The sequence below is a fragment of the Gymnoscopelus braueri genome, assembly GCF_963280865.1.
Source record: "Gymnoscopelus braueri genome assembly, chromosome: 18".
In the NCBI taxonomy this organism is placed as follows: domain Eukaryota; kingdom Metazoa; phylum Chordata; class Actinopteri; order Myctophiformes; family Myctophidae; genus Gymnoscopelus; species Gymnoscopelus braueri.
Genome location: NC_137618.1, coordinates 5,484,182 through 5,606,077, shown reverse-complemented (window position 1 = coordinate 5,606,077; position 121,896 = coordinate 5,484,182). Strand labels below are relative to the sequence as shown.

At 39.8% G+C, this 121,896-nt stretch overlaps 6 protein-coding genes and 1 pseudogene across 7 annotated transcripts in view; 5 read left to right on the top strand and 2 right to left on the bottom strand.

Moving 5' to 3' along the window:
* Nucleotides 1-3,503: 3,503 nt before the first annotated feature.
* On the top strand, nt 3,504-27,453 carry LOC308105927 (uncharacterized protein). Its single transcript, XM_080456893.1, has 13 exons — nt 3,504-3,784; nt 5,526-5,612; nt 7,183-7,241; nt 8,987-9,165; nt 11,321-11,501; nt 12,954-13,077; nt 18,003-18,272; nt 20,097-20,327; nt 21,736-21,900; nt 22,280-22,381; nt 23,534-23,662; nt 24,446-24,518; nt 27,060-27,453. The coding sequence occupies exons 1-13, from the start codon at nt 3,616-3,618 to the stop codon at nt 27,277-27,279; spliced, it is 1,989 nt and encodes a 662-aa protein (XP_080313019.1). The 5' UTR covers nt 3,504-3,615; the 3' UTR covers nt 27,280-27,453.
* Nucleotides 27,454-32,012: 4,559 nt separating this feature from the next.
* Nucleotides 32,013-61,254, top strand: rad54l (RAD54 like). The gene is made up of 20 exons (XM_080457236.1): nt 32,013-32,048; nt 33,248-33,307; nt 34,074-34,157; nt 35,382-35,495; nt 36,006-36,066; nt 36,555-36,690; nt 38,284-38,353; nt 38,977-39,138; nt 41,307-41,433; nt 42,546-42,670; nt 44,186-44,336; nt 47,233-47,359; nt 48,236-48,310; nt 50,699-50,829; nt 53,739-53,852; nt 54,416-54,539; nt 55,576-55,654; nt 56,941-57,120; nt 59,036-59,199; nt 60,257-61,254. Exons 2-20 carry the CDS (start codon nt 33,305-33,307, stop codon nt 60,459-60,461), a joined length of 2,232 nt encoding a protein of 743 aa, XP_080313362.1. The 5' UTR covers nt 32,013-32,048; nt 33,248-33,304; the 3' UTR covers nt 60,462-61,254.
* Nucleotides 61,255-68,962: 7,708 nt separating this feature from the next.
* Nucleotides 68,963-77,500, top strand: LOC308105833 (uncharacterized protein; the record flags this gene model as incomplete). Its single annotated transcript, XM_080456756.1, has 3 exons — nt 68,963-69,069; nt 75,462-75,647; nt 76,419-77,500. Exons 1-3 carry the CDS (start codon nt 69,057-69,059, stop codon nt 77,498-77,500), a joined length of 1,281 nt encoding a protein of 426 aa, XP_080312882.1. The 5' UTR covers nt 68,963-69,056.
* Nucleotides 77,501-83,200: 5,700 nt separating this feature from the next.
* Nucleotides 83,201-88,099, bottom strand: LOC308105832 (histamine N-methyltransferase-like; annotated as a pseudogene). Its single transcript has 4 exons — nt 87,926-88,099; nt 87,085-87,179; nt 83,792-84,012; nt 83,201-83,345 (listed from the first exon to the last, which is right to left on the bottom strand). The product of its transcript is annotated as a histamine N-methyltransferase-like (transcript).
* A 4,390-nt stretch (nt 88,100-92,489) lies between these two features.
* Nucleotides 92,490-99,375, top strand: LOC308105831 (histamine N-methyltransferase-like; the record flags this gene model as incomplete). Its single annotated transcript, XM_080456755.1, has 7 exons — nt 92,490-92,626; nt 93,773-93,825; nt 94,993-95,100; nt 96,309-96,439; nt 96,871-96,964; nt 98,778-98,995; nt 99,229-99,375. The coding sequence occupies 7 exons, from the start codon at nt 92,490-92,492 to the stop codon at nt 99,373-99,375; spliced, it is 888 nt and encodes a 295-aa protein (XP_080312881.1).
* A 10,179-nt stretch (nt 99,376-109,554) lies between these two features.
* On the top strand, nt 109,555-115,182 carry LOC308105830 (histamine N-methyltransferase-like; the record flags this gene model as incomplete). Its single annotated transcript, XM_080456754.1, has 7 exons — nt 109,555-109,691; nt 110,835-110,887; nt 111,572-111,679; nt 112,323-112,453; nt 112,878-113,000; nt 114,704-114,808; nt 115,042-115,182. The coding sequence occupies 7 exons, from the start codon at nt 109,555-109,557 to the stop codon at nt 115,180-115,182; spliced, it is 798 nt and encodes a 265-aa protein (XP_080312880.1).
* Nucleotides 115,183-117,460: 2,278 nt separating this feature from the next.
* LOC308105829 (tryptophan 2,3-dioxygenase A-like) overlaps nt 117,461-121,896 on the bottom strand; it is a gene marked incomplete at both ends in the record, with an annotated part of 11,448 nt that continues 7,012 nt past the window's right edge. The window contains 6 exons of the mRNA XM_080456753.1: nt 117,461-117,623; nt 117,940-118,030; nt 119,598-119,677; nt 120,406-120,463; nt 120,664-120,775; nt 121,374-121,481. Coding sequence (XP_080312879.1) covers nt 117,461-117,623; nt 117,940-118,030; nt 119,598-119,677; nt 120,406-120,463; nt 120,664-120,775; nt 121,374-121,481 — 612 coding nt within the window. The remainder of the gene's footprint in view (nt 117,624-117,939; nt 118,031-119,597; nt 119,678-120,405; nt 120,464-120,663; nt 120,776-121,373; nt 121,482-121,896) is intronic.

Here is a 121,896-nt window from a genome sequence, read left to right as displayed (position 1 = left end):
AGATGTATTACGACAGACAGGAGGGATTTCTCAGACGTACAGCAGATGAAGCGATCAGTTATACAGACGGTACATTTACAGTCAAGCAAGTCAGGACCCATGCACAAGACTATAGAAATCCTTCCTTTGAACTGCAAGTTTATGACAATTGAGATGAGTCACTCAGTTGGAGAAAGTTTGTTTCTTTGTTTGAGTAATGTGTCATGAAGAGTTTCTGTCAGATTCCATTCAGGCTTGTTACCTTAAACAAAACATAGGCAAACACCCTATCTGCATGATTATCCAAGCACCTAAAAACGTAAATATCCTAAATATGTGTAATAAAAAGTTTTAAAAAGTGCATTGCATAATTTGTTGATTATAGCTACACATGAATACAAATATTCATATATCACATTTACATAATTAATTAAAAGGTATTACAATTTTAACTTTTAAGATATTTTAAGGTGTTATCAATGTAATGATTCTGATCTCCAGTATATTGTAATTTCTTTGATCATCAATGGTAAAAGTCATGAACACAAAAGAAAAGAAGAAATGTACTTTTTGTTTTATTACAGCTGTATGTTTGGTTCTGTATTTCTCTTATATTTGTATTGCACTGCTACTTCTCTATCCTCCTGTTCAATGCTTTAAAAAATACAAAAATAAGGAAGTTGAATAATGACCGCTAAAATAAAACCACATAATCAATCACTTGGAAATGTGTTTGTGTGAATTGGAATGTGTACTGAATAATTATTGCTATTACACTATTACACTATTTCAGTTCATAAGACATTAAAAGTGCATTTAAATGTTTGGGGTATCACTGGAATAAATATGGAGTGTACATTTCTGCAGAGAGACATTCATACAGGTACAAGCAGTGAAATGCTGGTGTGACATGGTCTGCAAGACCAACAAACAACCGTAATACAATATACAAGCTCATTATAATAATAAATGTATTATAATGTGAAAAAAAATAAGTAAAATAAGGTTTAAAATAGGATAGCAAATTGGAAGTGATGGAACAAATAAATGGAAATGAAAAATTTGAACTGGAACACAATTGCTGATTAATAATATGTGTGGGCTTCTCTCTGCTCATTGGATAAAATTGGTAACCCGACCTGAAAATGCATTTTCTGTTTACTAAAGAGCTGGAGAGACAGGGAGACCAGCTGCTACTGAACAAACACTCTATATACCAATGATTACTATCACAATACTGTGTCAACATTAGCAGATCTACACGCTCACAACGCATCATGATGCAACACGTGAGCTTGTAGATCTGTTTTTTTTACGTACTACATACGTTAACCACTTTAGCGTTTAAAAAATAAATACATAGCCTATCTACAAGCTCACAACGTGTCGCATCGCGACACATTGTGAGCTTGTAGATCTACTATTTTCAAACTTAGTACTTTTACTTTTGGTACTCTAAGTACATTTTGATACCAATATTGTACTTTTACTCAAGTAAAATTTTAATTCCGAACTTTTATTTGTATCAGAGTGCTTCTACATTACAGTATCGATACTTTTACTTGAGTAAAACATTTCAGTACATTTCCCACCACTGTGCTTTATTGAGTATGTTTAGTTTTTTTCACAAGCAATGCACTGTACTATCATTGTGTGGCCAGCAGGGGGTAGCATGTCGCTGTATAACAATACAATTCCAAGGAGTTTTCCAAGGACTTGTATTGGTATGTATTTACATTGTCAAAGCAAGTGTGAAATAAAACTATCAACATGAAGAAAAGTATGTTATCTATACAATAAGGGAATAAGTAACCGTGTTACCGAGTAAAGACATGTGGAAATAGAGCTTTGTCAAATGAACATTTGTTGTTAGAAAGCAAATGTTAGCTGTTAGAAACAAAGCAGGATAACTTGGTATAAGCTAGGTTTTATGAAACAAATCTCAGCAATATTTAAAGATTGTGTAGACACTTTGTATGAAACGAATGGAGTTTCTCGTCACAACTTTATAGTCATTTAACGTCAATGATGCACGTGTCCTCGTTAGTATAGTGGTCAGTATCCCCGCCTGTCACGCGGGAGACCGGGGTTCAATTCCCCGACGGGGAGATACATATCTTTTGTTTTTAAAATGGGGATCTGATTAAAAAAATTAATATCAAAGGTAAAGATTGAATCAAACAACATCTATTTTCTTTTTTTAAACTGTCTGGGTGCATGTAGAGTCAGAGTAGTGGTTTAAAAGTGCTGTTTCCCGGGACCCATGTTTGGGTCGCAAACCAATTTTTATGGGTCACGACTCATTAAATATCCCTTTATTTTGCTTTATTTTTGAAAAAAAACTATGTTTTTTCAAAATAATTTCATACAGTACATAATAAATAAAAATCAAAGAAATTCTATACATTATAAAACAAATGTTTAAAGAAGTAGTGAAAATAGCCGATCTACAAGCTCCTAATGTGTCACGTTAGGAGCTTGTAGATCTGCTATTTTCACTAGTTTGGGTCTGGGAAGACATCAAATTTGCCTTTTGGGTCTCAAGCTAAAAAGTTTGGGAACCAAAGGTTTAAAGTGAAATACCACTTTAAGTAGGACTAGAATTATAAAAAAGAAAGAAAGAAAAAAAATTGAGATTATTTAATTAATTGAAAAGTTAATCTGTAAAACAATCGCAAAGGAAATAATTGATACTCGCATATAATAATTTCATTCATTGATTCGTGTAATAGACTCTTATTCTGAAGTGCATGATCGGACGTACATTGTTTGGCACATTTGACAGTGTTGGTGTCAGGGTTGCCATGTCCGCCTATTATAAGCGAGTTTGACCTTGTTGTTCTGTAAAGTTGCTTGTAAGTGGTTGTGGTTTTTTGGGCTTGTTTTTAAGAGTAATTATTTGGTCTTCCTTCCCATTTTTGTATTTATTATTTTTTAAGCAAGTTCTCAAACATTTGCACGTCAAGGACGCCCAAATGAATGTAATTTCATTGCCGTCTCTATGAATTGAGTACAAAGGACTGCAATGGAAACAATTAAGCCATAGGCTTTCTTGGGGTTTAAATCCTCTTAGCTGACCTTGTATTGAACTGTACTTTCTTGTGCTTTTTTTTATTCTTTTTTTTTTAGCAAACTGCTAATAAAGTATCCAATCAATCAAAGACCCCCATCTGAAAATAAATACATAAAATACTTTCAAATATATTCCAAACATTTCCCTTTTTTCTTTTCAAGATCTTTTTGAAAATAGCAGATCCACAAGCTCACAACGCGTCGCTAATGCGACCCGTTGCAAGCCTGTAGATCTGCTATTTTCAAATAGCCAATAAGGTGCTCATGTGCCAGTGCACTGCATGCCATCTTTTGGGGCTTGTTTTCATAGACATCTTTTGGGCTTGTTTTCATAGACCTGGTTGCTTATTTCTCTCGCACAATCTGGCAACACTGAGTGCTGTTGGCGTTGTAGTTTAGCAAGTAGCCTAGCTACTCTGTTAGCCTCATTCAGAAGTGTAAACAAGGTTGTTTTGTGTAGATCAGCAGAACTGTTAGCTTCATTCAGAAGTGTAGACAAGGTGTTTTTTTGGGTAGATCAGCATAACTATAGTGTTGTAGTTGTAATGAACGTTGTGAGATCAGATGATGAAGAGGATGCATGAGGTCTATGCTGCAGAAGTCCAGAAACACCACGACAGGCGAAAGGCAGCAGCAGTCATCCACACATCACGTGTGCTCAGCCTCAAACACTTGTGTGTGACTGCTGCCTGCAGCCAACCTGGCAACCATGTGGATATGAAAGCTCTGCTGGGTGAGTGATGGTGTGGATTGTTATTGATTAATGACAGTGGTGGGAAAAAGTACTCACATTTCTTACTTGAGTAAAAGTATCAACACTGCAATGAAGAAATACTCTGTTACAAGTAGAAGTCCGAATTTACTTTGAGTAAAATTGCAAAAGTATTGGTTTCAAAATGTACCAAAAGTAGAAAGTGCTCATTGTGCGGAATGTCCCATTTCAAGTTTTTTTATGTGTACATATTTTGAAAATAGCTGATCTACAAGCTCACAATGTGAATGCGACACATTGTGAGCTCAAGCTTGTAGATCTGATATTTTTGAAAATGTAGTATTTCATTAGAATATGTATATTTTTAATAACGGATTGAATGGGATATACTCATGCATACAGGAACATGTTGGGTCAATCATAGCTGTAGAATACAACTCTCAGACGTTTTCAATCTACGAGAGTTGTAGGGTTCACCCCCCATGGACACAGGGACTTTCTGCACTATACCCCGTAGACACTCCAAACATGTACAAATTGAAAATAAAGGTGCTTACCCCCAAGCCCCAAATGTTAACTCTCGCTACGGGGTAGTAGTTTAATGTAATAATCCATATCTTTCAATAAAGAAGTCTTTTAATGCCGTCTGTGGCCGAACGCCATTGTTTCACCCTCGTTTACTTCCTGTTTACATTTAGTGTAATTCCGGGTTTCACCGGATGCGCCCCGTCACTACCGCCCATTGGGAACTTCCGACAGAGTCGGCCGCAGACGGTATTAAAACACTTCTTTATTGAAAGATATGGATGTGTCGCCTCACTGCAAGAAGGTCCTGGGTTCGATTCCCGCCGGGGACGCTGTGGGCGCTGGGGGCGTGTCTTCTCCTCCGCGTCATCAGCGCCCATACTCTAGGTGGGGTTGGCGAAAGGGCCTACTCTGTGTGGAGTTTGCATGTTCTCCCCGTGTCTCCCAGGGTAGTTAATACCCTCACAAAAACATGTAGTAATCCTGGTCACTATACCGCCTCCCCCATGACAGCCGGGGCGCCTGATGGAGGGGAAGGGAACTGGTTGGAATAACGTGTTCCTTCCACGCGCTACGTCCAACCAGGGAAACTCCCCCCTGTCAGGTGACAAGAAGGTCAGTTGGCTCTCATGCATTGAAGGAGGCATGAGCTCGGCCCTGGCCTCCCTAGGCTGTGGGGGACTGGTGTAGCGCTGGTGTAGGGCAGGTGTAGCGCCCAGGATCACTTAGGAAATTGGCACCGGGTGAGAAAAATGGGTTACAAAAATCGCGGGATAAAAATTAAAGTAAAAAAAGAAAGATATGGATTATTACATTAAACTACTACCACGTAGAGACAGTTAACATTTGGGGCTTGGGGGTGAGCACCTTTATTTTCAATTTGTACATGTTTGGAGTGTCTACGGGGCATAGTGCAGAAAGTCCCTGTCTCCATGGGGGGTGAACCCTACAACTCTCGTAGATTGAAAACGTCAGAATCATAAATGCGTCTACGAGAGTTGTATTCTACAGCTAGGTCAATCATGCACTTAGCTTGTTGGTGTAAAACAGTTTCTTGTTGTCGTTAAAAAAACTGATCTCTTTGTCCCATAGAGTTAAAAATAAGCTTTGTCCTCACCTCTCAGAGATTCATGTGTAACTAGTTGCAGAAATACAAGTATATTTGTTAGTTCTCACCTCAGAGCTTCCTGTGGAACTAAAGTATTTGGACTAATGAAAGTATTTGTCCTCACCTCAGAGCTTCCAACGTCCCTCATTAAGGACCTGTTGCCTCATCTGAACATCATTGACCTGGACAGACTCCAGCCAGCTCTAAATGGTAGAGGTAAGATCTGCTCCATCATTATAACAGCTCTAAATGGTAGAGGTGAGCCCTGCTCCATCATTATAACAGCTCTAAATGGTAGAGGTGAGCCCTGCTCCATCATTATAACAGCTCTAAATGGTAGAGGTGAGCCCTGCTCCATCATTATAACAGCTCTAGATGGTAGAGGTGAGCCCTGCTCCATCATTATAACAGCTCTAGATGGTAGAGGTGAGCCCTGCTCCTAGCCCCATTACGAACCTCTCACTCCGCTATACAGCTCCGAGATGAGGTTCCACTGGAACCTCATCTCGGAGCTGTATAGCGGAACTCTAACTTTTTGGATCGGCACGAAACAACCGCTTAAAATCGCTTATTTAGTCAGCCTGTGGCCACGTATCCCATTCAACCCGGAATAAAACCCTGCGTCCGGTGCCAGTACTGCTCCCGGTTCGGCTAAAATGGGGAAGCATGGCCTCAGGCTGACTAAATAAGCGATTTTAAGCGGTTGTTTCGTGCCGGTCCAAAAAGTTAGGGTTCCGGAACATCCTCAAACATCTGTTCATTTTGGGAAGTACCATTAGTTTTTGGATACGATGTGGCAAAAAAAAGGTTATCCACGGACCCTTTGCGGCCGTTCCACCGATTCCGGTAGAGCTCGTGGTGGAACCTCATCTCGGAGCTGTATAGCGGATGAGAGGTTCGTAATGGGGCTACCCTGCTCCATAAGTGTAGCAGCTCTAAATGGTAGAGGTAAGCCCTGCTCCATCATTATGAGGAGGAGGGACATGGTAGTGGTGGAATAAACTACTCTGATATTTTACTTAAGTAAAAGTAGCAATGCCATAATATAAAAATGCTCTGTTACAAGTAAAAGGCCTGTGTTCAAAATGTTGAAAAAGAATAAAGTCTGCACACTGGTAGTTGCAAAAAAAGCTCCAGAATGTATTGCTCAATGAAAAAGAATAAAGTCTGCACACTGGTAGTTGCAAAAAAGCTCCAGAATGTATTGCTCAATGAAAAAGAATAAAGTCTGCACACTGGTAGTTGCAAAAAGCTCCAGAATTTAATGAAAAATAATAAAGTCTGCACACTGGTAGTTGCAAAAAAAGCTCCAGAATTTGAAATGTTACTTGAGGAAAAGTACAAAAGTATTGGCATCAAAATATACTTAAAGTACCAAAAGTAAAAGTACTAAAATGTTTGAAAATACATGAAAATAGTGAGCTTGTAGATCGGCTATTTTCAAACTAAAGTTTTCAAATAATTGTAGTAGAGTAAAAGTACAATATTTGCCTCTGAGATGTAGTGGAGTAGAAGTAAAAGTAAAGTAAAAATACCTCAAAATTGTTGAGTAAATGTACTTAGTTGCTTTACACCGCACTGGGAGTCGGCTCCACATCATATGTGGTTTAAGTCCTTGAATGTGACTGTGAATGTTCTCCACTAAGTAGTTATGTTGACTTGAAGTGTGTATACCAGATATGAATGTAAGCATGATTTAATGAAAATCAAGTGCTGTGACTTTGTAGGTTCATCATTCAGGTGCAATTTATATATTTTCTTTAACCGTCTGTCTCCTTGCATTTAGGAATATCTACCCACTCGGCATGGCTGGCACTACTGCAAGATATCTGGGGACGTCGTCATGTAAGTATTCTGCTGTATAGCCAACACATTCTCACACATTGTAGTGGGGAGCTTTGGGGAGGGAAAAAGACTGAGTTTCAAAAGCTGACACTTTGGGGCGCAAAGTTCACACATTGATAGCTTCAAATGACCCAAAACGGGTGGAACATCGCTGTAAGAAAACAATGTTGGGATTTTTTTTGCCATTTTTCCTAGACCACCCATTATCCTTGTTTTGACGTATATTTTGTGAAAAACGGCACATAAACAAATAAAACAATAAAAAACTAGATTTGATCGAAGTTTTGTATATGGATATCCTAGCAAAATGAGCAGGGGTTAGATGGGTTTTGTGATTGAGGCCAAGAAGTAGCCTTACTAGTTTGTTTTGGGATGTTTGGAGCCTTGTTTTTAAGGCCTTGGTGGTGTTGTGATACCATGAGGAGCATGCATAATCGTAATAACCTTGTATGAGGGCCCCTGCAAGACTCTTCAGAGTATTCTTACTGACTAGACGGCGAATCCTATACAGAAAACATGTTCTTTGGTTGACCTTTTTGATCACTCTTTTGGCCATTTTGTCACCGGAGAGGTTTGTCTCCAAGATGAAACCCAGGTAGGTAATTTCATAGATATATATAAAGGCTAGATGACTCACCCGCGCTGCTGGCCAATGGAGTACGACGTTGCCACATGGCGGCCATCTTGGGACGGTCATTCATAACATTATGTCTATGGTGCATGTACTTTGAAATAACCATAGCGTGCTCAATTTTCATCCGATTTTCAAACGGTTTGGTGTGTTGTAAACACCAAAGATGTATTTATGATACTGCATACTTAAAAAAAACATGATTATAATTATAAGTATGCAGTATCATAACTACATCTTTGGTGTTTACAACACACCAAACCGTTTGAAAATCGGATGAAAATTGAGCACGCTATGGTTATTTCAAAGTACATGCACCATATACATAATGTTATGAATGACTGTTGCAAGATGGCCGCGGTTGAGCTACGCTTGCGTCGCCCCCTTGAGCCATCTAGCCTTTATATATATCTATGGGTAATTTCCTCCTTTCTTGTGATAACATTATCACCCGCTTTGATCGTGAAACTCTCAGCCTTGCTAAGGTTAGAACTGGACCCAAAGAGGATGGATTCAGTTTTACCCAGGTGTAGTGATAGTTTGTTGTCGGAGAGCCAGATACAGATCCTGTCAAGTTCAGAGCTGAGAGTTTTCTCAACCTGCAGCCTGTCCCTGTCCGAGACCAGCAGAGCCGAGTCATCTGCGAACAGGAACAGTTTGCAGTCGCAAGCTGAAGACATATCGTTCACATATATCAGGAACAGTAAAGGTCCAGTATACTTCCTTGCGGAACACCACAAGTCACTGGGAGGGGAGGGGACTGGGTGCCGTTTACTTCCACCACTTGTTCCCTCCCCTCCAGATAAGATCTCATCCAGCTCACCGACGTATCATCAAAACCTATTGCTTTAAGCTTATCGATCATGATTGGGTAATTAACGGTGTCGAAGGCCTTCGGGAGGTCCAGCATGACCATGCCGCAATATTTGCCCTTGTCGACATCTTGTTTGATAGAGTCGTTCAAATAGAGAAGGCATGTGTCAGTGGAGTGGTTTTGTCTGAAACCAGATTGGAATTAGTAAATTAGTGACCCCACTTTGGGACCCCGACCCATAGTTTGAGAACCGGTGCTGTAAAGGAAGCTCCTCTTTAACGTGTGATTGGTGTGTTCCAGGCCATGGACTTCCGCACAGAGGAGGAATGTAAAAAGGAAGCCATGGACAGACTGTTTAACTTGGTATTCTACGGTTTCAAGAGCCATGGCGTCTTCAAACATCTCCCAAAAGTCAACGTCAATTCCCTTCTCCTGGTGATGGCCAAATACCTCACACGATTCCATGTCCAGCCCTCCAGGTCAGTGCTGGAAAATACATTTACTCAGGTACTGTACTTCACAAACAAAAAAAGTTTTGGAACTGTCCACAGCCCTCCTCTGAGACATAGACAGAGTCGACAAAAATGGTGCCAGCCATATTATGATGAGCATTAGTGAGGACCAATTATATGAAGATAGGTTGAAAATGGGTGAAGTGCTATACTGCCTCCCTCTGCAGGGATTGACACTAACGCCTGCCCGACTGCCCGGGGCAGGTAAATAAAACTTAAGGGCAGGTGGAGTTAGCTTTCAGCCTGCCCTACAGGGCAAGTGCGCGCTTGAGTGGCAGTGGGGACGCAACCATCTTTTGTTCACTATAAACACAACATGAGATATCTGTCTAAACACATAAATGTGGCCAGAGCACTCTGCCCCCCCCCCCCTCTTCCCTCTCTGTCCTTCCCTCCCACGCACACACACTTTGTGTAACACACACACACACACACACACACACACACACACACACACACACACACACTTTACGTGCAGTGGCTCTTATGAGTAGAGCCAAACCGCAACATCGGCCATTATTTCACCGATGTGGCCCGATGTTTTTTTTTATCATCATTCATTTCCCCTACACTTGTCTTTTAGAACGTTGGAACTGCCATTCTACTAGAACTAACCAGTAGAGGTATAACACAAGTGAACTGCTTAGCAGCCATCTCATGGATTGTCAATGCCAGCGCATCTGTGCATATTAAACGGTAGGCTAAACAACCCGACGTTTTATCAACAGCCGCATATAGATTGATAAATGTGACGAAATGCAGTCAAATCCCAAACTCATGAGAGATCCAGCCAGTAATAGAAATTAATTACTGGAAACAACTTAAAAGTTTATGCTATCATTGAAATAAGAAAGAAGCTGTGACCTCACCGCTCTGACGGACAAGAAATAAATATAATCCTTTAAAAACAGCCATGTTCTGTTCCTTTTTTAAACAATAATCCAAAGAGGAAGGTTTCAGCAGCTAGAATCATGACAGTTTGACATTGTTTGAGCAGTTTTTGGTGCGCAAAACTAGTCGCAAGCTCCCTCGTTAAGTTAATTGTGTGCAGCCGCTGTGCTGCTGTGCTTGGTGCGCAGATCCCTGCCAGGCCAGGTTGTCTACCCAGGCCCGTGAAATTAATAGGCAGCCAATTGGAATGAAATCTGCTAAAACTGACTGATATACTGATACAGAACCATATATAGGCTATATAACGTTGCTGTCAGGTGGAAACCATGTATGTCCTTAAAAAAAAGAACAAAAATTAAAATAGTGAAAATAGCTGATCTACAAGCTCACAATGCATTGTATCTCGACACGTTGGGAGCTTGTAGATCTGCTATTTTATAGTGCGACACTCTTGAATGATGAAGTAGGGCATTTATGAACAAACATATTTTTCCATATTACAAAACCATTGAAATATGGAAATACAAGGTTTCTGCCCGACAACGACAATATATGATTTCATCATTTGCATTTATCCATCAAAACATTATTTATGTTTATTTGTATGGACTTCAAAATGGTCTGTGGAATGTAAAATAAGAGCACTGTTGGCCTATAATGTGCTGTTTTCACTGTTGCTACACTTAAAAATATAAAATAACAAGTGTTAACCCATAGTCATATTCATAGCTATTTAGATACTTGGCATAAATATTGAGGTATGACATTTTTTATCGTGCAGCCCCATAATTCACAAGTAGAAAGTGAAAAATGTGTTAAAATTTTACCATCATTTTATAAAGGACAATTTACTTTTCGGGCAAGTGGGCAAGACCTGTGGGCAAGTAGAACATGACCTGCACTTGCCCGACGGGCAAGTGCCTCTGAGACCTTAGTGTCAACCCCTGCTCTGGTCAGCCGGGGCGCCTGATGGAGGGGAAAGGAACTGGTTGGAATAACATGTTCCTTCCACGTGCTACGTCCTACCGGGGAAAAACTCCCCCCTGTCAGGTGATAAGAAGCGGCCTGCTCACTCCTCATGAAGGAGGCATGAGCCTCAGTCTGGGCTCTCCCTAGGCTGGCAGAGGGAGAGTAGCGCCCAGGATTACATAGGCAATTGGCACTGGGTGAAAAAATGGATTACAAAATCGTGGGATAAAAAAAAAAAGTGTCTTCCTCCCACCTGCTCCAGGTTCCTGCTTAGCCTGGCTGATGAGCAGGAAGTCCTGATGAACAGCTTGGAGAGGACGGTGCGGTGTGTTCAGGTCAAGCAGCACTTGGTGGCCTCCAGGGGGGAGTGCGACTTAGTTCTGTACGTCTTGCATCGACTGCTGGACCACGGCCAAGCCACACAACTCGTCATACATAATCAGGTCAGGGCTGTCGCAGTCATTTACACGATCGCCTACTCGCAATTATTTGAGATGATCGCAATAGTTTTTTGCGTAATCGCCGTAGTTGTTAGGGCTGTCGCGATTACGATTATTCGTGTTTTTTGGCATTAAATATTGGAACATATGAATAAACATTTCTATTTGGCTTTTAGGGTTTATAAAAAATATACAAAGACTGACATATTTAATAATGTTATACTTACCAATAAAATACATACATTCATGAGCTTGTAGATTGAGATACTCAATTGTATACTTATTGTATTATACTATAATGAATAATTAATCATTGCATCTTCATCATTATGATATAATAATTAGTGTAACCATCATAATATAATAATAATCTAGTGAATAATCAATGTAATCATATAATAATCATTATAATCTAGTGAATAAGCAATGTAATCATTGTATAATAATCATTATAATCTAGTGAATAATCAGTGTAATCATTGTATAATCATTATAATCTAGTGAATAATGAGTGTAATCATTGTATAATAATCATTATAATCTAGTGAATAATCAGTGTAATCATTGTATAATCATTATAATCTAGTGAATAATGAATGTAATCATTGTATAATCATTATAATCTAGTGAATAATCAGTGTAATCATTGTATAATAATCATTATAATCTAGTGAATAATCAATGTAATCATATAATAATCATTATAATCTAGTGAATAATCAGTGTAATCATTGTATAATAATCATTATAATCTAGTGAATAATCAGTGTAATCATTGTATAATCATTATAATCTAGTGAACAATCATTGTAATCATGGTATAATAATCATTATAATCTAGTGAATAATCAGTGTAATCATTGTATAATAATCATTATAATCTAGTGAATAATCAGTGTAATCATTGTATAATAATCATTATAATCTAGTGAATAATCAGTGTAATCATTGTATAATAATCATTATAATCTAGTGAATAATCAGTGTAATCATTGTATAATCATTATAATCTAGTGAATAATCAGTGTAATCATTGTACAATCATTATAATCTAGTGAATAATGCATGTAATCATTGTATAATCATTATAATCTAGTGAATAATGCATGTAATCATTGTATAATCATTATAATCTAGTGAATAATCAGTGTAATCATTGTATAATCATTATAATCTAGTGAATAATCAGTGTAATCATTGTACAATCATTATAATCTAGTGAATAATGCATGTATTCATTGTACAATCATTATAATCTAGTGAATAATCAGTGTAATCATTGTACAATCGTTATAATCTAGTGAATAATGCATGTAATCATTGTACAATCATTATAATCTAGTGAATAATGCATGTAATCATTGTATAATCATTATAATCTAGTGAATAATCAGTGTAATCATTGTATAATAATCATTATAATCTAGTGAATCATTGTAATCATGGTATAATCAGGAGGCGGTGGTGGTGTCCTGGATGCTTCAGGACAGAGCGTCCAGCTGCCATGTCCAGCGTCCAGCTGCCACGTGCTCGTGCACGTGTGTGCACGAGCCGACCGGTGGCATCACACCTGCTGCAGGTGAGCCTATATTAAAACTTTCATCACATTCAGTTTTACAACACATTAAAAGTCTTTGTCATGGTCCTTCAAACGTGTATGAAAAGTTTTAACTGAAAATCCCACTCTAGTGAGCCATAGAGCACCGAAGTCCTAGGCTGCATTACCCTTCCTGCTTTCGTGTATAGAGGGGCGGGTTTAAAATCAGCGCAGAGAGAATGCGCCTGATCTCATTGGTTCACCGATCTGTCCGTCAACCCCCCCCCAAAATAAACACACCACCCTGGTGTTTTTACTCATATGGATATGAAGCATCGACTGAAGGTGTAAATGCACACATTTACCCAAAGAGTAACACAATATAAACACTAGAAACGAGTCAAACCCAAAGACTACATTTCCCATGAACGCGGCTGCTGTAGGGACAGTGATTTCAGACCCGGAAGTAGTAGTTCTTTAGTAGTTCTACTTTTAAGGCATAATTAATTCAATTTTCGCCAGAAACAGGCTGTATCAAATATGAATGAATATCACGATGCAGAGCCACCCCCCTGACAAAAACGCCAGGGTGGTGTGTTTATGATTGGAACACAGTTCTTATATGACGTGATCCCAGATTCCCAAATGGGGATTTCAACACAAAAAATAAAGCCACGAACCCGTGAAGCAGCGCCCTCTAGTGGCAGTGACGTCAGACTTCGGCGCTCTATTGCAGGTGTTTTTCTCTCACATTTCTAAAGCCTTTTCAACTGCAATGAAAAAATAAATCTTTGCCTGCGGGTGTCGCTGTTGAGGGATTTTGCCTGTCAATCATCACCTCTGCTCTGCCCCCCCCCCCCCCAAAGGAAAGGATAGGGGAGGGGAGGGGAGGGGCAAGGAGGAGAGTGTGCGGGATTAATGGCCTTTGACTTCAAAGTCCGAGGGCAAATCACAGATTACTTTTCAGCCTAATTATTCAGAAAACCCCAGACCACAGAAAATCCACTGAATGTTCAAAGTTCAGTTTTTTTTGGGTGTAATTAAGGTCATAAAACCCCCCATAAAACATAAAAAATAAAAAAAGTGAAAATGAATGTCATAGACATTGTCAGGACAGCAGAGTCACTGCCCATCTTTCGCCGCAGGCTGAAAACCCATCTCTTCAGGAAACGCTACCCTTCCTCTTTGCCTTGCCTACTTGTTGTTAACTAGTTGTACGAACTCTTGTTTTATTGTTGTATTGTTTTTTCTTGCTTAGTCGATACACTTATTTGTTTTAGCTCGTGCTCATTTGATTTTGCTATTTTGTCTCATCTGCCATTAAGGCCTGGAACGCATCTCTGTCACTTTAGATTTCTTTGGCTATTCAAAAATAGCAGATCTACAAGCTCATAGCGCGGCACCGAGTGCCGCGCTATGAGCTTGTATATCTGCTATTTTTGAAAAATCGTGAAAATATTTTTTTAAATATGTTTTTCCAATTTTTTTTTAGGATTTTGAAAATGTTTAGAAGGCAGCGGCCTCAGGTCTTAATGGGTTAAGAAAGTAGGTAGCTGATATATTGCACTTTTACCTTAGCCCTACGTATACTCTTGGTTGCTTGTTTTTGCAGGAAATGCACTTAAGACTTCTGGTGATTAGTAGTTTCGTTCCCTACCTATGTTGAATGCACTTATTGTAAGTCGCTTTGGATAAAAGCGTCTGCTAAATGACTGTAATGTAATGTAATGTAATGTAATGTAATAAAACCTTTAAAATTGCCTAGAGGGTGGACCGGGAGGACCGTGGACGCCACACACGTAACATCCGGACTTGCAAGACTTAAGGCCTTTGCAGACGGGGTGCGATTAGTCAATCAGTTTTTACCGCATGCGAAAAGACGCACGAATCGAACTGGGTTCGGTTGGAAAAAAAACGCATCGCCGCATCGCATCGCCGCATGGTAAATTCGGGGCCGGTGTGCATGAGGTCATTGAGAACCATGTGTTCATTTTTTCCGTGCGAAAAATCGCACCCTGTCTGCAAAGGCCTTTACTAGTGCTCCAATCCGTACCAAACTTGGCACAGACACTGTTCAGAGGGACTGCCATGAGAATAGTCACACCCAGTGGTGTAAAGTAACTAAGTACATTTACTTTACTGGCGTATTTCCAATTGTCTATACTTTTACTTCTACTCCACTACATCTCAGAGGCAAATATTGTACTTTTACTCCACTACAATTATTTGATAACTTTAGTTACTTTATTACGTTATAAAACATACATTAACCACTTCAGCCCTATTGTATACCTAGGCTATTTGAAAATAGCCGATCTACAAGCTCACAACGCGCCGCATCGCGGCGCGTTGTGAGCTTGGAGATCTGCTATTTTCAAACATTTTTGTACTTTTGGTACTTTTAAGTACATTTTGATACCAATACTTTTGTACTTTTACTCAAGTGAATTTTGAATTCCGGACTTTTATTTGTAACAGAGTACTACTACATTGCAGTGTTGATACTTTTACTTAAAGGGTCTACACCATGAAAATCACTTTTTTCTTGGTTTTTTGTATTTTTTGGGGTCCCCAGTGTCTCTTGTACCCAAAAAAATGTTTTTTTTTTAAAATTCAGTCATTCCTTCTCATTTCATGGATTTCCAGAATGGAAATGTTTATGATATCACAAACATTAATGATGGCAAACCCAATGTTAAATGAAAAGTGCCCGAATCGCTCCGAAACTTTTTCTACCCCCCCTAAGTGGGGGTCTACGAACGAATTCGGGCTCGGATTTTGGCTCCGCCCCCCGGAAGTGGGTGAAACAGGCACCTCAAACACTTGGTGGAATTGTTCAAAAATGTTCAAAGTGTTTTTTTTTCGATTTTGTATTTTTCTTAGATGCTTCTTTTTATGCAGAATTTTTCCATTTTTTTTTTTTCTTTTTTAAATATTTTTTTTTATATATTTTTTTATTAACAGACAGAATTGCTCAGTAGCCCCCCCCTGCCCAAGAGGACGTTTTGGTATTGCAGCTGAAAGTGCTGTATAAGCCAGAGACAATTGACTTGGGATGAGTATATCTGAGTGATGATTTAGGCTCAAACCTTTTGAAAAAGGTTTGAGGGACATACACCATATGATATTAAATATCAAATATTTTTTTTAAATTCATGGTGTAGCTCCTTTAAGTAAAACATTTGAGTACTTTTTCCACCACTGGTCACACCAGGGGCCCCGTGAAGGGGCCACACGCGCACCACTGCTCTGATCCACACCACTCTTTGCACAAACAGTGTTCAGGGGTCTGCCGTGATACTAGTCACGGTAGAGCATTGTTACATCAGTGTTTAATAGGGGTGTAACGTTACATTTTAACAGCGATACGATAGGGCTTTTGACTGGTCGACTAATTTGACCCAGTGGTAGTCGACTAGTCGACATTTACCTTAAAAAAAAAATATATATATATTTTTTTTTTTAATTCTTTTTTTCATTGTTTAACGCCAATACTATTATTATTATCCTCCTGCCTTTATTTTTATGCCGTTTTAAGGGAAGTGCTTCTGGCACAGCAGCGTCTCCAAGGATCCTCAAAAGGGAGTTATTGCCCAATAATAGGCTATTATTGGGCACACCTTTGACCCCCTTTTGATAAAAAAAATAAAGGCAGGAGGATAATAATAATAATAGTAATGGGCCATTACTATGGCATTAAAACAATGAAAAAAAACAAAAAACGATTTGACTAGTACCAACAAGGTCGACTAGTGGTTAGACTAGTCGACTAGTTGGTGAAAGCTCTACGATACGTATCACGATACAAGGTTGACACTACGATACATGGACGACATTGGTTCATACTGTATGGCTATAGTAAAAACATTTTATCTGTGTGAAACGTGTGGGTGGATGTGCAGGTTTTTAAAGGAAAAAAATATTATTATGGATATAAATATGCAAAACAGTGATTCTCTGGCAAATATATGGACATTATATTTGAACACATGTGGACAAACCCGCACCTTGATATGAACACAGAGATTACACACATTTATCCATAAACCAAGTGTAGCTTTATGGAATGGAAAAGTAATTAAACCCCTCTTTCTCTTTTTTCATAACATTTCTAAATACAAAGCACAAGTACGTTAAAATCGATGATTTGCATTGCAAAACGATTCGATTCGATACAAAGTCGAACGATACGATATTTTGCCGTTTGCATATCGATATAGTTGATAGTTGAAAATGAAAATCATTTTTTTATTACATTTTTTGCTGCAGTTACTATATCATTACACCTAGTGTTTAAAGTTGTACAATGCAAATTCACAACTAACGATTTTTAGCAACCTCTGCTGGTCACTACCGTCACTGCATACAATTTCCGTGGTCCTCGATTACCCAGAATTCCATTCGTTTTCACCGGAAGCCGGAAGCGTTTCAAAAAGCGATCTTTTAATTGTTTTATACTATCTACGGATCGTTTCTCTTAGCCAGTGGAGCATTAGTTACCATGAGCTGTGCTTTCTTTTTCTGTTCTTTTTCGATCTTCCAATCCTACATTCTCTTAAAATCAGCGTGAGGTTCCTTATTGTTATTGGCGCGATAGTTCCTGGCCAAACAGGAAACCGTTGCGGTAGTTCCTGGCCAAACAGGAAACCAGTGCATTTCCACCTCCGTTTTCCGGCCAGATGACGTCATTTCCCCGGGAAAGTCCCCCCAGTCCACGTTCAATAGAAAATATATAAATAAAAGGCTTCCGGGGGTGAAATTCATGGAGTGGGTGTTGTGAAACTTTTGCCACTCACAAAAGATATACAATTTAACTTTAGTTTTGTTGAAAACGTTACCTAGTATGCCTTTAACCCTTCAAAAGGCCATAACATGGTGACCATTGCTCTGATCAGCACAATATAGGGCTGCATGTTCATACTTGATTAAATTGATTAGTTTGATTATTACATGTTGCACCCTTTCAGGTAAGTGTGGCCCCGGCCCCCAGGAGCCTGACGACGACGAAGACGCGGCCCATGTCGTGCCACGCAAACGTCCCAAATTTGAACCCGAGGAGGAGGATGGGGCTGTTACGCTCCGTAATTACACCCTGGATCTCCTGCAGATGCCGCCGTGTCCTCGGGGACACATCGTGTCACTGCAGCTCAGGGAGTGTGGCCAGGATGTCATCAGCGTCCTGACGCCACTGCTGCCAACGTGGCTGAGCCTTCAGTCTCTGTCCCTGCACACCCACTGTAAGTCAAGTCGTTGTGTTTGTTTTCGCTTTAAAATTGCTTTAAAAGCTTTTGAAAATAGCAGATCTACAAGCTCACAATGCGTTGCATCACAGCGCATTGCGAGCTTGTAGATCGGCTATTTTCAAATGGCCGAAATATAGGGCTGAAGTGGTTAATGTATGTTGTAACAATCAAAATCTACAAAGTAACTTGCAGTATTTGTTTTTACTTTTAACCAATTCAAACCGGGATCTGTGTAACAACTTTATCCATATTTCATACTTTGGGCTATTCAAAAATAGCAGATCTGCAAGCTCATAGCGCGTGCCGCGCTACGAGCTTGTAGATCTTCTATTTTTGAAAAATCTTGACTATTTTGTGCAAATATTTGAATACATATATTTTTTTAAAGGGAACATTTGTAACTCAAATCTTTGCTTCTGGGGGTCCCTGGAACAAAATATGTTTAGATGGGGGTCGGTGGCCAAATACATATCATTTTGGGTGGTACTTTTCCCACATTTTCACGATTTTTCAAAAATAGCAGGTCTACAAGCTCGTAGCACAGCTACAAGCTTGTATATCTGCTATTTCTGAATAGCCTAAGACATCTTAAATGACACAGATTCATTCCCGGTCTAAATGGGTTAAACAAGGGTGTATTTATTTATTTGAAAAGGCTAGTGCTAGTTTTAGTAATTTATTGTAAAATAAAGTCCAGTGCAGCGTTGCCATGTCTGCTTATTATAAGCGACTTTGGGGTCGTTTTTCTGTAAAGCTGCTATATTAGTGGTTAGTGTAGTTGCTTATTTTGGGCTTGTTTCCAAATGTTGTTTAAACCAGTGCATGGTCTCAAACATTTTCATGTCAACAAACCCCTAATTAATATGTATTTGTCTGCACCACCCCCCCCCCCCTTCTGACCCCCCCTTCTGAAAATATTTTGTGCCAGAGACCCCCATACAAGATTTGTGTTGTTAGAATGTTTCAAAGAATATTCCAAATTTTCTTTCAAGATTATTTTTGAAAATAGCAGATCGGCACGCCCCTGCTTCTGGTCACTGATATTGTCCTAATGCATGAGACACCCTTCAATTTTCAATGACTATTATTTTTATAATTTTTTAAAGGAAACGATAATAAAACAGACCCTGGACTCTTTTAAAACTTAGAACTTAAAAATGTTGTAGTTATTAGTTTAGTTACTTGAGGTTAAAGGTTTAATGACATTCACTTTTACACCACATTCAAAGTCTTTGTCCTGGTCCTTCAAAAGTGTACAAAAAGTTTTAAGTGAAAATTCCATTCCAGTGATCCATGGCAGGTGTTTTTCTCTCACATTTCTAAAGCCTTTTCAACTGCAATGAAAAAAGAAATCTTTGCCTGCGGGTGTCGCTGGTGAGGGATTTTGCCTGTCAATCATCGCCTCTGCTCCGCCCCCCCCAAAGGAAAGGATAGGGGAGGGGAGGGGCGAGGAGGAGAGTGGGCGGGATTAATCGACTGTGACCTCACTGTCGAAGGGCCAAGCTCAGATTACTTTTCAGCCTAATTATTCACAAAACCCCAGACCACAGAACATCCACTGAATGTTCTAAGTTCAGGTTTTTTGGGTGTAATTGAGGTCATAAAACCCCAAATAAAACATTGAAAATAAAAAAAGTGAAAATGAATGTCATGATACCTTTAAAAATGTTGTAGTTATTAGTCTAGTTACTTGAGGTTAACTATACAAACCTGTGTGTGTGTGTGTGTGTGTGTGTGTGTGTGTGTGTGTGTGTGTGTGTGTGTGTGTGTGTGTGTGTGTGTGTGTGTGTGTGTGTGTGTGTGTGTGTGTGTGTGAAGCGGTGTGCAGAGGCGCCGTGCTGGGCGACCTCCTGAGCGGTCTGGAACAGCTGTGTGCGACGAGCGGCAGCCGCCTGACTGAGCTGAGCATGCTGGGAGTTCTGCCACACCCCTCCTACATGACCGCTCTGCTGGACGCATGCCCCGCCCTCACCGCCCTGTGGGTGGAGCTTCACCCCATGCCGGAGAACCCCACGCTGCAGCCAACCACCAGCGCCGTGTCGAACACAGGTGTGCAAAAAAAAAACGGGGATTCTCGAACGTTGTCGTTTGAAAGACCCCCCCGAGTTTGATATTGTTGCTGTCGAGGAGAAACGTGTATCTCTTTCTCCTTATTTTAGCTTTTTGTTCTTTTTTTCTCTACAAATGCCTTCTAAATCAGTAGTTCTCAAACTTTTTTGTGTCAAGGACCCCCAAAAGCATATATATTTGGCCGCGGACCCCCCCCCCCCCACCTGAAAAGGTTTTGTGCCAGGGACCCCTAGAAGAGAAGATTTGTGTTACAAATTTCACAATTATCCACTATAACACTTTCTAGATTTTTGAAAAATGTTCAAAAATGTACAAGCTCGCAGCACGGCAGAAAGTGACGCACTGTGAGCTTGTAGATCTGCTATTTTTTTAATAGCCAAGATATGCAGATATTAAAAAATAATGAATTACTCAAGTAAATGCACTTTGTTGCGAACGCAGCGCGCGCCTCCGCGCAAGTGGAGCTTACTATGAAACCGTGCTCGGGTTGTGTCTCTGTGTGCACTGCCTGTGTGCAGCTCCTCTGACATAAGTAAATGTCCAATATAGACGTACCATACATCAAATGAAAGGTCTTTGAAAACTCGACACACCTGTCAAGGTCGCGTTTAAGCCCGCCCCTTCCCCCGGAAGCCACGCCCCGGAGAAGGCTCCTAAAAACTCCCCATTGAAACCCCATGTTAAATGAAAACTGCCCGAATCGCTCCGAAACTTTTTCTACGCGGGGGTCTACGAACAAATACTTCGGGCTCGGATTTTGGCTCCGCCCCCCGGAAGTGGGTGAAACAGGCACTTCAAACACTTTGTTGAATTGTTCAAAAACATTCAAAGTATTTTTTTTGTGAATTTGTATTTTTCTAAGATGCTCCTTTTAACGCAGATTTTTTTTGTATTTTATTTTTATTTTTTCATTGGTTACTTTTTTTTAAACTTTTCTTTTGCGTTCGCTTCCCGCGTTCGCGCGTCTTACTTGTGTTAAAAATTTCACAATTATCCACTATGACACTTTCTAGATTTTTGAAAAATGTTCAAAAATGTACAAGCTCGCAGCACGGCACAAAGTGACGCACTGTGAGCTTGTAGATCTGCTATTTTTTTAATAGCCAAGAAGAATTAATTACTCAACTAAATGCACTTTGTTACTGTCCACGTCTGGTACGAGCTAATTGCTACTCTTTAATAATGTGTCTCTCAACAAAACTGTGTGTGTGTGTGTGTGTGTGTGTGTGTGTGTGTGTGTGTGTGTGTGTGTGTGTGTGTGTGTGTGTGTGTGTGTGTGTGTGTGTGTGTGTGTGTGTGTGTGTGTGTGTGTGTGTGTGTGTGTGTGTGTGTGTGTGTGTGTGTGTGTGTGTGTGTGTGTGTGTGTGCGTGCGTGCGTGCGTGACAGAACTCTCTCTGACTCATCTGTCGGTGAAGGTAGCCCAGGTGGCGATTGACGTGGGTCATGTGACGTGCGTGTTGAAGAGATGTCCACAGCTCACATCTCTGCACCTCTCAGGACTCAGGATGCCCAGTGGCTCTTCAAACACACTGCTCTTACTCTGTATCACAGGTAACCCAACAGTACACACACTGGACCAGTGGTTTGCAAACTTTTTCATGCCAAGGACCCCCAAAATGCATGCCAAGGACCCCCAAAATGATATGTATTTGGCCGCGGACCCCCATCGCAAAATATGTTGTTCCAGGGACCCCCCCCCAGAAGCAAAGATTTGAGGTGCAAATATTCGCTTTATAAATATATATATATTCAAAGGTTTGCACAAATTTTCCTTGGGGGGAAACCAGGGGGTCCCCAGCAAATGTAGTTAATATAGTGTCACTTGTCTCATTATTATCATTATCATTATTATTATTATTATTATTATTATTATTATTATTATGATGATTTGTGTGCTGTCAGTAATACAGTGCCATCATTTTTTTTTCAGAGTCAAGCGGACGCTTGAAGAAGCTCCACTTGGAGGATGTGAACATGGCTGACTGTCTGCCTGACCTACTGCAGGCACTGACTACATGCACTATGTTACAAGGTAATGTGTAGCGCCCACTGGTGGACACTAGCTGGTAGTACATTTATCTATTTTTGAATGGCCAAAGTATAACATAGGTCTCAAGTGGGTAACGATCAATAATTATAGTCCAATAACATGATATACATGATTCAGAAATGGACATTCTGCATAATGAGTGTTTTTATGGGGTTTTTTTTACGTTAAGTATATTTTGATGTTAATACTTCTGCATTTTGACTTAAAGGAGGAGTTCACCCAAAAAATGACTTATTTTCTATCAATTGAAGCCTTGAATTCATGGATTTATTTTTGTTTTTGTGGCATTCCTGAGCCAATAATTTGAAGACCGGGTGTGTATCCGGTAGGAGACACAAATAATCTACTTTGTGTCTCCTACCGGATACATTAGCCGGTAGGAGACGGGAATCAAATCATTGGCTTAGGATGCCACAAAAACAAAAATAAATCCATGGATTCAAGGCTTCATGGGGTGTGCAATTGATAGAAAATAAGTCATTTTTTGGGTGAACTACTCCTTCAAGTAATTATGAATGCAGAACCTTTACTTGTAACAGAGTATTTTTATATTGTGGTATTACAATAATAGTTTGTGAAGCAAAGTGACCAGTGTTCCGGTGTTAATAGTAAATCATATTTTAACTCTAAACAATTCTGTTAACAGGTTTTATTTTATTTTATTATTTATGTCGCTGAGAAGTAGACTAATAATCACATTCTAACAGTCCAGTTGAATGTAAAATCTGTTATACTGTATGCCATGAGATGTTTTCAAAATGATATGAGAAAAAAGCATAAAGCATACATTTTTGTGGCAGGAACTTAGCCTACATTTTAAATGTGTGTGTGTGGGGTAAAGGACCTGAATATAGGATAGGGGACACTGGCAAAACAAAAATACATATATAGATAGATATACAAGCTCATAGCACGACACCGAGTGCCGCGCTATGAGCTTGTAGATCTGATTTTTTTTTGTTGAAAAATCGTGAAAATGTGTGCAAATCTTTGAATATATATTTCTTTAAATCGGAACATTTTTCAAATATTTTGTTCCAGGGACCTCCAGAAGCAAAGATATGTGTTACAAATAATTCATTAATTGGCACGTTGTGTGTTGTTGTGTGTGTGTGTGTGTGTGCATCTCTTCAGAGTTGTCCCTGAGGGACTGTCGTCTGCTGGAGAGGTGCAGTGACAAGGAGCACGCTTTAAGACAGCTGGTGGACTGTGTGAAGAGAGCCTCGTCACTGCGTTCCCTCAGCCTGGCACAGAACCGCCTCGGTAAGCCCCCGCCGGCTTCCGTTAATTAAACCCTTTTTCATGTCGAGGTCCATTATTTATTCGGGCATTTGAGCCACGGAACCGCCGCTTGATGAGATTTAGCCTCTCTCAGACCCAAGACTTGGTATATGTTGTTATCGTCGGACACCATTTTGTCCACAATTCCACATGCTGTATTGATGTTGGTACCAATAGGAGAGCTAACAGGCAAACGCTGATCAAATGAACAGTATAACAATAATTTAACTCTTGAGAGCCTAAAATGAAACCAAATGGACCCGTAAGGGTCCATTTGGTTTCATTTTACGCTCTCAAGAGTTAAAGATCTATAAGGGTCCATTTGGTTACCAACTATCCATCATTTAGGTGGGGACCACCTGGAACCCCCTCAAGGACCACTGGTGGTCCCCGAACCACTGTGTTAGGACACTGCTTCCCAAACGTTGTCATTTCAAGGACTCCCGTAACTCTGGGAGTGTAACAAATGGAACCAAATGGACCCGCAACCCCCTCAAGGAACCCGGACCGCACTTTGAGAACCACTCTGTCTTAGGACACTGCTTCTCGCAGTGGGGTAGACACAGTAATAACTACCGTGTATCTTGATTTTGTCTGTACAGTGATTATATCATATTACAATCATTATAACGGTAACAGTTGTAAGTACACTCTAAAGTACTCTGTGAGTGTAATACATTGCTACTTTGATATAAAAAAAAGAAAAGAAAAAAGGGCCATTCAACAGAAATCAATGAAACTGAAATGTAATGCTTGTACCTACAGCCAAGAATGTCTCCACACTGACGGAGCTGTTTGCTGAACCTTCACAAAGCACTGTCACAACGCTGGATATCAGGTAAGTGCTGACATGTTCTATATATGTTACAGGTAAATTGGCATTCCAGGTAAATTGGAAAAGTGGCGCTTGTTTTCACCCCCCAGGCAATTCTGTAGAATCAACGCTAGAGGGCAATGCAAGCCAGACATGAGCCCCACACCACACACGCACGCATGCACACGCGCACAAACGAGCACGCACAAACGAGCACGCACACACGCACGCGCGCGCACGCACGCACGCACGCACGCACGCACGCACACACACACACACACACACACACACACACACACACACACACACACACACACACACACACACACACACACACACACACACACACACACACACACACACACACACACACACACACACTTATTCCATGCAGTTGAAGCACAAGGGAGCGAGGGGGCGGTGCTGGCGGCCTATGTTAGTGCACTGAGTGGCAGTTGGGGCAAACGCAGTCCCCACAACATCATTTACGATTCTGTGCCTATCGGTACATAACTCGGACGGCGCTTACGTCGACTAGCAGACCATCGGCCGGTCGTCGCGGGCACTCGCGCCTGGAGGCGCTCGGGCGCGACTCCTCGGCCTCAAGGTCTGCTGAGTCGGCGCGCCTCCGTCATGGTCCAAAACTATACTTTATCGGCGAAAAGTAGTCCGCGGTTGTTTGAAAAAGTAATGTCCCAAGCGGGAGTCAAACCCAGACTCCCAATGATGGTGGATGGAGGGTCCAATGATTATCGAAGTGCGCCACTGAGGCCAGTGCTTGTTTTTCCTGGTTGCTATCTTGTTGTTGCTGCCTCGCAGCCCCGCGCCTAAAAACAAGCGCTCCACTTCCAATTTACCTGGAATGCCAATTTACCTGTGACATATATACTGCTCAAAGAAATGAAGGGAATCCCTTAATTCTTTTGAGTTTTCATGAACTGTGTACATACTGCTAACAAAAACTGCTCAAAAGAATTAAGGGATCAAAGGGTTCCCTTGATTATCTTGAGCAGTATATATATATATATATATATATATATATATATATATATATATATATATATATTTTTTTTTTTTTTTCTTTTCTTTCATTATTATTTTTCTTGTTTAATTTTATTTAGTGAATGTTCAACTTGTAGTGTAATGAAACATTGCCCTACTCTTGGCTTTTATTTCTACTACTTTTTGTTTGTTTGTTTGTTTTTTACTTTTACCTTTTTAAAGCATGATTTATGCAGTACACATGTACTACTGGTGTATACCAGTGCCGTGCACGAAATGTTCACAAGGCGTTACACAAGTCTGTGACACATTAGAATAGCGAAGAGCTCAGAGTGCCTCTTTGCGTTCAGCAAAGCAAATTAAAAAGATAATGATGTCTAATAGTTCTCTTGGAGCTGTTTACAATCCAAATCCAAGCTTTTTAGTACATTATTGACAGGCACAGTCTCACAAGTTGCAATGTGACGCGCTGTGAGCTTGTAGATCGGCTATTTTTGTATGCCACCCTTGATCAAATCTAACTAATTGATTTAGATTACATGTTTGATAGCTATGAGCTTGTAGATCTGCTATTTTTGAAAAATCTTGACAATTTGTGCAAATCTTTGAATGTACATATATTTTTTTAAGCGATTTTCAACTCCAATATTTGCTTCTGGGGGTCCCTGGAACAACATATTTTGAGATGGGGTCCACGGCCAAATACATATCATTTTGGGGGTCCTTGACATGGGAAAAGTTGGAGCACCACTGATGGCAACCAAACAACAAAAATGATATGTATTTGGCCGTGGACCCCCATCTCGAATTATTTTGTTCCAGGGACCCCCAGAAGCAAAGATTTGAGTTACAAACGCTCGCTTTAAAAGAATAAATCAAAGATTTGCACAAATGTTCACGATTATTCAAAAAATAGCAGATATACAGGATATGCTATTTTTTGAATAGCTCAAAGAAATCTCAAATGACATGCGTTCCCGGTCTTAACACATTGAATGCCAGTTGCGTAGATCTACGCGAACCTATTTAAAGCCGCAGCGTGCCAGTCGCGTAGATCTACGCGAACCGCCGATTCCCATTGAAATTGCCCCAGGTGCACTTTCCGATTTTTTTTGATCCATTTCCGTTTCCGGTTTCCGGTCGGAAACATAATTATTCGGGTTCCGGTTTTTTCGATCGTATCCGCTTCCTGTCTGGGATCCTGTTTAAAACTCGATTTTCTCGGTTGTTGTTTTTCTCCTCGCTGATCACTGTTTAGCATTGATCCACTGTATCTTCAAGATGGCGGCTCGCATTTGGAAACTATTTTCGCTGGCCGTTTCTCACAGATCCGCTGTGTGTTTAGAACCAAATGAACGCGCACTTTTAACTTATTTAGCGAGGTCTGTGGCGACATGAAAAACAAAGAAACAACAATAAAACGCTGGCACTGGTGAGTACATTATGAGATTAAACTCTGGCATGGAATGTGTTAAAGGGTTAACCATGCCCTAGCATGGCATTTTTTCGTTCTTATTTTGTATTCTTATATTTTCTTGTGTTTTGCCCCATGGGGGAAAACAGCTCTAACTTCATCCAGGCAGCCGATCTGTTGGAGTTCGCGCAGCGCCTACAGCAGAACGTCCCGGCGCAGAGAGTGACCCTGGACCTGCGGAGGAACCCCTGGGACCGCGACCAGCACACCTGGAGCTCTGCTCTGAGCTGTCTGCGCGCCGTCTGTGACTTTATACTGGACGACTGGAGATCTACCGACACCATGGCAGACCACATCAGCAACATGTGACACTGCGTTGACCGAACTTGGTGTCGTGATCCATTTTTGGGGTCATGGACATTTTTTTTTTATGGGCCAGGAGGACTTTTTTTGTACCCTTTTGTCCCCCTACAGTTTCCCACAATTGTTTGTTTTATTTTTCTATTATTCTTTCCAAGATTTCCAGGATTTTTGGTTTTTGGATTTTGGCCGTTCCTTACTTACGGTCTTCCTTCACAGGTTTTACCAATGATGCTAATTAGCCCTTTAAGGCCGGGAAGGAAACGAATGTGTGTCATTTTTTTAAGGTTTCTTTGGCTATTCAAAAATAGCAGATCTACAAGCTCATAGCGCGGCACCGAGTGCCGCGCTATGAGCTTGTAGATCTGCTATTTTTTGAAAAATCGTGTCCCTGGAACAAAATATTTTTAGATGGGAGGGGGTCCGCGGACAAATGCATATTATTTTGGGGGTCCTTGACACAAAAAGTTTGAAAACCATTGATAATAATAATGAGCAACATAAGTAAAAAAATATATTAAAAACAAATTTAGGGAATTTTTTTTTTTTTAGGATTTACAAGACATTTGTAAAATGTTGAGGTTTTTTTTTAGTGAATTTGTGAAAAGATTTGAGTTAAAAACTTTCGCTTTAAAAAAGTATATATATATTCAACCTAAAGATTTGCACACATTTTCACAATAAAATAAAAAATTAAAGGGTTAAGGTTGTGTTCCGTTCTGGTCAAACAGAGTCAGGGTGCTGATATATTGTGCATGTTGTGCTCACTGGAAACACTCTGCTACACCAGTGGGTCTCAACGCGTGGTCCAGGGACCCTCGTTGGTTCCTTGAGGGGGTTCCAAAATGGCCCTTGAGGTGTGTAACCCTGAGAGTTATGGTGGTCCTTGAAATTAAAACGTTTGAGAACCACTGTGCTGTACACTAAATGGAACGGAACCTTCATTAGAATCATTGGTAACACCTGTGAAGGAAGTAAGGAAGAGGCCCAATGTTCTTCCAATATGGCTGCTGTGCATAGAGCCTGTTTATTTTATTCTTTTCCAGACAAAAAATAAAACGTTGTTTCCCCCTCAAACCTCACACCTTGACACAGAGGATGGAAATCTACTTCGGCACCCCATAGACCATATTCACACGGCGGCCATATTGGAATTTAACATTGAAAGTGCCGCCACCCGGGGTGGCTACTTTCATTGACTTCATAGAAACATGGCCGCCGTGTGAATATGGTCTATGGAGATTTGAATTCATGGATATTGAATATCCATGAATTTAAGTCTCCATGGGGTGACTAATTGATAGAAAAAAAAGTCATCTTTATATCTATCTATCCCTTTAAGAAGAGTCACGGGCTGAATTCATTGCTCATGCGGTTGGGATAGGCGTAATCTCACTTTGTGTGCACAGTGTACCACATTGGGAGCCTTTTCTTACATTTTGTTTTGATATTTACAAAGACCGATGTTTGCTAATGCTAGCAATGCACAATGGTTACATTTTTAGACCAGTAACCTGTTTTGTGCCAAAGCTTTAGCCCTTTATTTACCATATTTATTTTCATAGTTAAAATAGCCGATCTACAAGATCACAATGTGTTAGGGGTGTGCCGATATATCGTCCCGCGATATATCGCGATACGTTTTCGTGACGATATGTATCGTTTTGGGGGGAAAAAAATATCGTTTTGAATTATTATTATTATTATTATATATTTTTTTACAATAATAATCAGGCATGCAAACAGCCCCGAGGTGAAAAGGGGAATGTTTTTTTTTCGGGTCAGGTGTCACACTATTGCCCTATTTGGATTCAAAGCTGAAAAGCTACAAGTTTGCATGTCTGAATAATGCAAAACAGAAATATTTGTTTGCATTTGCTTCCCCCCCCCCCCCCCCATATATTTTCATAATAAAAAAGTGCCATATATCGTATCGTTTCGATGTCGTGAGCCCAATATCGTATCGTTTCATGAAATTAGTGTATCGGCACACCCCTACAATGTGTCATAGTGTGCCTTGTATATCGTCTATTTTGACTATTTTTAAAAATCTGCCTCTGCACATTTCCACACCACTCCTGTCCTGCCTCCTTCGCCAAAACACAACGGTAGTATAACCTGCGAGTCTGTTCACGCGGATCATGTGTGAGAGCTTGAAGTTCCACCATGGAGTCTTCATGGTTTACGCAGTGGGGTGGTTTGGTGGTTTGGTTTCACACTTGCAGTTTGTGTGAAATCACAACCTTTGCTTGTCAACGCAGATGTAGAAGCTTTTTCCTTTGCTGGCTCCATCTCTCATGCCTGTTTTCAACAGGAACGTACGTCCATGTTTATCACACAGAACTTCTTCCATGATCCTTCGGTTCTATCAACTGTTGCAGTCAGTGTTGCCTGGGTTCTTTGTCAGCGCCACGCTGCTTACATAGACTATTATAGTCTACGATTTTCAATATCTTTTTCAATAAGGTTTGTGAGCTTGTATAGATTGGCTATTTTTGCTGTGTGTGTGTGTGTGTGTGTGTGTGTGTGTATTTGGAGATACAACAACACAAGGTAATGTTAACAGCACTGGTTCTCAACTTGGAGTCCGGGGACCACCAAGGGTCCAAATGGACACTTACATGTCTGAAACTCTGAGAGTGTACAAATGTCACACTGGGGGTCCTTGAAATTAAAATAAAAGTTGAGAATGACAACAGGATCATAGCAATGACAGATGGCTTGGGACCATTTTGTGCGCTGCATCATTAAACATGCTGAATGTTACTAAGACACTAATAATGTGTTCTGTCTATAGAGAGCTGAGATTGTCACGCTGGTTGTGTGCAAGTCACCCTAAAGTTCAAGTCCAAATCTCAAGGAAACGCTTTGAGATTCATATCCGTGCAAATTAGCCTCTGTAACACCAGCTATCACTCTGTAAAAATGTATTTTCTATTCCATAAGGACCAATAGAAAGTCTACAATATGTTTATAGTTAAAAGGAGAAAAGAAAACCTTTTTGCATTAAAAAAAAAGAAGAAAATGCACTTATCTGAGATCTCTTCAAGATACAAATTGTTATATTTGTCATTTATTTTCCATCTGCAAGCAGCTTCGGGGGGAAAAAATGAAATTATGTTTCTCCTAGTTAAAGACAGAAAATAAATCATAAAATAATAAAAGAATAGTGCAGAAAAATACTATCTAAATAAATACATTCTAAAAACTAGAATTCATGTCATAAAAACAAGCATTAATCAGATAAAAACTGAACGTATCTATAAAGTTAATTCATCTCATCCAACCACTGGTCCCACAGAGCTTGTGTTCCACTTCCAATTGTCTGACTGACTCATTTCTGCTCATTTCTTTGTCTCATCATTTCCAACTTCACTTATTGTGTATCCTGTGTGAGTTATCTCTCTTCTGATTGGATGAAATGGCTCATCACAACCTGAACATGTGTTTTCTGTTTACTGTTCACTAAACATCTGGAGAGACCCTGTTACTGAACAACCAAATAACTCAACCACTGGTGGAGCTACCGTTTCCACCACCAGGTGGCATCAGAGTCTTTATCACTTTGCTTCATTTTGGAGCTGATAGCTTGGCTAGTTCTATTCTCAGAGGAATCGGTGGTGGAAAAGGTACTCAATTTGTTTTACTTCAGTAAAAGTATCAATACTGCAATGTAGAAATACTAAAGTAAAAGTCCAGAATTCTAAATCTACGAGTAAAAGTACCAAAGTATTTGTTAACATTTTTACTTAAAGTACCATAAATAGAAAGTACTCATAATGCAGAATGTCCCATTTGGTAAGTGTTCAAAATGTATAAAAAATACTTTTGAAAATAGCAGATCTACAAGCTTGTTGATCGGCTATTTTCAAATAGACGAAGTATTTAGGGATAAAGTGGTTAATGTATGTTTTCTAATAATAATAAAAAACTACAAAGTAAACTAGGAACAAAAAAAAAATCTAATAATTGTAGTGGAGTAAAAGTACAATATTTGCCTCTGATGTAGTGGAGTAGAAGTAAAAGTACAGAACATTGGAAATACTCCACTAAAGTAAAATGCCTCATTGTATGCTTTACTTTAGTAGTAAGTAGTAGCTGTAAGTACTGTATAAGTCGTATACAGTACTTAAGTAAAGTTACTACTTTACACCACTGGGTTTTAAGTATGTCGTTTACAGATAAGGAATGCACACATAACGGCCTAATTTTTTTTTTTAATTAAACACATGGGATCACTGCTCATGAGGGGAACAGCTTCGCTCGTAACACCCTCAATGGTGCCTCGCTGAAGAAAAACGTTACGCAGAATAACGTTTCCCTGCCTTCTTTGTGCTTTAACACGGAAACGGTGCAATACTTCAGTTGCGTCAATGTAGCAGTTTTACGACAAAAAGACAACTTTCCTGAATTGAAACTATAATATTATTTAATTAACATAATAATAAATGAAACAATATGTCTTATGCACAATTATAATAACACAACTTTCAACCGGTGACGTTTACGTGACAATGACGACTTCCGCTTTCAAACACGTTTAGAATCATTTTGCTCTACAAGTGCAGATCCGGTCTGTAGCGGAAACGGAAACGGTTTGTGCAAGAACACTAATGTGTGCGTTGAGATGAGCGGATACAGTAGGCGGGCCTTAGACCGGATGTGAGCACTGAACAGCAAACAGGAACCAGGCGAAGTAAAGTTACGTCCGTCCTCCTGGGCTTCCGTAACGTCCCGGAACGCGCGCGCGCTGCAAACGTCAACATGAAGAGAAGACGGTAATACAAACATGTTTGTTTATTTCATACGTTTATTGATACAAATACTTCATCGATCACATCTAGTATTGTTCATTCTATACAAACACTTAACCAGTAACATAAACATGCATCATTGGGATTCATCATTTTCCTGGATGGACAGATAGAAAGAGGAGAGAGAGACATTCTAAATGATAAACTAGTGATCTTTGGTTAAAACCAGTTGTGGAAGAAGTACTCAGATATTTTAGTTAAGTAAAAGTATCAATAACACAATATAAAAATGCTCTGTTACAAGTAAAAGGCCTGTGTTCAAATTGTTACTTGAGTAAAAGTACAAAAGTATTGCTAACAAAATATACTTAAAGTACCAAAAGTAAAAGTACAAAAATGTTTGGAAAATAGCAGATCTACAAGCTCTTGTAGATCTGCTATTTTCAAGCATTTTAGTACTTTTACTTTTGGTACTTTAAAGTATATACATAGGCCATTTTCAATTAGCCTATGTATAAAATAGGACTAAAGTGGTTAATGTATGTTTCATAATATGGTAATTTATATCTTCAAAGTAACTAGCAACTATAAGTTTTCAAATAATTGTAGTGGAGTAAAAGCACACTATTTGCCTCTGAGATGTAGTGGAGTAGAAGTAAAAGTACTGTCCTTGATGGAGGAGATAACAGAGTGATATAAGCATCAGGCATACTGCATGAGGCAGCTGTCTGGAGCATTGGTTCTCAAAGTGGGGTCTGGGGACCCCCAGGTGTCCTTGAGGGAGTTCCAGGGGGTCCCCAGCTAAATGATAGATTAGGCACCAAATGGACCCTTATGGGTCTGTAACTCTGAGAGTGTACAAATGGAACGGGTCCATTTGGTTCCATTTGTACAACTGTCCGTTGCCTAGGGCGCATTCTGACATTAACACGGCCCTGCTTAAGCATCAGATTATGTAGAACTTGAGAGCTTGTAGATCAGTTATTTTAATTGTTGATCTGCTATAGCATATAGAGCTTTGGTTAAAGGAGTAGTTCACCCCAAAAATAACTTATTTTCTATTCACCCCATGGAGTATTGAATTCATGGAGATTTCTTGTGTTTTTGTCGCATTCCTGAGCCAATAATGTGGCTTAACAACATGTATTATCATTGTTTATGTTATACAGACACCTTATCAACAACATTGATTATGATTGCACTCATTGATCTCCGATTTCCAGTGTGTTGGTGTGGAGGGAGGCTTAACGTTTAGAAGGAGCTCATCAGAGACATTCAACATGGTAAGAAGAAGATTAACACATTATTACGTTATTGCCACGAGACGAGCGCTGGGCCATATGACGTCATATCAATATCACCATTATTATGAACGTTTGCCTCGATTACGATTGATTTAAATTTGATTGTGTAATTCGTCGAAAAAGTAAGGGATAGAATAATCAAATAAATAAATTGTAAACCTCGTATCTCCATGAGTGTTGGCGCTAAAGTAGTGAAACTAGCAGATCTACAAGCTCACAGCTTGTCCGACGCGACGTAATTTTAAAACGTAAAAAACAAAAAGGGGGGGACCGTTTTGGACATAAAAGGCTTCCGCCCGGCAGCGACAAAACAATGTCTAGTTCCATCCCTACACCTGAAGTTATCTAACGCATTGGTTCTCAAAGTGGGGTACGGGGACCCCCAGGGGTACTTGAGGGGGTTCCAGGGGGTCCCCAGCAAAATGTGTTAATATAGCATCACAATAATTATGACCTTTTATACTTTGGCTATTCAAAAATAGCAGATATACAAGCTCATAGCGCGGCACAGAGTGCCGCGCTATGAGCTTGTAGATCTGCTATTTTAGAAAAATCTTGAACATTTGTGCAAACTTTTGAATATATATATATTTTTAAGCAAACATTTGTTGCTCAAATCTTTGCTTCTGGGGGTCCCTGGAACAAAATATTTGAGATGGGGGTCCGTGGCCAAATACATACCTTGACATGACATGAAAAAGTTTGAGAACCACTGATATAACGTTGTGTCTCTCTGCTCCTCCAGAGGAGAAGCCTGGCTCCCAGTCAAGTTGCCAAACGCAAACAAGCCGGAGATTCTTCTGAAGATGAAGACTGGAGCCCAGAGGACGTGAGTGAGGATCTATCTAGCCCAGTGGTTCTCAACCTGTGGGTCGGAACGCCCAGGGGGGGGGAGGGGGCTGACATTTCTAAAAAGGGCACTTTTTGGCAGGCAACCTTTTGTGAATTTCTTTTGACATTGTTTGCCAGATTTAGAGGAATATCTCATTTAATTTATCTAAATTAACATTAGAAAAAAAGTCATAAAACAACAGAAACCAACAACAACTACAAATGGGTTGTTATAACACTGTGTGATGATGTCATTATTCAGTCTGAAAACTCAATAGCCTATTTGCACCTTTTTCTCTCTCACTTTCATCTCACCACATGTTCTCCCTTTAGGTTGTTTTACACTCAGAGAGAGAGAGAGAGAGAGAGAGAGGGGGGGGGGGGGGGGGGGGCGTCCACACTTATCTTATCTGACTCAAATTAATCCATTAAATCCAGGAACGCATCTGTCTTTTTAGATTTCTTTGAGCTATTCAAAAATAGCAGATCTACAAGCTCATAGCGCGGCACTCGGTGCCGCGCTATGAGCTTGTAGATCTGCTATGCTTTTTTTATTTTTATTTGTGCTAATCATTAAATATATATATTTTAACATTTAACATTTGTAATAGAAGCAAAGAGTTGAGTTACAAATGTTCGCTTTAAAAAAATATATATATATATTGAAAGATTTGCACAAATGTTCACGATTTTAAAGAAATAGCAGATCTACAAGCTCATAGCGTGACACCAAGTGCCAAAATAAATAAATCTAAAAATGACACACATGGGTCCCCGGATTGAATGGGTTAATAGACAGACCACTCGCCTGGACATGTCCGTGGCCGGGATTAGTTTTATTTAAGGGTTTTCCTTTATATGCTTCGTTCATTATTAGGTGCCGGAGCTCATGTACCCGACTAAAAGTCATGCTCACAACGTAAGTGTTGTGAGCTTGTAGATCTGCTATCTTTGGCTAATGCTCCCCCGAAAATATGTTTTCTGGGGTTCAAGTTGTTAAAACTTATACTTTGTTGTACAATGGTGGCATACACAAATAGCAAAAATCTACAAGCTCACAATGCATAACAACATGGCGTGCTGTGAGCTTGTAGATCTGCTATTTTCACAATTATTATAATTTTTTTAATAATTGTTTATTTATCGTTACCGAGGCAAAGGTTTGAAATAATAGTGAATTATTGTGGTTCATATTGAAGCATTTCATCAAATTGTTTTACAGAGCAAAGGGAAGAAGAAAAGCGGTGGTGAAAGCACAGAGAAGTACATCTCTCCATTTAGGAAACCACTGACTCAACTGCTGAACCTGTCTCTGTGTGTGGATGCAAGCCAACATGTAAGTTGTATCGTGTACTAAATGTCATGCAATTTTATCATGTACTTATGTGTCATACCCTATTGACTGTAATATTTAGGTTTTTTTTACATTATATGCTTGTTTGGTGTCCTGTAGGCCAGTGGTTCCCAAACTTTTTCATGTCAAGGACCCCCGAAACTATGTTTCTTTACCTGTGGAACCCCTGTCTCAATTTTTCTTTTTTTCAAAAATAGTAGATCTACAAGCTCATAGCGCGGCACTCGGTGCCCCGCTATGAGCTTGTATATCTGATATTTTTGAATAGCCAAAGTATAAAATATGGATATAGGGATTAAAATGGTTGTGACGCTATATTAACTAATTTTGCTGGGGACCCCCTGGAACCCCCCCCCCCCCCCCCCCCAAGGACCCCACTTTGAAAACCAATGCTGTAGGCGAAGTATTATGTTCTTGTTATCATGTTCTTCGGTGTCATATCTTATTATTGTCATCATTAATATTGTTTGTTCTTTTCTCTGTTTTCAACAGGAAGCGTTTATTCGAAGTATTCTCTCCAAGCCGTTTAAAATCCCTATTCCAAATTACACAGGTACTGTTAGCACTGTAGTTTGTTTTCTGTGTTTACTATGAGTACACACATTCATTAATGTGTGTACTTTTATTCACATTAAAGTGTGTAAAGTGTTGGATGGACATGATGATGCAAGTTCTGTAATTACACAATTGAATGATGTCATACTTGAAGAACAGGTTAAAGGGAGAGAAACAGAGAGAGAGAGAGAGAGAGAGAGGGGAGAGGATGGTGGTTTTACACTGTTTAAAACACAACCAAAATAATATAAAAAATATATACGATTTATAGATAGATTGTTGCCGTCGGGCAGAAACCTTGTATCTCCATAATTAAAGGGATAGTTCACCCAAAAAGTTATTTTTTTTCCTATCCATTAGTCACCTCTACTTAAGTACAGTACTACATTACTAATGTAATGTTACTTTACACCACTGCATACAAGGTTCCCACCGTACAGCGAGTAGTTGTGATGACATTAAGAGTTGTGTGTATTGTGTTGCCAGGTTCGCTGGGAGTCAGGGCGCTGGGCTTAAAGCGTGCGGGGGTGAGGAGATCCCTCCACGACCCGTACTCCGAAGGTGCTCTGGTTCTGTACGAGCCTCCGGTGGTCAGCGCTCATGACCTCCTCAAAACGGACAAGTGAGTCTCAAACAGTGTTTTGCGAGATTCCGTGTGAGAAACAAGCAATCAGGTCGTTTTCTTTTTGTTTTATTTTACTATTATTTTGTATACATTTGTATTGTATTTTCTTTGTTCAGGACTCCAGGAAGACTAGAGGCTCATTCATGTGACTCTAATGGGGATCCTTTAACTCATTCAGTGCCACTGGACGTCTAAGACGTCCGTCAATATAAGCCCTGAGTGCCACTGGACGTCTAAGACGTAAAAAATAAAAAATAAACATAAATAAGCCAGGCACTGAATGAGTTAATAAACATAAAAGGTCTATGAAAACAAGCCCACGAGAAGCGACTATTATATGCCCCATCGGCTAATTTACATCTTACATTATATACATTGGCGGTTTGACAATAGACGATCTACAAGCTCACAACGTGTCGCGGTGCGATTCAAGCTGCAGACTCTGCCACTTGAATTAAGTTGACTTGGGGGAATGACATTAACATTGAAGTCAATGAGACAACCCGGGGGCTTTTTCTTTTTTTTGGGTGCTCGCCCCGAAGGTGTGGGACTCTTTTGTTTTTGTCAAATATGTTTTATTAAGAACAGATTATAAAATGTCATAGGAGTTGTACAATGTACATTCTTACTTTTTTTTCCTGTACAACAAAAGGGTGCGGGACTCTTGAAGCTGATTGGATTCTGACATTCGATAGGTGATTAGAAGACACCCCTTTTGGTGTAACACCCATACAATGGCCAGTCACAGCTTTGAGAGTTACGTAGTAGAATAAATTATGTTCTCTCTTTCTCCCATTGGAGGGGAGGGTGTCGCCCCATCGCACTTTATAGATGAGTCGTCTCTGTGGTAGAGGACTTTTTGGGGGGGGGGGGCGGGGGGGCATGGCACGTGGTCTACCTGCACTACATACATGTAAATGAGTGGGTGGTCACTAGGGATGGGACGATTTGAAAATTACATGCCACGATTATTGTGGCAAAAATAATTGTGATTCACGATAATCAAAATATGCTTACAACAAAAAATGCCACTTTTGTTAACCACTTGAACCCCCTGCACCCCTATTCTGGGGGGAATGTTCGCCAAAAATAGCCGATATACAAGCTCGTAGATCTGCTATTTTTGGCGAATCGATTTGTGTAGAGTGAAATAAGAGCTTACCAAATGCGCTCTTTACAGCTCTGTTTTATCAAGTACAGAGAGTAGAGAACAAAAGCTAATTCATCCCAGTATACGACGGAGGACAATTTCACAAAAAAATTCAATCTCTGCGATACAATTATTGTGTTTTTCACTCACAATTTATCACAGTTTATCACGATAATTACGATTATCGTCCCATCGCTAGTCGCACACACAGCCAGGAATATCAAACGTGACATTGATGAGCAGCAGCGCTCCTCTCCCAAATCTTCAACTATTTCTAGCCTTAACCACTGTGTGTGTGTGTGTGTGTGTGTGTGTGTGTGTGTGTGTGTGTGTGTGTGTGTGTGTGTGTGTGTGTGTGTGTGTGTGTGTGTGTGTGTGTGTGTGTGTGTGTGTGTGTGTGTGTGTGTGTGTGTGTGTGTGTGTGTGTGTGTGTTTTTCAGGGAAAAGCTCCCGGTTCACGTTGTCGTCGACCCAGTGCTGGGAAACGTCCTGCGACCTCACCAGAGAGAGGTAAAATAACTTATTTATTACTTTAGTAAAAGTAGCAATACCGCAATGTCGAAACACAAAGTCCTGTGTTCAGAATATTCACTTGAGTAAAAGTGCAAAAGCAAGTATTGGCAGCAAAATGTATTTAAAGCACAAAACCTAAAAGTTGTCATTATGCAGAATGTCCCTTTTCACGTTTCCAAAGGTCTTTCGTGAATATAGCCGATCTACAAGCTTGTAGATCGGCTATATTCAAATAGACACAGTATAACATAAGGCTGTGGCTATTAAGGGTTCATCCATTGGCATGGGACAGTTTGGGAGGTGGTTCAACCTTATCCTCATATAATTTAAGGCTTGAATTCATGGCTATTCTTTTGTTTTTGTCGCATGATTCCTAAACCAATGATTTGATGACCAGCTGTGTATCCGGAGACTCAAAGGAGACTCTTTGAGTCTCCTACCGGATACACTCGGGAATGCGACAAAAAACAAAAATCTCCATGAATTCAAGGCTTCATGGTGTGGGTAATAGATAGAAAAAAAAGTCATTTTTGGGGTGAACTATCCCTTTTAAGATAGGTTGAAAATGAGTGAAACGGTCCTTTTGAATCCTGCTGCGCTGTTCTCCTCCCGTCCTCCAGGGGGTGAAGTTCCTGTGGGAGTGCGTGACGGGGAGGCGCATAGCGGACTCGTACGGCTGCATCATGGCCGACGAGATGGGTCTGGGGAAGACGCTGCAGTGCATCGCCCTGATGTGGACCCTCCTCCGCCAGAGCCCCGACGCCAAGCCCCACCTCAGCAAGGTCAGCTGGGGGGTGCCAGTGGTTCTCAACCTTCTCAGGCCGCGACCCCCCCAAAATAATCATATTTGAGCTGCGGACCCCCCAAAATAATCATATTTGAGCTGCGGACCCCTCAAAATAATCATATTTGAACTGGGGACCCCCCAAAATAATCATATTTGAACTGGGGACCCCCCAAAATAATCATATTTGAACTGGGGACCCCCCAAAATAATCATATTTGAGCTGGGGACCCCCCAGAATAATCATATTTGAACTGGGGACCCCCCAAAATAATCATGTTTGAACTGGGGACCCCCCAAAATAATCATGTTTGAACTGGGGACCCCCCAAAATAATCATGTTTGAACTGGGGACCCCCCAAAATAATCATATTTGAACTGGGGACCCCCCAAAATAATCATATTTGAACTGGGGACCCCCCAAAATAATCATATTTGAGCTGGGGACCCCCCAAAATAATCATATTTGAACTGGAGACCCACCAAAATAATCATATTTGAACTGGGGACCCCCCAAAATAATCATATTTGAGCTGGGGACCCCCCCTCCTCACCCTGACAAGCACTTGGAATTGTAGGAGTTGAGGCATTACATTTAGTTTGACTCCGTTCCCACTGATAAATATTGTGAAAATAGCAGATCTACAAGCTCACAACGCCTCGCGCTGCGAGGCGTTGTGAGCTTGTAGATCTGCTATTTTCACAATTTCTGCCTCTTTCTTTCTTATATTATTTGACAATTTGGCCAATGTTTGAGCAGTTTTTATAGTATTGTTTATTGATTAGTTTGATGCAGAAATTGTCATTTTTTTCATTTAATTTAATAACATTTATATTATAACGTCTCGAGTGCCAGAGGTCTTTTAAAACAGGGAACATCCGGTGCCAGCGTTTCTTGCCGTTTACGCCGATCGTTTTAGAGCTGCAGTAGACACCACGAGGCACGAGGACCCGGATGTAAACAAAAGGGTGTCTGGGCGATGGTCGAGGGTCTCACGACAGGAACAATAATATTTCTAACGCGATCCGCCATTGCAGAGTGATCGCCCGTCGAAAATGGCTCGTTTTGACCACTGTAAAAAAGTTTGGAGATATGGACCTTTTTCTCCAAATCCTATCATTGGAGCGGGACGGAAGTGAGTTTTTTTGGGGCTGATGTCACATCCCGTCCATTCCATTTTAAAGGGTCCTAGGATCATTCCTAAGTTGCGTTAGACAGAGCGCCCCTTTGAGTGCCAAACACAAAGATTCTCGTGTTTGGCACTCAATGTGTTAAAAGGGCCTTTAAAAGTCCTTAAATTGTCACTTTGTTGTCATCTGGGAACCCCCCCCCCCTCTTTTCCCAAATCATGTGGGGATCCCCCTGGGGGTCTCGAACCACAGGTTGAGAACCACTGAGCTAGGCTTGACGCAATCATTATATAATCGCCTGATCGCAGTTGTTTGAGATAATCGCAATGACCAAATCTTTTCCATTCATCTGTATGAATTAATCTGTTGAGAAATAGCTACAATAGCCAATCTACAAGCTCACAATGTGTTGCATCGTGACGTGGTGTGAGTTTGTAGATCGTCTATTTCCGCTATTTTTGAAAACTTATACAATTATTAAATATAGCCTACAGTATTTTGACGATGGCACATTATTTATTTTCATTGTCAGTAATTTCTTTGTATAGTTATTTGTCATTTCAGCCCAGTGCAATTTGTGTTTACAAAGCCTAAAAGGCAAACAGAAATGTAAATTGTATTTTATATGTTCCAAATTAATCAATCAATCATTCCAATGTTCAATGCCAAAAACACAACACTTTTTTTTCTATGGATTAGTCACCCAATGGAGACTTGAATTCATGGATACGTTTTATTTTTCTGTCTCATTCCTAAGCCAATAATTTGATGACCAGCGGACCGGTAGGCAGCAATTCCGGTAGGAGACACAAATGAGACTATTTGTGTCTCCTACCGGTCATCAAATTATTGGCTTAGGAATGCGACGAAAACTAAAAACATATCCATGAATTCAATGGGTTCCATGGGTTGACTTATCAATAGAAAAAAAAAAGTCATTTTGGGGGTGAACTATCCCTTTAAATCCTTAATCATAATTAACGGTATGACAATGAATCATCAACTTAAAACTGTCATGGCGGTGACAACCCTCAGGTCATCGTGGTTTCCCCCTCCAGCCTGGTCAGAAACTGGTACAACGAGGTGGCCAAGTGGCTGGGAGGGCGCGTCACGCCGGTCGCCATCGACGGAGGCTCCAAGGAAGACATCGACAGAAAGCTAGGTACTGTAGCCGTCGTTTTAGCTCACCCATATGTCTTTCTGCTAACGGCCCTTTGTCATTATAAGCGAATATTTTCAAACGTCTTCAAGAATGTTTTAAATGCATGTTGCCATGCTCTATATCAGGGGTTTTCAACGTTTTTCAGGCCAAGGAGCCCTTAGCTGAGAGAGAGATGAAGCAGGGACCCCCCCCACTACATATTGTATTACATTGTGTTGCAGATTAAACCTTTTCATAGATTTGATAGATAGCTTCATAGACTTGACAGCACTGTCATCAGTGTTTGTTGGATTCATGTTAATGTGTATTTTCAGACATTTAACCACTTAAACCGTCAATACTTTTACTCAATACCTTTCACTCTGTATGTTTTTTTCCCTCTACTACACCAAGCCTCTCCGAAAACAGACGATCTACAAGCTCACAACGCCTCGCAGCGCGAGGCGTTGTGAGCTTGTAGATCGGCTATTTTCGGGTAAAGTTCTCCTCAGAATAGGAATGCTAGGAGGGTTCAAGTGGTTAATGTCAAAAATATAATCCTATCACGCAAAGATTTGGCGCACGCCCCTGTAGTAACTCTGAGGACCCCCTAGGGGTCCCGGACCCCCTGTAGTAACTCTGAGGACCCCCTAGGGGTCCCGGACCCCTTGCTGAAGACCCCTGCTCTGTGAGCTTGTAGATATTTTGGAAAGTTTCTTCATAGGGCGAAACAATAAAATGCTCCTCATTAATGCTAATTAAAAGATGGCACCATTTCTGTCTCATCGGAGGACTGGCCAGTTCAGAAACCCGCCTACCAGTGACATCATCGATGGGGATTCCAAGCTAATAGAAACGGCAGCCTTTCTCTTCCTGTAAAGTTAGCATGCTATAATAGAAGCCATTGCTGCATTAATAGAGAATAAATAAAGCTTTACATCTTGTTTGAAATGACCGCCGATGATGTCACCGGTAGGCATATTTCTGTACTGTCCACGGCCGTGAGTAAGTGAGTGAGAAGACATAAATGGTACCACCTTCTAATGAGCATATTTTGTGAGGACCAAATATATCAAGATGAGGTTGAAAATGGGCGAGGTCGTCCTTTTAAAAGGAATATTTCTGCTCCGCAGAGAACTTCATGTCTCAGCAGAGTGTGAGAGCTCACACTCCCATCCTGATCATCTCCTACGAGACGTTTCGACTCCATGCCGCAGTTCTGCATAAGGGAGAGGTTGGACTGATCATTTGTGATGAGGTACGGCGTCTGTGTCCTTATTCTGCATAAGGTTTTTTTTTGCGTGTTAAAACTCATGTCTCAAAATCTCGCTATGTGATAAACTGTAAGCTTGTAAATTGGCTATTTAACCCATTAAGACCTGGAACGCATCTGTGTCACTTTTTTGATTTGAGCTAAAAAGCATTATTTTACACTTTGGCTATAGCAGATCTACAAGCTCATAGCGCGGCACCGAGTGCCGCGCTACGAGCTTGTAGATCTGCTATTTTTGCAAAATCGTGAAAATGTGTGTGAAAATGTGGAAGAACACATTTTGAGATGGGGGTTCGCGGCCAAATACATATACATTTTAGGGGTCCTTGACATGAAAAAGATTGAGAGCCACTGATATAGAAACATACGTTTTTTTCAGAGAACCGTTAGGATTTAGAAGACGTTTTGCAGAATCGTAACCTCAGGCCTTGATGGGTTAAAAAAAAAAGTATGGCCATTTGAAGTGTAACACCGCTGTAACACTGCTGCAGTGCCCTATGTGTGCAATTTCGTTTTTTTTTGGTGTGACTATTGTCATGCCAGTCCCACACTTCCTTGGCACAGTGTTTGTGCCAACTGTGGTGGGCATCAGTGCACCTGTGGCCCCATGGAGCCCCTGACAGGGGCCCCTGGTGTGACTATTCTCTTGCCAGACCTCCATACAGTGTTTATGTGTACATTTTAGGCGTGTAGCGATTTATCGCAGATATACAAGCTCATAGCGCGGCAGCTTGTAGATCTGCTATTTTTGAAAAATCGTGAACATGTGTGAAAATCTTTGATTATATAAAATATATTATTTTAAAGCGAACACTTTAACTCAAATCTTTGCTTCTGGGGGTCCCTGGAACAAAACATTTTGAGATTGGGGTCCGCGGCCAAATACATATAATTTTGGGGGTCCTTAACATGGAAAAGATTGAGCACCACTGACATAGAAACATAAGTTTTTCAGAATACTGTTGGGATTTAGGAGACATTTAGAATCGGCTTCAGGTCTTAATGGGTTAAATCGATTTAATAAAAAATTCATCGCGATGCACAAAATAGCCAGATGAAAAATTTGGACAGGTGGAAAACTTTAGTTAAACTTGCAGAGTGACACGGAAGTAGCACGGACGTACGCCATTATGTTCGAAGCTGGTTATAAAGATACCAAGGATTTGTCAGTGATGTCACTGACATGTGAAAAGACATGTGCAAAAGAAAATACAGGATCTTTGTAAGAGTATTGGTAGTTTTCAGTCATTTGCTACTGTATTGAAAAGAGGATAAGAGAAAACACATTGTGAAAAGAGAAGAAAATACTAGATTTGTGTCATTTGTCATTTGTCTGGAAAATACATTTGTATTTAAAAAAACATGAAAAATCGAATCGTATCGTGAGTTGTGTGAATCGTTGCATGCCTAGTACATTTCTTAGTTTGTTTTATTTTGACAGTCAGTTGATGCATTTGTATTGTATTGTATTGTATTGTATTGTATGTCATGATGCTATAGGGTCACCGGCTTAAAAACTCAGAGAACCAGACGTATCAGGCCCTGAACTCCATGAGTGTGAAGAGGAGAGTGCTCATATCTGGAACTCCTATCCAGAACGACCTGCTGGAGTACTTCAGCCTGGTGCATTTTGTGAACGCAGGAATCCTCGGTAAGCAAACGCATACAATACCATACACTGTACTACACTGCAAAGTCCTGAGGCTTAATTTAACTCTGAGAGCCCTATCTTCCGCAACGCAAGGCGCAATGCAGCACAATGCCGCTTACCGCCGAGTGAGAGTCACTTTTGGAATGGTCCCCCTTGACGCAGTTGTTAAATTCGCACCGTGTGCCTGTGTTGTCTACAGTGGTGGAAAAAGTAGTCAAATATTTTTACTTAAGTAAAAGTATCAATACTGCAATTTAGAAATACTCTGTTACAAGTAAAAGTCCATAAAAATTTACTTGAGTAAAAGTACAAAAGTATTGGCATCAAATTGTACTTAAAGTACCAAAAGTAAAAGTACTCAAGCAGAATGTCCCATTTCACAAGTTTTTATTTATTTAAGTCTTTCGAAAATAGCAGATCTACAAGCTCACAATGTGTCGCATCGGCTATTTTCAAATGGCTGAAATGTATATAGGGCTGAAGTGGTTAATATATGTTTTGTAATAATAATCAATCTGCAAAGTAACTAGTAAAAGTACAAGTAAAAGTATTGGAATTTGGAAATACTCAAAAATACTCAAGTACAAATACCTCAAAATTGTTCTTAATTATCGTACTTGAGTAGATGTACTTTCCACCATTGGTTGTCTATATACCAAATTATCATGTGCTGATTTTGCCCGTGGGGTGGGGGGGGGGGGGGTGGGGGGGTGTTGGTCTTAACCCATTAAGACCGTGGACGCATCTGTGTCATTTTAAGTTTTCTTTGGCTATTCAAAAATAGCAGATATACAAGCTTATAGCACGGCACCGAGTGCCGTGCTACGAGCTTGTAGATCTGCTATTTTTGAAAAATCTTTAAACATTTTTTTTAAATAAGAAAAATAAAAATGTTAGGATTTAGATTTTTTTTAAGAATCGCCTCAGGACTTAATGGGTTAAAATGAGGTGTTTTCCTCACAGCCTTTGTGCTTCAAGTTAAGACCAGCTCCAAGTCGAGTCTTATCACTGGGGCAGTCACAGCGGACGTGATTAGATTCCTTGTTTTTTAGGGAGTGCATTGCGTGTGAGATAGCAGATTGTAGATCAAATGTTTTCGCTTTAGCTCTAGCAGAAGGCACACATTTTGGAGAGCCCAGCTGTGAGGAAAGAGAGCGAGGGAGAGAAATCTTCATGCGAGCTGATAAATATTCTAAATAACCTGCCTATCACAATGTAAGAATGTTGTCCATTTGGAGTTCCGAGAGTGCACTTACGCCCAGGGCCGGATTAACCCCTCGTGGTGCCCGGTGCTACGACCCGTTTTGCTGCCCCCCCTGGGACCGCCGCCTTTCACTGTTTTTTTTTCACGTTCTCCTTGCCGTTTGGTCCCCCCCCCCCCCCCCCAAGGTTGGTGCCCTTTGCTTCAACACCTAAAACCCTTTGGTTAATCCTGCACTGAGATTATCCATCATTCATAGTAAGTCTTAAAACTGTGAAAATGTGCTATTTATTTTAAAATGTTTTTTTTAAATCATAGTAAAAAAGGAATGGTTTTGAACATACAGTGTTTCCGCCCGACAGCAACGATATGACATGTTTTAGACCACTGACCCTCCTCTGAGACCATATATATTTTTTAATCTCAGGGACCCCCTATCTACACTGTACTCTGAGAGTGTACAATTTGTACACTCAGAGTTACAGACCCGTAAGCCTCAATTTGGACCCCCGGGTTGATGCTGAGAACGTGTGATTTAACACATTCACTAGCAGGTACTATTAGTCAGGGGATATTAGCAGAAAAAATTCCAATCTTGGAATAAATTCCTTACCAAAAAAAATCTTCACCAATGTGTTTGTAAAGGTGTCTAGTAACACATCTCACAAAGACTGAAATGCAGTTTCCCTAGGAGAATTGTTGACAGCTGCTGAAAGTTGGGGTACCCACCATTTCCCTGCATTTCCATGCAGGGAATAAAAAAATCTAATTTTAATTCTGTTTTAAGTAGCATGTGAGGGGTCAAACTAGGGTGTTTTTATGATTCTGAATCCATTGCAAGCATTTGTTTTGCACCAAAACCACTCCTTGGGCTAAAAACGGCCCAATCTCAATGGGCTTTTTACACAAATAGTATACCTGGAAAAGGATGGCTATGGCCGTTTTTAGCGGCCATAGCTAAATAGCTAAATAGGATAACGGCGTTACAAGTAACGGAATACTTCTTTGGGGTAACACGTTAGTTTTGCAATTAGAGTACTCGGTTACTTAGTTACCTTTAAAAAAAACAAGCCCAAAGTTGCTGGAAGTAAGCAGACTAACACTGAGTATGACTTTAACCCATTAAGATATATATATATATATATATATATATATATATATATATATATATATATATATATATATATTAAAGGGAACATTTGTAACTCAACTCTTTGCTTTTGGGGGTCCCTGGAACAACATATTTTGAGATGGGGGTCAGCGGCCAAATACATATCATTTTGGGGGTCCTTGACGTGAAAAAGTTTGCGAACCACTGATATTATAGCAACATACGTTTTTCTGAAAACTGTTAGGATTTAGAAGACATTTGTAGAATAGACGCAAAGATTTGAGTAAAAAAAAAATGCTTTAAAAAGATATCTATATTCAAAGATTTGCACAAATGTTCAATTTTTTTCAAAAATAGCAGATCTACAAACTCGCCGCGCTATGAGCTTTTAGATTTGCTATTTTTTAATAGCCAAAGAAATCTAAAAATGATACACAGATGCCGTTCCCGGTCTAAATGAATTACATTTTAACGCTCTCTACATTCTATAATTTTGCAGTTAACTAACAAACAGGCCATAGTTATTTATGTCCATTTAGAGTTAATTCCGTGCCCTTGGTTTTGTGTCAATCTGTCCATACCAGGGACGGCCCAGGAGTTCAAGAAGCGCTTTGAGCTTCCCATTCTGAAGGGCCGAGACGCCGACGCCAGCGACAAGGACAGACAACGTGGAGAGGACCAACTGAAGGAGCTGATCAGCGTCGTCAACAGGTGATGATGACACACAGACACTGTTACTGTACGCGCCGCACATGTGACGGTTATTAAGATATTCAAAACAGAAGTTATGGTTTTGATTCTGATGTTTGACCCTTGCATTTTACTTTTCAAATTGTGTGCCCATTAAACCATTGAAACCGGGAACGTCTGTGTAACAACTTTAACCATTATTTTGTACTATTTTGGCTATTCCAAAATAGCAGATCTACAATTTCATAGCACGGCACCGAGTGCCGCATTATGAGCTTGTATATCTGCTATTTTGGAAAAATCGTGAAAATTTGCGGAAATCTTTGAATGTATATATATTTTTAGAGTGAATTTCTAATTATTATATTTTAATTATTATATTTTTAGAGCGAATTATAGTAACATACTTTAAAAAAAAAACTGTTAGGATTTAGAAGACATTTGTAGAATCCCCCAGAAGCAAAGATATGAGCTACAAATGTTACAAACAAATGTTTGCTTGATTATATATTCAAAGATTTGCACACATTTTCATGATTTTTCAAAAATAGCAGATCTACACGCTCATGCCGCGCTATGAGCTTGTAGATCTACTATTTTTGAATAGCCAAAGTGTAAGATCATGGTTAAAGTGGTTAACATCTAAAATGAAAGATGCTTTCCCGGTTTTAATGGGTTAAAATGTTTTAAAACATAAACGTTGTGCCAACAAAATTGCAAGCTTGTATATCGGCTATTTCATAAAGTGTGTTAATAGGACATACAGTAAGTGGTTAAACAAAATAAAGGTGTGTGTGTGTGTGTGTGCGTGCGCGTGCGTGCGTGTTACAATATATGAATGAAAATCAGCATATTGACCAAACATTGACTGCTTAAGCTCATGTGTTCTGTTGGCAGGTGTTTGATCAGGAGAACGTCAGACATCCTCTCTAAGTATCTGCCTGTCAAAATCGAGCAGGTGGTCTGTTGCAGGTACAGTACGCTCTCTATGCCTTTACTGTGAACCAAGACAATTCACTGTTTCAAACCGTTCACACTGTTTTGTTTGCAAAATGATTCAGTACAAAAAAAACACAACCTTCAACTGTTGCTGTTATTAAATATGCAAACTGATGTTATGACCTACAAAAAGGTCTAGGGAAGGAGTGGCTAAATGTAGGGCTACACAGTATTAGTAAAGCATGTGATGTGCGATAACGTTGTTGAATACTGTGATGATGGTATGAGTCACGCTAAGTTGGTGATTCTCAAAGTAGGGTCCCAAAGTGGGTACCCAGGGGTCCTTGAGGGGCTTCCAGGGGGTCCCCAGATAAACGATGGATAAATGATGGATAGTTTGGAACCAAATCGACCCTTAGGTGGCTGTAACTCTGAGAGTGTACAAATGGAACCAAATGGACCCTTACGGGTCCATTTGGTTCCATTTGTACACTCTCAGAGGTATGGTGGTCCGTGGTCTAATGCAGGGGCTCTCAAAGTGGGGTCCTGGGACCCTCATGGCCCCTATATGCATAATTGTCTTCACCAAAATCTTGACGTTGTTTGAAAATATTTTAATATCTTGACATTTTTAACACCACAAATCTTGTATGGGGTCCTTGGCACAAACTCTTTTCACACGGGGGTCCGTGGTCAAATATACTAATTTAGGGGTCCTTGACATGACAAAGTTTGAGAACCACTACGCTAAGTAAACAAATAGTAAAGTATACAGTTGTCTTTATTCCTTAAGTCTGCTGTTAACATAGCATAACATAGAGCCCAGACTGAAAAAGAAGAAGAAAATATAGTTCCATTCAAACAAAATGGTTTTAGTGAAAACATTGCGCGTGGCTACAGCTGCTATTCTGTGGTTTCTGTTTCTGTGGTGGTCTGTGGAACTCACCAGTAGAATTTGAATATATATATATTTATATTTATATTTATTTATATATATATATATATATATATATATATATATATATATATATATATATATATATATATATATATATATATATATATTTATATATATATATATATATTTATATTTATATTTATATTTATATATATATATATATATATATATATATATATATATATATATATATATATACCACCTTAGCAATACAGTTTCTCACTGCTCTGCTGAAAGGTAGTGTACTGTAAGTGATCATTGTTGGTAAAAAAAAAAAAATTGTCAAAATTCATTTTCACGTGGGTTACCAATTTCAGAGTCGCCTTCAATTTGATATTGTTCCAGTTCCATTTGTTTCTTCACACTTCATGCGTCATCACTTCAATTACACTTGTTTATCCTGTATGAGTGCTCTCTCCTGATAGGGTGCATCCACACATAAGATGCAAGTTGACGCTATAGTTGTCGCAAAGCCCTTGTTCTGGTTCCGGCTATTTCTGGCCGTTACTCAAGGAAGAGCGGAACCCGGATATGCGCTTCAGACGCGTTTTTTTCTATAACTAGGGAGTGTATGAGACTTCCGATGACTTGCATCTTATGTGTGGATGCACCCTATGGATAGAATTGGTATCCCGACCTGAAAATGCTTTTTTTTTTTCACTTAAGAGCTGGACAGACCCCTGTTACTGAACAAGCACAAGCAATGATTACTATCAAATATATAGCTATTTAACACTTATTTAAAAAAGCAAAAATGCACCCTACCTTTAAAACATTGTATTCTCATTTAACCCATTCAAACCGGGAACGCATCTCTGTCATGCTTCGATTTCTTTGGGCTATTCAAAAATAGCAGATATACAAGCTCATAGAGCGTCACCGAGTGCCGCGCTATGAGCTTGTAGATCTGCTATTTTGGGGGAAAATCTTGGGTCTTTGCATATATACATTTTTAAAGCGAACATTTATAACTCAAATCTTTGCTTCTGGGGGATTCTACAAATGTCTTCTAAATCCTAACGAAAAAACTTATGTTGCTACAATATCAGTGGTTCTCAAAAATTGCATTTATTTGGCCGTGGACCCCCATCTCAAAATATTTTGTTCCAGGGACCCCCAGGAGTTGTTCTAACAGGAGTTAAAAATTTAATATAAATTTAAAAAAATAAAATAATAATAAATAAATATATTCAAGATTCAAGATTTGCACACATTTTCACGATTTTTTAAAAATAGCAGATCTACAAGTTCATATCGCGGCACTCGGTGCCGCGCTATGAACTTGTATATCTGCTATTTTTGAATAGCCCAAAGACATCTAAAAATGAGACACAGATGGGTTCCCGGTCTTCAAGGGTTAAACTAAAACGCGATATGTGCGTATACTGTGCACGACGACAGATGGCTGATATATTGTGTAGCCCCAGTCTAATGTGTGTGTGTCTGTGCTGAATGTCTCGCAGGCTGACGCCTCTCCAGACAGAGCTGTACAAGAGGTTTGTGAGGCAGGCCAAACCCCTGGAGACCCTGCAAGAGGACAGGATCACCATGTCCTCCCTGTCCTCCATCACCTCTCTCAAGAAGCTGTGCAATCGTAAGTGTGATTATGATTAATTAATGATTAAACACAATAAAAATGTAAAAAATAGCTAAAATAGTTGATCTACAAGCTCAACACTTCGCATCGCAACTAGTTGTAAGCTTGTAGATTAGCGGTTTTTGCCAATTCGCAAAAAAGTCGCTGATCTACAAGCTTGTAGATCTGCTATTTTTGGGGAAGACATTTGGTGCAGATTGAAAAGGAACTCACCAAGTACAGTGCAATTCAGGTCTGTTTTACTACAGAAGTATAGACGGTCTGAGAGAGCTAGGTAAGTGTTAAACTGAACTGATATTGGTAAATTCCAAATAGCATCAATGTATTCTATTCTGTGACTGAGTCCTGTCATCTTTTGCACACCTGGGGACCTTCATTATCTACTTGTGTGGGACTTTAAAGGTAGGGTAAGTGATATTTGTGGGTTAAAACAAAAAGTATTTTGTTAAAAGGTTAAAGCACTATATTCTGATAGTAATCATTGCTATAGAGTGTTTGTCCAGTAACAGGAGTCTCCCCGTCCCTCCAGCTCTTTAATAAAGAGAAAATACATTTTCTGGTAGGTGTCAAAAATCTCAGCCAATCAGGAGAAAGTACCCATTTTTAAGCTTCATTTTTATAGTGTTCCAGTTCCAATTTTGCCTGCTCATTTCTTAGTGTCATCACTTCCAATTTCACTTGTTTAATCTATATCCTGATTGAGTTCTCTATCGTGATTGGATAAAATTGGAAATGAAACTGAAACTGAAACGAAAATGCATTTTCTGTTTAATAAAGAGCTGGAGAGACAAGGAGACTCCTGTTACTGAACAAACACTCTATAGCAATGAGTACTATCAGAATATAGAGCTATTTAACACTTATTTTAACCAAAGAAAATCACTTACCCTACCTTTAATGGAACGCACATTCAAACTCATTCATGACACGTACAGTAGGTGAGTAATTATAAGATGATCTTAACACATTGGGTGCCAAAACCGTATATATACGGTTTTGCGCATACTAACGTTGAGTGCCAAAACCGTATATATACGGTTTTTGAAAAAAAAAATTATTTTTTTTATTTTTTTTATTTATTTTTTTTCCTTCACAGCAACAGGAAATATCACTCCTACAAGATTTAGACTCCAATCCACCTCCTGGTTAACTTATGACTTCAAAAACCTGTATCTCGGCTCCTGTGCACTTTTTTTTTTTACAATGTTAATTTAACTATTTTCAACTGGCTGCAACTATGGAATGGATTTCCGAATGTTTTAAATTTTTTCCCCCCAATTGTACGAGACCTGTATGTGTGTAATGAGGGGATCACCGTGAGGACAGTGATCACTGAAAATATTTTGTGACTACTTGAAAAAGGTTCAAAATGTTTAAAAAGTCCTGGCACTCAAAGTATAATATTTTAATAAACCTCTGGCACCCAATGTGTTAACATCTTATCCGAAAGTGTGCTGTTGAATAGAACATTATGTCCATGAACATGTTAAGTGGCATTCATACATTTTTGTAAATGTAGGCAATTAAAATGTAGGCATGATGTGGTTTGAGAACAAGGGTTTTAGGTATTAAAACCCACGTGGCTTCTACTTATAACATACTTATAATAGGCTTAACTATAATACAATAAGTCAGGGGTCTTCAACGTTTTCAGGCCAAGGACCCCCTAGCTGAGAGAGAGATGAAGCAGGGACCCCCTCTATATTGTATGAACTTGTGTTTCTGATAGACTTTTGCCAAAATTAGCCGATCTACAAGCTCACAACGCCTCGCGCTGCGAGGCGTTGTGAGCTTGTAGATCGGCTAATTTTGGCAAAAGTTTGGCAAAAGTTCTAAAGTTCTCCTCAGAAAAAGGATGCTAGGGTTCAGGTGGTTAATGTAAAAAGATATATTTCATATCACACAAAGATTTGGCGGACCCCCTGTAGTAACTCTGAGGACCCCCTAGGGGTCCCAGACCCCCTGTTGAAGACCCCTGCAATAAGTTATAAATGTGCAACAGAGTCAACAACGAGTTAAATGCTCTCGATGTCGGCAAATTGTTTCCACCCCCCGTTTGTGCATTACATTTGTCAATAAAGCCCAGAAAATCCATGTCCTTCAAGTGTAAAAATGTGAGTGTGTGTGTGTGGGTGTGTGGGTGTGTGGGTGTGTGGGTGTGTGTGTGTGTGTGTGTGTGTGTGTGTGTGTGTGTGTGTGTGTGTGTGTGTGTGTGTGTGTGTGTGTGTGTGTGTGTGTGTGTGTGTGGGTGGGTGGGTGGGAGAGAAAGAGAGGGATAGAGAGAGATACAGAGAGAGAGAGAGACAGACACAAAGAAGGCGGAGGGACTAGACATGGATTCACAACCCGCAGATAACTTGATCAGTCAATTATTATCAATCAATTATCAATATTAATTATCAATTATTAATTGATCAGTCAGTTGATTAGTCAATAATGTTCTTCTGTATTTTGTATCGGAACTGTTAATAAGATTATATTGCCTGCCAATAACGCATATATGCGTTCTTTAGAATCCATCACTTGCTTGCCAAGAATATATGCGTTTTTAGAAGAAAAAAAAATGTACCCAAAGACCAAGGAGATATGATTTTTCGAAGATCTAGACTCCTATCCACTTCCTTGTTAACTTAAAACTTAAAAACTCTGTATCTCGGCTCCTGAGTACTTTTTGTTTTTTCAATGAAAAATCTCTGGCAGAAAACAGCAAAAAATCTGGCAGTCAATCGGAATGGTTGTTTGGTACTGTAGATACCTGCACCAAATGATTGCCTCTTGATTGCTGTTTGTGATCAATAAGGAAACCCAAGGAATTAATGATACAATGACATCCCTGGTGGCTGCTCTACTTATGATAGTCACAGGCTTTTATTTTTCTCTCTCTCTCTCTCTCTCTCTTGTTTCAGATCCAGGTCTGATCTATGAGAAGTGTGTGCAGGGCGAGGAGGGCTTTGAAGGAGCGGTGGATCTCTTTCCGGCCGGATACAACAACGCTAAAGCTGTGGAGCCTCAGCTCTCAGGTATCACCTTCAACACTGAAGCCTCACTCAGGCTCCGTCCAGAACGGCCGAGGATAGCAGAGCTACAAGCTCACAACGTGTCGCAGATGTGATGCTTTGGGGGAGACAGCAAGCTCATAGCGCTATGAGCTTGTAGATCTGCTGTTTTTGAAAAATCATGAACATTTGTGCAGATCTTTGTATATATATATATATTTTTTTTTACTCAAATCTTTGCTTCTGCGGGGTCCCTGGAACAACATATTTTGAGATGGGGGTCCGCGGCCAAATACATATAATTTTGGGGGTCCTTGACATGAAACAGTTTGAGCACCACTGATTTGAGCAACATACGTTTTTTTCAAAAAACTGTTAGGATTTAGAAGACATTTGTAAAATCCCCAGAAGCAAAGATTTGAGTTCAACATGTTTGCTTTAAATATATATATTCAAAGATTTGCACAAAATGTTCACGATATTTAAAAAACATAGCCAAAGGATAAAATAATGGTTGAAGTAAAAAACTAAACTGAAATTGAAAAATCAAAGATGCAGAAGCTGTAAATAACTGTGTCTTATTGTAGGGAAAATGCTGGTTTTGGACTACATCCTTGCTCACACACGGAGCACAACAAGTGACAAGGTGGTGCTGGTGTCCAACTACACCCAGACACTGGACCTCTTTGAGAAGCTGTGCAGATCCCGCAGGTCTGTCTGTCTGTCTGTCTGTCTGTCTGTCTGTCTGTCTGTCTGTCTCTGTCTGTCTCTGTCTGTCTGTCTGTCTGTCTGTCTGTCTGTCTGTCTGTCTGTCTGTCTGTCTCTGTCTGTCTGTCTGTCTGTCTGTCTGTCTGTCTGTCTGTCTGTCTCTGTCTGTCTGTCTCTGTCTGTCTGTCTGTCTGTCTGTCTGTCTGTCTGTCTGTCTGTCTGTCTGTCTGTCTGTCGAGGTGATCAACCAGTGGTGTAAAGTAACTAAGTACATGTACTCAAGTTCAAAGTTGAGGTATTTTTTACCCATTTAGACCTGAGGCCAATTCTAAAAAACTCCTTCTAAATCCTGAGTTTTCTGAAAAACTTTAAATATTAATTCAAAAATTACCCAAAAATATGTTGCTATATACTGTACATACTGTAGCAACAAGAACCCCAAAAGGGGTTCCCGTCCTGAAAGGTATACAGTAGTTAAAAATAGGGGTTCCCGCCCTAAATGGGTTAATTTACTGGAGTATTTCCAATATTCAGTACTTTTACTTCTACTCCACTACATCTCAGAAGCAAATATTGTACTTTTTACTCCGCTACATTTATTTGAAAACTTTAGTTACTTTGCAGATTTTGATTTTATTACAAAACATACATTAACCACTTCAGCCCTATATATATACTGTGGCTATTTGAAAATAGCCAATCTACAAGCTCACAACACGTCGCTTTGCAACACGTTATGGCTTGTAGATCTGCTATTTTCAAAGGATTTTTATACATTTGAAAACTTGTGAAATGGGACTTTCTGCGTAACAGTACTTTTACTAGTAAGAGGACTTTTACTTTTGGTATTTTAAGTATAATATACTTATGATGCCAATACTTTTGTACTTTTACTCAAGTAGATTTTGAATACCAAACGTTGTACTGGTATTAGAGTATTTCTACATTTGTGGTATGGATACTTTTCCTCAAGTAAAACATTTGAGTACTTCTTCCAGCACTGTGTGTGATCAGCAGATCTCCGTCTTGCATTTCACAGGTATCTGTATGTTCGACTTGACGGCACAATGTCCATCAAGAAACGGGCCAAGATCGTGGAGAGATTCAACAATCTATCGGTCAGTTTGACAACGACCGCAATTATTTGCGATCGGGGGATCGTTGTGATTATTTGCGTTCACAACAATTTTTGCATGATCATCACAATTGTTTCCATTTACGGTATATGTTAAAAAATTGTGGAAATAGCCTATTATTTTTTTAATGTTTGAAAGTATTAAATTATTTAAATGTGGCTTGTTTTGGCCATAGTACATTATTTTGATTATCACTACCGGCCATTGTCAGCCATATCTGTGTATATTTTGGTTACTTGACATAATATCTGCCAAATCCTAAAAGGCAAACAATAAGGTCATTGTAATTTAGAATTATGATTTTCAAAGCCAAAAAAAAAAACACAATTATTAACGCAATTATTAGTTATTTCCATCATGGTCCTTGTACACATAACATGTAACATAACACATAACTCAAGTAACAATCATGTTCAAAATAAAAGACAAGAAACGTTGCATTTAAAATAAACCAGGGGTCTTCAACAGGGGGTCCGGGACCCCTAAAGGTCCTCAGAGGTACTACAGGGGGGTCGCCAAATCTTTGCGTGATATGATATTTATTTTTGTACATTAACCACTTGAACCCTATAGCATCCCTTTTCTGAGGAGAACTTTAGCCAAAATTAGCAGATCTACAAGCTAGATCGGCTAATTTTGGCAAAGGGTTATAGGTGTAGAGCAGCGCTACTCAACCCGCGGGCCGCATGCGGCCCGATCGCAGCGTCTTGGCGGCCCCCTCATGGTAAAAAAAAAAAAAAAAAAAAGAACTTTTTTTTTTTTTTTTTTTTTTTTAAGCACAGGATAAAAATATACATTTCCGTTCAAATATATGGGTTGCTAAAACATTTTTCAAAAACAAACAGACAGACATACATACAGGTGCGTCAATTGTTACAGGTATAATGCATAGCTTTCTATGCATTTCGGGTTTTTGGGGGGGTTTGACCCCCACATTTTTCCTGGTACAGTGAAAAGAATATGATGTCAAAATGTACATTTTCTTGTGCGTTACAAAATCGAAAAATCCAAAATAGGACCGTCATTTTTATGGCGGCCCCTTGGACTTTTGGTATTTTGCTGAGTGGCCCCTGAGCCATCTTAAGTTGAGTAGCCCTGGTGTAGAGGGAAAAAAGAGCAGCAAAGGTCTATCAGAAACACAATTTATACATTATAGAGGGGGTCCCTGCTTCATCTCTCTCTCAGCTAGGGGGTCCTTGGCCTGAAAACGTTGAAGACCCCCTGAAATAAACCTATAAATAATGAAATCCTAACGTGGGTGTGGTCAGAATCCAGAGTTCATCTTCATGCTGAGCAGCAAGGCAGGGGGGTGTGGCCTCAACCTGATCGGGGCCAATCGCCTGGTGATGTTTGACCCGGACTGGAACCCGGCCAATGACGAGCAGGCCATGGCGCGCGTCTGGAGAGACGGACAGAAGAAGACCTGCTTCATCTACAGACTGCTCTCTGTGAGTCCCGCCGTCTTTACTGATATAGAGCGTCGCAGTTCCCGCCCACTTCCTGTTTTTTTTGGTGCCGGAAGAAAAAACTCAATGCATTTTTCCATTGACATTTCCAAAAATATTTATATCTATTAATTTAAGCCTCGAATCAAGCCATCATGACATGACATGAATCATGACCATAAAACGTTTGATTCTGTGTTTTTTTTTTGTTGTGAAAACGGCAAAACAAAGGGTATTTATTAAATATAGTATATCATATAATTAAATATAAAATAAAAATAAATCACAGAAAAAAACGTTTTATGGTCATGATTCATGTCATGTCGTGATGGCTTGATTCGAGGCTTAAATTAATAGATATAAATATTTTTGGAAATGTCAATGGGAAAATGCATTGAGTTTTTTCTTCCGGCACCAAAAAAAACAGGAAGTGGGCGGGAACTGCGACGCTCTATAGGGGCTGCTTCATAATCGCGCTATGAGCTTGTAGATCTGCTATTTTTAGAAAAATCTTGAAAATGTGTGCAAATCTTTGGATATATATATATTTTTAAAGCGAACATTTGTAACTCAAATCTTTGTTCCTGGAACAAAACATTTTGAGATGGGCAAATACATAATCTAAAAATGTTTTCTAAATCCTAACAGCATGTTGCTATATCAGTGGTGCTCCAACTTTTCCATGTCAAGGACCCCCAAAATGATATGTAGTTGGCCGCGGACCCCCACCTCAAAATGTGTTGTTCCATGGACCCCCAGAAGCACAGATCGGAGTAAAAAACTGTTCGCTTTAAAACATATATATATATATATATATATATATTCAAAGATTTGCACACATTTTCCAAGATCTTTCAAAAAAATAGCAAATCTACAAGCTCATAGCGTGGCACAGAGTGCCGCGCTATGAGCTTGTATATCTGCTATTTTTGAATAGCCATGCTTTTTAACCCCATGCATTGTACTTTCCTTTATATTTTTCTCGCTCGTCGTCGGACATGCTTGATGTCAACAAGTGTGTTGATCAACACTTCAGCAGTGACTTGGTGACAGATATACTGCGTCACTTTGTACCTTTTGTATCTTTTGGAGATGCCAGTGCGAATGCAACATGAGAAAAATACAAAATTGAAGTAAATAAGGGTAGCAGTAATAGTCAGGGGAAGAACGCCAGCATAAAAAAGATGTGATGTGAAGCAGTATTAACTCACCAGCTGCCAGAGTTATTTCAGATTTTTAGCTGTCAGAGATTTTTCATTGAAAAACAAAAAGTACTCAGGAGCCGAGATACAGAATGTAATAAAAAAAAAAAAATGTAAAAAAAATTCGTTATTGGCAGGCAATGAGTTAATTTTGACAGCACATTTTTATTTCGTTTTTTTTTTTTCAATACAATTTAATTTAGTTTTAGTCATATTTTAGTCATCTGAAATGTCTTAGTTTTAGTCGACTAAATATCATAAGAGTTTAGTCGACTAAATCTACGGTTGATTTTGTCGACCAAATGTATGTTGGCGGTGCCTTGATGGCGTCGTAATGCCTGATTTTACACTTTGTTGCATGCTGAAAATAGCTGATCTACAAGCTCGCAGTGCGACCGCGACGCGACGCGTGAGCTTGTAAATCTGCTATTTTCAGAGCGCAACACCCGAGCGCAACCAAACATAAGATGACTTGTCTTTCAGTTCTACTGGATCTCTTCTCTACTCTAAGTCTCTCACTAACATTTTAGTCTAGTTTTTATTTGTTGACGAAATTGTCAACATAATTTAGTCTTAGTTTTAGTCATCATAGCTTAGTTTTTATTTAGATTTTATTTAGTTTGTCAGTGAAAAAGGGTCCACGAACATTTTTCGTCATAGTTTTAGTGGAGGAAATTGTCTCTGATGTGAGGTGTGTTTGTTGTGTTGGTTGCCAGACGGGGACCATCGAGGAGAAGATCTTCCAGAGACAGACGCATAAGAAGGCTCTGAGCAGCTGTGTGGTGGACGAAGAGCAAGACGTCCAGAGACACTTCAGCCACGAAGAGCTCCGGGAGCTGTTCATCCTCAACCAGGAGACCCCCAGTGACACCCATGACAAGTAAACACTAATACCCCCCCCCCCCTCCCAGTGGTGGAAAAAAGTACTCAAATGTTTTACTTAAGTAAAAGTATCAATACTGCAATGTAAGTACTCTGTTACAAGTAAAAGTCCAGAATTATACATTTACTTGAGTAAAAGTACAACAGTATTGGCATTAAAATATACTTACTGAAAGAAAAAGTACACATTTAGCAGAATGTCCTATTTTACAAGTTTCCAAATGTTTAAAAATGCTTTGAAAATAGCAGATCTAACAAGCTCACAACGCGTCGCTTTAGTAGTTACTAGTTACTTTGTAGATTTGGATTATTATTACAAAACACGCAATATCCACTTCAGCCCTTTACTTAGGCTATTTGAAGATAGCCGATCTACCAAGTGCCGCACTATGAGCTTGTTGATCTGCTACTTTTTGGAAAAATCATGGAAATTTTTCATTTTTATATATATTTTTAAAGTGAACATTTGTAACTCAAATCTTTGCTTCTGGGGATTCTACAATTATAATCTAAATCCTAACAGTTTAAAAAAATATATATGTTTCTATAATATCAGTGGTTCTCAAACTTGTCTAGGACCACCCAAAATGATATGTATTTGGCCGTGGACCCCCATCAAAAAAAAAATGTATTCAAAGATTTGCACACATTTTCACGATTTTTCCAAAAATAGCAGATCTACAAGCTCATAGCGCGGGACTCTGTGCTGCGGACTATGAGCTTATAGGTATATCTGCTATTTTTGAATAGCCAAATAAATCTAAAAATGACACACAGATGCGTTCCCTATTGGCTGTTTTCACTCATTTTGAAAATTGGTAATTTTATTGATTTAATGATGTTTTTGTCTTTCTTTCTTTCTTTCGTGTGTGTGTGTGTGTGTGTGTGTGTGTGTGTGTGTGTGTGTGTGTGTGTGTGTGTGTGTGTGTGTGTGTGTGTGTGTGTGTGTGTGTGTGTGTGTGTGTGTGTGTGTGTGTGTGTGTGTGTGTGTGTGTGTGTGTGTGTGTGTGTGTGTGTGTGTGCGTGCGTGCGCGTGTGTTGTTGTGTTGCACCAGGCTGCGGTGTGCGCGCTGCGTGAACGGGCGGCAGGTTCGCCCGCCGCCCGACGGCTGCGACTGCACCAGCGACCTGTCCCGGTGGAACCACTGCAGCGACAAGCGGGGCCTGAAGGACCCCGTGCTGCAGGCCTCCTGGGAGCCCACCACCGTCTCCTTCGTCTTCCACCAGCGCTCCCACGAAGACCAGCGCGGGGTGGTCTAAGTGCTGGTCTTTAGCCCTCAGCATCTCTTGTGGAGACTAAACAGAGACAACAGGCTCTAATGCACAGAAGCCGCCATGTTGGAACAGGCCTCTCTGGTACCTCCTTTTGTATAGTCTCTATTTTTGCTACTTTATTTCGACGAAGTTGTTAATTTACTAAAACAACATAAACGGTTTAAAAATGGAGATTCAAGGTTTCTGCCTGACAAAGAAAAAATGCTGGCATTGTGTGCCGTCTATGTAAATAATTGTTTACTTGTGTATCTACAGTAGTTCATGTTGTGATTTATTTTCTTTACTGTTTCTTTGAATATGAGAATATTTTCATTTTAATACAAAAGTAAAAAAAAGTGTTACCTGAGCCAAGTCGACTTGACTTTAATGTGCTTTCAATCTGCGTTGGTTCAAAAAGGTGGGAGAAAATATCCTAAAAGTGACCAAAAGGTGTCAATGCAGTTGTGACAAGTTTTAAGAGCAAATAAAGGTTGTTGTGTGGCTCTGAACCCCCCATTGCACAACGTCAGCTATGAACTGAAGACTACCAGGTGATCAGGTGGACGGTAACAAAGTACATTTACTTGAGTACTGTGCTTAAAGGGCAAGACCACTTTGGTAGAGCTTTGGGTTGTGTAGTTAGTTACCTTGCCATGATGTAACTCCAAAGGTGGACAAGAAATAAAAAATAATTGCTCCAGTGATTAGAAATTGAGAATTAAAAATATGCTCCTCATTGACTTACACGGTGAAACAGATCTCAAAGTCACTCTTTTAGCAGGTAAACGAACACAAACAAAGTTGATTCAGACAATATAGATTCTAGACTAGAACATCACCAAACCCAAGTACTGTTTGTTTTTTAATAAAAACGTTAACTTCCTGCATATTCTTTATAACATTTCTAATCACTGGAGCAATTATTTTTGATTTCTCGTCCACCTTTGGAGTTACATCATGGCAAGGCAACTACACAACCCAAACCTCTACTAAAGTGGTCTTGCCCTTTAAGTAATTGTTTTGAGTATCTGTACTTTACTTGAGTAGGGGGGTTTCTATCTAAATCAGTTAATATAGCATGGCAATAAGTTAAACCACTTAAACAGTGGAAAATGTGGGGGTGGGGGGGAATGTACACATTTTAAATAATGGAGCATGTTTTCAGATGGAGGTCTGCGGGCAAATGCATATAAATGTGCGGGTCCCTGAACATGAAACTGTTTGAGAACCACTTGTTGGAGAGCGTTGGTTCTCAAAGTGGGTCCGGGGACCCCCAGGGGTCCTTGGCGGGGTTCCAGGGGGTCCCCAGCTAAATGTGTTCATATAGCATCACAATACTTTTAACCACTTTAACCTTTTATACTTTGGCCATTCAAAAATAGCAGATATACAAGCGTGCCGCACTATGAGTTTGTAGATCTGCTATTTTTGAATTTGTTTGTAACTCAAATCTTTGCTTCTGGGGGGTCCCTGGAACAAAATATTTTGAGATTTTGAGGGGTCCGCGGGCAGATACATATAATTTTGGGGGTCCTAGTCATGAGAACGTTTTGAGAACCACTGTTGTAAAGTAGGGGACTTATTACAGTTGGGAGAGGAGAGCCCTCTGCTGGTGGTGGGTTAGTATGGCAGTCTTCAGTTATCCAGGATCTAGTCTGGTCTGGATTCTGTGGGTCTGCTGACACTGTTATCTCTGATTACACACACACACACACACACACACACACACACACACACACACACACACACACACACACACACACACACACACACACACACACACAGCGTTTATAAGCCCCATGTAACCACACATTCACAACAGAGCAGAGACAGACAGCAGAGTGGTCATGTCACTTCTCTACAGTGGTGGAAAAAGTACTCGCATGTTTTACTTAAGTAAAAGTATACGGCAATGTAGAAGAGAAGTACTCTGTCACAAGTAAAAAAACGGAATACAAAATTTACTTGAGTAAAAGTACAAAAGTATTGGTATCAAAATGTACTTAAAGTACCAAAAGTGGAAAGTAGTCATTATGCAGAATGTCCCATTTCACACGTTTTCAAATGTATAAAATGTATACAAATATTTTGAAAATAGCAGATCTACAAGCTCACAATGCGGCGCACCGCGACGCATTGTGAGCTTGTAGATCGGCTATTTTCAAATGGCCGAAATGTATATAGGGCTGAAGTGGTGTATGTATGTTTTGTAATAATCAAAATCTAAAAAGTAACTTAAGTTTTCGAATAATTGTAGTGGAGTAAAAGTACAATATTTAACTCTGAGATAGTAGAGGAGTAGAAGTAAAAGTACTGAAATTGGAAATACTCCAGTAAAGTAAAAGTACCTCAATATTGTACTTAAGTACTAACAGTACTTGAGTAAATGTAGTTAATTTACACCACTGCACTGGTAGCGTCCCTCTTTGAACTCATCTTCAATCCTGTATGCCCCCCCCCCCCCCCCAATACCTTTTTCTTCCTTTTATAACATGCATTACACTTAGTCTCACACACACACACACACACACACACACACACACACACACACACACACACACACACACACACACACACACACACACACACACATACACACACACACACACACACACACATATACATACATTCACAATCCTGGATGTTTTTAACTTATTTGATGTATTTAATCAGGATAGCCTCTTATAAAGAATCTCTTGTTCCAAAATAGCAGTGAAAGCAGCAGGGCCACTACTGTGTGTGTGTGTGTGTGTGTGTGTGTGTGTGTGTGTGTGTGTGTGTGTGTGTGTGTGTGTGTGTGTGTGTGTGTGTGTGTGTGTGTGTGTGTGTGTGTGTGTGTGTGTGTGTGTGTGTGTGTGTGTGTGTGTGTGTGTGTGTGTGTGTGTGTGTGTGTGTGTGTGTGTGTGTGAGAGAGAGAGAGAGAGAGAGAGAGAGAGAGAGAGAGAGAGAGAGAGAGAGAGAGAGAGAGAGAGAGAGAGAGAGAGAGAGAGAGAGAGAGAGAGAGAGAGAGAGAGAGAGAGAGAGAGAGAGAGAGAGAGAGAGAGAGAGAGCAGGGCCACTACAGTGCAGAAAGACCTTTAATTGTTCCACTACATTTCATAATGACAATTGCTACAATGGTCTTTTCTCTCACTGTGTGTGTGTGTGTGTACAGGGTACACTGGCCTACATTCACTGAGGGGGGAGATGATCCCACAAAGCAGCCTATTAGTTCTTGACAGGTTTGATCCTATTTTGTTGAGTTAATATCATCCAACAAAGTAATGGTCATGTTTGTGTAAGGCTGTATTGTATGTATTTATTCTAATGCTCATGTGACAGCCCCAATGGTTTTATTTGCAGCTGTTTGTGCGTATTTGTGTTTCAACGCATAATGTGTTTATATAGGCCAGGGGAAAGGGTCGCAAATAACCTTTAACAATGTTCCGGGCTATTTGACTCTCAACGGCTTTTCTAACCACGTGTTTAGAGCTTAGCTGAAGACACTGCGGTATATTCTCCAAGAGACGTTTAAACTGTCTTTGGGTAATTGGTGATCTAAAGTCTAACTTTTTAGAGACGCGGTCCTGTCGGTTTTCAGTAACTGCAGGGTTTCTGAGCGACACGAGGACGGGGAGGGCGAGCTCTGGACCTCGACCTCCGTCTACTTCCAGTGTCCACTCTGCAGCCAATTCTACGAGAGCCACGCCCGTCTGCTGCCCGTGCGACCGAAGCCCACCCGAGTCGCCCCAAACTCTACGGTTACATCGCCCGGCGCTGTGCCGACGGACCGGTAGGCCTGTCACAAGTACTACACAATCACCTGATCACAATTATTTGATCAGTGGTGGAAAGTATGTACCTACTGTACTTAAGTAACATTTTGAGGCATTTGTATTTTACTTGAATATTTCCAATTTCCAATACTTTTACTTCTACTCCACTACATCTCAGAGGCAAATATTGTACTCTTACTCCACTACAATTATTTGAAAACTTAAGTTACTAGTTACTTTGCAGATATAAGTTATTACATTACAAAACATACATTAACCACTTTAGCCCTATTTTATACCTTGGCTATTTGAAAATAGCAGATCTACAAGCTCAACACGATGCGACGCGTTGTGAGCTTGTGGATCTGCTATTTTCAAACATTTTAGTACTTTTACTTTTGGTACTTTAAGTATATTTTGATGTCAATACTGTTGTACTTTTACTCAAGTAACATGTTGAACACAGGCCTTTTACTTGTAACAGAGTATTTGTATACTGTGGTATTGGTACTTTTAAAAAGTTTAATAGCGGAAATGGCAGATCTACAAGCTCACAATGCATCGCAGGACACAATGCGTTGTGAGGTTGTAGTTCGGCTATTTCAGCTATTTTGAAAAACATTTGAAAGTATGAAATGATGATGATATATATCCTGTTTTGGCCTGAGTACATTATTTGTTTTGATTATTTACTTGTTACCTGTCATATCTGCCTTGAGCAATTTGTGTTTACACAGCCTAAAAGGCAAACAGAAATGTTCATTTTTCTGTTCCAATGTTCAATAGAAAAACACAAATTAAATCGTTAATTGCAATTATTTTAATGACAATTAACCGTCAAGTAAAATATCTTGATCGTGACAGGCCTACGCAGGGGAGGACGCAGGGAGGGAAAAGAAGCGTGGAGCCAGGTATGAAGGAGAAAGCTCGAAGAGAAGAAAAAAACTGGGACAAACGCCAAAGAGTGTGAGGAGGATGTATGTAGAAGACCTGGCCCGAAGAAGTGGACGGAGGTGACGTTACTCTCCTTGAATGGCTCTGGGCTTCAATACCTGCAATGTTCAAACCTATCAGCCATTGCTGTGCTCGAAACGTTGTGTCATCTTTGTTGTTAGCACAAACCGCTGAGCTGAAACAGTGTCAACATGGACTTCTCACGGTTGTGGTAACGATTCAACTTTGGGACGTAGATTACCGGGTCGTCAGACACAATAAGGAGGATCAAATGACCGGCTCTCCTCTCCAAAAGTTGAACTATTGTGTACTTTATTAACGAATGGGTGTGTCTGTCTCCTCTCTCGTGTCACAAAGGCTGCGTCTCAAATACTTATTTCTGCTCTGTCCAAGCACTATCCCAAACAGTGGGTCGGGACCCATTTGAGGGTCACGGACTGATTTTTGTGGGTTGCGAGTAAATATTCCCCCTTTTTGTGTTATTTTATTGTTTCAAAAGAATTTCAAAAAAATATATTTTTTCTCATAAATTAAAAAGAAATTAAAATGATTTTTCAAAATAATTTCATGAATAGAATTGAAACTAGTGAAATAAATTACATAAATGTAACTCTTAAGCGGAAGTGAAAAAGCCCATCTACAAGCTCTCTGCAACGTGTCGTGAGCTTGTAGATCTGCTATTTTCTCTAGTTTGAATCCCGGGAAACATCAAATTTCTCTTTTGGGTCACAGGCTAAAAGGTTTGGGAACCACTGCTCTATCCTCACTCAAACAAGGTTGTGTAAAGAAGGAAAGGCCATCTACAGTACAGTATATGATGGGAGATATGTTGCGAAACTCGTAGACTCGAGCTTGTAGATTTGATTTGAGCACTCAAACTCACTCAAATGTGAACCCGTAACCTGCGATACACGCACGTAATCTGAATTCATAGTCACACAAAGGAGAAAAAAATAAAAGTGAAGTCACTGACGCAACATTCACATGTGTGTAGGTCGACAGCCGCGCAAAACTAATCGACTTAAAATGTCAATTTACATAATGCATGTGCAAAATTCAACGTCAACGTGTAGATCGCATTTTAGGAGTGCTCAAATCAAATCTACCATTTCTCGAATTTTGCAACATATATATACCTTCATAGATGTCCCTTCCTTCCTTCATTCTTTCTTCCACCCTTGTAGGAATGAAGATAGAGGAGCTATAGGACGGTAGAATAAAGACCTGAGATGCAGCCAAAGTGTCACAATGTGGCACAAAGTGACACAAGTTTGTGTGTGAATACGATCATTTTGATTTGCACTTTCTCTTCTAATCTGTTCCTGTTGAAGTCAGGGATTAGATACTTTAATGTAAGCCTGGGCTATCTGACAAAAATGCCACGATGTGTTTGAACAAATACATCAATATTGATATATAGTTTCAGAATGATCTACAAGCTCACCCGTCACATCGTGACCGTTTGACTTTGTAGACAGTGGCGGCCTTTCCTATGTTTCACCCGTTTCAATTGAAACGGGCCCCCAACCTAAAAAAAAAGGGGGGGGGGGGGCTCGCATCCCAGTCCGGGGCCCGCCTCTGGCTGGCCGACGTCCAAGAATTTCATGCAAGAAGAGGATGTAGATCTGATTAAATCAGGGCTCAGCTCAAGTGAATCATGTGAGTGAGTTGTTTTAGCTGTCTGTCCATGGTGGAAGTGCAGATAGCCTAATTAATTTAGTTCGAAAATGCATCATTATGGATTGTGGAAGCAAACCAACTTCAGTCCACAAATTATTATTATTATTATTATTATTATTATTTTTGCGGGGGGTGCATATGGGGGCCCCATATGAGCTCTTGAAACGGGCCCCCAGATCATTAAGGCCGCCCCTGTTTGTAGATCAGCTATTTTAGCTATTATATTTTTTTACGAGGTTTATACTTGAATGTTTTGTTCCTGTTAAAGTCATGGAGTTTTGTACTTTAACCACTTAAACCCTATGGTTAACCGGTGACCCTCAGGGCTTTATACTGGTGTCTTTTCTGTTTTCGCTCTACATTGAATATCTTCGCTGACCCGTTGTGAGCTTGTAGATCAGCTATTTTCTGCAAAGGTTTTCCCCAGGATACCGATGCTGGGGTTTAAGTGGTTAATGCAGTGGTTCCCTAGCACACTATTTTGTGCAAGGGAACCCCATAACGATATGTGTAATGTTAAAAAAATGATTCTAAATTCACCATTTGTTTTGGTTTTTGAAAATAGCAGATCTACAAGCTCACAGCGCATCACAACGTAGCTTGTACGTACTTCCAGGGATTCGAACCCGCGTCTGAGAGACCAAATTGTACTGCTCATCCAATAGGCAATGTATGCTTGGCCCAGGGGAGTTATTAGGGGCGGGCATAGCTGAGTGGTTAGTAAGCCCGCCTAGGGAGCCAGAGGCCCTGGTTGCCCCAGGTACGATTCCAGGCCAGGCCAACAAATGTGTCGATGAAATGAAATTTGTCCCTGAGCAAGACTCTTAACCCCTAACTGCTCACAGGCCCTCATTGGAAACAAGACCGCAAGGACTTTCATGAACGGACCTGTTAAAGGATTTATTCTTATTGCACTCTGATCTTGAGACAGTACTACTTGTTAACCAGTAGGTGGGAGTGTTGATTAGCTTAATGTGCAACATTGTTTTCTCACTCAACAGACCAACTAACATACAGTGTAATATACATGGAATCTGCACATTTCTAAAGTGACAATTTAAAGACATTAAGACATTTTCATACCTCTAAAATAAAAAAAACAATAAGAGCATTACTGCATTAAAAGTAATCAACAGATTATTTAAAAAATTGGTCAAACATTGGCCAAATTGTCAAATAGAATATACCTCAGAAAATGTGAAAATAGCCGATCTACAAGTGAGCTTGTAGATTGGCCATTTTCACAATATTATCTGTGGAATCAAGGCAAACAAATATATAACTGGCTTGACCAGCAATAATATTTTCACTACATTTGAAATTGGGCTTATGTGGTTAATTAATTAGACTTTCCCCCTTCCTAGAAATGTGGTGGAGCAAAAGTAGTACAATTGTATTTGAGTGAAAGTATCCAAAACACGAATAGTCAACTATAGTACAGTTTTCAAGTAAATGAACTTTGTTACTGTCCACCACATTAAAACAATCTCTGTTTTAATGTGTCTGTATGTTTACATAAAAATGAGTTGCATCATTAACTCTTTTAGTGCATTTTGGATTCCTTATTTCAATCCTACTGATGAGTAACACGGGTTGTATGTATTCTGAATGCATTTTAATGCTGATATAAACCATGAATGGTCTTAAACACATCATTAAGGGACCCACAGGACCCAAACCTGTAAAATGTGTAATACATTATGAATGAATCACTTCAAAACCTACCCCTAGACCAGTGGTTCTTAAACTTTTTTGTGCCAAGGACCCCCAAATTGATATGTATTTGGCCACGGACCCTCACCTGAAAATATGTTGTGCCAGGGACCCTCAGAAGTAAAGATTTGAGTTCAAAATGTAAGCCTTTAAAAAAAAAAAATAGCAGATCTACTAGCTCATAGCGCAACAATCAGTGATGCGCTGTGAGCTTGTAGATCTGCTATTTTTGAATAGCCAAAGTATGAAATATGGATAAAGTGGTTAAGATGATTGTGACGCTTTATGAACTAATTTTGCTGGGGACCCCACTTTGAGAACCAATATTAGACTGCTTTCCTTAGTACATTTTATTTTGAAAGGGTAGACAGGAAGTGCTATGTGTTATCGTGGAGAGCTTGACACACACGACCCTAAAGACAACAATGAGCAGAAAGCGTCATGTGACAGAGTTCATGTGCAGCTTTTATAACGACACCACAGGGTTAATGCCGCAGCAATGGAACATGGTGGTATGTGGAGATTTGATTCTTCTTTTTTCATTCTGTTCACCTTCTCCTCAATACAGGACATGTTTACTTTAGCTTAGCAGCTAGCTGTGGTCTCTCTCTCTCTCTCTCTCTCTCTCTCTCTCTCTCTCTCTCTCTCTCTCTCTCTCTCTCTCTCTCTCCATGTACGTCTGTATTTTGATGATATTTCAGTCCGATTCTATTTCAGTTCAATAAGGTGCCTTATTGACATTGTCTATCACCAAAGCAAGTGTGAATAAAGAATACATGAATGAATAGACCTACTATATGCGGTGGTTCTCAACATTTTCATGCCGCGACCCCCCAAAATAATCATATTTGAACCGGGGACCCCTGAAGATAATCATATTTCTTGAACTGGGGAGTCCCAACATAATATTTGAGTTGAGCCTTTACATATAGTTAAATATATAGATAAATATTGTGAAAATAGCTGATCTACAAGCTCACAACGTGAGACGTGAGCTTATATTATTTGACAATTTGCCCTTTTGATGTAGTTACTGTATGGTCTTTTTATTTTCATTTATTTTCTTTATTGTAAAATTCTTTAAATTGTTACTTTATTACTGTCATCTGGGGACCCCCCCAAAAGCATGTGGGAACGACCCCGGGGGACATGTCCCACAGATTCAGAGTCTATGAAAACAAGCCCAAAAGAAACGACTAAACACATACGCATCAGATATTTCAAAATAGCCGATCTACAAGCTCACAATGTGTCGCGATGCGACGTGTTGTGAGCTTGTAGATGAGCTATTTTCAAAATAAATCTTGGGGGGAAAAGGGAAACATTTTGAATATATTTTTTAACTCTTTTATTGTCAGTTGTGTTGCAGTATTATATATAGCATCAGTTGCTGGCCATTGGATGTTTAGAATCTTAATTGACTATTAAATATAAATATCGCTGGCCACTGTGGCTGGTTTGAAAAATAAATGCTATTAAATTATGTAATTATAATAATAATAATAATAATAATAATTTTATGTTTTTTTATCACTACGATATTTAGATTTACAACCATTAAAACCATATCTAAAGCTTTAGCGTACATTTTTTATTTCAAGGACCAGCATTACTCTGAGAGTGTATACATGGAACCAAATGGACTGTTACGGGTCCATTTGGTTCCATTTGTACATTCTCAGAGTTACACACCCGTGAGGGGCCATTTGGAACCCCCTCAATGAACCATGAGGGTACCTGAACCACACTTTAAGACCCACTGGTGTAGCAGAGTGTTTCAAGTGAGCCGACATGCAAGAGGCCCAATTTCTTTCCAATATGGCTGCTGTGCATAGAGCATTTTGACCACAATAAAACAAGGTGACCCATCACAAACTCCATGGATATTATACTGTACAAGCACAGTGAATGTCAAAGATACGGAGACAGCAGTGCAGCAAAGTGGCGGAAGCACATGGTGACACAGGCAAGCAACTTACTTGGCATCATTAAACAGAAAAAGGACACAGATAAAAAGCTGATTATATAGGCCAGTGGTTCTCAAAGTGAGGTCCGGGGACCCCCAGGGGTCCTTAAGGGGGTTCCAGGGGGTCTCCAGCTAAATTAGTTAATATAGCATCAAAATCAGCTCAAACCACTTTACACTTTAGCTTTTCAAAAAACGCCGATCTACAACCTCACAACACGTCACATCACAGCGAGTTGGGAGCTTGTAGATCTGCTATTTTTAGAAAATGTAAAATGCACATTTTGTATTAATTCCACGTTGAAAATGTGGAATAAATACTTAAAATAATAACTAATAATAACACAAATATTCTCTTACGGGGGCAAAACATTTTCAGATGAAAATAATAACCACAGGCTTCTATATGATACAGCTGAACGAGATAGAACGACCCAAATAGAGATGTGCCAATACCTTTTTTCCCTCCCCGATACCGATTCTGATGCATTTATTTCTGCTGAGATCTGACTGTCAATCCATAGTGAGTATTAATGTCTTACGTTTACCATCGTTATCAAAGACAATTTTATCGCAATTCACTATCGAGATGAAATGATCGCCCAGGCCTACCAATAACCTTCAAAACTCCCAGAGAAACGGCTCCTGTTTTCCTCATAGATTGCTTAAAAACGTGCTCATTCGCTACAGAGGAGGGTGGTGAACAGAGATACCTTTTCAAGTAACTTGAAGCACTCTTCATTCTGTCTTCCCCCATTGTAGCCTCGATCTCCAGGCTTTTATTTTCCTTCGCCTTTTGCTCAAAAAGAAAGCCTGGACCAAGCTGTTGACATTCCTGGCATAGGAAGTGGGAGTCAACCTTTCATTTCCCCAACCAAGCAGACTACAGTGGGCGTCGCTCTCTAAATGTTGTGACGTCAGGGCTCTCAATGCTGCACATTGGGGAGGAGGAGGGGCGCGGAGCGGGGCGGGCGCACAGATCGGTGAACCAATAAGAGCCCACAGATGTTTTCTCCGGTGATTTTGAACCCGCCCCTCTATGCCAGATATCGGACGCGCTGGGGCAGGCAGCAGGCTACCCCCATTGCAAAGGATCACCATTTCTTGATGGTCACTTGTATAGCAGCTTCACTTTCCTCTGTTGTACAGCCTCTTTCAGTCACTATTTGGTATTGGTCAATGTAGTGTCAGAGGAGAATGCATAACTCTTTTAACAGGGATCTAAGAGACATCCTAGCACCACATGTTTTGTTTCTTCAATTTTTGAGAAACGTCTAATCAGGCTCTCCCTCATGTCTTGTCTGAGCGTTCTGATGCCTTGTGTCCACGGCCCTTCATCTTCAAGCAGCATCTTCAGTACCCTGATGAATTGTAATGGCTCACTTCCAGCGTCACCTCATCAATTGGGATCAGAGTTTCAGTTACATTTTATACAATCTCCCACTGATGAGCAGTAGGAAATGTGAACCCTCCGTGGTCCCTTGAGTAGATACTAAGAACGCTTCTGCTCCAACATTCTTAGCAACAACCTGTTTGGACTGGCTGTTTGAGGTTGTGTTGTGGCAGGCCAAGGTCCCCCTGAATAGACCTAAGAGTGATGTAAATGGGTAGCACACTTCTTCAGTATGGCAAGGATGTCCGTGACTGCAACTTGACCTGACAGGCCATCATTCACCACCAGTTGTGCACTGTGCAGCTGAGGTGTGGCAGTTAAGCGAGCTGTTTTCCTGGGTGTCTTGCAGGAGATGTGCGTGCAGTGGGGCTATGACAGAGACTGTTGGGTTCTGCTCATCTGACATGGTCTCTTTCTCACATCGGGGCTAAGCAGTGCAGCTGTTATTGCTGGCTGTTGCTCAAGGAAACGCTCCACCATTGTCTATGTGCTATTTCATCATGTTGGCACGTCTGTTTCCGGTTTGTGGGGAGGGAGATCAAGCAACACCACTTTACCGTTTGCAAGCGCTGTGTAACACACTATGTATGATTTGACAAGTTGTATGACTTAATGGTTATTATCAGCCAGCTACCAAAGCTCACTTTCTCGTTGTGCTGTAGAAACGCTGACAAAGGCCCACGCGTGAGTGTCGATGGATCTTTTGTTGTCTTGTTGTCAAAACTCTCTGCACCCAGTTGAGCGTGCCTAGCCTTTGAAGTGTGTTGTTGATGATAAGTGAACAATCTGGAATAGAAATAAATATTTTTTTCACCACCGCCCCCAAAACCACCCTCAAACATATTTTCAAGAACATTTTTAAATGATAACCTTTTATTTCATTTTCATGGGATAGATTAGCTTTCTTCCCAATATTTAGTCTTAATGTTGTTTTACTTTTTTTTTATACTTTATTATATTGTACTTAAATCGTAAGCGCCAGCTAATCTACTTTGCAAAAGTGATGACGCCTGTCTCAAAAATATATCCAAAAATATGTTTGATCATAATTATTTGAAAAGACAGGCACATTTTGAAGTTTACAAACTCAAATCACCCAGGGCTGCCATCGTCAGAACACTATGGACATATTATTTGCGCGATGTAATATCATGAATCTAGCCTGAATCTTCGGCTAGCACTGTTAACTAGAGCCAGCTTTTCTAAATAGTTAGCATAACCAGGTGGGAACAGTTTGGTGTTTACTGTGGTCAGTCCCTGGGCAGAAATCATTGTTGTAATTAAACAGTCAGAGTCCCCTGGGCCCCCACTAGTTATAGTATTGAACTAGTCGATTTAAAAGGAAAACCCAAGAAAATTAGTGAACTGGGGGCCATTGCACATGAGGAGGGCTAAGATTCCTCAGGAACACTGCCAGAAGAAGGCTATGCATCACGTTTGCAGCAGGTCATACAAGCAAAACGCTGCTCTATTAAGTTTTAAAGACGCTTGGCATGAAGGGTCTGAATATTTTTTAGCCTGCAGTAGTCATTGAAAGTAGCATTTTGTTTTTAATTTGGAGAAACCACTTGTAATATTAGTTGTGCTATTCAAATTGTCCTTGTTTTAAGTGTTTATTGCAGTGGTTCTCAACCAGTGGTCCGGGGACCCTTATAGATCTTTAACTCTTTAAAGTTTTTGGTTTCATTTTACGCTCTCAAGAGTACAATTATTGTTAATTATCTGCATTACTTAATTTACAAGAAGTCTACACAATTAGAGAATGTAGAAGAAATATTCTAAGTTTTGGGTCTGAGAGGCTAAATCTCATCAAACGGTGGTCCGTGGCTCAAATGCTGAATAAATAATGGACCTTGATATGAAAAAGGTTGAAAACCACTGGTTTATTGCAAACAGTTGACAGTTTGTGAATTGAGTAAACCTAATTTGCAATGGTGGCTGAATAATTTCAAGTGCAACTGTATTTATGTCTACTGCGGTAATGGGAAGACGGATCCACAATTTGAGTTTGTTCCCCTCCACTTTCAAAAATCTATCTCCCTTGAAACAAACAATGTAACTCACAATCTATCATGTATAAACATGACCCACATGTACAAAACTCATGAAAGTGCACAGGGCAGTGCACGAGCAGACAGGCACAGGCATGTTCCTGCAAAGCCACGACTGAGCAGGGGCGCAGAGAGTCTTGGGTAATGAAGTCAAAGACGTTGGCTGCCATGTAATTTGTGTCCAAAGCGGCCGCTGATACCCAAAACTACATAGTGCAACTTTAAACACTAAACAGTGATAACTGATTGCTGTGTTTATATCAAGCTTCTATTTCACAGCACACCACATGCACCAAGTGGACAACTCTATCAGCGTCCTTAGCCCGGTAAAGCCCCTCCTCGCTCATCGTTCTGTGATTGACAGCGAAAGTTGGCCAATCAGGTGCCGAGTTTGAGTGAACCCGAATGGATCCGAGTGCAGCCAACCAAAATGGAACGGCAGCCATTGTTTTCTGTCCTGTTTTTGGTTTCGGTTTTAAAACTTGAAAACGCTCTCAAACTTCTTTTTTGAGGCACGGAATTTTTACTTTTAAGATATCGTTCGGATAGAATTTAGTTGTTTAACTTCATATATGTGGTCAATTAATCATGACAGAGCCTATTTATTTTTTTTATCATTTTTTTTCCCCCCGTATCACAAAGGAACCAGGAGATAAAGCGATCCAAAGATGTGCTGCTCCATTCACTTCAATGTTAAACAATAAACTGAGAAGAAATGCCCTTTTTTCCAGTTTTTTTTTTGGAGTGAAACATGCTATTTTCAAACATCAAACAACAAATGTCAACGAGGTCGCGATGACCTCGTTGACATTTGTGAAACCACACCTAAAAACCTTCAGTGATTAGCAACCATCAGGGGATCAATCATACAGGAGATAAATATTCTGTGACTACTTGAAAAGGTAAGAGAATCGCAAAATCCTGGCACTGGGACGACATGGCCAGAAATAAGTCTGGCACTGAATGAGTTAATAATGAAAATTCTGAGAACCTCAACCGGCAGGGGCAGGCAGTGACACGCATGTATCCCAATAAGGAAAAAGTCCTGTTGCCCCACATTGGTCTGGTGGTGGTAAAAACAAAGTGCTGATTGGCTGAAGGGGAACAACTGCTGATTGGCTGAAGGGGCTGTCAGTCAACGGTATTACTCCCACCCAACTCCAGCCCACAGACAAAAACACACACAGGTTCTCATGCCAGACTCCTTCCTGTAATCAAATGAAAATGAGTTTTCCGGAGGGAGGGGCTTTACTACCAGGCTACATGCACTCCCCTGAAACTTTGAACAGCAAAATTATTTTAAAAAAATGAATGTGCTCAAACCTCACTGTATGCATCCCATAACTGTGATATTATGATAATGTGGCTATTGTCCCAGCCCTACCTTCATCTACCATCATTATTTAAGTCCTTATTCATGTCATATCAAAGTCCTTATTCATGTCAAATAAAATACCTTATTATTGAAGTCCTTATTCTACCCTTTCATTCCAGACCAGTCTGTGGAGTCCAGCCTGCAGGTGAAGATTAGTTCTCCAGCCAGGACATTTTCTATTAAACAGGAACCTGAAGACCACCATAAACAGGAACCTGAAGACCACTTCAAACAAGAACCTGAAGACCACCTGGACACCAGGACAGTTTCCATTAAACAGGAACCTGAAGACGGCCTCGATCTCAGTAAGTTTCATGCTCTTTGTCTTTTCTTCCTTTTTCTGTTTTGCTGTGGGGCTATAATCTCATCATTTAGCTCTGATTAATTATGATTAATCACCATGTTCAAACACAACATGCCTCCGTTTCAGATACTTTCAGATAAACTAAGCCAGCAAACCTTTCAGCTAGGAATGCACAATTAATTTAAATTAAAACACGATCCCGATTCATAGGTCTATGGGACCTCATTTGTAGCAACACACAAATCACACCTGGAGCCATGTGTTGTAAGCTTTTAGATCTGCTATTTTAAAATTGTAGAAAGTATAAAGCAGGGGTCAAAGTGGTTAAACTGTTCCTCATTTTGCTGGGGCCTGAACCCCTCAAGGACCCCTCTTTGAGAACCACTGTTCTAAAGAAACATTATGACAAATAATAAATTATGTGAAAAAAGGTTATTTTGCACACTTACTTGGACTGGCGCATAGGAGCAGGCAGCCAGTGCATGAGACAAAATGGAGATCCCACACACTGTCTTCCCTTAAAGCAAAAATAATAATAATTATACATTTTAAAATTATGATTTTAATTTAAAACCTATATTATACAACAATAGAATTGGAGAAAACAGAAGGACCATTTTGTTCAAAACATTTGTCAATGTCAGAATCTTTGTGAAAACTGTGTAAGTGGGTCTTAAGAAGAAATGTCTTCGCAAAATGGTTGGTGAATGAGGCCCAATAACAGCATATCATTTGCACTTAAATGATTGTCTCATTTTATGTTTATGCCTAGACTCCCTGCACCTCCCAGTGTGTAATGTGGATGTCTCCCCTGAAGAGGAGAGGAGCTCCAGTCTGGTCCAGGAGAAACCAGAGCCTCCACAGATTAAAGAGGAAATGGAGGAGCTACTTCAAAGACCAGAGGAGGCTGATGGGTCAACGTTGACATTACTAGCAGTGAAAAACGACGATGGAGATGAAAACAGAGAGACAGAGCCTCTAGCCAGCAGCTCAACTGAACACCTGAAAACACAAGCTTATGTTGAGTGCTGGGTACCATCACAACCAGCTACTGATGACCAGCTCCTCTCTTCACACTGTTCTGAATCTGACACTGAAGACAGTGATGAGTGGGAGGAGAACAGGGAAGATCAGTCGGCTTTAAACACACTGAAATCACACAAGACACAACATGTGGAAGGACAAAGATTGTCTTTGAACAACAAGCTGTCCCAGGACCTGAAACCATCAGAGAAAACTCACTCCATGAAGAGTCACACAGGGAAGACAAGCTTTACTTGTACAGTTTGTGGCAAATTATTTAATCTAAAGGGAAATCTGAATAGGCACCTAAGGATTCATACAGGGGAAATGCCCTATAGTTGTACAGTTTGTGGCAAAGGCTGTGGTCAAATGGATGATCTTAAACAACACATGAGGACTCATACAGGGGAAAAACCCTTTACCTGTCAAGTTTGTGGCAAAGGCTGTAGTCAAAAGAGTCAACTGAAGACACACATGAGGACTCATACAGGGGAAAAACCTTTTAGCTGTACACTTTGTGAACAAAGATTCAGTCGCAATTATCATGTGAAGCTTCACATGAGGACTCATACTGGGGAAAAACCATTTTCTTGTACCATTTGTGGCAAAAGCTGTGGTCAAAGTGGTGATTTGAAATTACACATGAGAATTCATACAGGGGAAAAGCCCTTTACCTGCACAGTTTGTGGTAAAGGGTTCAAAACATCTTCATGTCTGACGAAACACATGAGGACTCATACAGGGGAAAAACCCTTTATTTGTACAGTTTGTGGTAAAGGCTTTAGTCAAACAAGTATACTGAAGACGCACATGAAGATTCATACAGGGTAGAAAAACTGAGTTGAACAGAATGTGTTTTCCCCCTCATTTGTAAAATAATAAAATTATATCACCCAGAGAACAAATGTAGCCTGTTATAATAAACACAGGACTATCACGTGCCTGCTCAGTTTAGAGCAGAGCAGAAATACTGTTGTTAAATAAGCGGGTGTTAACTCAGCTTTCTGAAGCTCAGCTGAAACAGAGGAAGAATGCTCACCTGCATATGAACGCTATGGAGTTTGGGATTAGCCTGGTAAACCCTCCCTCCGGAAATCTCAATTCCATTTCATTTCAGGAGTGAGTCTGGCATGAACCGCCTCTCTGCAATATTGGCTGTGTATGCCAAACGGCCGCGCCTATCAGCGTCGTCGCTCATTGTTCTGTGATTGACAGCTTACGTTGGCCAATCAGGTGGCGAGTTCGAGTGAGCCCAAAACACGAACGGCAGCCATCTTTTTCTTGTGCGGCCAATTCTCCGCTATTTTTTTACTTCAAAAAGCTCTCTAACTTCTATTTTGAGGCACGGAATTTACTTATAAGATATCGTTTGGATAGAATTTAGTTGTTTAACTTCATATATGTGGTCAATTAATCATGACAAAGCCTATTTAAAAATAAAAATTTAGAGAACCGATAGGGGCGGGCAGTGACACCATTGTACCCGAAAAAGGCAACCCATTTTGGGTATGGCTGTCTCAAAAGTCCCGTCGCGTCACATTAAGACTGGTGAACTGCTGATTGGCTGAAGGGGAAAAATTATCATTGGCTGAAGGGGTTGTCAGTCAACGGTATTACTCCCGCCCAACTCCAGCACAGCCAATATTGCAGACAGGCGGATCAGGCCAGACTCACTCCTGAAATTAAATGGAATTGAGATTTCCGGAGGGAGGGTTTACCAGGCTAGTTTGGGATGGCTTGTGGCCAGACATTAGTGAATGATTGTCTCTTACAATTCAGTCTTTTTTTTCTCCACTACCATATTTTAATTTAACATAAATTCTACAAGGTACAGTCCCACAACTACAGTTAAACTAGCTGGTAAATCTTAACTCTAATCAAATGATATCTAATTGTATAGCTATGATTCATATGAAATGAAAGGGGAAACAATTCAAGCTTCAACCGTTGTCACAAATACAGTATATGATCATTCTAATCCAGGATGACAATGACATGGCATATATAGGCAAGCAGCGGAGCCTGACAATATCAACACGTCCAAATAAAATGAACTATTAACTTCCTTTGTTAATACTCCTTATTTCCTGGAAGTTAACTGTGTGATTTTATTACAGTCAGTGGAATTAAATGCTCAGTCATACATTTCGTGGCATATCAAATGTTTATTGTTTTACCTGTCATTGTTAACTGCAGCTCATAGGTTACTGGTAGAACAATATGAGCATCAGTGTCTGTCCATGTTTGTCAGGCTATGAATAGGCATGTGGCCCACCTTGTTAGACATTGGGTACTCTCTCACATTTGGTGTGTGTGTGTGTGGGGGGGGGGGGTTCACCTCATATAATTCAGGAAAACGTGTAAATACCCATGTGAACAATAGAATGTGACGTCACACTGTTGTAATAGCATAGCGGACCTCACAAGATGGCGTCACCTGTCCACTAAACTCAATGGACGGTGGACCACATGCTGTGAGGTCGTCCTCTCTATACATTATTAGAATAATATCCTCTGTTAAAGCGATATTTCACTTTCAAAGTGTTTAGGCTTAATCCTCTTCGTCCCAAGTGGGACATTAACGATCTGCCTCCATCGGGACCTGTCTTGTGCTGCATGTTGTGCCTCGCCCCATGTCCGGGTTCATCTCCTTTAGCTCGGCAGTCACAGTTTGTCGCCAGGTAGTTTTAGGCCGACCTTTCTTCCTTTTACCTGCAGGAGTCCATCCTAAAGCGACCTTTGGGATACAATCCTGGGGCATTCTGAACACATGCCCTCGCCATCGAAATCGGCGACGTTTGACTCCAACACTACACAGTTGCACCTGGTCACCCTGAGTAGCTTTTCGTTAGATATCCTCTCAGGCCAGAAAATGCAGCAGATTTTCCTGAGGCATCAATTGTGGAAGGCATCGGGGGGCATCGGTTAGGTTAAGACTTTGACAGGTGCCATTTTCGAAGGAAACAGGAAACAAACAGGAAACAATGATATTAAGTCCACATTTTTATACACAGTATAACAATCAGCTAAATAATGGAAAATATGTTGATTTCACGAAATAATGTATTTACAACAAATATACCTAAAGTATTTATAAAGTGTCAACATTATGTACAAACTCCTAAGAGTACATCACTTCCACCACTGGGAGGCGTGGTGAGAGGCGAGCCATAAAGCTCGGCCAAAACGTCCTTCCACTGAAAGGTGAGTACAGAGTGGGTCTTAGGAGGAACGAGTGGCTCAGTGGGTATGATTCTGAGTCTGATTCTCCCGTGGGTCTCTCGTTCAAACTCTTGTACCTGAACTTTAGTGGCAAATGTGACTCGCCGGCGTCGTTGCACTCTAGACTTGGAGTCAACATGATCCTTCTTTAGGATGGGTCTGGTGGTGCGGCCATGGGCTCTCCTCAGAGAGCCATATCCATCATCTTCCCTGGAATTCCAGTCGTCTGTGGTCTGGTGGTGGGTGGACGACTGGCAGGAATGATGAGGCAGAGCATCCTCTGGCAAAGAGGCTTTTACCTCAACCTCAGCAAAGGTGCTCCGGGGCGTGTTGTTGGGCTCCACTGTGGCCACTGTAGCACTGGTCAGTGAGTGGACCATGGGGCTTTGAAGTAGTAGAGTAGCACCTTTCAACTTCAAGTCAACCTGAGCAAAGGGTTGAAGGGAGTCTCTGGTCCCCGTCCTCTGGATGTGTGGACCAGGACGAGGGGGATTGCGTCTTGATATGCATTGACCCATGATGATGATGATGATGATGATGATGATGATGGTCTGTAGGTTAACTTTGGTTGGTTAACGGTAGTCGGTTAGTTGGTTCTCTCTCTCTGCTTTTCTCTGCCTCTTAGTCAGGTTCACTATGTTAAATTAAAAGATTTGGAAAACTATACATTTTTGGAATCTTCAGAGCATGGGGAATCCAAAAATATATGTTGCCATTTGCACAGACACCTGCAAAGCTGCCCTTACGGATGCTCAAAATGGCCGACATAAAATACACAATTTGTGCTATCTTGGCCTCTAGACAAGGAGACAGGAAACAAACAGGAAACAATGATATTAAGTCCACATTTTTATACACAGTATAACAATCAGCTAAATAATGAAAAAATATGTTGATTTCACAAAATAATTTATTTACAATAAATATACTTAAAGTATTTATAAAGTGTCAACATTATGTACAAACTCCTAAAGAGTACATCACTTCCACCACTGGGAGGCGTGGTGAGAGGCGAGCCATAAAGCTCGGCCAAAACGTCCTTCCACTGAAAGGTGAGTACAGAGTGGGTCTTAGGAGGAACGAGTGGCTCAGTGGGTATGATTCTGAGTCTGATTCTCTCGTGGGTCTCTCGTTCAAACTCTTGTACCTGAACTTTAGTGGCAAATGTGACTCGCCGGCGTCGCTGCACTCTAGACTTGGAGTCAACATGATCCTTCTTTAGGATGGGTCTGGTGGTGCGGCCATGGGCTCTCCTCAGAGAGCCATATCCATCATCTTCCATGGAATTCTGTCCACTGTGGCCACTGTAGCACTGGTCAGTGAGTGGACCATGGGGCTTTGAAGTAGTAGAGTGGCACCTTTCAACTTCAAGTCAACCTGAGCAAAGGGTTGAAGGGAGTCTCTGGTCCCCGTCCTCTGGATGTGTGGACCAGGACAAGGGGGATTGCGTCTTGATATGCATTGACCCATGATGATGATGATGATGATGATGATGGTCTGTAGGTTAACTTTGGTTGGTTAACGGTAGTCGGTTAGTTGGTTCTCTCTCTCTGCTTTTCTCTGCCTCTTAGTCAGTTTCACTATGTTAAATTAAAAGATTTGGAAAACTATACATTTTTGGAATCTTCAGAGCATGGGGAATCCAAAAATATGGGGATTGCATCTTGATATGCATTGACCCATGATGATGATGATGATGATGATGATGATGGTCTGTAGGTTAACTTTGGTTGGTTAACGGTAGTCGGCTAGTTGGTTCTCTCTCTCTGCTTATCTCTGCCTCTCTTCTCGCCGCTCTCTCTGCCAACGACTACGATGGTCACATAGTTAGAAGCTTGTGTGTGTGTGTGTGTGTGTGTGTGTGTGTGTGTGTGTGTGTGTGTGTGTGTGTGTGTGTATTAGTATTGATACAATTAATATCAAATATCTTAATACTGAATCAAGCAACTTAAAAACTGGCTTGGGTGCTCACAGCAAACTGGCTTGGCTGCTCACAAAAGCCTGAGTAGACGTTAAAATGACCCATGGTTGAAAGTGAAATATCCCTTTCAGAATTTTATTGGAAAGATTGACCCCCACAACTCAGGACAAGACTGAATAGACAACATGTTGAATTTCAATATTCAACACAATTTTACTCAAGCCACACCAAACATCAAAACTTAGCATTAGACCCTGCAAAAAAAGTCCATTAAGGTATAAGTTTAATATATGATGCAGAAGGATATTAGGACTAAGAAATACCAAACGTTAATATAGCTATTTCTGGCGAATGTTACCCCCAAAATAGGGTATGTTGGGGTTCAAATGGTTAAAGAAGCTAATTCTGAACCTGACAAAGGATTGAGTGCTTCGAGCATCTTTCTCTAGTCTAGTGCATCCAAATCACTGCTTTTTATCATTAATTTAGCTTTTTCAAGTTTTACAAGACAGACAATAAACCATAAAATGCCTGTAGCCTAAAAGACAACCAACGGTTGTCTAGGCTGTGGCCCATAGAGCAGGAGCCTACAGTATCTCCTGTTTATGTAGTGTGAGGCGGCTTGATGTACTAAGTATACCCTCTGGACAAGACACTAGTATATGACAAGCATCCGACTCTGGGCGTCTGTATCGCGGCCGCCATATTAGAGGGGGCACGCTTCCTGACTACTGGCCAATCACAGCGCGTCTTTTCCGAGACTTGTCAGAATCTAGTTGCATAAAAATACAACAGGATATTTTTATACAACTAGATTCTGACAAGTCCCGTTTCACAAATTGCATAATAGGACTATACTGCCGTACACTTTTTTTTTCAGTTGTGAGATTTTATTAAGTATTTGTAAATATTAACTACATTATGGTTGAAGGGTATGGTGTAGCTGCTTTTAAAATTCAACAAAAACTTGACTTAAAGTCATACTGTGTAACTTTTTCAACTAAACAAACGTGTTTTTCCTTTTCATTTCATTTTCTCCCCTCACTGGCATATTTTTCAAATAACCATTACACATAAATGTGTTTTTTACTAGTTGTCTAAAAAAAAAAACGTTTAAACATATTTGAGAGTGTCTGCCCCTGACACTCATCCCAAAATGATGTAGGCACCAGAAAGGTACTGGAAATGAATGTATGTTTTTTTAAGGATAATAAATACAGTTTCTGACAACTTGTTTTTGTGGTCCAAAATATCCTTGGGCACCAGGACCCTGCAGAATTCCTTTTTGAGCGGTACTTTTGTATAGACAAAAACTGTAATGTAATGACACAGAGCTACCAGAGGTGTCGTCAAAAATACCACTAAAATGAATGCTACACAGTATGACTTTAAGGCAAGGGGTCAACAACCAGTGCGGCTACGTTGTATTTAAACATGACCCTGCCACTGGTCTCTGAGCTGCAGTCTGGGTGTCGCAGCAGCTCCAACACCTGCTTTCAACTCCGTCGAGGCCGTCTGGCTGAAGTCCAGCACCTGCAATTTACAACTTACAAATTAAGCATTTAGCAGGCGCTTTTATCCAGAGCGACTTACCTCTATGTAGGTTAACTAATCGCCTACATAGAATGCAGAGAGCCTCGAGAAATTATATACTATCTAAATTACAATATGTACATTCAAAACTAGGATACCAGGCAAACTATGAACCTAGGATCCCAGGTAAACAAAGAACTTAGCATAATGTCTAAACAATTGTATTTGTACATTGAAAGTATATGATACCAGGTAAACAATGAGCCTAGCATCTATCTAAACATTATGCTATCTAAATAACAATCTGGACATTGAAACTATAGGATACCAGGTAAACAATGAACCTAGCATCTATCTAAACATTATGCTATCTAAATAACAATCTGTACATTGAAACTATAGGATACCAGGTAAACAATGAACCTACTCCTAGCATGTGAATATACCTCAGTTAGAAAGTCCAGCAGCAGCTCTCCCTGTTCGTCACCCTCGGTGAAACACTCGGTGACGTCCATGTAACATGGCAGCTCGTAGCTCTGGTGGCTCACTGCCTGGGAATCCAGGAAGCTTTTGATGTCAACCATGGTCACACTCTGACTCATCTCTGACTCTGAGATGTCCAGTTGGGGTCCGTAGGTCTTCCACAGCTTTCCCCACCCACTCTCTCCTGAAAACACAGCGGGCCTCATTCATCAATGTAACCCATCGCGTTGTGATCTTGTAGATTGGCTATTTTCGGCTGAGAGGTTTGATGTAGAGGGGGGGGGGGGACCAATTACAGAGCAAAAGGTTAAGTTAACTAAGTAGGGTTTAAAACATATATTGTCTGAAAATGTCTGAAAATACATATTAACCTTTGCATTGTGTTAGAAACCTGCTGACACTTTTGGTGTTAGCGGGTAAAATTTGACCCGTGATTTAACTCAAAATACTCAAAAAATAATATTTTTCATTGCTTTTTCCCCCCCACCTCATAGCTGACTTGTTATGTATTAATATCCATGTAAACACTTTTTAAAATATCATTTTGGGTTAGGGTTATATCTCTCAATGTAGCTCGTTTTCAATTATAAAAATTCTCTGTATATTCTTCATATATGACCCGCAATACCACACTTTTGTTTATAGAGACCATCAGAATGAACTAAAAAAGTGGTAATTTTTTTTTTTGCGTTAAAATAGCTGTTTTTGAGGATATCATGAAGCCTTGTTCCAATAAAGAAACGTAAAGGGTACTTTTTACCTATTTAAAAATGACCCTAACACAATGGAAGGGTTAACATGAATCCAACATACATTAGTGATAGAAATAATAAAACAAAAACAAAAACAAAAAAACATGAATTTACACAACACTGATGATAGCGCTGTCAAACAAGTATGAAATATATGAAAAATCTTAATCTGCAACATAATGTTATACAGTATGTAGTGGGGGTCCCTGCATTATCTCTCTCTCAGCTAAGGGGTCTTTGGGCTGATTTTTTTTTGAAGACCCCTGATCTCAACCCCTGAAGCCAGCACAGATCCGACCACAGGAATCATGTCACGACCATCTCACCACGGGGCTCACGTGTGATTTATCAGAGGGTGATATTCTGCCACTCACAGCGTAAGGGGTGTAGTGGCGCAACAGTAAGCAGAACTAATCAATGTAATCAACCATGAAAATAATCGATAGTCAACAATTTAATAAAATAATCATATAACTAGAATAAGTGCTCCTCGGAGCACAGGTCTCCGCCAGGCCAGGTAGGTTATTTTGGCCTCCTGATGGCGCTATAATAGGCCAATGTGAAAAAGGTGCCATTTCTTCTTAGGCCTTGCACGGCAATTTGAGGCATTTTGTTCAAATTAGACGTGGCACTATAACAGGCCAATGTTAAAAGGATGGCATTTGCTCCTCAACATAGTGCGAATGTGCGTGCAAAGTTTGACCGCAATCGGATGCTGTGTTCATGATTTGCGGCATTTTGTTCAAAACAAGCCACTACTGCAAACTTTAGATGTCAATCTTAGCCAATCAGGATGGAATATGAAAAATCAAACACATCCGTCTTGATCACATGACTATAGAGATCATGTGCACCGATTTACGTGAAATGTGGATAAAATCGGAAGGAGTAATATTAAAAAATTGGTTTGACATAAGTCGGCCTCCTGGTGGCGCTATAAAAGGCAGATGTGAAAAATGCAGGGCAAAGGTTTTTTTTTCTAGGGAGTGCGCTTACAAAGTTGTACACAGATCGGTGCAGTTATAGGTAAAAACACGAATCGGTCTGTTATAGCGCCACCATGAGGCTGATTTCAAAATTTTCAAGTGGCATTTCTTCCTCGGCATAGTGGAAATATGCGTGCGTGCAAAATTTCAAGGAAATGTCATGCTGTGTTCATGATTTGAGGCATTTTGTTCAAAACGGAGCACTCCTGCAAACTTTGGAAGCCATTTTTAGCCAATCAGGATGGAATATGAAAAATCTGAAAGACAAGTTTCGTTTAATGACTATAGAGATACTGTTTACCGATTTGCGGGATTTTTGGACAAAATCTGTAGGAGTACTGTCAAAAAATATGTTTTGCAAAAATCGGCCTCCTGGTGGCGCTATAAAAGGCCCATGTGAAAAAATTGGGGCAGAGGTTCTGCTGTGGCATCCAGGGAGTGTGTGTGCACAGTTTCACTGCGAGCAAGCCAACGGTGCCGGAGATTAGCTGTACACGGACACACACGGACGGACACACGGACGGACGGACAGGGGGCAAAACATACTCTCTCGCCATGCCTTTCGGCCTGGCGGAGACAATAATGTATTCCTATTTTGGTCATATCATTATGGGCAAAAGGTCTAAACATTCTTTAAAAAATGTCAGCATGAATGAAAATAGCTACAAGTTCACAGCACGTTGCATTGCGACAATTTCTGCACAACGTGCTCACGCGATTAAGTATAAAATAGGTGGTTGACAAAATGTAAACGTGTTTTTTAAAAAGTCTATCAATCAATAAACTAACCGCTAAAATAATCACTAAATTAATAATTGATACTTTGCAGTCCAAGTGGGGTGTTGATAAATGGGGCAGCCGTAACGAACATCATTTAAATATCACGCCCCCCTTATTGTTTCAGACGCCCCCCCCCTATTGTTTCAGACGCCCCCCCCCTATTGTTTCAGACGCCCCCCCCCCCCTATTGTTTCAGACGCCCCCCCTATTGTTTCAGACGCCCCCCCCCCTATTGTTTCAGACGCCCCCCCTATTGTTTCAGACGCCCCCCCTAATGTTTCAGACGCGCCCCCCCCTATTGTTTCAGACGCCCCCCCAATTGTTTCAGACGCCCCCCCTATTGTTTCAGACGCCCCCCCCTATTGTTTCAGACGCCCCCCCCTATTGTTTCAGACGCCCCCCCCCCTATTGTTTCAGACGCCCCCCCTATTGTTTCAGACGCCCCCCCTATTGTTTCAGACACCCCACCTATTGTTTCAGACGAAACGCCCCCCCCCCCCTATTGTTTCAGACGCCCCCCCTATTGTTTCAGATGCCCCCCCTCCTATTGTTTCAGACGCCCCCCCTATTGTTTCAGACGCCCCCCCCCCCCCTCCTATTGTTTCAGACGCCCCCCCTATTGTTTCAGACGCCCCCCCTATTGTTTCAGACGCCCCCCCCTCCTATTGTTTCAGACGCCCCCCCTATTGTTTCAAACCTGGAGCCTCGCATTCGAGGCTCCAGGTTCAACCCACTTACCAGAAACATGGACGATTAGAAGTTTCCCGCTGTTGCTGAGCAGAACCTCTGAAGAAGCTGACGGTAGCTCCAGGATCCTTGACGTAATACAGCATCTGTTGATTCAACCACAGATAAATAAATGGTGGACAGTAACTCATTTACTTAAGTACGTTTTTCTTTTTCTTTTTTTGCAAAAAAAAAAGGGGTATTTAAAGGTAACATGACATTCATTTTCACTTTTTTTATTTTCAATGTTTTATTTGGGGTTTTATGACCTCAATTACACCCAAAAAACCTGAACTTAGAACATTCAGTGGATTTTCTGTGGTCTGGGGTTTTCTGAATAATTAGGCTGAAAAGTAATCTGAGCTTGGTCCTTCGACAGTGAGGTCACAGTCGATTAATCCCGCCCACTCTCCTCCTCGCCCCTCCCCTCCCCTATCCTTTCCTTTGGGGGGGGGGCGGAGCAGAGGCGATGATTGACAGGCAAAATCCCTCACCAGCGACACCCGCAGGCAAAGATTTCTTTTTTCATTGCAGTTGAAAAGGCTTTAGAAATGTGAGAGAAAAACACCTGCCATGGATCACTGGAATGGAATTTTCACTTAAAACTTTTTGTACACTTTTGAAGGACCAGGACAAAGACTTTGAATGTGGTGTAAAAGTGAATGTCATTAAACCTTTAAAGTTAAAGGGGTGGGGGCTCCTCACTGGCAGGTGAGTCAGTTGGATACAACAGCAGTGACAACAAACAGAAATGTGTGGGGAGGGAATATTTGCCATTATGACTCAATTGGGGAGAAAAAGGGGAAGGAAAAAAAAGGAGCTTCATAATGATCAATAGAGATGCAGCATCAACCTGAATCATGTGAATGAAGTCAGCCTGCTCGCTCATTTGTTTGGCTTTCCAGTGTTCCTGGAAGTCACAGGATGTCATCTTATTCCCGCTGAACTTGATGTAATCCAAGTCTGGTTTCTGGGACACCAGATCTGTATCACAGTAGACACAAAGAAGACAGCTAGGTAATGTCATAGGTCATAGGGATGGGGATTGAGAATCAATTATTCCAAAGTTATTGAGAATCGGAAATCAATATGGTTTTGACTCATCAATTCTCTTATCGATTCTAGCGGGACCTAACGTGACATCATATGAGAGAGAGAGAGAGAGAGAGAGAGAGAGAGAGAGAGAGAGAGAGAGAGAGAGAGAGAGAGAGAGAGAGAGAGAGACATGTCACTGAAATCAAATCACTGGCACAAACGTCTTTCTAATAAAGCTTTGACTTCTGTTGAATTTCTTCCCAACTGCCAGTAAAAACAAGAAACATGAAACATGAATGTAATGGCTTGCATACACATAACACTTAAAAGTTGCACATCAGTTGAAGCCAACATGCTCTAACATTGAATGTCTCCGGAAATTAAATGAAGGTGAGTGCCCCAGGTTAAAGGTAGTTTTGTTTTAAAGTTTTTTTATTAAGTGTTAAATAGCTCTTTATGCTGATAGTACTCATTGTTAGAGTGTTTGTTCAGTAACAGGGGTCTCCCTGTCTGACACAAATAAACGAGCAGACACAATTGGTGCACTGTAATTGTAACACTATAACATTTAAAATGATAATTGGGTACTCTCTCCTGATTGGCTGTAAATGTTCCACCAATCTGAAAATATATTTACTGTTTATTAAAGAGCTGGAGAGACAGGAAGACCCCTGTTACTGAACAAACACTTTGTAGCAATGATCACTATCAGAATATAGTAACCTTTTAACGAAAAACTATACAGTTTGCACTCGAAAATATCACGTAACCCTACCTTTAACACCAATTTGACAACCAACTAGAAAAAGTTCTCCTTGGAGCACAGGTCTCCGCCAGGTCGGGTAGGTTATTGTGGGGCAGCAATGTTCGGAATTTGCCAATCAGGATGGAATATGAAAAATCGGACGGAACCATCTTGATCACTTGACTATAGAGATAATGGGTACCGATTTGCATGATGTTTGGACAAAATTTGTAGGAGTAATATAAAAAAGAAAAGTGTTCCAAAAATCGGCCTCCTGGTGGCGCTATAATAGGGCAATGCTAAAAGAGTGGCATTTGTTCTTCAACGTAGTGCGAATGTGTGTGCAAATAGTCCATGGGCCCAGGCCAGAATTTTCACCAATCAGGGACACTCAAGGTGGCAAACTCTAGTTTGGTATTTTGAAAAGGTCTATATATCTAGATAATATTTCAACATGATAGCCCTTCCCAAGTAGTAGCTTAGTCCCAGTTATCAGCCTTCAATGACACCAAATATATATTTAAATTATAAAACAAACCTGGGCAAATTCGCCTTCTACAGCACTGCCACCCAGGATTGGAATTGTCTAACCCCATCCCTCAAAAAATGCAGTTCGCTGGGCTCATTTAAAAGAGCCTTAAAAAAATCACCTTTCAGGAGGCCAAAAGAGGAGGTAGTACCATTTTCCCGTTAGACAGCCGACCCCCCCCCCCCCTGTTCTTGTACATATCTTTCCCCCCCCCTTTTTTTTGTTGTAGTACATAGTGCTATTATTATTTTTATTTTTATTTTTTCTGCTGTTTTTTATTTTATTTTATTTTTTATGATATTCGAACTGTGGTGCCACTATATATGTCTATGAATTGAATACCAAGGCCCTCATTGGAAACAAGTCCGCAAGGACTTTTATGAACGGACCTGTTAGACAAAGTATTTTAAATGTAACTGTGCTGTTTTACATTGTTTTGCCTAATAAAATATTCAATCAATCAAAACCATAGTTCCAAAGAATGAAAAAAATATCTAACTTTTTTTGAATAGAACATGTCATACAGAGGGAAAAAAAAACATTATTCAATCTCTTTCATTCACTTATTTAACCACATGAACCCTCGCATGCCTATTCTGGGGCGAACATTCAGCAAATGGCATGTCTACAATCTCCCAACACCTCAGGCCAAGGAATGAATGGTTGAAGTGGTTACTGTATGTTTTGTAATAATAATCAAAATCTACAAAAGTGACTAAAGTTTTCAAAAAATTGTAGTAGAGTAAAAAGTACAACATTTGCCCCTGAGTAGAAGTAAAAGTACTGCAAATTGGAAATACTCCAGTAAAGTAAAAATTCCCCAAAAGTGTATTTAAGTACAGTACTTGAGTAAATGTACTTAGTTACTTTACACCACTGGTAGCAACATAATGTTTGTTCAGAAAACTGGCGGAACGCTGTGGTGTCACGCGAAGCGCCCAGTGCACCCCTGAGCACCACCTCAGGTGTGTGTTTATGACAAGGAGCACCCACAGCATCGGCGCCTATGACCTCAGGTGTGTGTTGTACCTTGTGATATTAACTATGTACACTTCTCTGGGGCATGAGGGGATCTGTTTACTGTATGGGTTGTACGTATACTTGTCTAAAAAGCCTGTAGCACTTGCCCTAGCCTTGACGACCTTGCAGGATTATGCAAAGGCTAAAATGTAATTTAGATAGCATGTTAGGTAGACAGATGCCATGTTTTCATAATACCATAGTATAGCATTATTTGACTAAAAAAGTATTAAAGCTACTCATTTGAAAAAGCTATCATGTTTCAAAGTACTTATATGGACCCTACAAACAAAATGGTGCCAAAGAGATTTTGCCACCTTTTCGTGTCCCTGACTTCTGGTCTGGCCCATGGACTACATGGTCAGTATCATGTCAGTATCATGTCAGTATCATGGTCAGTATAATTGTCAATGTCATGGTCAGTATCATGTCAGTATAATTGTCATGGTCAGTATCATGTCAGTATCATGTTAGTATCATGGTCAGTATCATGTCAGTATCATGGTCAGTATCATGGTCAGTATCATGTCAGTATCATGGTCAGTATCATGTCAGTATCATGGTCAGTATAATTGTCATTGTCATGGTCAGTATCATGTCAGTATAATTGTCATGGTCAGTATCATGTCAGTATCATGGTCAGTATAATTGTCATTGTCATGGTCAGTATCATGTCAGTATAATTGTCATGGTCAGTATCATGGTCAGTATCATGGTCAGTATCATGTCAGTATCATGGTCAGTATAATTGTCATTGTCATGGTCAGTATCATGTCAGTATAATTGTCATGGTCAGTATCATGTCAGTATCATGGTCAGTATCATGGTCAGTATCATGTCAGTATCATGGTCAGTATCATGTCAGTATCATGGTCAGTATAATTGTCATTGTCATGGCCAGTATCATGGCAGTATATCATGGCAATGGCATGGTCAATATCATGCCATTGCAGTATCATATCAGTATCTTGGTCAGTATCATGTGTGTGTGTGTGTGTGTGTGTGTGTGTGTGTGTGTGTGTGTGTGTGTGTGTGTGTGTGTGTGTGTGTGTGTGTGTGTGTGTCTGTGTCTGTGTCTGTGTCTGTGTGTGTGTGTGTGTGTGTGTGTGTGTGTGTGTGTGTGTGTGTGCGTGCGTGCGCGCGTGTGTGTGTGTGCGTGCGTGTGTGTGTGTGTGTGTGTGTGTGTGTGTTTTCCATCATCTGGATGAACATAATATGGTCTTTCCAATTCATTTCCCATGACGGTCATTTTTGACCGGGAACACTAAGGGTGTAACAAAGTTTAATAAACGACTGACAATTCTGTCAAAATAGTCATCATTATTTTGACATGTTCACATACCTAGTGGGGAGGAAATCATAAAGTCTCAAGGCACCCAGATGAAAAACACAAAAGTTATGATTCAGGAAAGTTGGAAATCTGACAGATTTGATCAGAAAACTGCAGGAGGGTCATCTAAGTTATTTTAAACAATAGTAGATGCACAAACTTGGGAAACTCAACAATAAGTGTGTTAGGATACAGATCACGGGTACAGGAAGCATCGCCTCCTCCATATATGGCGACTACCAATTATCACAGACACTGTCTGTGATAATTCATAATGTCCTTGGTGTGGGTGGAGCTACAGTAGTAGTTCAGTACTTATATGCTGACCATTCCACTCGCTTTCCACAACACTCTGCTCTGCAAAACGTAAGTCAAACTATCACTTCATATTAGGGATGCACAACCTTAATAATGCATCATAGGTATTGAACCGATATCTAAATAATGGGTTTTAGCTGATATTTTATTTAATAATATTCAGTTTTCAAAACAAGTCAAAAATGTAAAGCAGCGCTATGTAGCTTTCCTCTTCTACCCTGGATTTGCTTGCTCAGGGGATAAATTGAATCTTGACCATCAGGTCAAAAATCCTGTGTCTAGGTGAGACATGACCTTTGACACGGTCTAAATATCTCAATAGAAGAGCAGGGAGACAAAATACAACCACCCCACTTATATTGGGGGTGGTCTACTTTTACTTAAGTAGAAAATGTGATGACTTCTTCCACCACTGTCTATTAGTGTGTCTTGTCGCTGCCATGGCGTCTCCATTGAGGACTCTGGTTGAAGATGACAGCAGGTACCGGAAGTGCTTCCAGATGTTCCTGGACCGTTCCTCTGAGCATCAGTGTGTAAAGGATCTTATCCACAAGATTATGCCTGCAATTTTAACAAGGTAAACTTGTTAGTTACACCGACACACATGAATAGGAGATATTTTATTTATTCCTTTATTACATGAAGAGGTGCTGTTGGCCGGTACTGTTACTATTGTTACTAATACAATTACTAATACAATTACTATGTCAACTAACACATTCTTTTAAAATGGTATCAAACGTTGCATTGATTTTTCAAAGTACATCTTGTAGTAGAGGATGCTGCAGGTTCTGAACTTTCTTTCTTTCTTTTTTCCTTTCTTTTAATCAGGACTGCTAAAATACATGCAATACCAATAATATTGTGGCATTGTTCACTCTTCATTTAATATAGTTTTGTTCATTGTCTAGTTCTTTTGCACTTGTGGGTGAAACACAGTTGTAGTTCATCAGGTACTGTTAAGTACAACAGAGCTGATCGCTGAGCAAACCTTTGACAGAGAATAATGTTAATTCTAAACTGACTTTGCCTCAGTACATCTAATGGCCACATCACACAACGTGCTACATTTATCGGTTTCCCCTTGGGGTGAATCTAGTTTTAAATGCTCTTATTTTGACATGATGCTATCTTACATGCAGTGAATAATATGGGATGTTTGCAGAGGTGGAAAGTAACTAAGTACATGTACTCAAGTACTGTACTTGAGTACAATTTTAAGGTAGTTTTTAATTTGATGGAGTACTTCCAATTTCCAATAATTTTATTTCTACTCCACTAGATCTCAAAGGCAAATATTGTACTTCTAGTCCACTATAATTATTTGAAAACTTTAGTTAGGCTACTAGTTACAGTACTTTGTAGATTTTGATTATTATTACAAAACCACTTCAGACCTACAGTATATATAGTATGTTTTGGACATTTGAAAACTACAAGCTCACAATGTGTTGTTGTGAGCTTGTAGATCTGCTTTTTCCAAGGGATTTTTTATACATTTGAAAACTTGTGAAATGGGACCTTGTGCATAATTAGTAGCTTTACTTTTGGTACTTTAAGTATATTTTGACGTCAATATTTTGTACTTTTACTCAAAGTAAAGTTTGAATATCAGACTTGTACTTGTAACAGACTATTTCAACAATAGCAATAACAAGTAAAAATGTCTTCCATCACTGGCTGGTTGCTATAGGATGGTAAATGTGTTGTGTTTCCCCTTCAGCGTTGGAGAAGGAAAGGCTCATCTTAACGTCATTGGAGTTGGAAGTGGTGCAGGTAACACACATCTGGACACAAGCCAGTGGTTCTCAAAGAGGGGTCCTAGGACCCTCAGTGTTCCTTGAGGGGGTTCCAAACAATGTTCATTTAAAAAAAAGTCATATTTTAGTCATCTGAAACAGTTTTAGTTGACTAAATATCATACGCTTTTAGTGCGTGTTTGTTAATGATTTTAAAATGTTGTAGGAAACGAGGTTTTTGGGAAACACTGCCCTCTGCTGTATAGCTACAGAGAAAATGCATTCTCCATCACAACTCACGTTGTTCCTCCATTGGTATCATCAGTTGTTTACATCAGTGGTTCTCAACCTGTGGGTTGGGACCCCCAGGGGGTCCCCAAATGATTTTGGGTAGGGGAGGGGCGGTCCCAACCCACAGGGTCCCGGGTCACCAGATGACGATGAACGTTTTTGGACTTTCAAGACCTTTTTAATACCTGAAAAAAACTAAATTAAATGAAAAAAAGACTTGTATTATTGTATCAAAAGTAATCAACAAACTATACTATATAAACATTGGCCAAATTGTCAAATAATATAAGAAAGAGTCAAACATTTTGAAAATAGCAGATCTATGAGCTCACATTACCTTGCAAGCTTGTAGATCTGCTATTTTCACTATATTTATCTGTGGAACCGAGTCAAACTAAATGTTATGCCTCGACTCCTACAATTCCAAGTGCTTGTCAGAGGGGCGGGGTCCCCAGTTCAAATATGATTATTTTGGGGGGTCCCCAGTTCAAATATGATTATTTTGGGGGGTCCCCAGTTCAAATATGATTATTTTGGGGGGTTGCAGCCTGAAAAGGTTGAGAACCATTGGTTTACATCACCATCATTTAAAAGTGTGTTTCCGTACTCTTCCAATTAGCATTGCAAGATTATTCCCATCGTTCATTCTTGGTCGACAGCTGAAGTCAAAGTTCATATCAAGCCTATTATAGTTAATTACAACTAACGGAGAAGTTAAAATTAGAACTGGAAAAGGCTTACATAAAAGATAACTAACTGAAACTGTATTTTGTGTTTACAGAAAATGTCTTTGTCAATATCTCATACATTTTTGAACACTTTCAAACATCTTTTAACAAAATTTGAAAATAGTCGATCTACAAGCTCAACGCTTCACGGTGTGATCATCAACCAACTCTTCTGGTTCCCGTAGGTGAGATGGATCTGCAGATGTTGTCTCAGCTCCACCTGAAGTACCCTGCCATGACGGTGGATAACCAGGTAGTGGAGCCAAACAGCCAGCAGATACAGAAATACAGAGGTACCACCATTTGTACGATGCTTCCACATCACAGAATGTCAGATGACATCACCTACCTGTCTGCTTTGTGTCTATTATGATAGTTATAGGGATGGGGATCGATTTTTTAAATCCATTTTGATCCTCTTATCTATCCCACTATTGATCCTTTTCTAGATTTTCTAGATTTGACCGAGTTATGGCCATTTAGTAGTGTGTAGTTGCGAACGCGGAAGGAGGCGCGGAAGGAGGCGCCCGCCCAAGTGCAGCTTACTATGAAACCGTGCTCGGGTTGTGTGTGTGTGTGTGTGTGTGTGCCTCTGTCTCTGTGTGCGTGCACTGCCTGTGTGCAGCCGCCAGAGTGCGCCAGAGTGCAGGAATGTAGACAATGCTCTGATTAAAATGCACAACAGCCTGCAAAACACACACACACACACACACACACGCACACACACACACACACACACACACACACACGATGTCAATGTTCTCTCCCCATCACGGTGAAATAACACAGATTACAAGTCCGTAAATACACAATATTTTCGAGCTGCGTTCGCGCGTCTTACTTGTGTAGTATATGTGTGCAATTTAGCTTTTTGGGTGTGACTATTTTCATGGCAGACCCCTGAACAGTGTTTGTGCCGGGTTTGGTGCAGATCGGAGCAACGGTGCGCCTGTGGTACCCAGGGGCCCCGCCACATGGGGCCCCTGGTGTGTCTATTCTGATACCTGAAAATGTGTTTTCTGTTTACCAAAGCTGGAGAGACAAGGAGATAACTCTTACTAAACATCCCATATAGCAATGAGTACTATCAGCATAAAGCTATTTAACACTTACTTTAACCCAAAAAAATCACTTACTCATTTACTTTCCGCAGACATTCAAAGTTGGAGCATGTTGGTTCAACTAAGCTATTATACTTAATTGCGTATAAGCCATTAATTACATTAATGTTCCTTGTTTTTACAGGTAGTTGGCAAGACATTCAGCAGAAGTCAAACGCTTTATTAGAAAGACATGTTTGTGCCAGTGATTTGAATTCAATTCTCTCATCTCTCGAGACATGATGTCACGTTAGGTCCCGCTAGAAAAGATAAGAGAATTGATAAGCCAAAACAATAATGATTTTTCGATTCTCAATAACTTTCCTTGCATTGTGTCTATCGTGATAGTTTTGACAGAGGATATTACAACTGTCTGCTTCTTTGTGTCTACTGTGATATAGATATGGTGTCACAGAAACCAGACATGGATTACATCAAGTTCAGCTGGAATAAGATGACATCCTGTGAATTCCAGGAACACTGGAAAGCCAAACACATGAGCGAGCAGGCTGACTTCATTCATATGATTCAGGTTGATGCTGCATTGATAATACATCTCTATTGATCATTATAAATCTCTTAAAGGGGTGTTTCATCTTGGGGAAAAAAACACTTCTGGGGTCATTTTATCGTCTACTCTGGCTTTTGAGTGCACCCCAGACTGATTTTAAGATGCTTGATTCAATATTTACAAATTTCATAAGCAATTGATCATGAGTGTTAACTAGCTATATATGCCCTTCCTATATAAATCCATTGCAACTTCAAACAAACATTCTTACTGGTGACTGATATTATCCTTCTAATGCGTGATGTGACGTTTTTTTATCACTACTTTTTTCATTTTTTAACATAACTTTTCTTGTAAATGAAAAAAAAGAGAAGCAAAAAAGTACAGTAAAGTACTCAAGAAAAAGTACTTAGTTACTGTCCACCATTGATTATCTGTGGTGGAATCAACAGATGCTGTATTACGTCAAGGATCCAGGAGCTACCGTCAGCTTCTTCAGAGGTCTGCTCAGCAACAGCGGGAAACTTCTAATCATCCATAATTCTGGTAAGTGGGTTGAACCTGGAGCCTCGGATGTGATGCTTCTGAAACAATGATATTTAAAGGAGTAGTTCACCCCAAAAAATACGTATTTTCTATCAATTACACACCCCATGAAGCACTGAATTCATGGTAATTTCTTTGTTGTTGTTGCATTCCTAAGCCAATAATTTGATAACCGGTGGTCTCTCCGGTAGGAGACACAAAGGAGACTCTTTGTGTCTCCTACCGGATACATTAGCATCTTTATTATTATCATCAAATGATTGGCTTAGGAATGTGACAAAAACAAAAATGCTTCATGGGGTGTCTAATTGATAGAAAATAAATCATTACAGCTGCCACATTTATCAACACCCCGCTTGGGCTGCAAAGATGTTTTAACATTTTGTTTATATATCAACGAATTAATTAACCACTTATATTATGTCATACTTAAAGTAATACTAGGTAACGTTTTCAACAAAACTAAAGTTAAATTGTATATCTTTTGCGAGTGGCAAAAGTTTCACAACACCCACTCCGTGAATTTCACCCCCGGAAGCCTTTTATTTATATATTTTCTATTGAAAGTGGACTGGGGGGACTTTCCCGGGGAAATGACGTTCCTGGCCAACGTCATGACGTCGTGGCCGACGTCCCCAGGAACTACCGCAACGGTTTCCTGTTTGGCCAGGAACTACCGCGGTAATAGCAAAAAGGAACCTCACGCTGATGTTAAGAGAATGTAGGATTTGAAGATCGAAAAAGAACAGAAAAAGAAAGCACAGCTCATGGTAACTAATGCTCCACTGGCTAAGAGAAACGATCCGTAGATAGTATAAAACAATTAAAAGATCGCTTTTTGAAACGCTTCCGGCTTCCGGTGAAAACGAATGGAATTCTGGGTAATCGAGGATTACGGAAATTGTATGCAGTGACGGTAGTGACCAGCAGAGGTTGCTAAAAATCGTTATTTGGGATTCTGCATTGTACAACTTTAATTGCGCGAGGGTGTCGTGCAGAAATAGGCGAGATGCAATATGTTGTGAGATTGTACATTGCCTATTTCTTTACTATTTTTTAAAACGTTTTGCCTATAATGGCATGACCAACATAGGAGTAGATTATTATTCAATTATTTTATTAAATTATATATTTTTAACAGTTTTACAGTCGATTAAAAAAAAGAAATCAATCAGTTAGTAAAAATCAATTAAATCAATTAGTTTGAGTAACTGTTGCACCCTGCTACACCCCTTACGCTGCGATTGGCAGGATAACACCGTTTGATAAATCACACGTGAGCCTCGTCGTGAGAGGATTTCTGCGGTCGGATCTGTGCTGGTTTCTACGTTACATCAGGGGTCTTCAACGTTCAAGGACCCCTTAGCTGAGAGAGAGATGAAGCAGGGACCCCCACTATATAGGCTACTGTATAACATCCCACTGAGCATTTTTCAGTGAAAGTTTGTTCAATGTCTAATCTTAGCCTAGACGTTGATTGGCTATTTTTTTAAGCGTCTATATATGCAGTAGACCGTCTATATTATAGCCGTTGAAAGGAAGTCTATAAGATAGACGTCTATATATAGATGCTTAAAAAACAGCTAATCAACTAGGCTAAGATTAGACGTTGAAAAAACGTTGGACCAGGTATAACCCGGTTTTAGACCGAGGTCTAATAGCCGACTATGGCTCACTGGGATAGTGCTGCAGATTAAACGTTTTCATACAGTGTAGATTACATAGATAAGCTCTCCATTGACTTGCTATCCATCATCAGTGTTGTATACATGAATGTAAACATTTATAAACGATGTCATTGCCGTGTTTTCAGATAGAGAGAGCGGGTGGGAAAAACTGTGGAAGGTCTGTGAACCCCAAGTGAACAAGTCAGTGATGAGTCCGAGTGTGACCATGGATGACATCAAAAGCTTCCTGGATTCCCAGGCAGTGAGCTACCAGAGCTACGAGCTGCCATGTTACATGGACGTCACCGAGTGTTTCACCGAGGGTGACGAACAGGGAGAGCTGCTGCTGGACTTCATGACTCAGGTATAATCAGATGCTGGGTTCATTGTTTACCTGGTATGCTATAGTTTCAATGTACGCATTGTTATTTCAATAGTACATTGTTTAGACTGATAGGTTCTTGGTTTACCTGGGATCCTAGTTTCTTGAGGCACTACACTGTCTCTCTGCATTCTATGTATGTGTTTACCTTCCTTATTCTAAGTCGCTCTGGATAAGAGCGTCTGCTAATTGTAATTGTACATTTTAAATGGCAGGTGCTGCACTTCAGCCATACGGCCTCAGCGGAGTTGAAAGCAGATGCGAGGGAGCTGCTGCGACACTTCAGCTCAGAGACCAATGGGAGGGTCATGTTTAAATACAACGTAGCAGCAACTGTTTTGTCTTCAGTCCCCAGTCCCTGATTTCTGTATCCAAGTCCCCCCTTTACCCGACTACAACATCTTACATAGTAAACTATAGCTACTGTGACATATGATGCAATGCATGAATGATAACCCTCCACACATTCCCTTTTTTTTACTTCCCCCACTGCCAGCATTGTTTGCAATGTTAAAAAAACATTTTTTAAGTAGTCACAAAATATTTTCCGTGATCACCGTCCTCACGGTGATCCCCTCATTACACACACACAGGAGTCTCGTAGAATCGTGGAAAAAAAAAAATCCGATTGCGGTAATCCGTTCCATAATTGCAGCCAGTTGAAAATAGCATGTTTTTCCCAAAATAACATGGTAAAAAAAAAAGTACACAGGAGCCGAGATACAGGATTTTAAAGTAATAAGTTAAACAAGGAGTGAATGGAGCTAGGAATCTTTGGATCGTGATATCTCTGGTTCTGTGTGGATAAATTGAAAAAAAAAAAGACAGCGGTTATACTTGTTGCTGGCAGTAAACGGGTGTATTTTTCAACAACGGTTATACTCGTGTTTGGCAGGTAATGATAATCCTCTTAAGAATACAACATTAGACATAATAAATGGAGTGAAAGAGTTGGAATTACTGCCTCCTGAGACCAGTGTTGATGTCATACCTATGTTCAAATAAAGTGCAAATGGATTTCTATTCAATAACTGTTGAGCTAGTCAAGTTGTTTATTTCAATTTGGTTTGAAATAAACAACTTGACATGTACATGAGGTTCACACAACGCCTGTCCATTTCTTATTAAACATAACAGTAAAACCATTTTCCACTTTCTCTTACGTACCCCCAGCAGTACCTACACATACCCATGGAGGTACATGTACACCCATTTGAGAAACACTGCCTTAAAGTCATACTGTGTAACATTTGTTTTAGTATAGTAGTAGTCTAAAGTAGAAGGCAGTGAAATAATTATTGTGCTGATGGTTTCTGCCAAATTGCCTTTAAGTCAGGGCAGGGTGAAACTGCACAAGTGGGATGTCTGATCTACCTTTCCTCTCTTACTTGGCTCTTTTGACTACAAAATGCATACAAATAATCACAAATACCAAAGTGGTATATGGCACAGACTATACATTAAGGTCAGGTCTATATTGCGTTATTACCACATTTATAATGAATTATATTGCAGGCATTAAGGCATTGTAACACTTGTTATAATAGTTTTTTTAATTATGCATCACAACTTATAACAAGGTGTATGATTTTTTATAACGTGTGATATACGTGCTGGTCATAATGCATTATGAACTCAGTGGAACAGCACATTACAACTATCAGGTAACACTTTACTTAAAGGTCAGGTATATAATGCATTATAACCACATTTATAGTGCATCATAATGCAGCATAATGCAGCATAATGCTTAATGACAATCGTTATAAATGTTTTTAAGTATGCATAACAACTTATAACTTAGACACTTTATAGCTATGGTAGTTATAATTTGCTGTTCTGTTGAGATTATAATGCATTATGACCAGTACTTATAATACATTATCAACATTTTTACAAGTTGCCATACATGATTGGATGTAAATTGAGGCAGAAAAGGGAAGAGACGAGATATAGAAATATTGACATAGTTGTTAGAACGAGCCAGCCTGTGTACTGTAAGTCCACCTTATCATTCAGTGTCTCGATATCCAATCGTAGCCAGGTCTGGCTACGATACACACACACACACACACACACACACACACACACACACACACACACACACACACACACACACACACACACACACACACACACACACACACACACTAAGGCACACTATTGCTCCGCCACCTCTGTGTTCCTATTGGCTGGGCTTTAAACAGCCATAACTCCAGTTCCTGGTATGCTAATCTTCCAAAACGTGGTAGGTGCTCTAAAGGTGACTATCCATCAAACAGACTACTTCAGACTACTTCAGACAACAACAGACTGGTAGTCGGTTGGCAAAAGTTGGCATTTAGTTCAGCACAAACTGTCAGCCGATGCACATTGTTGTGCTAATACGTTAGAGCTGGCAGCGCTGATCTGCAAGGTCCTGCCAGTGTTGCTAGGTCTGCTTGTAAATAGGGATGTTCCCAGCGTATTTCTTTCACTGATGTGTGGTGGTGTACATTTACTCAAGTGCTGTAATTTTTAGGTACTTTACTGGAGTATTTCCAATTGTCTATACTTTAACTTCTACTCCACTACATCTCAGAGGCAAATATTGTGGGCTATACTTTTACTCCACTACAATTATTTAAAACTTCAGTTACTAGTTACTTTGCAGATATAAATCATTACATTAAACATACACTAACCACTTTAGCCCTATTTTATAACTAGGCTATTTGAAAATAGCCAATCTACAAGCTCACAACTTGTCGCATCATTGTGAGCTTGTAGATCTGCTATTTTCAAACATTTTAGTACTTTTACTTTTGGTACTTAAAGTCAATTTTTATACTAATACTTTTCCTCGAGTAAATTTTGAAATCCGGACTTTTACTTGTAACTGACTCAGAGTACATCTACATTGCAGTATACCTTTACTTAAGTAAAACATTTGAGTACTTTTTCCACCACTGCTGACGTGTACACGACATTTTTTAAAACGGTTATTCGAATAATCAAAAATAAATAAATACATTATTTTATTGAAATTAACACCCAGAAAATAGCCAAAACTGAGCACATTTCTATCTACAGTATAAGGCCAAATCTCATTTGAAAAAATATATTAAGAGTATATGAAAGCCATTTAAAAATACTATTGGAATCTTACACACCTGCTCCCAAATAATTCATTGCATCACCAGTGCGCAACGCAAAAGTAGGTCAAACTAGAAAAAGTGCTCCTCGGAGCAAAGGTCTCCGCCAGGTCAGGTAGGTTATTGTGGGCCAGTAATGTTCGGAATTTGCCAATCAGGATGGAATATAAAAAATTGGACGGAACCATCTTGATCACTTGACTATAGAGATAATGTGTACCGATTTGCATGACGTTTGGACAGAATTTGTAGGAGTAATATGGAAAAGAAAAGTGTTGCAAAAATCGGCCTCCTGGTGGCGCTATAATAGGGCAATGTTAAAAGGTCGGCATTTGTTCTTCAACGTAGTGCGAATGTGCGTGCAAAGTTCCACCGCAATTGGACGCTGTGTTTATGATGTGCGGAATTTTTTCAAAACGGGCCACTCCTGCAAACTTTAGATGTCAATGCTAGCCAATCAGGATGGAATATGAAAAATCTAACATATCCATCTTGATCACATGATTATAGAGATCATGTGTACCGATTTGTGAGAAATTTGGATAAAATTTGAAGGCTTAATATAAAAAAAAATGTTTTACATAAGCCTGGTGGCGCTATAAAAGTGAAAAACACAGGGCAGATGTTTTTCCTTGGCCTCTAGGGAGTGTGCGTGCAAAATTTCACGCAGATCGGTGCAGTTATAGTTAGTGTGCCATTTCTTCCTCGGCCTAGTGGGAATGTGTGTGTGAGATTTCACAGAAATCGCAGGCTGCATTCATGATTTGAGGCATTTTGCTCAAAACAGACCAATCCTGCTAACTTTGGAAGCCAACCTTAGCCAATCAGGATGGAATATGGAAAATCCAACGCTTCCCGACGCCGAGTCGGGCCAAAATCGGTACAATGGAAACCTAGCTTTAGACTGGGCTGTAATTGCTTATGCCACATGTTTGTGTTCCTATTGGCTTTAAACAGCCATAACTCCACTTCCCAGCATGCTAAACTTCCCAAACTTAGTAGGTGCTCTTGGGCGGCCAATAGGGACAGGCTGTACTTGCTTAAGCCCCGCCCCCTCTGTGTTCCTGTTGAGCAGCCTTGAAATGAATGGACAGGGATTTAACATTGTTCCTCTAGTTCATAATAGCTTAATGAAATCAACTCATCAAAGGCACCACTCACTTCACACTGGGTGTGACTTTTTTTTAATCGGGGGAACAAACTCAGACCCTTGGTTCTGCCTTGGTATGACCAGCGAGATTGAGTAGGAAGGGGCGGTCCCCTTCCTGAATTCAGCCAATCAAAAAATGTTTTACTCTCTCTCTACAGGGAGCGAGCGAGAAAAAAAAAATACTTGGAAGATACATGTTGGAAGCATTGAAGCAATTCATATATTTTAGTTCCTTTTTTATTAGAATCTAGATCAGTAAATAAATGGTATGCCATTCGGTAATGTTCCATTACTTCCAATTACTTTTTAAACGTATAAGTGAATACTAAACTGAAGCTTGATTTAAAACGTTTTTTTTTAATGGGGGTTCATGCTTCTTGACCGGATAGCCAGTTGTATAGAACTATCTGACCATCATGATATTTTAAACGTCTCTTGGTGATATTTGTAAGTGCTTAGCTTGATCCAGTGTAGTAGGCTGTGTTTAAAATGTAACTTACTGTATTAAAATGTGTCTTGCAACATACAGTAGCAAGTGAAAATAAGTAGTGAGACTTACTTTTTTAACGTTCTTACTTTGTGTTTGTGTTTGTAGCATAAGGATCAGCACCAAATGTCATCAAAACACTGACTGCTTGAAATTATCTCACGTGCGTGTGCGTGTGTGCGTGTGCGTGTGCGCGTGCGCGTGCGCGTTTCAGTCTCAGTGATCAGTGTTTAACTTTTTTGGATAATTGAAGGTTGTGAGTTTAAGATCTATGTCAAAAGTTAGATTTTAGATCACCAATTACCCAAAGACAGTTTAAACGTCTCTTGGAGAACATACCGCAGTGTCTTCAGCTAAGCTCTAAACACGTGGTTAGAAAAGCCGTTGAGAGTCAAATAGCCCGGAACATTGTTAAAGGTTATTTGCAACCCTTTCCCCTGGCCTATATAAACACACTATGCGTTGAAACACAAATACGCACAAACAGCTGCAAATAAAACCATTGGGGCTGTCACATGAGCATTAGAATAAATACATACAATACAGCCTTACACAAACATGACCATTACTTTGTTGGATGATATTAACTCAACAAAATAGGATCAAACCTGTCAAGAACTAATAGGCTGCTTTGTGGGATCATTCCCCCCCTCAGTGAATGTAGGCCTAGTGGACCTCTCTCACACACACTTAGGCCAGTGTACCCTGTGTGTGTGTGTGTGTGTGTGTGTGTGTGTGTGTGTGTGTGTGTGTGTGTGTGTGTGTGTGTGTGTGTGTGTCACACACACACACACACACACACACACACACACACACACACACACACACACACACACACACACACACACATACGTATCCCTCCTGCAGTGTTTGCTGCACCCCCCCTTACTTCAGTGTTCCCGGTAAAATTTTACCGCCCTGTTTTAACTTAGTCATGACTCATGGTCAGTATCATGTCAGTATCATGGTCAGTATCATGTCAGTATCATATCAGTATCATGTCAGTATCATGGTCAGTATCATGTCAGTATCATGGTCAGTATCATGTCAGTATCATGGTCAGTATCATGGTCAGTATCATGGTCAGTATCATGTCATTATCATGTCAGTATCATGGTCAGTATAATTATCATTGTCATGGCCAGTATCATGGCAGTCTCATGCAATGTCATGGTCAATATCATGCTCAGTATCATGTCAGTATCATTTCATTATCGTGTGTGTGTGTGTGTGTGTGTGTGTGTGTGTGTGTGTGTGTGTGTGTGTGTGTGTGTGTGTGTGTGTTTTCCATTATCTGGATGAACATAATATGGTCTTTCCAATTCATTTCCCATGACGGTCATTTTTGAACGGGAACACTAAGGGTGTAACAAAGTTTAATAAACGACTGACAATTCTGTCAAAATAGTCATCACTATTTTTACATGTTCACATACCTAGTGGGGAGGAAATCATAAAGTCTCAAGGCACCCAGAAATCATAAAGTCTCAAGGCACCCAGATGAAAAACACAAAAGTTATGATTCAGAAAAGTTGGAAATCGGACAGATTTGATCAGAAAACTGCAAGAGGGTCATCTAAGTTATTTTAAACAATAGTAGATGCACAAACTTGGGAAACTCAACAATAAGTGTTTTAGGATACAGATCACGGGTGCAGGAAGCATCGCCTCCTCCATATATGGCGACTACCAATTATCACAGACACTGAACAGAGTTTAGCCAATGCCTTAGCTCTTGGGCTTGGGCATTCCCGCAATCTGCAGTTCTCTCACAACTGATTTATGGACATTACCATTTCCTGAAAAGTAACAGTTCTGGACATTAAAGGCATGATATTTTGCTTCAAAGGATGGATAGATATGATATTAGAGAGGGGTAGGTCTTAATTGGGTGTAAAGCTATATTGAAAATAGATAAAGTTACATATTTAAATAGTATAAACATATAAAATAAATATTAAAACACCAATGCAAATCAAAGACAGCCAAACATTTAAAAGTTTGAAAGTTTATTCACCGCTGGGATGCTGGGATTCATCAGGCTGTGTAGATCGAGTCTGCAGCACGCTGTTACTCTGCATACAATAATGGAGACATAATGTAAAATACAACTACAGTTCCATTTTAGTAACACATTTTGGATAGAGGTGTAACAATATAGTAACTGCATCGAAAAATCTATTTTAATTTTCAACTATCTACTATATCGATATGCAAACAGCAAAATATCGTATCGTTTTACTTTGTATTGTATCGAATCGTTTTGCAATGTAAATAATTGATTTTATCGATACTAAGTACGTGTGCTTTAACTTAAATTATTTAGCAATTTTAAGAAGAAAAAAGAGAAAGAGGGGTTTAATTACTTTTCCATTCCATATCGTTACACTTGGTTTATGGATAAATGTGTGTAATCTCTGTGTTCATGTCAAGGTGTGGGTTTGTCCATATGTGTTCAAATACAATGTCCATATAATGCTATAGAGAATCACTGTGTTTACTTATTTATATCCATAATAATACATATTTCCCTTAAAAAACCTGCACTATCCACACGTTTCACAGATATTTTTCTTTTGCAAAATAGTTTCTGTATCAATTTTAAATCATTGAATCGTATTGTATCGTATCGCCATGAATGAACCAATATAGTCCATGTATCGTATCGTCAACCATGTATCGTGATGCATATCGTATCGCTGTTGAAATGTATCATTACACCCCTAATTTTGGAGCATCACACTGAGAGGAAAATAAGCCAGACAGTGTGTGATTAAACTCGCGCATGCAGGCCCGCATGCGTGCAAGCACACCACCCAAAGATTGTGAATGGCTCAAGGCTAGTTGCTCTGTTCTCACTAATCCTTAAGTCCTTTCAGAGATGAATAAAGACAGTTTGCATAATAACAGAGCTGTGCGGGGTGAACAGGATGCTACTGTCACCTTACACGCCTTCTAATCAAACACCTGGAGGACAACAACTCCTGCACACACACGCACACACACACACACACACACACACACACACACACACACACACACACACACACACACACACACACACACACACACACACACACACACACACACACACACACACACACACACGTATCCCTCCTGCAGTGTTTGCTGCACCCCCCCTTACTTCAGTGTTCCCGGTAAAATTTGACCGCCCTGTTTTAACTTAGTCATGACTCATGGTCAGTATCATGTCAGTATCATGGTCAGTATCATGTCAGTATCATGTCAGTATCATGGTCAGTATCATGGTCAGTATCATGTCAGTATCATGGTCAGTATCATGTCAGTATCATGTCAGTATCATGGTCAGTATCATGGTCAGTATCATGTCAGTATCATGGTCAGTATCATGTCAGTATCATGTCAGTATCATGGTCAGTATCATGTCAGTATCATGGTCAGTATCAAGTCAGTATCATGTCAGTATCATGGTCAGTATCATGTCAGTATCATGGTCAGTATCATGGTCAGTATCATGGTCAGTATCATGTCAGTATCATGGTCAGTATAATTGTCATTGTCATGGCCAGTATCATGGCAGTATCATATCAGTATCTTGGTCAGTATCGTGTGTGTGTGTGTGTGTGTGTGTGTGTGTGTGTGTGTGTGTGTGTGTGTGTGTGTGTGTGTGTGTGTGTGTGTGTGTGTGTGTGTGTGTGTGTGTGTGTGTGTGTGTTTTCCATCATCTGGATGAACATAATATGGTCTTTCCAATTCATTTCCCATGACGGTCATTTTTGACCGGGAACACTAAGGATGTAACAAAGTTTAATAAACGACTGACAATTCTGTCAAAATGGTCATCACTATTTTTACATGTTCACATACCTAGTGGGGAGGAAATCATAAAGTCTCAAGGCACCCAGATGAAAAACACAAAAGTTATGATTCAGGAAAGTTGGAAATCGGACAGATTTGATCAGAACACTGCAAAAGGGTCATCTAAGTTATTTTAAACAATAGTAGATGCACAAACTTGGGAAACTCAACAATAAGTGTTTTAGGATACAGATCACGGGTACAGGAAGCATCGCCTCCTCCATATATGGCGACTACCAATTATCACAGACACTGAACATAATTTAGCCAATGCCTTAGCTCTTGGGCTTGGGCATTCCTGCAATCTGCAGGCCTCTCACAACTGATTTATGGACATTACCATTTCCTGAAAAGTAACAGTTCTGGACATTAAAGGTTTCCACCTCACAGTGACAATATAAATGTCAGCATAGACAGATTGTCAATATGGTTTTAGTACCAACAGATCAACTTCAATGGCACCAATAGATTTAATAGAAGAATTAACTACTTCAGTTGATAAGAGGGAATATTGTATAGGAGTATTTATTGATTTAAAGAAGACATTTGATACAATCGACCATGATATTTTGCTTCAAAAGACGGATAGATATGATTTGATATTAGAGAGGGGTAGGGCTTAATTGGGTGTAAAGCTATATTGAAAATAGATAAAGTTAAATATTTAAATAGTATAAACATATAAAATAAATATTAAAACACCAATGCAAATCAAAGACAGCCAAACATTTAAAAGTTTGAGCTCTACCACCCACTCTAGCCCTGAGCCACTGCTGCCCTAGCCTTGAGCCATTCACGGTCTTTGGGTGGTGTGCATGCAGGCCTGTATACAGCAGGCGCTGTATGGCTTATTTTCTTGCTCGCAAATGTGTTGCTAAAATCTAACTGTACCATATATGTATAGACATACTATACATTATCCATTATTGTATTAATGTGTGCAGAGTAACAACATGAAAACATGGTTTTGAAAGCCCACATTCATTATTTATCAAACATCTCACAGTAGGACTTTCACTTAAAACAAACTTCAAAAGTATCTATCTAATCTATCTATCTGTCTGTCTGTCTGTCTGTCTGTCTGTCTGTCTGTCTGTCTGTCTGTCTGTCTGTCTGTCTGTTTGTTTGTCTGTCTGTCTGTCTGTCTGTCTGTCTGTCTGTCTGTCTGTCTGTCCTTGGTGTGGGTGGAGCTACAGTAGTAGTTCAGTACTTATATGCTGACTATTCCACTCGCTTTCCACAACACTCTGCTCTGCAAAACGTAAGTCAAACTATTACTTCATATTAGGGATGCACAACCTTAATAATGCATCATAGGTATTGAACCGATATCTAAATAATGGGTTTTAGCTGATATCTTATTTAATAATATTTAGTTTTCAAAACAAGTTCGAAAAAAATGTAAGCAGGTCAAAAATCCTGTGTCTAGGTGAGACATGACCTTTGACACGGTCTAAATATCTCAATAGAAGAGCAGGGAGACAAAATACAACCACCCCACTTATATTGGGGGTGGTCTACTTTTACTTAAAGGTAGGGTAAGTGATTATTATTATTATTATTATTTATTTATTTTTGTTAAAAGGTTAAAGTACTATATTCTGATAGTAATCATTGCTAGAGAGCGTTTGTCCGGTCACAGCGGTCTCTCCAGCTCTTTAGTAAACAGAATATACGCACATGTTCAGGTTGGTGACAACATTTAAGCCAATCAGGAGTGAGTACTGAAAATGCAATTTCTGTTTAATAAAGAGCTGGAGAGACATGGGAGACTCCTTTTACTGAACAAACACTCTAAAGCAATGAGTACTATCTTAATATAGAGCTAATTAACACTTATTTTAGCCAAAGTAAATCACTTACCCTACCTTTAAGTAGAAAATGTGATTACTTCTTCCACCACTGTCTATTAGTGTGTCTTGTCGCTGCCATGGCGTCTCCATTGAGGACTCTGGTTGAAGATCACAGCAGGTACCAGAAGTGCTTCCAGATGTTCCTGGACCGTTCCTCTGATCATCAGTGTATAAAGGATTTCATCCACAAGATTATGCCTGCAATTTTAACAAGGTAAACTTGTTAGTTACACCGACACACATGAATAGGAGATATTTTATTTATTCATTTATTACATGAAGAGGTGCTGTTGGCCGGTACTGTTACTATTGTTACTAATACAATTACTAATACAATTACTATGTCAACTAACACATTATTTTAAAATGGTATCAAACGTTGCATTGATTTTTCAAAGTACATCCTGTAGTAGAGGATGCTGCAGGTTCTGAACTTTCTTTCTTTCTTTTTTTCCTTATTTTAATCAGGGCTGCTAAAATATATTAAATACCAATAATATTGTGGCATTGTTCACTCTTCATTTAATATAGCTTTGTTCATTGTCTAGTTCTTTTGCACTTGTGTGTGAAACACAGTTGTAGTTCATCAGGTACAACAGAGCTGATCGCTGAGCAAACCTTTGACAGAGAATAATGTTAATTCTAAACTGACTTTGCCTCAGTACATCTAATGGCCACATCACACAACGTGCTACATTTATCGGTTTCCCCTTGGGGTGAATCTAGTTTTAAATGATCTTATTTGACATGATGCTATCTTACATGCAGTGAATAATATGGGATGTTTGCAGAGGTGGAAAGTAACTAAGTACATGTACTCAAGTACTGTACTTGAGTACAATTTTAAGGTAGTTTTTAATTTGATGGAGTACTTCCAATTTCCAATAATTTTATTTCTACTCCACTAGATCTCAAAGGCAAATATTGTAATTCTAGTCCACTATAATTATTTGAAAACTTTAGTTAGGCTACTAGTTACAGTACTTTGTAGATTTTGATTATTATTACAAAACCACTTCAGACCTACAGTATATATAGTACGTTTTGGTAATTTGAAAACTACAAGCTCACAATGTGTCGCTTTGCGGCGCGTTGTGAGCTTGTAGATCTGCTTTTTCCAAGGGATTTTTTTTTTAAAAAACTTGCTAAATGGGACCTTCTGCATAAGTAGTACCTTTACTTTTGGTACTTTGAGTATATTTTGACGGCAATATTTTGTACTTTTACTCAAGTAAAGTTTGAATATCAGACTTGTACTTGTAACAGACTATTTCAACAATAGCAATAACAAGTAAAAATGTCTTCCATCACTGGCTGGTTGCTATAGGATGGTAAATGTGTTGTGTTTCCCCTTCAGCGTTGGAGAAGGAAAGGCTCATCTTAACGTCATTGGAGTTGGAAGTGGTGCAGGTAACACACATCTGGACACAAGCCAGTGGTTCTCAAAGAGGGGTCCTAGGACCCTCAGTGTTCCTTGAGGGGGTTCCAAACAATGTTAATTTTGAAAAAAAGTCATATTTTAGTCATCTGAAACAGTTTTAGTTGACTAAATATCATACGTTTTTAGTGCGTGTTTGTTAATGATTTTAAAATGTTGTAGGAAACAAGGTTTTTGGGAAACACTGCCCTATGCTGTATAGCTACAGAGAAAATGCATTCTCCATCACAACTCACGTTGTTCCTCCATTGGTATCATCAGTTGTTTACATCAGTGGTTCTCAACCTGTGATTTTGGGTAGGGGAGGGGCGGTCCCAACCCACAGGGTCCCGGGTCACCAGATGACGATGAACGTTTTAGGACTTTCAAGACCTTTTTAATACCTGAAAAAACTAAATTAAATGAAAAAAGACTTGTATTATTGTATCAAAAGTTATCAACAAACTATACTATATAAACATTGGCCAAATTGTCAAATAATATAAGAAAGAAGCAAACATTTTGAAAATAGCAGATCTACGAGCTCACAACACACAATGTCTTTGTCAATATTTCATACATTTTTGAACACATCTTTTAAAAAAATTGAAAATAGTCGATCTACAAGCTCAACGCTTCACGGTGTGATCATCAATCAACTCTTCTGGTTCCCGTAGGTGAGATGGATCTGCAGATGTTGTCTCAGCTCCACCTGAAGTACCCTGCCATGACGGTGGATAACCAGGTAGTGGAGCCAAACAGCCAGCATATACAGAAATACAGAGGTACCACCATTTGTACGATGCTTCCACATCACAGAATGTCATCTACCTGTCTGCTTTGTGTCTATTATGATAGTTATAGGGATGGGGATCGATTTTTAAAATCCATTTCGCCACATGGGGCCCCTGGTGTGTCTATTCTGATATCTGAAAATGTGTTTTCTGTTTACCAAAGCTGGAGAGACAAGGAGATAACTCTTACTAAACATCCCATATAGCAATGAGTACTATCAGCATAAAGCTATTTAACACTTACTTTAACAAACAAAACAATATCACTTACTCATTTACTTTCCGCAGACATTCAAAGTTGGAGCATGTTGGTTCAACTAAGCTATATGCTTAATTGCGTATAAGCCATTACATTAATGTTCCTTGTATTTACAGGTAGTTGGCAAGAAATGCAGCAGAAGTCAAACGCTTTATTAGAAAGACATATGTTTGTGCCAGTGATTTGAATTCAATTCTCTCATCTCTCGAGACATGATGTCACGTTAGGTCCCGCTAGAAAAGATAAGAGAATTGATAAGCCAAAACAATAATGATTTTCCGATTCTCAATAACTTTCCTTGCATTTTGTCTATCGTGATAGTTTTGACAGAGGATATTACAACTGTCTGCTTGCTTTGTGTCTACTGTGATATAGATATGGTGTCACAGAAACCAGACATGGATTACATCAAGTTCAGCTGGAATAAGATGACATCCTGTGAATTCCAGGAACACTGGAAAGCCAAACACATGAGCGAGCAGGCAGACTTCATTCATATGATTCAGGTTGATGCTGCATTGATAATGCATCTCTATTGGTCATTATAAATCTCTTAAAGGGGTGTTTCATCTTGGGGAAAAAAACACTTCTGGGGTCATTTTATCGTCTACTCTGGCTTTTGAGTGCACCCCAGACTGATTTTAAGATGCTTGATTCAATATTTACAAATTTCATATGCAATTGATCATAAGTGTTAAATAGCTCTATATGCCCTTCCTATATAAACCCATTGCAACTTCAAACAAAAATTCTTACTGGTGACTGATATTATCCTTCTAATGCGTGATGTGACGTTTTTTTATCATTACTTTTTTCATTTTTTAACCTTTCTTGTAAATGAAAAAAAATAAGCAAAAAAGTACAGTAAAGTACTCAAGAAAAAGTATTTAGTTACTGTCCACCATTGATTATCTGTGTTTGAATCAACAGATGCTGTATTACGTCAAGGATCCTGGAGCTACCGTCAGCTTCTTCAGAGGTCTGCTCAGCAACAGCGGGAAACTTCTAATCATCCTTAATTCTGGTAAGTGGGTTGAACCTGGAGCCTCGGATGTGAGGCTTCTGAAACAATGATATTTAAAGGAGTAGTTCACCCAACAAAAATACTTATTTTCTATCAATTACACACCCCATGAAGCACTGAATTCATGGTAATTCTTTTGTTGTTGTTGCATTCCTAAGCCAATAATTTGATAACCGGTGGTCTCTCCGGTAGGAGACACAAAGGAGACTCTTTGTGTCTCCTACCGCTGTCACACAGCCCCATGTCTGTGGAATGCCCTCCCAGACCACCTGAGAGCACCACAGTCCGTCCACTGATGCTTTTAAAAATGGACTAAAAACCTACCTTTTTAAAGAAGCATTTTTCTAATTTTATGGACTTTGTTTGTTTTTCGTACTAAGTTTTAATTTCTAAATTTTGGCCCTTTAGTTTAGCCTAGTTGGGTCTATTGTAATTGTTTTGTTGCCTATGCTGTTTTTATGCCTTGCTTTTAATTGTAGCACTCTGAGATTCGTGAGAATGTAAAGTGCGTTATAAATAAAATGTATTATTATTATTATTACCGGATACATTAGCATCTTTATTATTATCATCAAATTATTGGCTTAGGAATGTGACAAAAACAAAAAAATCTCAATGGATTCAATGCTTCATGGGGTGTGTAATTGATAGAAAATAAATCATTACAGCTGCCACATTTATCAACACCCCGCTTGGGCTGCAAAGATGTTTTAACATTTTGTTTATATATCAACGAATTAATTAACCACTTATGTTATGTCATACTTAATTGCGCGAGGGTGTCGTGCAGAAATAGGCGAGATGCAACATGTTGTGAGATTGTAGATTGCCTATTTCTTTACTATTTTTTAAAACGTTTTGCCTATAATGGCATGACCAAAATAGGAGTAATTATTATTCAATTATTTTATTAAATTATATATTTTTAACAGTTTTACAGTCTATTAAATCAATTAGTTTGAGTAACTGTTGCACCCTACTACACCCCTTACGCTGCGATCGGCAGGATAACACCGTTTGATAAATCACACGTGAGCCTCGTCGTGAGAAGATTTCTGCGGTCGGATCTGTGCTGGTTTCTACATTACATCAGGGGTCTTCAACGTTCAAGGACCCCTTAGCTGAGAGAGAGATGAAGCAGGGACCCCCACTATATAGGCTACTGTATAACATCCCACTGAGCATTTTTCAGTCTAAAATGCGTCTAAACGGCTAGGCTAAAACCGGGTTATAACTGGACTAAAAGTGAAAGTTTGTTCAATGTCTAATCTTAGCCTAGACGTTGATTGGCTGTTTTTTAAGTGTCTATATATAGACCGTCTATATTATAGCCGTTGAAATGACGTCTATAAGATAGACGTCTATATATAGATGCTTAAAAAACTGCTAATTAACGTTTAGGCTAAGATTAGACGTTGAAAAAACTTTCACTGTTAGACCAGTTATAAGCCGGTTTTAAACGGAGGTCTAATAGCCGACTATGGCTCACTGGGATAGTGCTGCAGATTAAACTTTTTCATAGATTACATAGATAAGCTCTCCATTGACTTGCTATCCATCATCAGTGTTGTATACCTGAATGTAAACATTTATAAATGAGGTCACTGCCGTGTTTTCAGAGAGAGAGAGCGGGTGGGAAAAGCTGTGGAAGGTCTGTGAACCCCAAGTGAACAAATCAGAGTTGAGTCCGAGTGTGACCCTGGATGACATCAAAAGCTTCCTGGATTCCCAGGCAGTGAGCTACCAGAGCTACGTGCTGCCATGTTACATGGACGTCACCGAGTGTTTCACCGAGGGTGACGAACAGGGAGAGCTGCTGCTGGACTTCATGACTCAGGTATAATCAGATGCTGGGTTCATTGTTTACCTGGTATGCTATAGTTTCAATGTACGCATTGTTATTTCAATAGTACATTGTTTAGACTGATAGGTTCTTGGTTTACCTGGGATCCTAGTTTCTTGAGGCACTACACTGTTTCTCTGCATTCTATGTATGTGTTTACCTTCCTTATTCTAAGTCGCTCTGGATAAGAGCGTCTGCTAATTGTAATTGTACATTTTAAATGGCAGGTGCTGCACTTCAGCCATACGGCCTCAGCGGAGTTGAAAGCAGATGTGATGGAGCTGCTGCGACACTTCAGCTCAGAGACCAATGGGAGGGTCATGTTTAAATACAACGTAGCAGCACTGGTTGTTGACTCCTTGCCTTAAGGACTACCACTGTAAATGGTCAGTTGCTAATCTAGGATATATGAATGATTTTCAACAGTGTTATAATGAGAACATTACTAAAAAGTAAACTGATATATTGATTGCTTTCCTTGTTCTTGACAGGTGTTGCAGATGCTGTGGCAGTTCCTTTAACTACAGTACTTGTTGTTTTGTGTATTGTTGCAGTAATTTAGTGATTTACCTTTTTTCACGGGCTATTCCTACCAGCTCGCTAAACACCGTAGATAGGAGCTATACCCTGACCTGAAATGTGTGTTAGTGTGTGTGTGTGTGTGTGTGTGTGTGTGTGTGTGTGTGTGTGTGTGTGGGGGCGTGTGAGCGTGTGTGTGTGTGTGTATAATGGCAAACTAAAACAATTCGGCACTGTTCCCCCTTACGTCAACAAGCCCTCATATCCACTCACCTACTGGCTACGGCCAGCCCTGGCATTGGCCCGCACAGCCGGAGGCGGAGCGAGATGCTGGATATATCACCGTTCAGGTGCGGGGCAATAACCTGGGGGCCAATATAGCCGTGCCTCCAGCGGCCGGCCTCCGCCGTTGTGACGTACAGAAACAGTGCCAAAACAACGAATGAAAATAAACAAAACATGTGTGCAGGATGTGGAACGATATGTATGTGTGCCTATGTTGCCCACTGCATAATATCCTAACACCTTCATGTCACTTTAACCCTTTGAGACCTGGAACCTCATTTTTTGATTTGAGCTAAAAAGTAATATTTTACACTTTGGCTATTCAAAAATAGCAGATCTGCTATTTTTGAAAAATCGTGAAAATGTGTGCACATCTTTGAATATATATATTTTTACAGCGAACATTTTTAACTCAAATCTTTGCTTCTGGGGGTCCCTGGAACAACATATTTTGAGATGGGGGTCTGCGGCCAAATACATAATTTTGGGGGTCCTTGATATGAAAAAGTTTGAGCACCACTGATATTGAAACCTATGTTTTTTAGGAAAACTGTTGGGATTTAGGAGACATGTAGAATCGGCTTCAGGTCTTAATGGGTTAATGGAGTCTTTATAGGAACAATGGCAGCATATACAGTACACAAAAATACAGCATCAATAAATGCACCGTACAAACTATATATAACAATATGTACATACCATAGTATATTTTATAATGTGCAAATTGTCACATTTTACACGTCGGTGTTTGTGAGACATTGTGCATGAAATTCCTTTCTTTGACCCAATCCTCATAAGCATCAGGGAGAGGAGAAGCTGACAGACTATACAATTTGCCTTCCCATGAACCCATGCGTTCAGGTCTATCATGTTGAGATTAAAACATTAATTAAATGCAAGCTTCGTTTTTGTCTCTTTACTCAACAAAATGTTTCAATCGACCTGCTTCTCACGCGAGTCAATCAGTGTTCAGAGGACTGACGTCAGAGAGAAGAAGACATCTTATGTGACGACTCAGGAGTCGGAGTCATCACTACTACAATATGAACCACTGGCGCCGATTTATGTGATTGTGCGTGGTCGTGGGGGCTCAACTCAAAAATTAAATTAAATTTAAAATTATCAGATAACTTGTCTTTACTTGAATGACAGGGATAACCTAGTTAGAGTGTCTGGTGCGGCTCTTGTTCTCAATAGTCATAATAATACAACTTTATGTATATAGAATAGAATAGACTTTATTTGCCATTTGCACAAGTGCATAGGACATTTTGGAGTCCAGCTCCCAGGGTCAGCATTTTACAAGACGACAAGACAGAGAAAACATACAGAACATCCTACAATCCTACATATATCCTACCATATTCTTTAAAAGGCAAATATCAAATATCATAAATGTCATATACGTCATAGTCTAAAAGAAAAGTGCAAATAATAGTGCAATTCATCTTATCATGATCTGTCATGATTCCGTTCATCTGTCATATTGACTACCGTCCTTAATGTCCTCGGCTATTAAGCGCACATGACATGAATAAAGCTGCTTAAATAAAGTGCTTTACAGAGCAAAAAAAATAATAAAGCAGAAGTGCTTTACAGAAAAAGCAATAATAATATAACAATAAAGCAAAAAGAAGAGCAAGAACATTAAAATCATTTTAAATAATTGCATTAAAATAATGGCAAAAAAATTAAATAAAAAATCTCTCAGCCAAGTTATCACATAATCTGTAGAGTCCCAGTCAGTGTAGGTGGGCTATGTAACTTGATGAACCTTAAGGTTTGGGGGTTGATGATTAAATTCACTTGGCCGCTGAATCCCCTTTCGCACTCTGTTTGGGCTTATGCCCCGAGGTCCGAACAGGATATGCGTCTATGGTGTGAACTGTCAATCTCTGCCATGTACATGAAGGTGTGAATGGTGGGGTCCAGCTTTGGAACCCAGCTACGAGGGATCAGGAACGTAGCCAGATTAAACAGATCCACAAACACCTTGTAGCGATCACTGGAATGGAAGAACAAAAACAGTCAATTTATGATTAAATAATCAGCATTGGTAGAAATTCAGATCAGCATTTAGATTCAGTAGAAAATAAAATAAATACAAAAGTCATCCAATTTTGCCCATGATTCTTAAAAGTTATTAAGTTATTAAGTACTGTTTGGCAAATTCTCTAAAGACTGGATCCTCATTATAGAAGAGATGCCATGTAGACACCCTTTTCAAATGTGCTGTACAACTGTGTCTGAATTGACCATTCAACAGCTTCAACTGCGATGATGATGATGATGATGATGATGATGATGATGATGATATTTACCCAAGGGTAGTCCTGAGGTAGTGGTACCCAGATGAGCCCCCTGTGCCAGCTTTGCTGCCGATCATGCGATGCACCATGCACACATGATTGTCTAAAACACAAGAAACATTACAAAACATTACGAACAACTTAGAATCAGTTTTGTCTTTTCCTCTACAATAGCCAGGGAATCATTCCAGGATCATTAGAATGTATTGCACATTTGCAATGTATACTGTAGCTTAATTTATCATCCATAGCACAAAGCTGACGATCTTGAAGGTTAGTTCTAGTTGGAAAGTGACACCATTGTGCGATGGAAAATGTAACTGAGTTTAAGAGTGTTTGAAGAATTCTGTCTGCAACACGTCATTTTGCTGTTATTCGCTGTTATTCATTTTACTCATATCAGGAATATTTGAATATCTGACATGTTTTCCTTGTTGTTTCTTTCTACCTCTATTCTTTTTCCCTTTCCTGAAAACTACAAATGATGGGAACAAAATATAGTTGATCAGTTGAAGTTTATAAAACATGTTATTGACTAACAATGTGAAAGCTCATTTGCGTAAGTTCTTGAAATCAACAAAATAAAATGATCTCATGTTCCAGGCGAAGAAACAAATCTAGATGTGGTATAAATTGTGTGACTTTTCTGCCAGAGGGATCCCCAAACACTGCTGCTGTCTGGCATAAAATGGGTTGTACATACTGTATGCAGTGGTGGAAAAAGTACTCAAATGTTTGACTTAAGTAAAAGTATCAATACTGCAATGTAGAAGCTACTCTGTTACAAGTAAATGTCCGGAATTCAAAATGAGTAAAAGTACAAAAGTATTGATATCAAAAAAGTAAAAGTACTAAAATTTTGAAAATAGCAGATCTACAAGCTCACATTGTGAGCTTGTAGATCGGCTATTTTCAAAGTATTGGAAATTGGAAATACTCAAGTAAAGAAAAAATATCTCAAAATTGTACTTAAGTACAGTACTTAAGTAAATGTACTTTGTTACTTTCCACCACTGCCAAACACTGCTGCTCTCTGCCATAAAATGGATTGTACATAGTGTATGCAGTGGTGGAAAAAGTACTCAAATGTTTGACTTAAGTAAAAGTATCAATACTGCAATGTAGAAGCTACTCTGTTACAAGTACAAGTCCGGAATTCAAAATGTACTTGAGTAAAAGTACAAAAGTATTGATATCAAAAAAGTAGAAGTACTAAAATGTTTGAAAATAGCCGATCTACAAGCTCACAACGCGTCGCATCGTGACGCGTTTGTGAGCTTGTAGATCGGCTATTTTCAAAGTATTGGAAATTGGAAATACTCAAGTAAAGAAAAAATATCTCAAAATTGTACTTAAGTACAGTACTTAAGTAAATGTACTTTGTTACTTTCCACCACTGCCAAACACTGCTGCTGTCTGGCATAAAATGGATTGTACATAGTGTACGTGTGTACGTGCAGTAATATGTCTTGTCCACTGGTTGGTACAGTATAAGCAGCTTGTGATGAGGATTGAGTGTGTGTGTGTGTGTGTGTGTGTGTGTGTGTGTGTGTGTGTGTGTGTGTGTGTGTGTGTGTGTGTGTGTGTGTGTGTGTGTGTGTGTGTGTGTGTGTGTGTGTGTGTGTGTGTGTGTGTGTGTGTGTGTGCTAACAGCAGTGCCAGTGACTTACATCTCCATTTTGTCATCAGGGAATCGATGTCCATGAGAGAGGTGAGCAGCTGGAAAGGAATCTGAAACCTGGGCTCCTCTCTGAAGGAAAACAGAAGGTTGTACAATGTAAGGCTATTGCACTGTGGGAGACGGCGTCACGGCGGAGACAACTTAAAGGGACTACACCATGAATTTGAACAATCTTTTGTGTGTTTTTGGTCTCTCCTACCTCTCTTCTATCCCGAAAAATACCCCAGTTTGAGCACTCAGGCTTTCACAGCATATCTGGGGTTTTATGTAAATTAGTCTCAAAACAGGCCAACTGATTTGCCCCCGTCCGTGACGTCACAAGCGATACCTACTTTGTATAATCCCTCACGTTTTTCAGTTCCAACATTAAATAATAACTCTAAAAAAAAACTTTTCCCACACAGAACCAGGAGAAAACATGCATACAAACTGTTTCAATAGTGCCACATGCCAAATCAGGACAATGTGGTATTGGGGGTGAAAGTGCTTTATAAGCCAGAGAGAAGTTAGTTGGAATGAGTATGAGGCTTGATTTAGGCTTAGGTGTGTGTGTGTGTGTGTGTGTGTGTGTGTGTGTGTGTGTGTGTGTGTGTGTGTGTGTGTGTGTGTGTGTGTGTGTGTGTGTGTGTGTGTGTGTGTGTGTGTGTGTGTGTGTGTGTGTGTGTGTGTGTGTGTGTGTGTGTGTGTGTGTGTGTGTATGTGTGCAGGTTGCTGCTGAATAAAAATGCATTTTGAGTAAAGGTCATCTGACTACAGTACACAGAAGGTGAGAAAGTTTTGGTATGAACCCCTCATACCTGTAGAAATAGATCATCAGAGCTCCTTGGAGAGCTTTGTATGACAGACGCCTGTCACCTGCACACACAGGAAATAAATAGTTCATGTGAAATCACGTGCTATTACGAACTTATATTGTTCTATATACTATGGCATGGCATCAAAAAGAATTACAACTGTAGTATATAGTGGTGTCAAAAGAAAAAAAGCATTTTTGTTAAAAGGGAAGTCACAGAAAAAAGTATTTATATATTTAAACTGACTCCGGACTCTCGCACCTTTACTCAGGAGATGTTCATGCCGTGTTTCGTCAAAGAGCGAAGAGAACAGCTCTTTCTGCTTGACCAGATCATCCGTCAGCTCCTGCTTCTCTTCAGAGTCGCTCATTTTCTGTCAGAATTGACAACGGCAACAATAAATAAAACACAGTATCTGTCAGTCATTTCATTTCTCTACACACAAACTACCAGTGGTGGAAAAAGTACTCGAATGTTAAGTAAAACTTAACCTAAGTAAAAGTAAAACTTAAGTAAAAGTATCAATACTGCAATGTAGAAGTACTCTGTTACAAGTAAAAGTCCAGAATTCAAAATGTACTTATTACAAAAGTATTGGTACCAAAATGCACGTAAAGTACCAAAAGTTAAAGTACACAAATGTTTGAAAATAGCAGATCTACAAGCTCACAACGCGTCGCGACGCGTTGTGAGCTTGTATATCGGCTAGTTTCAAATAGCCTGTGTATAAAATGGGGCTAAAGTGGTTAATGTTTGTTTTATAATAATGCAAATAATTGTAATACTTTATATCTGCAAAGTAACTAGTAACTAAAGTTTTCAAATAATTGTAGTGGAGTAAAAGTACAATATTTGCCTCTGAGATGTAGTGGAGTAGAAGTACCTCAATATTGTACTTAAGTACAGTACTTGAGTAAATGTACTTTACACCACTGCAAACTACATATGAAGGGAGAAGAAAGTCAACTTACCTCGATTTTCTCCTTCTCTTGTTGCAAGCCAGACATAATGTTGACTTCCAGTTTCTGCCAGAAGTTGAAGCCATCTTCCTCAAGGCCAGGAGTTCTCTCCAGCCACTCCTAACAACAACAACAAGAACCAGGCTTTACTCAATCTACAAGGTAGCCTACATGGTGGTCTTCAGTGGTGTAAAGTATCTAAGTACATTTACTCAAGTACTGTACTTGAGTACAATTCTGAGGTACTTTTACTTTACTGGAGCATTTCCAATTTTCAGTACTCTTTTGTAAAAATACAAAAGTATTGGCATCAAAATATACTTTAAGTACCAAAAGTAAATGCACTAGCTCACACAACGCGTCTGCTTGTAGATCGGCTATTTTCAAATAGCCTAGGTATAAAATAGGGCTAAAGTGGTTAATGTATGTTTTATAATATCATAATTTATATCTGAAAAGTAACTACTAACTAGTAACTAAAGTTGTCAAATAATTGTAGAAGAGTAAAAGTACTATATTTGCCTATGAGATGTAG

Excerpts from the sequence above, each read along its gene's own strand:
- rad54l (XM_080457236.1), top strand. Across the intron at positions 38,354-38,976 it reads TGCGACCTCACCAGAGAGAG|GGGGTGAAGTTCCTGTGGGA; the intron begins GTAAAATAACTT and ends CCCGTCCTCCAG. Across the intron at positions 42,671-44,185 it reads GACTGATCATTTGTGATGAG|GGTCACCGGCTTAAAAACTC; the intron begins GTACGGCGTCTG and ends ATGATGCTATAG.
- LOC308105927 (XM_080456893.1), top strand. The coding sequence starts at position 3,616 with ATGATGAAGAGGATGCATGAGGTCTATGCTGCAGAAGTCCAGAAACAC. Across the intron at positions 13,078-18,002 it reads TGGCATCACACCTGCTGCAG|GTAAGTGTGGCCCCGGCCCC; the intron begins GTGAGCCTATAT and ends GCACCCTTTCAG. Across the intron at positions 22,382-23,533 it reads TACATGCACTATGTTACAAG|AGTTGTCCCTGAGGGACTGT; the intron begins GTAATGTGTAGC and ends GCATCTCTTCAG.